Source organism: Dermacentor variabilis, chromosome 1 (genome assembly GCF_050947875.1).
Source record: "Dermacentor variabilis isolate Ectoservices chromosome 1, ASM5094787v1, whole genome shotgun sequence".
In the NCBI taxonomy this organism is placed as follows: Eukaryota; Metazoa; Arthropoda; class Arachnida; order Ixodida; family Ixodidae; genus Dermacentor; species Dermacentor variabilis.
Genome location: NC_134568.1, coordinates 20057693 through 20201871, shown reverse-complemented (window position 1 = coordinate 20201871; position 144179 = coordinate 20057693). Strand labels below are relative to the sequence as shown.

Below are 144179 nucleotides of genomic sequence, written 5' to 3'. Positions count from 1 at the left end.
AACTGTTTTTAGAGTGTTTGGGTTGTATTTTGTCCCCAAACAATAATCGTCATCTGTCCTGCTTGTATTTCCTTTCTTTAGCGCTGCGAGCAAGAATGAAAAAAGGAGAAAGCGTTTGACTTTTTGGAGTGGTGGCGGCTACAGCGGCGGCAGCTGCTGCTGCTTTTTTGGTTGTTGTGCCTTGAAAACATGGCACGTACACACAATGATGATGATGATGATGATGAAGCCTCAAATAATGGCACTAACACACTATGGGGGATAGGCCACGATTCGGGTGGCAATACACACAATGAGGGATGGGCCTGGCTTCTTCTTAAACGCGCTTTCCTATCTGTCTGCCTGAAGCTGTTCGTACGACGCAAAATGCCTCTCGCCAGCTGCTGCCCTTCCACGTCCGACCAATCGCGTATGACGCGCGTCTCATGCCACGTCATTGTCACGCCCATCAAATTCTGAAGAGGATATGCTATCCGCGCTTTCACAAAAAAAAGCTGGTTCTTCGGTGTAAAACGGTCATCATCCGCAAGAGGTGCCTCATCTGGTTGGTTTCTCTCATTGACGCACACCTCAGTATAGCCCCAACCATGTTCTCGCTCAGCAAAGTGTGACCACGATAGCATTCGGCAACGCCAACAGTGCTATTCGGGTTGCAGATATCTGGGATTTCCTCGAGGTCTCAATGACATCCGTGTTTCCATGCTTTTCGCTACGGGATCCCTCAAACGGCCCGCGGTTGCTTGGCGGCAGTGATGTGGTTTCCTGTAACAATGTCAGACATCGCAGAATTTTTTTTTTTGCTTTCAGTGCTATATGCACCCTAGTAACTGCTCTTCGTCTTCATTTCGTGGTCGGGAAGTCACCAGCGTCATTGGTACTGGCGCGCGCTTCCCAGCGTTCGGTTCGTCCATCATCCGCCGCTAGCAAGTTCAAATGCTCAACAGCCGGGCATCCCCGCGGTGATTTCATGGCCTTCTTCGACAAGTCAGCTTTGCTACTGGGACACAGTACCTGAGGCGGGAGGCACCTGACGATGGGCGCTGCCCGGCGCAGCCCTTGATATGGACGACGAGACTGAACCACACCGGTGAGAACCTTTCGCTCTTTGCCCGCGGTCACTGGGGAATTCCACAGCTCTGCTGCGTTTACGCAACATCAGTTCGTACGGTAATAAGGTAACCGTGCCCCGCTAAACGCGCGGAATGGTTTACCGCGTATCCAGGTGTCTTTCGGTATTGTAGTAAACGTACTGCCAAATGCCCTGGTGTGAGACGTGTGGAGGCTTGATTCGGGTGTAATTATTGCGCGTCACGTTTTAATCGCGACGTTTGGATTACAAGACAGTGGCTCGAACTGAGGTGAAAGTTATTATTTTCTGTAAGCAGTCAGTCTCTTAAATAATGGCACGCCGTCCGCATGATGTTAAAGAGCTTTAAAAGAAGGAAAATAATACACTGCTTACAAGTATCGTGGTGACGGTGCCATAATGCTAGGCATATCCACGAGTGTTTGCTCAGAAATTACATGATACTCAGACGCAAGTTTTTTAACATGAAATAAGTCCTGCTACCACAGTGGCCTCGCACGAGAATTCGCGGAAATCGATTCAACTATGCGAGAGCACTTGATGTGACATTACCCTTAATGTGTAAAAAGAAGCACAAACAAAAAAAAATCGCGTTTCACATATTTTCTCAATTCTGCTCTTGTGTACCATTCTACCGTACCCATAAATTACCCTGCCGAGATATCTATTGTAACGTATTCGAATATAAAGCCATCATAAGGGCACAGTATCGAGCGAAAAAAAAAATAAGGGCGCGGAATTGGTTGAATTTCGTGAGGACGTTGTGAATGGCGCGAATATTGCAATTCAGGCGTGTATATATATAGTCACAATGGCGGCTGCTTTCGTAAGCAGTGTTTGGTGGGCGACATTGAATTTATCTAGCATACGCTGACTTCCTAATTACAGGCCTGGCGTAGCGCGCATTCGTAAACCTTCTCGCACGCAAGCTCCCCTCAGTGATCACGATTGCGTGTCGCCGTCATGAGTGGCATGCGCCCTTTTGCCGCCTGATGAAACACTTTCACGTTAGAGTAAAGATAAGATAAAGTTTTGTGAATACGGACGGGGATAGCACAAAATAAGTCGCTCCTATTACCCTTATCGCAGGTTTCTGAATTACAATGCCATTTTATTGTTACACTGCAGTGTCACTCTTGTATTGAACATAAGGGAATTCATATGCGGATCCCACGCCAACGCGAGAGTCGGGAGTCGGTGATAAGGGAATCCTTCTCTGACGTTTACTGAGATGACTTCACTGCCCCATCATCAGCTCTATGTAGCTCAATGAATGTCAGTGCACACTCTGGTCTCATATTTCTCCCTTCTTTCTCTACGCTTGGCTGCTTTTCTTGCGCACTTTTCGGTTTCTCTGTAGCCGACTTCTTCAATTTTCTGTTGCCGACTTCATCACTTCCTGCATATTGTTCTCTTTCTCTGTTTGGGTGTAAACCCAGTGGCGCATACCCATTGTGGAGGATTGGTCAAGAATGTTCTCATACCCAGCGCCACTGCCCAGCCGCACATGCCCAGTGACACAAGCTGTCTATTCGGGCACATAACCAGTGGCACATGCCCAGTTGCTGATACTATGAAGACCAAGTTATGTCATCGGCAAGGCGGTAGCAGCCAGCACCCACAGATTGGAGGCGGGCAGAGGCAAAGAAAACTTCCCTTTAAAAAATTATGCGTGGCTCTGCTATCGCAAACACAAGAGACCAGCGGAGCTGGGGGAAGTTAAGGCTCCCGAAAAGCCCATGCCGTCTTCTTCTGTGGGGAGTTTCGGTTGCGACGGCGCGCCATTTGTGGCGCCCACCGCATAAGAAGCGATTTGTTGAGATGCCACATGCGTCGGTGTCGTGTGCCAGACGCTGCACCGACGCGACATGGCGGCAACCACTGCGTCTTAGCTCTGATGCATGCTAGCTCCGACGCCGTGTACCTGATAGCTAGGGCGGTTGGTGGAGCTAGTTGGTAATTCATGATAAAAAATAACGTACAGCGCGACAGACAAGGACTGCGAAGACGACATACACAGCGCTGACTTTCAGCTAAGGTTTTATTGTGGATCCTGACCGTATACATGCACACATATGAATCTGCAACAGGAAAGAAGCGACAGAGAGGAAGAAGGTAAACAGTCACGCAGATGGTGCGTGGCTGTTTACCTTCTTCCTCTCTGTCGCTTCTTTCCTGTTGCAGATTCAGATGGGTGTATGTATACGGTCAGGATCCACAATAAAACCTTAGTTGAAAGTCAGCGCTGTGTATGTCGTCTTCGCAGTCCTTGTCTTTCGCGCTGTACGGCATTTTTACCTGATAGCTTCTCGAAATCCACTGAAGCGAGCGCGCGGGTTAACATCGGAGAGCAATGACGTCATGCCACCTGTGTCCCCGCCGCGCCACTCCTCCCCCACAAGGCTCCACCCGTCCTGGCTGCGTCGCTACATTGCACATTGCTACTTTTATACCCTGCTTTCACTCTCTCAGCTCTCTCTCCCCCAGCTCGGCGAAGCTGTGAACGTCAAGAGAAACTCAGCGTGGTTCTAACAGCTCCACTCTAAAAATAGCCTCTAGTCAACTCCTCCTAGCTACCACAAGGACTGTGTACTTCGATCCATGACATCATGCTACCTTGCCTGACTGCCATAGAATCTAATGGGGTTGCTTCCGAGTAAGCCGCGGTAATTTTTTCGTTACCGCTTTCATCACGCCGGCTTTGACAGGGGAAATTTCTGTCCAAGAAGCATGACGTCATAAAGCAGGGCACACAGGCCCATTGTCTATCCCGTATTTGTCCATTTAAGTCACTGAGCTGGAAAAGGCGAACAGCAAATAATTGACCCGAAACAAGCCGCTATTCTATCGACGCGACCACATGCGACGAAGTTGGTCGCGCGATTCCCGCGACTTGATGTGAATGCGCCTTTACATTTCGGCATTCTGTGGCCGCAGAAGTTCCGCCTCATGAGAAGTGCAGTTAAGGTGCCTTGCCTAAAACACTGATTACAGATTCTATATAATGCGTGTCCCAGCTAAGGTTAGCTAAGCTCTTCAGAGAAAAAAAAAGAATTAAAAAATACGGTACAGGATACAATAACACATGGTGTTCTGTTGTAAGACCTCTGATGACCGAACACCGTAAGTTTTAATATTGTATATACATGTATGAACCGTGCATTTTTAAATATTTCTTCGCTGAACAGCTCAGCTAACGTTAGCTGGGACACCCTATATAACCAAGGTAATGCTTGTCACATGGATCTCTAAGCCCCCAAATGACGCGCCAAAAGCCAGCGTCGACATCACATTCACCTATGTAAGAAATGTCGTGACGGAAATACAGAGCTCATACGTTTGCAACGCTACGGCTGCCCCGGACATCATTAAATGTAGGTAGCCTCGGTTATTAAAATATCAAGCAAACGTTTACGCTAATGTCCCTTAAATTACACCCAAAAAATGCTAATCAGTCTTCGAGCACTTCCATGAGCAAAACGAAATGATCAACACACAAAGTGTGTGCAATGAACAACGTACAAAGCGTGTGCGTCTGCAGCACGCTTTTCGGCCAGTGCAGATTCATATATATATATATATATATATATATATATATATATATATATATATATATATATATATATTTATATATATATATATATATATATATATATATATATATATAATTTGTACAAGTGATGATGATGTGTAGAGATGAGAAAGGGTCAGTCATAGGTCGCGCTCACGCTAATTCTCTCCCGCGGTAGAAGCGGCCGCCTGGTGGCGCGGCATTATGATGAAACGCGGCGAGTGCACGGTTTTAAGCGCGATACATGCACAATTTCTATACCACGGCAACGTTGGTCGGAAGAAATTCTAAGGGGTGTGACGCGGTAATCAACCGGAGATGTCTGCTCAATGACCGTGTAGAGTCCAATAACACGACTGGCAAATTTTTCGCATAAACCGAGGACTCACACAGGAGTCCATAGAAGAACTTTTCACCAGGGGAAAATGTGACAACACGGTGAGTCGAGTCGTAGCGATGCTTCCGCACATACTGAGCGATGTCGGTGTTAATGCATGCTCGATGACGGCAGTCTTCGAGGCGAGGCAAAAATTGTTCTGAGAAGGGCGTTCCTGAGGACACGGGAGCCATAGTGAACGAGGCGTCCAGGACGAAACTAGGTGAGAGGCCATAGACGAGGAAAAATGGAGAAAAGCTGGTGGTGTGTTGTACAGCCGTATTGTAAGCAAATGCCACAAACTGCACGATGGCATCGCAGATGCTGTGGTCGGGGCTGATGTACACTGCAATGATATCCGATAGAGTTCGATGAAAACGCGCTGTCAAGCCGTTGGTCTTCAGGTGGTAACTCGAAGTGGTCTTGTGAGCGGTGTTTGAGGCGCGCAGAACTTCGGTAAGAAGAGACGAGAGGAAGGATTTGCCGCGGTCACTGAAATCGGCGATTTCAGCGGCACTCCCATATGTATACAGGCTGTCTTCGCGTAGTGTGTCAGATGGTCTACGCCGTAACAATCCAGCGATTTCCATCGGAGGTCTTGGGAAGAGGACTATACAAGTCTATTCCGACGACCTTGAAATGGGAAACGGGACAAGGAAGAGGTTGCAAAATACCAGAAGGAGGAGTCCTATGTCGTTTGCGGCGTTGACAAAGAGCGAATGATGCGACGAACGTGGCTACGGCAGAAGAGAGGCCAGGCCAAGAGCGCCGACTTCGTATACTGCCCTACGTCTTGTGGTATCCGAGGTTACCTACCGTCGGTTCATCATGAAAGGCTTCAAGCACCTCACCTTACAGAGAACGTGGTATGATGGGTACCCATTTGTTGCCATCGACGTGATAAATATAGCGATGGAAAGCGCAATCGTGAAGCTTAATTTGTTTACGTTGTCGACGGAGTCGTGCGTTCGGAGGTGAAGCAGAGGCTTGTATGCGGTCGAGGATAGTTCGGCAGGCTGGGTCGGCGCGTTGGTGGGAAACAAGGACCGGTTGGTGATTAGGTTTCAGCCAATCGAGCTTTGAGACGGACAAGAGTGATGAAGTGGGCTCGGGTTGTACATGAGTACGATTAGGCGATGCTGAGTCATTATTGCTCCGCAAAGGACAACTCTTGGTGACTCTTGCCAGACCTGTACGTAACATCGAAATCATATTCCTTTAAACGGATCACCCAGCGACCAAGGCGCCCCAATAGGTTCTTTAGCGACCATAGCCAGCACAATGCGTTATGGTAGGTGACGACTGTAAAGTAACGGCCATGGAGGTAGGGCCGAAACTTTTGCACTACCCAAACAACAGCAAGGCACTCTTGTTCGGTGATGGTGTAATTTTTCTCAGATAGCTGTCAGCGTCCCACTGGCGTTATCGACTTGTTCACGCGAGGTATATATATATATCAACGAGAAGAAAGGGGGTTAACCGAGGGCCCCGATTTTGATTAGTCATATCATAAGAAGCCAACAAACACTGACACCAAGGACAACATAGGGGAAATTACTTGTGCTTAATAAATGAAGTAATGAAACGATAAATTAATGGTAATTAAAGTGGATGAAAAAACAACTTGCCGCAGGTGGGAACCGAACCCACAACCTTCGCATTTCGCGTGCGATATATATATATATATATATATATATATATATATATATATATATATATATATATATATATATATATATATATATATATATATATATATATTGTTCCTCGCAGACTTTGAGAATGGAAGAGCAGGTGGATACCAACCCGGAGCCTTACACGGACGAAACCGGCCAGCGCGTGGGCCTGATAACCATGGTCAAGATGCCATCGTGGACCGTGACGGCGGTGTTCGGCGCCTTGTTCGCCCTGCTGCTGGTCGTCCTGGCGGTCTACTGTGGCATCCACCTCATGGATGCGCCAGAGACGGCCGAGCCACAGCGTCAAACATTAGGCTGCCAAAGTGTTGCGTGCGCCCAGTTCGCCACCACGCTAAAGAAGAGCCTGTCGCGCACTGTCAGGCCGTGTGACGACTTCTACGGTCACGTGTGCGGCTCCTGGGACGCTCAGCGAACGGTGAGAACGCGTTTTCTGCCTATCATTGACGTGCTGCCCTACGGAGAGTGCTTTCCAGACATTCCGACACTTCCCAGACAAACGTGCGCGCGTGTGGGCGCTAAGAACATTTAAGAACAGTAAATTGACATGCGTTTTGAATCCATGTTCCTATAAAAACTGCTGCTAGCACAAAGTTTTCGCAAATGGTTATGTTATGCGTATTGGCCGCCCTCAGTTCTGCAGTTATGACATGCCCCTTGAGCCTATAACTTAAATAGTTTATTTGTTTCGGAAAAACTAGCTTTTGTTTGATTTATGATTATTTGTGATCTTGTTAGCTATTTATGCGATTATTGATGACTATTCAACAATTTCTGATGACCGCCACTGCTATGCATCTTGATCACCAAAAACTGTCTCTTTGTATCGAACTCATCAATTTGAATAATCGCACAGGCGATTTCATTAGTTTATGAATGATAAATTATGTGTGATAATGAATGATATTCAATGCGATAAACTGAAGGTCGTTTGTTTATTTATCGATATCCGAGTCCAAAATTTCACAGTTTAGGCAGTGCAAGAAACGGGCCAGCTTTATAAAGCAAAAATAAAAGAACAGGTGCGCCGCAGACAAACCACTGCCTGTTTCTCCTGCGCCTAGGCAACCACAGTGCATGCGCAAAACAGCTGATGCTCTTCTGGAACCCATCCCAGGCCTATCAACATCGACGTCACCAGCTACCTGCGAGTTTGTGACCAATGACGAAGTGCTTCTGCGTCGTAGCATCACTCATGATTCCACAGGACAGCGTAGTAGAGTGGGCATAGCGCCATCGCTTTGATGACGGTGCAATTTGGCTATAGCGTTTTTCGACCCGCAGGGCTCGTTGAGCTATGAAATTAAACACATATTATATTTTTCAGATGCCGCCTAGATGTGCCTTGTCTCTATTTACCCCTTTTCTTGCTACGTTTCAGGACACGGTCAAAATGGCACTGCTGCAACGAGTGGTTCACGCCGTGAATGAGCTGAACAGGAAGGTCGCAGCCGCCACACCTTCACCACAGACAGCAGTGCAGAAAGCAGCCATGGCTTTTCAGGCCTGCGAAGACCTGGTCGTCAAAAACCACAGTTCCATGGATGCCGTACGACACATGCTCATGGAAGCCGGTCTCTTCGCTCCGCCGGTGTGGACTGGCCCGCACGACATGGTCAACGCCTCCTGCTCACTGGAAACTCGCTGGCATATGGCGCCTCTCATCACGTTCAAACTCGAGAGGAATGCCTCGTTGCTCGCCCTGGCTCCGAGTATGTGGGCGAGGAAGCATTTCGCTCGCAGGTCTCGTCGACTGCCGCAAGAGGCGGACTTCGACGCGCTGCACAAGTTCTTCGCATCGAGTTACCCAGGTTCGGGTGCCGCGGCCGGCTCACAGTTTGCTACCGAGGACATGACCTCGGCACAACTCTTAGGCCTAGACAACCGGATTACGCTAGAACTAGGCGGCGAGCTCCTGCAGCCCGAGGAGTACGAAGGTAGAGTGCTCTATGACCACGTTACAGTCGGTTCTTTTGTTCCGGGAATCTACGGGCAAGTGTGGCGGCTGCTTCTGCACGCCTGCTTGGACCACACCGGTCCCCTCGTGTACACCGTGTACCACGCAGCATTCGTCCGAAAGGTGCTCTCCTTACCTACAAAGATAGGAGCACCCGCGGCACAGCAGTACCTAAGGTGGTACGTTATCGAGACGCTGGCAGCGAACTACCATGGACCTTGGATGGTCGAGATGGCCGGAAGTAAAGAACGCGCCCTACTGCATCAGCAATTCAAATGCCACCGCATGCTGCTGAAGTACGCAGGGCGGGCGTTTGTGGCACCGTACGTGCGGAACTTCTTTACCGAAGCTGTCGAGTGCGACCTGAGAACGCTACACCGTGATCTCACGCACGCCTACGAGTACCTTTTGCAGGCACTCAGGCCGTTGGTTCCGATATTCAGCTTCGGGGCTTACGACGAACGCCATGGCCACGACAGTCAAAAGAACGGGACCATCATCGTGGACAGAGGACCTTTCGAGATTGTGGAGAAGTCGAGCGACGCCTATCTCGATGACGCATACCAAAACTTCAGCGACATGTCCGCTGATAGCTTCGAGAATTGGCTCCGACTCAAGGCGGGTTTCAGCCGTTCCGACAGAGACAAAGTCACTTTTCCCCATGTTTACTCGAAACGGCCAGAACCGATGTTTTATGAATTTGTTGACAGCGGTGACCCTAACGGCGTAAAGGACTTCCGTTTGCTTCCTGACGTGATCGCCGTTCCTTTCTACCACGCTGAGGCACCGCTCGTCTTTAAGCTCGGAGGCCTCGCGTCGTTGATGTCGTCCGCGCTACTGTCCCTGGTGGTGGACAAGGGATTCGTTGATCGGGAAAACGTTTCGTGGACTGGAAAAGCCTACAACCAGAGCCATCCTGTCAGCGAATGTGCCCGGCGCGTCGTTCAAGCGCTGGAGCAAGGGTCTGAGGCGACGACCCGCCTGCTGGAGGTGGCGGCTCTCCGGCATGTCCTCAAGGCGCGCGTGCGAGGAGAAGACGCGACAGCCTTCTTAGCGGGTGTGCCCCAGCTGTCTGGTCCTCAGCTGAAATACGCCATCTGGTGCTACCTGCAGTGTGGCGAGGTGCGAGGCCGCCACCGGTGCAACGCACCACTCAGAGAACATCCGTCGTTTGCCAACGTTTTCGCATGTCCGGCCGCCGCGCCCATGAGGAAAGGTGCCACCTGCGCGGCTACTCTTCTTGCTGAACGCTTGTAAGACTACAAGCGACAAGTTTCACTGATACAATGTGTCATTGAAAATGAAGAGTCTTGTCCTGTAGCATACGCATATTCTTGTCGGTGATCTTGCGCTTGTCATGTGTCCAGGCATGTCGCAGGGCGCTTAGTGTCATGTAGGTCTCCGCTTTGTCACCATTTGGCCGATGCACTCTCTAAAGATATCTTTAACTGGTCGGGCATATCGTGCGTATCGGACCAGCCAGATCGGAAGCGAATCTCGGTCTAAGCCGGTGGCAGGGCGCCCCTGCCACCCGTCAGCTTCTCGTAGCTGAATGGCTGAAATAGGACTGTCGCGGGCAACGTCCAGGGGTGCTTTGCCGCAATGCCCCTATAGTTCACGACTACGAACGGCTGAAGTAGCTGCTGTCATGCGAGTCATATTTATGGCCGTCCTGACGAAAAAATAATGAGCAATTCCATTCTGTGTACGTGGATGCCCAGCAAAGCTGTTTAGCACATGACACAGAGGTGACATGCAGTTTTGAACAAAGGAACATATTTATTGTCCTGATCCGTGGTCATCGGGACGATAGGCATGCACACACATTCTCGTTTCACCTCTGTTAATAAATGCATCCGTCACGTAAGAGAATGCCCCGCACCCCCTTAAGCAATGGTTGATACCACCGTAAATAAAAAAATTAACACGGCCTCGCCGTTACGACGACAGAACAGAAGTGAAATTCTATGCTGGAATAACGAGCGGCAACAGAGTCTGCTGTGGAAGAAGACGAACGCTCGAACATATGCGCAAGTGTGTTCGAGCGGTTGCGCCAAGGGACTCCAGCGAGCCAGCTGCGGAAAAAGACGACGATGCCGAGCTATTTCTGATGATGATAGTAGGTCATGATGATGACGACGCCTTCCTATTGCCAGTGAATGGCTCATACCCCTTAAATAATGAGCAGCACGGAGCCAGCTGGGGAAGACGACGACGACGAACGCGCGGGCATATAGGCGTAAGTGCGTTCGAGCGGTTGCGCTGAGGGCCGCAAGCGAGCCAGCTGTGGAAAAAGACGACGATGCTCGAGCCATTTCTGATGATGATAGTAGGTCATGATGATGACGATAGCTTCCTCTTGCCAATGAATGGCTCACACCCCTTAAGGAATGAGTGGCACGGAGCCAGCGAGGGAAGACGGCGACGACGAACGCGCGAGCATATAGGTGTAAGTGCGTTCGAGTTTTTATGCCGACGGCCGCAAGCGAGCCAGCTGTGGAAAAAGACGACGATGCTCGAGCCATTTATGATGATGATTGTAGGTCATGATGATCACGATAGTTTCCTCTTCACAGTGAATGGCTCACACCCCTTAAGGAATGAGTGGCACGGAGCCAGCTGGGGAAGACGGCGACGACGAACGCGCGAGCATATAGGTGTAAGTGCGTTCGAGTTTTTATGCCGAGGGCCGCAAGCGAGCCAGCTGTGGAAAAAGACGACGATGCTCGAGCCATTTATGATGATGATAGTTGTTGTTTTTGTTGTTAATGCTGATGATGATGATGACGATGACGACGGCGATAGTTTCCTCTTGCCAATGAATGGCTCACACCCCTTAAATAATGAGCGGCATGGAGCCAGCTGTGGAAGGAGACGACGGCAAGTAACACTCGAGCAGTGGCTTACGTTCTTCGAGCATGCGCAAATTTCATGGACGCAAGCATCAAAATTGATTTTTAAAAAATACTTTATGGGGTTTAACGTGCCCAAACCGCGATCTGATTATGACGCACGCCGCAGTGGGGGACTCCGAAAGTTTTGGCCACCTGAGGTTCTTTAACGTGCACCTAAATCTAAGTAAACGGGTGTTTTCGCCTCATCGAAATGCGGCCGCCATGGTCGGGATTCCATCCGGCGACCTCGTGCTTAGCAGCTAAACACCATGGCCACTAAGCAACCACGGCATTTTTTCGACTTTTTATTGTAACAACTCGTATCCAGCAGCTGAATGTTATAACGGTTCGGAAAACGAACCGTTCACTTCGCTGTTTACGTCACTAAATGTGCCACTCCCAAGCCGTCTCTGGGCTTGGGACTCTGCGCCGTCCAGCAGGTCCACGACGCCGCCAGGAAACTCAACTTCCCGGTTCCGTCGTGGGAGACGCCCACTCCGTGAGAGCCCAAAGCTCTCGTGGCCTGCAGGACCTCGAATAAAGTTGATTTCCTTCCTTCCTTCCCAAGCTGGAGGTGGAAGAAGGGGAGGACGCGACCAATAGACGAGTGGGTGCTACCTCTGAAGTGTACGTCATCATATAATGAGCTAATCGAGCAATAGCAGAATGTTTATGCTTCCTAATTAAATATTAAATATAAATTAAATATTATACGGCAAGTTTTAAAGTATAAACGTGTGGGGCCGGGCGTTTACGCAATGCAGAAGTAATTTATTAATGTCATTCTTTTTCATTCTCAGCTAACAGGTGGTATTGCAAGCGTAAATGAGTTGGCAGAGCGCAGCGCTTTGTCGTCTGCTACCAGGAGCTTGCACGATGCACGCAACAGGAATGCACTACCAGCACTTCCGAAATAGCGAGCGCGACAAACCCGTGAACTGGTTCTTAGGGTCACCGTTACTAGCCGATTATATCAATTTTCCTTCTTTTTTCGCCCTTCGTCATCGGCTCGGACATGACTCGCTCGCCGTCGCGCTGCCGCTATTCCACGCGACTCGCCCCACGGCGCGTCGCGCGAGGGAAGCAATTGAAATTGAAATTGAACTCAGACATTACGATGTACGGGCCCTGCATTGCCTGCGCGAAATAAAATCGAAGATTGTGGTGCGCGCCGTGCCGTGAAATTGAAGAACAAAGGGCGGCCCTCCCGAACCAGAGAAAGAAGGGCAGCCAAATAAGATATCTCCACTGATGTCTTCCCGTCCTGACTGCATAGTTTTATCAGCCTAGCGAAGGAAGCGGTGGACCAGCCTAGGTTGAACCCTTATGATTGCTGAACGGCGATCTGCGAGCTATTCACGCTGGCGATAGCACGGGGAATTCGATCTCGCCATGCAAATATCTCCTTGGCATTGAATTTGAATTGTAGGTCACGAGAAAGCTGACCCAGCCCTTCTACCGGCCAACACAGTGATTGCGAGAGCAACTTCGTGGACAGTGTCGGCAGCAGAGACCTATAGGCCATTCCAATGAATGCTTCGCTTCCGACCGACCTCTGGGAACTGCAGGCCGGTGGCGATGAACCGCAGCGCGCAATGACTACCTCTGCCTGGAATGATGTACCACTGTTACGCTTGCACCCGAGTCTCCTCTAATTGATAGCGTAGCCTGCAAAAGGACTACTTTGAAAGCCGGCAGGGGCGGTGCAACTCATTATCCGTCATTTCTTTGTACGCGTATCGCACTTCCTTCCGTGGTCGACACCGAAAAAGCAACGCCAAGCAGACGACATAGGCAAGTGATAGCCTCCGAAGGAGCCAACCCACGCGCGCGCGACGCCCGCGTGTCTCCGGGGTCGCAAGCCAACCGCCAAGCCACAGTAACGGAACCCTAAGCAGACTACCCCTTCGCCGGTTCCGCTCTCAGCAAAAGACGGGTTCGCTCTGGAAATGATTAACAGATGCGTGACGTAATATCATAATTTGCGGTGCCTCCCCGCTGTCTCTGACGGTCTCTGACGTAAGCAAAATTTTGACCAATCAGATGAGGCCAAGTGAACCGGTTCCCTTCCGAACCGTTATAAGATTCGGCCCAAGTTTTTCTGGACACGAGGATTTAGTTCGCGTGAGTGCCACCACGTGGCGTACTGACCTTAAACTTTTTAAACATTCCGCGGTGACGCGATGATGACGTCAGCAATACAAAAATAAAAGAATTAAAAGTTATCCCTATGCATTGAACTTCGCCACATTGCTTGTCCCGCCGGCGTTATCAGTGTTCTTGATAAGGCGTAGCCGCTCGTCGTCTGGAAATGACTTTTCGTCCTAAGAGCGTTTAGTCATTGAGAAAGGAATATAACAAGAGCAGACACTCGCCGAAAAGTGGAAACAGGAAATACATCACGCTATAGTATTAACGCCGACCGCTTGCTGCCGCGACATCGAACAAAAAAGAATGTGAAATGAGATTAACAGAAATTGTCTTATTCTTTTTATTCTTTCCTGGTAAAAGCAAAAATATCTGCATATAAATTAAATTAAACTTTGCGGCTTACTTCCGTTGCCTGGCGACGGGCCAATCGGCGAATGACGAGCCAGATGCATGCGTCATTCGTCAGGCACGTCGCCGAACCGAGAGAGACCGGCCGCGCATCTGAGCGTTGGCCTGTTCGGTCGCCCGTCTGCCTGTTTTTCTATTTTTGGATTTAGCCTGGCTTGGTGGGCGCCCGGCGAATTCTTGCGTTCCTTCTGAACTTCGACATGGCACCACTGCACTATTGCACTACGGCAAGGTGAGAAACTTTCTTCGACAGTCTGCGACGCACTTCAAGCAATTAGGCTTTCTGCCCGGCACCTAGGCTAGACTTGTGACGCAGTTAACGAAAAACAGCGTGGCCGTCGCGGAGCAGTTCATTTGAATTAATAAATCGTACTGGCAGATGGTTACCCGCCGTGGTTGCTCAGTGGCTATGGTGTTGGGCTGCTGAGCACGAGGTCGCGGGATCGAATCCCGGCCACGGCGGCCGCATTTCGATGGGGGCGAAATGCGAAAACACCCGTGTGCTTAGATTTAGGTGCACGTTAAAGAACCCCAGGTGGCCAAAATTTCCGGAGTCCTCCACTACGGCGTGCCTCATAATCAGAAAGTGGTTTTGGCACGTAAAACCCCAAATAATATTATTATTATTGGCAGATGGTTGCGACGCTTTCGATGAGCCCCAATATTATTTTAACTCATTTCGATAGTTTTTGGGCACTCTAGTCGCACAGAGTTTTCTGACGCAGTTTCGCGTGCACTGAATTTTACTGCGACAAGTTTTGGAGCTTTCTCCGAGCGCAACATTATTGTATTTCATTTCATTACTTTCTGGGGTACCTTTCGAGCGCATGTGGGCGCGCCTGGCGCTGTGACGCGGTTAGCGAAAAGCAGCTCGGCCGCGGTGCGCAGTTTCGCGCTTTAATGCACTGACAAGACAAGTTCATGGCGCTTTCTCTGACGCCCAACATTGGTCAAAATTATTTTCGGTACTTTGTTATTTGTTACTTGTGAGGCACGCTCGCCGCGCCTGTCGTGACGCAGCGAAAAGCAGCTCGGCCGTGGTGACAAAGTTAGTTTGGCGCGTACTGAATCTTACTGCGACAAGTTTGTGGCAATTTTTATGTCCCTGCAACAATTTAAGCCTTCTTTCGGTACTCACGCTTGTAAAAAACGCGACGAGAATTGTCAAGAGTGATAACACGGGAGTGTGTTGCTTGCGCCGTACTAGCGTACTATAGCGTCGGTTGTAGCTAAGCTCGCGAAACGCGCCGTAGCCCGTGCATTCGGGACATTAAAGTGCAGGAAATAAGGCCCGGGAAGAGGGGAATGCTTGGAATTATGTTTTTGTGGTATGCACGGTATTGTTTCGGATGAGTCGGGGATTTTCAACGCCATGTGTGTATATGAGAACTGCTTTTGTTAGTAATGCCGCCCATTCACCACTTTCGCACGCTTCGCCTCTATACGAATTATGCTTACATGTTAATACCCAAATAACGCTTGCTTGTAATTTAATTTTTTTCAGCTGATGTCCTCTGGTGGAGCTTCCTGCGGGAACTACTACTGCTTACCTGGTGCCAGAACGTTGGATGAATGCACAAAAAGCCCGCAACGAGCATTTATAAAGAATACAGTAAACATTTTCTCATTTCACAAGGCGTCTTGCGTCTTTATGAGATTGCTCGTGGCACATATTCGATAGAGGCTTGTGAAGATCGTTCGCAATCAATTTTACTTATTAACTAAACGATTTCGCGCAGAGGCCACGCGCGGTGGAGCTGCATAAGCACAAAAAAAAAAAAACGGAGCCGGCGTGACGCGTACAGTCGCCCAAATCTTTAACTGGTGTGCGGGAGCGGCGACTTTTCCGTGCGTCAGCGCCGTTTGACGGGGCGAGGCTGGAAACAGTCTGAGGCTAAGCGCATGCGGACAAAGCGCGCTCAGCTGGGCCCATCGTCTACTAGGCTGTTTCCAGCCTCGCCGCGTCATACGGCGCTGACGCCCGGAAAACGCCCGGAAAAGTCGCCGCTCCCGCACACCAGTTAAAGATTTGGGCGACTGTACACTCTAAGAACAGTTTACACCCTTTGGCTTGCCCCTTCTGCCACACAAAAATAATCGTCATCTGCCTTGATGCGTTTCCTTTCTTTATCGCTGCGAGCCCAGAACTTTCCAGTAACGAATGGCACGCGCGTTATCAGCATAGAACAGTTTACACCCTTTGCAGCGCCCCTTCTGATAACGCGCGTGCCCTTCGTCACTGGAAAGTTCCGGGCTTGCAGCGATAAAGAAAGGAAACGCATCAAGGCAGATGATCATTTTTGTGTGGCAGAAGGGGCAAGCCAAAGGGTGTAAACTGTTCTTAGAGTGTACGAGCGAGTATTCGAAACGCACGCGCACAAAACCGAAACCCGAAGTGTGGTTCAGGTATTACCTCCGACGACTTGGTGCGCTGCAGTCAATTGGGCCGCTGGGCTCTATGGGAGTGCCCGCTCTTGTTGTATTCCTTTCTCTATGGTTTAGTCGCGACGAACGATGACTGATTCGGGGCTTTTGATAGGTTTCTTTTCTCTTTTCCTTTAATTTTTGATGCTATGGAGTAAGCAAGCTAAGGTAACCGTCAGAAGCACCACTAAGAGATGCCGTAGCTGCTCAGTGGCTGTGGTGTTGGGCTGCTGAGCACGAGGTCGCGGGATCGAATCCCGGCCACGGCGGCCGTATTTCGATGGGGGCGAAAACACCCGTGTACTTAGATTTAGGTGCACGTTACAGAACCCCAGGTGGTCGAAATTTCCGGAGTCCTCAACAACGGCGCGCCTCATAATCAGAAAGTGCTTTTGGCACCTAAAACGCCATGATTTTAGAGTAAACAAGAGCGGACACTCCCATAGAGCCCAGCGACCGAATTTAGTGTAGCGCACCAAGCGGATGGTATTAAAACCTTTCGGCATTGGCGCGCGCGTTTTGAACGCCAGCTGGTACACGCCACGCCGGCTCCGCTGATCGGCGCGGCATTTTCCTGTTTTCGCTTCTACTGCTGAACCACACGCGGCCTTGGCGCGGGATAGCTTTATTTAGTAAAAATGATTGCGAATGATCTTTACAACCCTCCACCGAATATGTGTCACGTGCAATTTCATAAAGCCGTCTTCCGAAATGATGAAATGTTTATTTTTCTCTACATAGATGCTCGTTCCGGGCTTCTTGTGGATTCATCCAAAGTTGTGGCACCAGATAAGCAGCAGTCGTTGCCGTACGAAGCTCCACCGGATGCCATCAGCTGAAAAAAGTTAATTGCAAGCATGTATCATTTTGGTATATTGACCTAACAGGAATACTGCGTGTAAAGGCGAAAGGTGCTTAAGTGGTGAATGAGGGGCATTACAGATAAATTCACTTTTACATACATTTCGAAGCAAATAGACTCCTCCCAAACAATGCCATAAAATATGAAGGAAACATCCGATTTTCAAGCATCCCTCCCTTCCTGGGCATTATTTCATGCACTTTAAGAGCACAATTAAATACACGGTTGACTGCGCGTTTCCAAAACAACTTGGCCTCAGTCGACGTGATGGTACGCTATAGAACACAGAGGTGGCTACAACACAGGCTCTCAGCCAGACCATGTAACACGCTCGCAGAATGCCTTCTAGTCGCACTCAAGACAAATTCGTGGGCGCAAAGCCTGTTTTCAGTCGCTCAAAAGACACAAATGTCAAGTTCTTCAGCTCCTCGGCGTTATCTTTAACGCGTCCTGCCGGCGCAAGAGACACACTCCCGTGTTATCACTTTTGGCAATCGCTCGTCGCGTTTTCGACAAGCGTGAGTACCGCAATAAGGTATATGTTCTTGCAGGGCCATAAAAGGCGTCGCAAGCTTGTCCCACTAAAATTCAGTTCACGCAAAACTAACTCACCACGGATGGCTTGCTTTTTTCCTAACAGCTTCACAACCCCAGGCGCTGCGAGCATGCCTAATAAGTATCCCAAAATGTTACAAAATGAATGACAATAATTTTGGGGGTCAGAGAATGCGTCACGAACTTCTCCCAGTAAGATTCAGTACACGCGAAACTGCGGCACATAGCAGAGCTGCATTTCGCTAACTGCTCCACTACGCCGAGCGCGGTCACTGTGCTTGAAAGGTAGCCCAAAAAGTAACGAAATTAGTTACAATAATGTCTGAGGTCAGAGAAAGCGCCAAAACTTGTCCCGGTAAGATTCAGTAGACGCGAAACTGCGTCACATGGCCGAGGAGCTTCTCGTCACAAAGACAGGTGCGGCGAGCGTGCCCAAAAACTACCGAAATAAGTTATAATAATACTTGGGCTCATAGAAGGCGTCGCAAACATCTGTCAGTGCGAGTAATTAACTCAAATGACCTAGGTTTGGACGGCGGAGCGGTTTTTCGATGACTGCGTCACTATATATCAGTGCAGTTTAGTGCACTAAGCCCAAATGTGCTTTAAGTGCGTCGCAGACTGTCCAACAAAATTCCTCACCTTGCTTTAGTCCCGTAGCGCAGCGGTGCCGTGTCGAAATGCAGACGGAACGCAAGAAAACGCCGGGAGCCCGACAAACGGGCTACATCCAAAAGAGACGGGTCGCCGTACAGGTGAGCTTCACATGCGAAGCCGGCCCCGCTCGCTTCGGTGGCATGTCTGGCGAATGACGCATGCATATGGCGCGTCTGGCGTGCCACTAGCTTGTTGCTAGGTGACGCAAGAAAAATAAGTCGCGAAGTATAAGTTCATTTATACGCAAAACTTTTTAGTTTTCGCGGGAAAGAGTGAGTGAGTGAGTGAAGAAACTTTGTTAGGAATGCCTGCAAAACGGTTAGCCTTCCCCTGTTAGGGAGGCGTCACTGTGACGTGGCCATGACGTCCTCGCGGCGTGTGGCGCCTCTACTTCGGCCGCGGCCGCACTACTCCCTTTGGTCGACCGCGCCTGCCCTTCTTTTGGAGTGGCAGCCTCCCTCCGGTTTCACTCGGTCGTTGCCTTTCGAGGGCCGCCGAGACCTGCTGGACGGCCTGGGCTTGGACATCTTGGTCATAGCACCTCGTTGCGGCCTCGAGCCGCGGCGGGATCGTTGTTATCGTTGCAGCTTCGTGCGGATCCTTCGCACAGTCCCAAAGGATGTGAGCTGCAGTGGCTCTTTCCTTTTGGCGCACACAACACAGGTCACTTACATTAACACTGGGACACACATGCCTCATCAGCACCGGGGTGAATAACGACCCCGTTTGAAGTTGCCGAGATAGAACCCCTTCCTTACGTATCAAGCCCGGATGAGGTGGTGGCATAGTCCTTCGCTCTAGTCTGTACCACTTCACAATTTCGTTGTAGGAAGTCATTTTGTCCTTGGTTTCCCAACACCACGACGGGTCGACCGCAGTAGCAGCGGCACGGCTGGTTATTCCTCGCGCCGCCGCGTTCGCAGTCTCGTTCTGGTTTGCGCTGCCGCGATCCGACACATCACTGCCCATGTGGGCCGGAAACCACTTTCACTCGCGAGATCGACCGCACGCAAAACACGCGCGGCTTCACCACACACCCTTGCTCTGGCGTAATCTTTCACTGCCGTCGTAGAATTACAGAGCACAGTCGTGCACTCGGGGTTGGCGATGGCCAGGGCAATGGCCACCTCCTCTGCTGGATGCGCCCCTCGAGTCCGCACACTCGCCGCTGTTCTCGTTGCACCGGTCGATGCCCCAACGACTACAGCGGCGAATGCCTTTCTGTCATTTGGATACTCTGCCGCGTCCACAAACACGGCACCCCTGTCTTTGGCAGGGAGATCGATGAGCGCCTTGGCCCTCGCCGCCCGCCGCTCTTTGTGGAACTCAGGGTTCATGTTTCATAGCACCGGACATGCCCGTAGCCGTCTGCTGATTGCGTCTGGTGCAGGCACTTCTGTATTTTCGGGTCCCCCTTCCTTTGGCCCCAGGCCTAGGTCACGCAGCACTTGTCTGCCCGTTTTTATTTCCGATAGCCGCACGAGCTGAGCGGTCCTCTGCGCCTCGGCGATTTCTTCCAGCGTGTTATGCACTTCCAGGGCCAGGAAGTTGTCGGTGCTTGTGCAGTCGAGAAGTCCGAGTGCAGCCTTGTACGCTTTGCGTATAAGCGCATTGATCTTATTTCGCTCGCACTGCATCCAGTTCTGGAAAGGAGCAACGTATGTAATGTGGCTTATAGCGAAGGATTCCACTAGCCGGGTGAGGCTTTCTTCCTTCATGCCTGCTGTTGTGTATGACGCCCTCTTGATGAGGCGGATGGCCTCATCATAAAATAAAAAAATAAAAAAATAAAAAATAAAAGATAAAATAAGAAAGAAAAAATAATATAAAACGTTGTCTGCAAGTTCATTTCACATTCTTTTTTTTTTGCGATGCTCGCGTCAGCTAACGGATGGGGTTGCACTAGGCGTGACGTGTTTCCTGTTGGTAGTTTTCGCCGAGTGTCCCCTCTTGCCAGTTTTCGCCGAGCGTCTACGAGAGACGCCGTCGTGGACGGCTTTTGATTTTGACCTATCGATTTCGTTAAGGTGCCCCCAATTATTTCCCTAACCGCTTTGCTATCCGCACTCATGGGCTACCGCAGCAGCTCCAAATCAAGATCTGCTTAAGTATTAAGACATATACATGGATATTTTGGTTTTGCACCTTCACGCGAAAGTCACCACGCAAGAATTGAGCAAACTGTCTCTGTGTCGCCGTCCGTTAGCATGCTATGACCGAAGCTGCTCGCAATATTACGTCACATTTACTGGCCACCAGGCCATGTACACCCTTGGGTACGACATATACAGTACTTGCAGTTAGTTCTCAAAGTAGTCTCCTGTCAAGGTTATCCACATGCGTGAAGGAAGACCGCTATTTAAAATTATTGTGGAGTAATATATTCGGGATTTTCTGTTCTCCATATTGTCTACCATGTCGCCGTTCCGCTTTTATAATATACCCCCAATCTAGATTAGCAGGTGTCGAACACCATGAAGGCTACCCACATACTCAAAGACTTCGCGCGCAAGTCCTGACACTTACTTGCTTCAAGAGTTGTGCGAGTGCCAAGGACATCCTTAACAAATATTTAAAAAAAATGAATTATGCAGTTTTACGAGCCCAAACCACGATCTGGTTATGAGGCACGCCGCAGGGGGGATTCCTGAATAATTTGGACCACTTGGGGTTCTCTAACGTGCGCCTAACCCTAAGTACATGGGTCTTTTCGCATTTCACACCCATCGAAATACGGCTGTCGTGGCTGGGATTCGATCCCGCGACTTCGTGATTAGCAGCCGAACGCAATAAAAACTAAGCAACTATGGCGGGTAAGGAATGTTCGCAGTTCGAGGAAGGTGACAGTCGGCACCTGAGACAATTTGTTCCCATCCTCATTGCCCCCGAGAATCGGTACCAGCCGTTGAAGTATGACACTGTAGAGTGCACTGTATTTAATCTGATGGAGTCCGCGTCCAATATTTCACACCCGAATCACCCTGTAAAGATTGACGACCAGGCATCTCGCTTATCACCTGACAGATGCCGGGTGCTAGCGTCGGCCAGAGGACCTACGTACTTGACCTCTCTTCAACACTTGCCGACATTCTCGCCTGATTTTGCACCATTGCGTTTCAGCTGAACTCCTTCAATAGCCAATTTATTTGTGCCAAAATTTGGCCACCATGTCAACGTTATGGTTTCTCATTTTTAGGTCATCTTTTATATTTAGGCTAATGTTGTCCTGAAATTTCCCGTGGTTTCACCTTTCCAAAAATGCCCGCATCTTTGTCGGCCTCTGTTCATATTCTGGAGGATTTTTAATAGACGTTGAAACCATAGCACGACTCCTGAGCAGGCTGCTGAAAAATCATTTTATTTTCCTGAGGTCTTGTGCAAGCTTCTGCCTTCTTGCCATTCATCAACCTCCTGATTTCCCTGTCACTTGTATCCCATTTTGACGACTATGATCCCACGGAAGTTGGAAATGATATAATGGCATGGGATTGAAGTCGTTTAAATCAATTCTGCCGTGGACACGACAACCGCTTTTGCTTACTGCGAATGCAAATATTGCATTAATGAGCGCCATTCTTAAGCATATACAATCAGTCTAAAAAATTTTGCGGATCCCAAGCACTGTGCGAATCAATGTAAGCGAAGCTTTGTGTATTGTTCGTTTTGATTGACATTAATTAGCGTTAATGCTGACTGCGAATGTATGATTTCTTCAGCGTATAGCGCAATATGAGAGTAGTCAGTTGATGGCCAAATGTTACTTTGCGTACACTACTGCTCTTTGTATACGTAGTACACAGCATACAGCGTGCCGTGTTTGCTTGAGGCGTTGTTGTGCGCCATTTTCTGTAACCTGTGAGAGGGTCGAGCATTGCCATTGCTTTACATGACATATCGCATCGAGGCAGACGTGTTGGCAGAATTATGGTGCTCTACGCGTCAAAACACTATCGGATTATGAGGCACGCCGTAGTGGCGTACTCAGGTTTACCTTTGATACCTTGGTGTTCTTTAACATGCCCCTGAATGAAAATGCACGACCGTTTTTGTATTTCGCTCCCGTCAAAATCCGGCTCCCGCGGCGGGGATCGTAGCCGCGACCTCTAGCAATGCTATAGCCGTCAGGCTACCGCGTCGGGCACATCAGTGTTGAGTTGACGTGCGACCACTTCAGTAGTGTCACCTATACCCTACGGTAATTATTTGCGACGTTGCGTATGCACGCCCAGCGTCAGTTGTACACTTGACAAATTTGCAAGGTGTTTATTTTTTAGAAATAGCCTCAAATTACTGTACCGTGCCTTCAGTTTGGCCGCAACCGCAGTCGTGTCTATAGTAGTATAGTTTCGTTATCTTCTCACGTCGTCTTTTCCCTGTCTCGTCCTTCCCCCTTGTATGAGAACTGTGAGCGAAGAATGGCTAGGGTGATATTCACTCGTTTCGCGAATGCCCCGGTTCTACCCATTTTCCGCCTCTTCTCCCTGCCCCCTCTCTGCCCTTCTACCTACCTCTCTTCAGGATTTGCATGTTAGGATAAGGGTAAACGCTGCAGTTTCTGCAATGCTTTGCGCTGGGTGTAATGGATAATTACAGCTGTCAAGAGGTTAATGTGACGTCCCCTAGGGAGCTCCAGAGGGCGCTGCACACATGTGACGCGATGGAAAGGTCCACATGAGTTTCTTGCGCAGCCTGTCCTCTTTTCCACGCTCCTTCTATGTATATGCACGCTCTGAACCTCCTTTCGACACGGCGTGCTAGACAGCAACAGCACCAGTTGAAAATTCGAAGGAAGAAGCAAAGAAAGCTTCCCTTTAAAACGTTGTCTTTGTTTATGGCATCCAGTGGCGTGTCGTAGTGGCGTAAATGCGTCCTTGCGAGATTTCTAAGCGGCGACAGCTAACTGGCTGACTTACTTGTCCACTAGACTTTCTGCCTTCAGGAGCAATCTTATCTTGTTTCCAAGGCGCGAACGGTCAATGCAGTTTGCTACAGACTTACTAGACTGTTTTTTTAGCCTGTTGCTTGAGCCGCTAAGATTGCTCGAGCCACTAAAGCCGCTTGAGCCGCTAACTGACAAATGACCTTAACTTTGGCAGACTACACTCATTGGAGCGCATGTAGCCATGCGGCTGCTTGCAGAACGTCAGTCACCTTAGCTTTATTGTAAATTTGCTTTCACCTACTCTTTTCGGTTAAAACTGAAATCCCGAACAGATGTGAGACCTACCGTTGTATCTTTTTTCTTGTTTTCTAGGTTTAAACCAGAAGCTCTCATTCCTAACTTTAAGCAGCAATAGCTTCATCATCAGCGACTTAAACGCTCATTTACACAAATAGTGATTTTTTAAGAAATGGCATAAGGATACTATATTTCAAGATCATGTCGCTGCCAATACGAGCCGACGCCACGTATCGACGAAAGGGCATAACACTGCCGATTTACGTGGCAGGTTACTGAATTATGAAAACAGGAAATACGACTGTTTTTCAGTTCTCGCAACTTATCATACTCAGAACACAAGGCACCCGCCATCATGACACATTTTTTTTTCGACAACAGCGACACACAAGGGTGGACTGATATACTTCTTAAAATGGTTTAATATTATTTTTTATCAGAGAACCGCAAGCGCAAGGAACGCCGCGCGTATACCGCGACCCACGGCGCACTGTAGCCGCACTCTTTTTCCTCTAGCATTATGACCGCCGGCGGCTTCAGGCGCTCCCATAGGCGGCGGCTGGGACTGGCACTCCAGAAGTTTAAGTATGTAACCTCCTTGCATATAAACGACAGCATGGTTCTTAATATATTGTTGACTTGGATGTGTTTGGCACGAGGCCCAAGATGGCACCCTGTCTTCTAACGGGCTCTTATGTTTGCGTTCGCGTCTCTGTCTTGAGGGGACGCGCACCGTAACATGCTGCAATGGTGCTTGCGTTAAGCGTATGTAAGGCGAGAAACCCTGTTCTAAACTGTCTGTTCTCCAACTTGTGCATTACGTAAACCTGTGCTTATAGTATTCGAGCAATAGCAACAGTCACGAGTATGGCAACCCTAACCGCAAGCGTCACGGCATGGTCGTAACTTGTCGCGACAGCGCAGTTGTAGTCCATAGACCCTGCCAATAAGGAATACGCGGCGAGTTATGGCCGATGACTAAGTAATTGTCAGGATTGGTTTCCAGTAAACGTTTATTACCATGAACGGCGGGTGTTTATACTGTGGCAAAAGACTGATGCTGGGGGGTTACTCCATCATCTCCTCGCCACATCACACATCTACACTAGAATTCAACTGGTTTCACCAGCTCTCGCTTATATTCTCTCGACCCTAAAATGCGTCTTCTCCTGCCACACAGACTCCAGCTTCCTCTTTTTGTCCCCCGCTCCTTTCCCAATGTGCTGAGACGTGCTTCCATCGATGCTTGCTCCTCCTTTTTCTTAATAAATGAAGACATTCATTCATTCATTTCTAGGTTGCTGCAGAAAATAGCATGTCTTCATCACCATAACCACCCTGTCTCTCACCTGGACTCTCCCATTGCAAAACATTTTTGCTGTGTCGCAAATGGCTGGGCGTCACATATAGAATTTTCTAGGAATGGCCAGCAGCGCGGCGTGCAATTTTCGGTGGGTGACGAGACAGTATAGAGCACCGTCTCTTCCACTCTTAGCGCTCTGCTCCGTCAGCTACTATTAGCTGCTAGGACGAAGTACGAAATGAAAGAAACCTAGCTGGGCTGGTCGCGGGCAGCTCTTTTCGGATTGGTGATGCGTCGATTTAAAATATACATTTCTTATCAAAGCCTGAATGACAGCGATATAGGCGAGGTGACTTATGGTTTGTCGTGGGTTTGGACTAACGACGCTCTTCACGCAGCACAGTCGTCTTACGTGTGTTTGCAAACCGGAGTGAAGGGCAAGGGCGTAACACGCCTTCCTGAAATTAAACATTCGGAATAACCCTTTGTTAGACGGTTGGACATATGTCAAGGGCCCACGATACGAACCACCTGAAACTCGGTATCAGCTTGCAAAGGGGGAACTCAGATAAAACGTTGCCAAACGGATAGACTTTTAATTATAATAAGGATATCATTATTGAAATTCTTTACCATGAGGTGAAAGCCGACTAATAAGCATTCAAATTTTCTGTTTTATTAACACCTCCTGTTAATATAAGGTTGCTGTCTTTTACAGCCTCCTAAATTAAAAAGTAAGTTATGAAAAATAAATTGTTGCGGCGAATGTGTAAACAAACACGCAACAAAAGTCCTGATCCATTTCCCAGTATTCACTCAATGAAGATGTAGCACGTCTATACTGTCACGTTGTAGTGATGTAGAGAACAAAGCACTTCCATAAGAGTGAGCCACGAATATAACTCACTATAAGGTGAGCTTGCGCTGGAAAACACTCAAAGTACAAAGATGCATGCGCACAAAGTAGTGCTTCCTCTGAATCTGATCTACGGATTAAGGCATCGGTTCATCAGATTGGAATGCTCGTACATTGCAGCACAATCTCGGGTCCGCAAATGTGGTGGAGAATGTACGCCAGTATTCGCTTCACGTGCGCAATATGATAAGATAATGCTATTTCGCTATGGAATCCGTGACAACATACTGAATATTAGAAACACATGCAGGAGCGTCTTGAGTTAACCGATAACTTTGTAACAGGGGTTAGACGCTAGAGAAAGCAACCCCCCTTCCACCCAAAAGAGAGTATACCGTTGTTTTGAATATTAGCTGAAAAATAGTGCTCGTGGTAAAAAGCGCCCCCAAGACTGCACAGCGGTACCGACATACCAAAAATTCAACAGCTGAACACTTTCCAATTACTGATATTTATCAAACCAGCATTTCACGTGCTAATGTATCATTTTAGTCCAAAGGCCAGTTCCACCACAGGGACTGTGTCGGAGCTCATATTTTATGTCATCATTGATTGTCACAAAATCCCAGTATTCTTTCTTTAGATCTTAACATTAGACAGCCAAAATACATGCAGAGAAACCCTCATCCTAATACTTCAGTACTTTTCGTTCTAAGGTACATGTCCGCGTTGATCCATACGTTATAAAGTACTGAAAATGTATTCAATGCTTACCCCGAGTCAGCTGTTTTTATTCCTTATGATGACAGGAAACCTAGCCTGATGCCACCAACGCTCAAATAATCTAATCGGAAGCGCGCAAAATGCTCTTGCCACCTTGTGTGATGTACCGTAGAACTGAGGTGCTTCTTGTATAATGTAGGAGAATCGGCTGTAAAGGCAGAAGTGCATGGTTGGACACGTGTTCTTAAGCTCATGAAGTTGATTTGCGCCAAGATAAGCTGTCCAAGCTTTCACACTTGCTTTATAAGAAGCCTACAGCACCACCCATATACCGGCTGCTTTTAACTGCACCAAAGAAAACTATTAAAGCAACACAACTATTAGTTAGTTAATTGATCATTCGAGTGTTCACTTTGGTAACCTCTGGATGGGGAGTAAGTTAAGGAGTTGTGTGCGTAATTAACAAAGCTGCGTTAATCACATTTTCAGTAATTGATCTTACGTGGTTAAAGAAAATGAACAGTATGGAGCCCGTCCTCGAGATTATCCAGCCGAGTGAAGAAATTTCGAGTAAACATGCCTCTCTAAGAGGCATGCGAACAAAAATTTTCCGAGTAAACGCTCTCGGAAGGCGTAACTGATGCAGGAAAAGAACATCTGTAAAGTCACGTAAAGAAGAGCGCTTCAAGATGGGACACAAAGGAGGAACCACACAGACTGCGCTAACAACTTGAAGCGCTGTCCTTTCTGTGGTAATGAAGGAACTAGCCCGTCGGTCAATACTTGTGAACCTGTAAAGTTAACCTGACCGCACTTAGCCTTGTGTGATGTCACCAGTAGTATGACCCCATGAGCATGTTCCTTGTGCCCCGTCCGCTTTCAATTTTTATTCACGCTGTGTTTTCGAAGGCAAGCAGGGGTGCGATCGGAGATGGTTGTTCGGCGCGTTCGTTCGGTTAAGGCCGATCCACACGACGGACCAAATTGGTCTTTTGGACCGCGGTCCGCACATCATGTGATGGGACGTCACCAGTTCGTGCGTACCGCCGTTGGCCCGCGCAAAACCGCGGCCCTTGCGGTCCAACAAGTCGCCGAGGCTTTTCCCGCTTCCGTTTTGGCGGCGGACTGCATGCAAACCGCAGCGATTTTGGCTTAGCCAACAAATGTTGTCCGGCAACAGAGTGTCTTCAGCCGAATGCAATCTAGTTTTCAAGCCAGTCGTCTCATGTCCGCCGGTCCGCCTACACGCGCGTGCAGCAGATATATTTTTTAAACACGGTGTCCTCTTGGTGTGACGAGGAGGTTTTTTTATTTTGTGTACCTCGTTAAGAAGTTCCCAGCTTTGTGGGACTGGAGCCGGAATGATAAAAACGATAACACTCTGGCCGAGAGTGTAGCTGGTTGGTCTGCTCTGCCGTCTGCTATGGCGGTCCGCCGTGTGGATGTGCTCTGCGCCGGACCGGGGTGCTATTCTCGACACGTGGCGGCTGCACGGCCGCCATTATCCGCCATGTTGACTCTCTGATTGGCTGTGGCGAGCTCACGTGCCTTGAAATTTGTGCTGGGAAACGGAAGTTTTGCAAAATGTCATTTTGCGTTTTCATCAAGATGACGAAACGTGACGTGGAGCTGCAAATTTTATGGACTAATATATTTTTTTTGTCCTTGGCAGATATATTGTGATGTTAGCGCTTGAAAAAGAATGTGAGCGGTGCATGCAGAAGCCAGTGCAGTGCATCTGCAATTGCGCGAATATGTGGTGGCGATCCAAGATATGCGCCATGCCAGATTGCTTATTGGCTGAAGGAATATCTCGTGAGGAGCGTCACAGGAAGGGCTGTCTTGTAAACGTCATTTTGGCTATGCGTGACGTTGCACTGGGCCGTTATTGCTGAGATTTTCCGCCATAATTTTTGCTGCGACGAGCCGCGCAAATTATGCTAATGAGCAGCCATATGCAATGGCAGCCGAGAGGAATGCGTATCGCCACATTTTCCCCGCCATTTGGCGCCACGAAAATATTTTGTTCATAACGCGTGCTCATAGTATTTGTATCGCTCTCGGGTAATGTTGGAATTTGTGTTTGGGGCCATCAGTTTTTAAAAGAACGCGTTTATACGAAATAATATTGGTTGAACATAGCAAACTTTTAGCAATATTGTACGCTTTTCACTACTGCATTTGTATTGTAATCAAGATTAATGCCTTTTCCCAGAATCACAAGTTATGACAACGGCCTCTTTCTAATTTATAAAAAGAAATGTACGCAAGGCGGCGCCTTGAAGTTTCCTCTCCCGGTGCGAGTAACCAGCGAAATGAACAAGAGATGGCAGCGCCAGCGCTTGCGTCCCGCTAGTGGATATCTCTGGCGCGCGCAATGCTATCGGTGATATTCGGCCGTTTCTCAGCCAGCCGAGTCGGGCTGAGTCACTTGCGTTTCGCGAGATAGCGATAACGTGGCCTCGAACGTGCGCGCATCACCACTGGTAGGTCGCGTATGTTGTCTCAAGCAAGAAAACAAGCGCGTTGACGCCAACGTGCGACGACTCATTCCATTTTCCAGGGACACGCATCCTAGCTATTGAAGCAGACGACGGCTTGTACGCAGCAGACGACGGAAGCGAGAAGCGTTTTCGACGGAATAATCATACGCTTTGAGATAGCTGCTTTATTTTTACTGCGAAGGAAAACTGTTTTGCTTTACCGATAACGCTACATTCAGTGCCTTTATTTCAGTTTCTTAGGCGAAACGTCAAGTTGGCGTCACGTTACGTAAGCAAAACGGGGCCACCAGCGCCATTTTGTTTGCGTCGCGCCTACGTCACGCACCGAAGAAAATGGCGCAATGCCCAGAATAGCGCCACGGACCGCGGCGAGCCGTGACGTCGCATCACGTGACCGATCGGCCGGCGGTCTTGGACCGTCGTGTGAATCGGCCTTTACCGGCGCGCGCGATTGGCCTACTCCGCGCCGACGTCGCCAGTCGCGGGGCGCGGCCACGATTTTGGGGACGTCAAAATGACGCCACGCTCCTGTCAATCATCCTCCCACCGAGGATTTCGTCTGCTAGGCGCCGAACCCGACGGGAGTTGAGAAGTTTGGAGCGATCATACGGCTTCGCATGGCGCGTCTGGTGGATTGGATTGGATCCAACAGGCGGCCTTTTCGGCTGCGGAATGGCACGTTTGAATCTAATGCGTAGTTTAATTCTAGAAAATGGCGCTTCCGTTGGAAACTTAGGTTGTTGCGCTGGCTTTACTAGAGGAAGGAGAAGAGAGGGTGGCGGTGCGAAACGCGTTTGAAGAAATGGCAGAAAGTGAATTCCGGCGTCGTTTTTGTTTCTCGAAACAAATAATTCGTTGGTTGTACAGAGAAATCGACAACATCATTGGTGCCAGCGAGCCACTGGAATGTTGTCGCTGCCTCTTGAAAAGTGCGCCACTCTTCCCGTCGTTTTTTTTTTTCCTGCTCGCTGTGCGCGACACCACCTAGGGACGACGCAAAGAACCTAATAGTTATAAATTGCTGTAGTCACACGTACTACTATTTGAAAACGTGTTTGGGCTTGAGAAGATAAAATACATTTTTTTTACATAAAGATTTAATTCATTTGGAAGACGAGAAACATTTGGTTTTGTAGTACACTGTTTGCAAGCAGACGACAAACGACGGAGGTAAACTTCCGGAGAGGTCACCGCTTCCTGATTGGCTGCTCTCTCCGCCCCGCTGTCACAAATTTTGCATACTGCAACTTTGTGACGTTTCAGCAACTGAACAGAACGCGTATCGAACAAAATATCTCCGATCGCGCCCCTGTACTACAAAACCAAATGATTCTCGTCTTCCAAATGAATTAAATCTTTATCTAAAAAATGTATTTTATCTTCTCAAGCCCAAACACGTTTTCAAATAGTAGTACGTGTGACTACAGCAATTTATAACTATTAGGTTCTTTGCGTCGTCCCTAGGTGGTGTCGCGCACAGCGAGAAGGAAAAAGAAAAAAAAAACGACGGGAAGAGTGGCGCACATTTCAAGAGGCAGCGACAACATCCCAGTGGCTCCCTGGCACCGATGATCTTGTCGATTTCTCTGTACAACCAACGCATTATTTGTTTCGAGAAACAAAAACGACGCCGGAATTCACTTTCTGCCATTTCTTCAAACGCGTTTCGCACCGCCACCCACTCTCCTCCTTCCTCTAGTAAAGCCAGCGCAACAACCTAAGTTTCCAACGGAAGCGCCATTTTCTAGAATTAAACTATGCATTGGATTCAAACGTGCCATTCCGCAGCCGAAAAGGCCGCCTGTTGGATCCAATCCAATCCACCAGACGCGCCATGCGAAGCCGTATGATCGCTCCAAACTTCTCAACTCCCGTCGCGTTCGGACGAAATGCTCGGTGGGCGGATGATTGACAGGAGCGTGTCGTCATTTTGACGTCACCAAAAACGGGGCGGCGCCCCGCGGCTGGCGACTTCGGCGCGGAGTAGGCCAATCGCGCGCGTCGGTAACCGAACGAACGCGCCGAACAATCATCTCCGATCGCACCCCAGTTTAAAGTTTTATTGTCAATATAGCAGCGAACGTCTGCCGCTGAAAGCTTGCTTGGTCGCAGAAGCGATGCATGACGCAATGATGGTGCGGATTTAGCGTGTCGCTGGTATCCAGACAATGCGCTGCCGCCGAGGGAAGGAAGGTAACGAAAGTGAACAGCTTGGTAGCTGCTCACGGAGCCGCACCAATGGTGACGGTGCCATCGTGACGCCATCAGGGGCGGCGATATTGACAGCTGAGGCGTTTTTCTTATTTTTTTTACAGCGAAGCTGTTAAGAGGAAGCTTTAGCTCAGGCCCAACTCTGACGCTGCCTATTGAAATAGATGTAAAACGCACAAACGCTTTTTTGTGATAACCTCTGGACCAATTTTAATTAAATTTGTTGGATTCGAGAGAGAAAGGATAGTTCTAGTGACTGTTGGAAGCGGATTTATATTTAGGGCCTGAATTTCATTAAAAGAATTTCCAAAAATTTGATAGTGCGAAAAAAATAGAAGCAGGAAGTTTACAAATTAATAGCTCTGCATCAAGAACAGGTATAGCGGTTCTCTAAACGGCATCCATTAGATCATTCAAAGCGGACAAATTCGATTTGTCAATTTATATCTTACTTGAATTCGTTACGTTGTGCAGACGGGTTCTGCAAAAGCTGTATTTTCATATTGCTAATTTTTTTCAGATTTTTTTGTAATATATCGATTTTCTCCGCTTAAGCTGTGCTGTTAGACGCAATGCACACAATTGTGATATCATTTTTATTGCCGAAAGACAGAGCGGTAAACTTGATGGTTTCGTTACTGAAAATTTGCGATTTTTTACAATTTTTAATAAGTAAATGATGACCTAAATGAAAAAATCAAAACCAACAGTCACTAGATTGTAATTTTTTTTTGTAATTCAACAAACCTTGTCAAATTTGGTGCAGTGGTTACGAAAAAAACGAATTCTTCTTTTACATATATTTAGGTAGGACCACCCAAGCTAAAGCTTCCGCTTAAGGACTACTTTCCCCACTATCGCGGCCACCTGTAGAACAAAATCCCGAAGATAGTGCCATGCCGGGCCGACCCGCAGCGGAGGTGCAGTTCCCCATTAAGGGGCCCACATACACAACTTCGCTGGTCATAATTCTTCACAGCATGAAAAGGAACTGCGTTTTCTTTTTTTGCATTCATTGCGCTTTTAGAAAGAGATAGTGCTGTAAATGCAATGTCATTCGTTTTTTGTCTTTATTTAAATATGGGTTTAAATAAACTCTCTATCCCATTCATCCGCAAGAATAGGTGTAAGTGGGGATATGCTCACTAGCTCGCTCGCGCGCGCGCGCACGCGCGTTCGCACACACTCACAAAAACGCATACACACAAAGATGCGACAAACGCTCGCCCGCATTAACATATACGCGCGCCCACGCATGCACATGCGCAGAAAAATGTATGCAAGCACGCACATAAATAATAATGATATACGGGGTTTTACGTGCCAAAACCACTTTCTGATTATGAGGCACGCCGTAGTGGAGGACTCCGGAAATTTAGACCACCTGCGGTTCTTTAACGTGCACCTAAATCTAAGTACACGGGTGTTTTCGCATTTCGCCCCCATCGAAATGCGGCCACCGTGGCCGGGATTCGATCCCGCGACCTCGTGCTCAGCAGCCTAACACCATAGCCACTAAACAACCACGGCGGGTCGCACATGAATGCATATGTTGTTACAAGGGACAACACTCATCTCTGCAGGATTCAAACGGGGGTCTACCCAAATTTATTAAGATTGAGCAAAATTTTCACAACGATATACGGGCGTGCCTGTCCGTGGTGCAGCGACTCGCCACCGTCTTCGTACCACATATCATGGGATGCCAAAATAGACCGCCAAAATGCCTACTTAGTTAGGTATAATCTACCTAACACACTGGAGCAATGGGAGGCACAACTCGCCAGCTCATACCCGAAGGTGCAGAAGGTCCTTCTTGGTCACGTTCGGCTAGCGACAGAAGCCAGTGGAGCCCTGGACTTGGGGCGCCGCCCATCAATCTCCTAATCCCATTTCCCCAATTCAATAAAGTTATTCTCTCTATCTCTCTCTTGGTGCAAACAGTTGAAGCTTTTTTGATACTCGGCTATTAAATAGAATTAAAATTTTGCCCATCCAGTTAAGCATGTGCATGGCAGTGAAGTTCCACAGGATGGTGAAGGTGCAATGTCCAGAATTGCTGAGTATATCCATGCTACAAGGCACGATAGTACCTTTTTTTACGTAACATAAAGACATACGCATGCTTGTTATGTTGTCCAAGGAATAAAGTGTGATAATAAAAGCGATGACTTAATAAATAAGCAACCCATTGCTACGCTTTAAGAAGTAAAAATATGATATTTGAAGAGCCCTCCTGAAAGAACCAAAACCGAAAGCAAATCTTGATATTTGTGTTTCGGCCATCTGGTGGGAGACTGTAGAACTTAGTCCTACGGGGCGTTAGAAAAATGCTATCGCGGCATCGAACCGCAGCCAGCTTGACGCGGAACAATAGGTGCGAGCGATCAAAGGACTCGGCCACAGCTCCCATCGTTTCCGAAGTGATACGGGGCGCTAGTCTGGACATTCCGCCATTTTCTTCGATGCGTGACGTAGATGCGACGCGAATAAAATGGCGCAGGTGGCCCCATTTTGCTTTCGTAACGTGACGCCAACTTGACGTTTCGCCTAAGAAACTGAAATAAAGGCACTGAATGTAGCGTTATCGGTAAAGCAAAACAGTTTTCCTTCGCAGTAAAAATAAAGCAGCTATCTCAAAGCGTATGATTATTCCGTCGAAAACGCTTCTCGCTTCCGTCGTCTGCTGCGTACAAGCCGTCGTCTGCTTCAATAGCTAGGATGCGTGTCTCCGGGAAATGGAATGAATCATCGTACGTCGGCGCCAACGCGCTTGTTTTCTGCCTTGGTGCGCCATACGCGACCTACCAGTGGTGATGCGCGCACGTTCTAGGCAAGTGAAACGCAAGTGACTCAGCCCGACTCGGCTTGCGGAGAAAGGCCGAATATCACGGATAACGTTGCGCGCGCCAGAGATATCCGCTTGCGCTACGCAAGCGCCGGCACTGCCATCTGTTGTTCACTTCGCTGGTTACTCGCACCGCGAGAAGAAACTTCAAGGTGCCGCCTTACGTACATTCCTTTTATAAATTAAAAAGGCGACGTTGTCATAACTTTTGATTGTGCGAAAAGGCATTAATCTTGAATACAGTACAAACGCAGCAGTGAAAAGTGGACAACGTTACGAAAAGTTTGCTCTGTTCAACCACTATTATTTCATATGAACACGTTTTTTTAACGTAATGATGGCCCAAAATACAAATGCCAACACCACCCGAGAGCGATGCAAATACTATGAGGACGCCTTATGAACAAAAGATTTTCATGGCGCCAAACGACAGGGAAAATGTGGCGATACGCATTCCTCTCGGCCGCCATTGCATATGGCTGCTCTTTAGAATAATTCGCGCGGCTCGTCGCACCACAAATTATGGCGGAAAATCTCTGCACTGGCGGCCCAGCGCATTGTCACGCAACGTCAAATGGACGTTTACGAAACGGCCCTTCCTGTGACGCTCCCCACAGCGTATTCCTTAAGCTAATCAGCGAGCTTGCATGGCGCATATCTTGGATCGCCACCACATATTCGCGAAATCACAGATGCATTGCATTGGCTTCTGTAGGCTACCGCTTTTCTTTTGAAGCGCTAACATCGCAACATAGCTGCCAAGCACCAAAAGAATATATTAGTCGATAAAATTTGTAGCTCCACGTCACGTTTCGTCACCTTGATCAAAACGCAAAATTGCATTTTGCAAAACTTCCGTTTCCCGGGACAAATTTCAAGGCACATGAGCTCTCCATAACCAATCAGAGAGTTAACACGATGGATAAGGGCGGCCGTGCAGCCTCCATGCGTGTCGAGAATAGCGCCCACGCTCGGGTTGTTATAGATACCACGTGAACTTGCACGACTGTGCTTTAAAAATCGCTTTGGGAACAGTGTTACGCCATGTGTAGAGAGTCGCAATAAACATCAATCGAAAGCTGAGTCTCCGGACTACATACGCTGCAGCGGCTCTTACGAAAGATGTAGCTTTATCACAACTACCGTTTTTGTCTCGAAAATCGAGTACATATTTTCGTCGTTTCGATAGGCTTCCATTTGTGAATCTTCAACCGCTCTGGGAACAATATTCGTGCTTGCCACAGCATGATCACTGCATTTGGCTCGTGTGGATTATCTTCCAGAACATGTCGGTCACCTGCTTTTTTCAAAACTCGACCTGCAGCTTTTGTTATTCGCAAAAAACCCGCTCGTTCCATTGAAAACGCTGTAGCTTCGTGCCGGAGGCGCTTGGGGCGCTATAGTTGATACGTGTCCAGAAAAGCTGGACATGATACAAAGGGGTGATTAAAATAAACCTCAGCCTACTTTGGTTGACATAATGCATAAATTTCTTCATTTGTGACAGTTCATTAAGTACATTGATCCAATGAGTAGGGTCAGCTTGTGATCGATACACATCGCTTATATGGCACACAGACTTTCCACAAAATTCTCTCTTGCTGATCGAGTGTTAACTCCAGTGTGTCTGACGGCCATGCGTGTTCTCCATAAACCATGGAGGCTGTTAAGAACGGCCCAGCTGAGGTGCAAGTTCTGCCAGCCAGTTGCGACAGCGGCGTCAACTTTCTAGGAACGCCACCGTTACGCTCTAGCCTAGTCGCCGTTCTGACTGAATGCGTTCGGCGGGCCAACTATTGTTACCGAACCCACCAATGCCGACTTGTTCTGCTATGAGCGGGGGAGTTGCCACGGGAACGTCGACGAAGGCCCCTTCCCACGCGCCGTCCAAGACGCAACACAATAGGCACCTGGCGGCACGCTGCAGGGGTCAGCTTGGGGAATTAATGGCACCTTTCCTGACACAAGCCCCGGGTTCTGCGAAGTCCGTCTGACGTTGGCTCCGGACCGTGAACCTCGCGCAAGGAAGTATGTGTGTGAGTGTGTATGTGTAAAATGTCCTGCAGAGAGGCGACTTGTTTACGATAGCTGGACGGCCGTTTCCGTCACCTGGGTATAGGGGAGGACCGAGTGTTTATAAACCGCTGTTGTGCGGATGCTCAGGACACTCTCTCTCAAGCAGTCATGTTAGACTGATGTACTTTCTCTCGCAGTCATGCTAGACTGATGTAAATACTGTAAATAAACCCATATTCCTCGTTCTCGATGAGAAGCAGTCCTTCCCTTCATCAACGTCCTCAGCGTGGATAAGTTGGACGACGGCATGGGCCAGCTACCTTCTAATTCATGCTGGACTCCAATCTTGACAACGGGTTACGAGCGATGGGAGTGAGCCCCCAATTCTGACAAGGCCAAGACGCATGATCATATCATACGGCATGCCGCTTTCACTGTCCACGGGTAGGTACGAATCTTATGCGAATAGGAGTCATGAGTATTCCTTTTTTCAGGGTTCTTTGCATCACATCCCCAAAAAATATCGCGTCCCAGCACTCTACGACTGCATGCTCGAGTGTTGCTGACTTTTACCACAGTAGACAGTTTGTTATCCATGACACAAATATTCCCTTTTCAGCAAGCCACGCTTTGACTAGAATATTGTTATTATGTAATTTTAAAAAGAATTACTTTGTTCCTTGTTTTACAGGCATTTATCTGCTTAACTCTTTTTAAAACATCATTTCCCGGGCCTCCACAGTATATAGACCTATACATGGGAACTAGCAACATTAGATCAATCAAATCTTTGTAAAGAATCTTTTTTTGTTGCCACGCTTAGATACTGCATGAGAAACGAGCCATTAACAATTGAAATGAGGCAGCCACCTCATTTGCATATCTCTTGAGTCTTCCGGCCAAGTTGCACACATTAGATACAATAAAATCTGGAAGCACACTTCTTAGTCGTCCTTGCATCATTGAACGTAAAAAAGGGTTCTCCTGATCCCAAAATAACATGAAACGGGAAACAAGTTGACGAACAAATAAGTTTGTGAGTCCAAGACCCCCTTGTTGAACAGACCGAAACAAATTGGTCCGACTGACCCTCTCCGAAGTGGAACCCCAGATGTACAGCGCGAACACCCTATGCACTTTCTCTACGTTTACACGGGACATAGACAAAAATTGCAGAAAGCACCATACTTCGGCAACTAAAAATATATTACAGTGAGTAGCCTTATAAAACATTTATAGGTTTCGCCCATGCCAGTCTGTCGCTTTCTCCCTTGCCCTTAGCGTAACCTCGCCTCAATATTCTGTGCTCCTGTCACAATGCTCCGGAGGCACACCTATGTACTTAGAAGGAACTGTTGTCCACTAATGGTTTGTGAAATGGAGCGTCGAAATATCCCAGCGCCCAAGCCAAAATCCGATACTCTTTTCCCAGTTGATTTGACCCCCTGTTTGCTGACAAAAATTTTTTCCAGTAGTTGTGACGTCTTGAACACTTCGCCGATCGCTGCAGGAGACCGCTATTTTGTCCACGTAGGCCAGAACTTTCACGTGAGATGACTGGAGCTTAAAACCATCGATTTGCTCATTTTTATTAGTTTTAAGCAAAACGGCTGAAGATAAATTGCAAAAATGACAGGCGAAAGTGGACACCTATGCTTTATGGATGAAAGAACTGGGACAGCTTCACTTAGTTTCGTATTCACTTTGATGCGTACCGAGAAAAGGCAGTAAACCATTTCAAACCATTTATTATCCTGTCACCTACGTTGGTTTGCTCGAAGACAGAAAAGAGAACATCATGTGACACGCAGTCAAATACCTTTGCAAGGTCTAGTTGCATCATTGCGATTTGGTCATCGAATGTATCACAGCACTCCAAAATGCTGCGAGCGATCTGCAAATTCGTAGTAATTGAGCGACCTTTCAGACCGCACGTTTGATGCCATCCAACAAATTCTGTAATAACACACTCTATTCTTTTAGCTAAAACGTTCATGTATACTTTGTAGTCAGTGTTCGTAAGCGTTATCGGGCGATACGCCTCTACAGAATGCAATCTCTCCTTGGTCAGTTTTAGGAATAAGAACTGTATGGGCAGTACGAAAAAGAATCCGGCACAGATGTTTCTGCATGCGCAATCTGTGATCATGAAAAACAAAAGAAGTGCAAGTTGATCTTCAAAAGTTTTATAAAATGCAGCTCCCAAGACGTCCGGCCCTGGTGCTTTACCCAATGTCAAGTCATTAATTGCGCTACTCACTTCCTCCTTGTTGATAGGCGCTTCAAGAGGTTCCCGAGTACTGTTATCAAACTTTGACATTAAGCGTAGAAATTCGTGCACGAGCTCACTTTTCGGGTTTATTTCATACCGGATTATGTCTGGGTAATAGTCAACAAAAATCTGTTCAATTTTCTTGCTATTAGACGTTATTTCATTTTGATGCCGGAGTTGGCGTATGTTGTTTTGAGCTGCGTATCGCCTTTCGTCACTCACAGCGCGTTTATTTGGCGATTCACTCAACCAGTTTTTGAACGCACCTCTGTACTTTTGCCTTTCCAATGCTTCCAGGTGGTTTTATACTTCGTGTATGTCGTTTGCATTCGACCCCGGCTTCGCAGCTTTCATGCACATCAAATAATCAAGTTGAAACTACAGTTCAGCAGCCTTCTTTTCTGTGCAACTGAGCACCGTTCCCCTTTCTATCGTGGTCATCTAGATCGCGTGCTTAAAGGGACACTAAAGATTACTATGAAGTCAAGTTAAAGTAATAAAGCAATGCTGTAGAATGTCTAAGGCGTCAATATAATTGCGAGCAGAGCTTTAGTAACCGAGAAATTGAGGTAAATACATGACACGATTTGAGACCCCCCAGTGACATTCCGGTACTATCCCGATGACGAAGGCACTCCTCATCATAATTTATGTCTCTAGTACTCAACTACTCGTATTAAAAAGATCGGTTTATTATGTTATAGGACGCAAGAAAATGCTACTTGTCTACTTCTGTTCCATTCTAAGAAAACACTTCGACGTTACCCTTCAGTCATATGGGTGGTCGAAAGGTTTCGTTTTCGCTCGACTCTGCGCGCTCGACTCTGCGCCGCACGCGCTTCGTAGTTTCAGTCGTTTCGTTAACGCGTCGGGCTGCGCTGGTTCTGCTGGCTCGCGAAACTTGCATTGGGAACAAGCAGCGAGAATGCCACGTCCATGTGATGTCGTGGGATGCGCGAATGGTCCGCGGAACTTGGTCAAGGGCAGTTGCAGCGGCGAATCCAGCGTTATTTATCACTGTGTGCCAACGAGCGAACCTTTCCGATCGAAGTGGTTAAGTGCCGTACCTCTGCCACAGCGCGTTGGCAAAGAGCCAAAAAAAAAATTGGAGGACGCTTAAGCTTCGCCTTCAAGAGTTGAACGCGACAGCGTTCCCGTCGACCCGCCAAGGGGTGTAAGACAATGGGCTACGGCGCAGCGACTACGCGCCCCGCATCGGACGCGGTGAGCGTCGAGCAACGCAGCGTTCGGCGCGACAACGAAATGTGCGCCTGAGCAAGCGACGCACGCCTGAGCCTTAGAAACAGCTCGTTTCTAAGGCAACACCGCGTTCACTAGAGGCGCTTTTGTACCGCTTTGAAGCGTCGAACTCGTGGCTCAGTGGTAACGTCTCCGTCTCGCACTCCGGAGACCCTGGTTCGATTCCCACCCAGCTGATCTTGGAAGTTGCTTTTTATTTATGAAGTGCCTGCCGTGATTTATCGCTCACGGCCAACGCCGCGGACGCCGACGCCGACACCGACACCGACGCCGACGACACCGGCTTTTCTGCGACACGAGCTCCTTAACGCTATCGCGTTAAAAATCGCATAGTGTGCTTGCTGCACTTTCGTCCAGAGGAATACGAGTTCAACGCCGACTTACTGAAGTCGTGTGGAGTGCCTTTCAAAGCAATGCTTTCCCGTAGCGCTGTTCCGTTGGTCTTGCCTGCATTGTCCGAAGCGCAAGAACTGCAGGTCGAAGACGGGGCGGTGATTGCGGCATTTGGTTTTCACGAAGGAAAAGCTACAAATGTGCGAATATGTACAGCCATGACCTAAGTTACCGTCGTAGTAGTACGCAACGACGCTGGCAACGCGAGCCCTCAACAGCAAGTCACGTTCATCAGTGTTTAAATCGCTGAAGTAGAGCCCAGCATCGCGAGCCAATGTGTCGTTGTCAGGGTCGTCCATTGCAACGAGCGTCAAAGTTGGCGTGATAAAATAAAGAACGAGCTTATCATCGCGCGCTATCCCTTCCGCTAGCCACCATAGTTTCGCTTTCGCGCTGCTGTCGGCTCTGTCTTGGCTCTGTTTCTGTCCGCGCGTTTGCGTTTTGCGCAGAAAAGCCGTAGCGCCGTCTGTGAGCGCCGTTTTACTCACCGACGGCGCAACGTCACTATGAGACCATGACGTCACCACTCCTCGATCGGAGGGCGGGCGATTTGAACTGCGCTAGAGGTACGCGGACGCTTCAGAACGCATTCTTTTTTTAAATAAGTCTCTTCTTCGCATGAAAAAGCGTTTCGAGATTTGCGGGATGGTATTTCAACAGTTCTCATTGACTTAATATTAACCTTTAGTGTCCCTTTAAGATTTTCCCACTTATTTCTGCTATTTGATGAACTATTGCCGGTCATTTTGGCAATTTTTTTACAGCGTTGCTGTTAAGCTTTTCGTAAGTCCGTTTCGTGCCGGCTGAAAGCTCGGCCCAGCTGTGCGTCGCCGAGCTGGGACGCACACCTCCACGTAACCTCCTCGTATCACACACGTGCGTAGGGGGGCAGCCTCACCGCGGCATGGGTGCGCTTCGCCTTCCCTCTCCCCGGTGGCCGAGGAGAAGCAAGTGTCCGCTTTGTCGTGCGACTTCGCTGACATGCTAGAAAGCTCTGAGCAGCCGGCGCGCCGACAGACGTGTCGCGGGTGTCGCTTCTCTCGTCCAGTGAACACGCGTGCACCTCCACCATGGGGCGACCGAAGAAAGGCGACACTCCCGAGGAAGAAGCCGCCTACAAGGAAGCTCGGCGCGCGGCTCAGAGGGCCTACAATCGACGAAGGAGAGCCGATCCTGCACATCGTGCCGAGGCCGCGGCCGACAAACGTCGTCGCCTAGGATCCCGAGTTTCGGGCCAGAGACAACGAACGCTGCCGACTGAATGCTCGACGCCGCCCAACTTAGTAAAGCCTAGCAGCACTTAGTATGAACTTACCCGAGTCATATGTTACCTCGCAAAACTTATATCATAAGAAGCCAACAAAACACTTACACCAAGAACAACATAGGGGAAATTACTTTTGCTTAATAAATGAAATAAAGAAACGATAAATTAATGGAAATTAAAGTGGATGAAAAAAGAACTTGCCGCAGGTGGGAACCGAATCCCGCAGGTGGCTCAATTAGTAGAGCACCGCGCGCGAAATGCGAAGGTTGTGGGATCGTTCCCCACCTACGGCACGTTGTTTCTTCATCCACTTTCATTTCCATTTGTTTATAGTTTTTTTTTATTTCATTTATTAAGCACAAGTAATTTCCCCTATGTTGTCCTTGGTGTCAGTATTTGTTGGCTTGTTATGATATGAATAATAAAAATCGGGCCCCTGGGTTAACCCCCTTTCTTCTCGTTTATTTAATAATACCAGTAATACATGCATAGACTACTTAATGCTAATTAAATACGAAATGCTAATCCCCCTTGAGATGAAGAGAGCTAGTAAGTTCTTTTTTTTAATGGTTGGTTCCTTGCGTTGCTGTTGTGTCAAAATACTGCCCTAATACTCGCCGCCCTTTTCTGTATATATGAATATGACGCAAAGTATGACGACAGGCAGATTACATGCGCTTGTAAGCGCTATAGAAATATGCTCCCTCATTCAGCATGTAGTTCAAATAATGAAAGCAATTATAGGCTACTTCCTGTTCATGCAGATCTATGTAGCCAGTTTAAAATACTGTGGTCCTTACATCTCATACTGTCAATGAAATACATGTATTGCAATTGACCGTCTTTCTGTAAGCCAAATAATGTGTTGCCATCATAACATACGTGATAGTCAAGTTCCGTGTGACCAGCCCGTGATTGTTAATTTTCGCATTGGTTTAGATCTTATGGAATCTGTGTTCGCTCATTATACAAATTTCAGTCGTGAATGAAAATTGCTTCTGCAGATTGATACTTTCGCACTGCCTTTTTCCAGTACGGAATGTGTCAATAGAAACAAGAATGTTCAACTTTTACTTGTGTTGAGTTTTGGCTGACTATAGAAATCGGCCATCTTTAGTTTTCATAACACAAGAACAAAATTAACCATTGATGCTGCCATGAAGTTATTTTCTTTATACTAACCCCCTCCCCCGAACCCTGTATCTACATGTAGACTAGTTGAACTGTATCCCCCAACTTACCCACAAGTTAGGGACTTCAAAGTGACTACTTTCACTGAATGTCGAAGTGTACCACCTGCGAATATTGGTAGTTAACGACGGTTGGCTATATAAATATTTTCCATTAGAATTGCTTGGCACTGTTGTGTACTAGCGCTGTTCCAGTGCTTTAAAAAATGAATAGAAGCTTCCAAGGTAAATGCGGAAGAAGAATAAGCGCTCCGTTAACACGGCACAATTCAGGGGGTCCTGCTCCGCGATTCGGCCAATGTCGCCGCGCGGCCAGCGGACCCGCAAAAGAGCCCAAACACAGCCCGCTTGCATGCGAAGTGGGAAAGGAGGGCTTTGCGGCAAGCCCTCCTCGCGGGGGCGTGCCCTTTCCTTCTACTTTCTGACCTCATCAGTGACGTCATCGAGGCAATGTTTTGTTTGCCATTTATTTCCAGTTGGATATTCGGTAACCGCCAGTTTTGGAAGCGGGGCTGACGCCACGTATCGGCATTTAATGAAAGCAGCGAACAGACAGTGACAATACAGGATCAGGAAATACCTTGCGTAAAAGCATATAAGTACCTTAGTATATGGATAAACGAAGGCAATAGATATATGGAAACACAGGAAAAAACAACAGTAAAGGGGAAGAGAAATGCGGCCATAATGAAACACAGAGCACTAAAAGGATACAATACTACGAGGTGCTCCGGGGTATGTGGAAGGGTGTAATGGTTCCAGGACTTACATTTGGAAATGCGGTTGTTTGCTTGAAATCAGGGGTACAATCAGATCTCGATGGCGAGGTCTGTGGGACTCCTCGCATTGGGCTTTCACGGGAAGACTACAAATGAAGCTGTTCAGAGTGATATGGGCTGGACAAATTTTGAAGTGAGAGAACCACAGTAAAATTAATTGTGAAGAACAACTGAGGAATATGGAAGAAAGTAAATGGGCTGGGAGACTGTTGAGGTACTTGTAGAAGAAAACATTGATTCACAATGGAGGAAGAGAACTAGGAAGCTTACCAGCAAGTATATGACCTGTATGTTGAGCAACACAGCAACAAAGAACGTCAAGCGGAAAGTCAGAGAGGCTGAAATAATATCATGGGTGGCGGCAATGGAAAAGAAACCTGCCATGAGTAACTACTTAAGAAGAAAAAAACGAAATCAGGAAAGAATCAATTTATGATAACTCAAAGGGAACCTCATTACTTTTCGAAGCGAAATCAGGATGCCTTAGAACACGCACTTATAAAGCGAGGTATAAGAAGAAGCAGTGCTTGCTGGCGGTAAAACTAGAGCAACGATGGAGCAAGTTGTATTAGAATGTGAAGACGTCTGCCCAGCTGTCGATTTAGGCACCACTGGCCTCCTTGTTGCCCTTGGGTTCAGTGAGAGCATGGAGAAAGCAAACATGCCCGCAGTAGAGATTAGTAACAGACGACTGGAAGGTTGGTGGAAGTAGGGAAATGACAAACAACGGAGGCGTACAAAAACAAAGTTCGCAATAGGGATTCAGAAACTTTATGGGAATTCCATCGTGTGTTTTGTTTCCTTTTCTTTGTTCTTCTTTAACATTAGGTAATAAAATAATAAGAGCTTGGTCACGCAACCCACCGCTCCGTTCCAAAGGGGACGCTCACAACATCCTTCCATACATCCTTCCATCCATTGGTATGGGACCGAGCATAGAGTTTCTCACTATAACACCTAGAGGGAAATCTGGCGCCACCGTCCATGGGAGTTTCCTAAGGGGTGCTGTGCAGTCATGGGAATGACGGTATCACGGTGTAATAATTCCAGGTGGTCCGACGGCAGCGCGCCGCGCGTCTCACTAATGCTGGAGAGCCGCAAGGTGGCGCACGCGACTAGGAAGCTGAGGCTTTAGGAGGCTGGAGGCTGGTTAGGAGGCTGGACGCCGGAGGCTGACATGCCCTGAGCGCGCGCGTTTCAGCCTGCATTTTTCAGAATGCGTGCAAGTGTTAACGCTGTAATATTGAGGTTACTATCTTAATTTCCCGAAAGCTTATAGAGTTATTTGACATTGCCGCAATGCGTGTTGCATATTTAAATCAATAACGTATATTTTGCTCAACGCGGTGCTCGCAGTCCGCATTTTTGTTGGAACAGCTGACAATTCAATTTTCAAGTTCCGTTTAGATGAAGAGTTGCTATCTGTAGTCACTATACGCTGCGTCCCCGTTTTCATTTCTCATTCGAAGGCAGTGTGTTGGGGAGTATTGCGTACGATGTTCTCCTGCGTGTATATAAGCGCTTTCGCGTAATGCAGTGAGCTGTACCATCATTGTTGTGTAGACTCAAACGAAAATTAAATATTGCGCGTTTCACATATGGGCTCTGTGAATTGTGGAGTTCTTAAAGCACCAATAGTAAGGCTGCTTGTTTTTTATGAACCATGCTGCGCCTTTCATGCATTTATAGCGTTCAATGGAATCATGATCCTTAATAAAATCTTCATGACAGAAGACGCGCATCGTGTTCTTGTTCTTTTTTAATTCGAAATACACGAGGCAAAAGAAAACCAATATGGAATCAACTTGCAAACCAAGAGAAAGGAAGTTCATCAATGTAGGATACGCATATCCCTGTGGCATTCTTCGTCATTCCTGCGTTGGCAGTGCTAATCTGGTTCTGGCAGCCTTCGATCGGCACATCAGTTGCTAACTCCAGTAACTCCTAATTTACTATATTTTGATTTCTGTTTCTTCCTTTCCGTTTGAGTTTTCTGCCTATTGCTCCTTCTTTCTGAAGGGCTCCGCAAGCGTTAGTTGTCACGGAACGCCGTTCTTCGAAGGTGAAGTGTGAAGAAGCATGAAAATTACTCGCCACAGCATCTCTAGCTAGTGAAGCTCTTCGGGTCGTGCTCGCTAAAACAACTGCGCTATGCACTGCCGTTCATAATTTTGTCACGCACACTGGGTAGAAGTGCTTCTCGCACACGTAGCCGCCTAGTTGCAGGGTTCAGTCTTCATGCTGTATGGCATCCCGCCATGCTTTCAGTCGACTCTTCTCTTTAGGGACACTGAACATCGATACTTTGTCTTTACATGAGTCATATCCCTTCTTGGAGTTTGTAACGAAAGACCTTTTGCCCATAGTCCGGTTCTATCCGTCTCTGCTAGGCAACATCGTCGCTCAAACGGTAAATCTCCCTTCTTCTCTCTCTTGTGATTCTGCTTATTCCTCATTTTCCATTCTGCCCATTACTAAGCGTCTACTGAGAACAAGGATGACTGATTGCTCAACGGCAAAGCAAACATTGCAAAACAAAATAAAGAAAGAGAGAGAACTTATCGTCTGCTCGCGTTGCTTTTCCGCGACTGCTTCCATGCTTTGTCAAACGCCGTCTGCTAGAACAAGCGACGCGACCGCAAATGCTGGAGACATTATCGTCTATTACGGCACCTGAGAAACTTCGATGATTATAATGAATGAAAGACGCACTAAATAAACTCATTTTTATTTCTTTCAACGCGTTTTACGTGCAGCTATAACTATTTACCCTTTCAAATTTTCCGCCTTTTCAGCCTCCTTACGTGTGCTGTTTTGCTGCGGTACAGACGTGAAACACCACCATTAGTGAGCCGCATTTTTCCCTAGTGGTCCCCGCATCGTCGGATCACCTGTTTTTCTTACACCGTGGACGGCATATGTATTGGGGGCGCGCTCCACCACTGGAAAAGCTGGCGCCACCGTTGGCGTGACGTGGCATGCGATGTCCCGTGGACACAGCGGCCCCGTCGGCTGCTTCGGAAGCGCCGAAGTGAGCTGAAAACGAAAGCTTTAAGTCCCACCTGCGCTGCGATTCTGATTAGGTCCTGAGGCTTTCCCGCCGTGGGTGTCTGCTTGGCAACATTTGAATGCACTATAATGGGTAGTGGCTGCCTTTGGAAGCGTGCAGCATGGTAGGATACTGCTTGGTGCCGCAGTGCCGGACGTACGCAATGGTGCCCGGTGTCAGCCTTATTCACACGTAGCTGTAGGACAAGAAGCTTCGTGAAGCTTGTCTCGCGAAGCTTAGAACCGTCAGACGGCCATCGACTACAAATCGAATGTGCAGCAAGCACACACGCGGGGAAGATTTCTAATACGACGTCGGAGCTGCTATGTTCGGTGAGTATAGCACAAAGCGCGCACTGAGACGCTCGCCCGCGCGCTGCCCGGCTAATGTCATGAAGTTTTGACCTATGAACTTGTTCATGCTAGATACTGGCAAGTTCACAGTAATGGAAAGGGAACCATAAAAAGCACATACAAAGTTCAGGCTTATATAGCACCAAACAATGCAATGTACTGGAATAAATAAACGAAGCAGCGGGTAATTGCTCGCTGAGAAGGCCGACAAACATACAGTGCTAGAAAACTTGAGAAATAATGGTATTTAAACGTCCAAGACGTTAGAAAAAAAAAAAGATTCAATCATTGCGACGGGACATCCCAAGTCGCGCTGGTAGCTGTCGAAGTCGGTATATGTAGTTATAACGAAACTATTCATGAAAAGCTCTGATAGTTTCCACGCAACACTGGTTTCTTGTGTGCTGTCAAATGGTCACATCATCATCGTAATCATCATCATCATCAGCCTGGTTACGCCCACTGCAGGGCAAAGGCCTCTCCCATACTTCTCCAATAACTCCGGTCATGTACTAATTGTGGCCATGTCATCCCTGCAAACTTAATCTCATCCGCCCACCTAACTTTCTGCCGCCCCGTGCTACGCTTCCCTTCCCTTGGAATCCAGTCCGTAACCCTTAATGACCATCGGTTATCTTCCCTCCTCACTACATGTCCTGCCCATGCCCCCCCCCCCCCCATTTATATTTCTTGATTTCAACTAAGATGTCATTAACTCGCGTTTTTTCCCTCACCCAATCTGCTCTTATCCCTTAACGTTACACCCATCATTCTTCTTTTCATAGCTCGTTGCGTCATCCTCAATTTAAGTAGAACCCTTTTCGTAAGCCTCCGAGTTTCCGCCCCGTAGGTGAGTACTGATAAGACACAGCTATTGTAGACTTTTCTCTTGGGGGATAATGGCAGCCTGCTGTTCATGATCTGAGAATGCGTACCAAATGCACCCCAGCCCATTCTTATTCTTCTGATTATTTCAGTCTCATGATCCGGACCCGCCGTCACTACCTGCCCTAAGTAGATGTATTTCCTGACCACTTCCAGTGCCTCGCTACCTATTGTAAATTGCTGTTCTCCGAGACTGTTAAACATTACTGTAGTTTTCTGCACATTAATTTTTAGACCCACTCTGCTGCTTTGCCTCTCCAGGCCAGTGAGCATGCATTGCAATTGGTCCCCTGAGTTACTAAGCAAGGCAATATCATCAGCGAATCGCAAATAACTAAGGTATTCTCCATTAACTTTCATCCCCAATTCTTCCGAATCCAGGTCTCTGAATACCTCCTGTAAACACGCTGTGAATAGCATTGGAGAGATCGTATCTCCCTGCCTGACGCCTTTCTTTATTGGGATTTTGTTGCTTTCTTTATGGAGGACTACCGAGGCTGTGGAGCCGCTATAGATATCTTTCAGTATTTTTACATACGGCTCGTCTACACCCTGATTCCGTAATGCCTCCATGACTGCTGATAATTCGACTGAATCAAACGCTTTCTCGTAATCAATGAAAGCTATATATAAGGGTTGGTTATATTCCGCACATTTCTCTATCACCTGATTGATAGTGTGAATATGGTTTATTGTATAGTAGCGTTTACAGAATCCTGCCTGGTCCTTTGCTTGACAGAAGCCTAAGGTGTTCCTGATTCTATTTGCGATTGGCTTTGTAGATACCTTGTAGGGAACTGACAGTAAGCTGATTGGCCTATAAATTTTCGTCTTTGGCGTCCCCTTTCTTATGGATTAGGATTACGTTAGCGTTCTTCCAAGATTCTGGTACGCTCGAGGTCATGAGGCATTGTGTATACAGGGTAGCCAGTTTCTCTTGAACAATCTGCCCACCATCCTTCAACAAATCTGCTGTTACCTGATCCTCCCCAGCTGCCTTTCCCCTTTGCATAGCTCCCAAGGCTTTCTTTACTTCTTCCGGCGTTACCTGTAGGATTTCGAATTCCTCTAGACTATTCTCTCTTCCATTATCGTCGTGGGTGCCACTGGTACTGTATAAAGCTCTATAGAACTCCTCACCCACTTGAACTAACTCATCCACATTAGTAATGATATTGCCGGCTTTGTCTCTTAACGCATACATCTGATTCGTGCCAATTCCTAGCTTCTTCTTCACTGCTTTTAGGCTTCCTCCATTCCTGAGAGCATGTTCAATTCGATCCATATCATACTTCCTTATGTCAGCTGTCTTACGCTTGTTGATTAACTTGGAAAGTTCTGCCAGTTCTATTCTAGCTGTAGGGTTAGAGGGTTAGAGGTTAATGCTATATAATTCCTGTATGTTACCAGCTATATTTTTTTATTAATCAGGAATCCAACTCCTAGTTCTCGTCTCTCCGCTGAGCCCGGTAGCACAGGACGTGCCCGTTTTTTGCACTGTATATGCTTCTTTTGGCCTCCTAACTTCACTGAGCCCTGTTATATCCTATTTACTACCCTCAAATTCCTCCAATAGCACTGCTAGACTCGCCTCACTAGATAACGTCTTAGCGTTAAACGTTGCCAGGTTCATATTCCAATGGCGACCTGTCCGGAAATGGTCATATGCTGCTGCCTAAAGCTCACGGCACGATTCGAAAACGCGCTCGCAGCGAAAGGGAAACATTGTGCGCGTACATGGACGCAGGCGCGTAGTCGGTCACCGCGAACCCGCGCGATCGCTACACTGAGGCCTCATTCTGTTATACTCCATTTAGTTATACAGACAGCCCACTAAAATAACATATTTAACATTGTTTCCTCTCAGCGTTTGCCTATGTTTCAGGCAAGAAGCCGGTTCGGGAGACTCTATCGCGGCGACCGCGCGCAGTGGCGTTGAAGTACGTATTTGGCGAAAAGATAGCGTCTGTAAACGATACTGTGCTTTCAGTTTGCTCAAGATTATTATTTCGACAGTAAAAAAACTTCCCTCGTTTTGCGAGTACTTACAGAAATATCGAGGACGGCTGCCACGCTTATTATTATTATTATTGAGCGCCGTAAGCGAAACAGGTGAGGAACGCGCCGCGTGATCCCTCATACTACGCAGGGTAGGCGCTTGCGTCAAATGGCGACTCCGTAAGTCCTCGCCCCCAACAGTGCCTAGGTTATACTGGAGTGTGCCGTCCTCGGCCTCCCTGGTGGCACCGGATGCAATGAATGCTGGCGGCTGCCGCTAAGAGCGCTGCAAGGCAGGTGGGTGTAAAGATCTTTGAAAATTTGAAAGTAGCGACACTCTCCTTCTCACTGCGCTTTCCTCCTCGATTCTCCTCGCCCGCCTGCTGCGCACGGCGCGTTTTTCCTCCTGGGCTCCCGCGAACGGACCGCAGGGTTCTATGGAGGCGTATTATTTTGGGCCAGTTGCGCGCCCCAGTGGGGTTGAAAATTTTGAGAAATGCTAATAACAACATCGATAATGCTGGAGGCAACGTTTATGAGGAGGATGGTTTTTTCTTAAAGCCGTATGGAACGGGGTATACCGATGTAAAGGGGGCTGTGAGGCGAGTTCTATACTCCAGACAATTTTTCTGCCGCATGATCAGATGCTTTACTTGGTGCGTCTGATCTAGTATTGCTTGTGACACATCCCTTTGTGTGTGGCTCATTAAGCGAAAGCCTTAGACCTCTGTTTCAAGGTCCCGTTGTGAGCTACAGAAAATATCACGTGACCGAAAGAAGGCGGGAAGCGAACCAAAGCATGTGCAGCCACGTATAAGAGATTATTATTGATTAGCAAAGTAATTATTGATTAGTGATTAGACTAAGATGAATTCGGGTGTATTAAGGAGGATTAAGGTGGAATAAAGTCGATGAAGGTGCATTAGGGTGAATAAAGGTGGATTAAGGTGTGTAAAGGAGCATGAGGTTGGATTAAGCTCGATGAAGGTGGATTAGGGTGGATGAAGGTGCGTTGAGGTGCATTAAGGACGATTATAGTGGATTAGGGTGGATTAAAATGCATGAAGAAGGATATGCGTGGATTAAGAAGGATTACGGTGCATTACGGAGGATTATGGTAGAATAATTGGTCTTAATACTCAATGAACGCTAATTCACCTTAGTCTACCCTAATCCACTTTAATGCTCCTTCATCCACCTTAATCCAGCTTAGTACTCCCAATCTACCTCAATACAACCTAATCAACCTACATCGCCCTAATGCACCTTACCCTACGCTATACGGTCTTAATCCTCCTTTAACAACCCTAATCCATCATAATCCGCCGTAATCCTACTTCATCCACCTTAATCCTTATTCATGCACCCTAATCCAACTTTATCCTGCTTAATAGTCCCAATCTACCTTAATACACCCTAATCCACCTCTATCAGACCTAATCCAGCTAAATGGTCCCTAGTCCACCTTAATCTACCCTAATCCGTCCTACTCAGCTTCAATCCTCCTTTATCAATTCTAATTCACCCTAATGTTTCTTTATCCGCCTTAATCCTCCCTAATCCTTGTTCATGCACCCTAATCCACCCTAATCGGTCTTAATACCCTTTCATCAACTCTTCATCTTATTCCACCATAATCCGCCTTAATCCTTCTCCACACACCTTAATCTTTATTCATGCACCTTAATCCTTCTTAATGCCCTCGAATCCACCTTATTCTTCTTTAATGCACTCTAATCAACCTTAATCCTCCCTAATCCACCTTATGTCAATCACTAATGATTCATTAATTAACTTGGGCAATCATTCTCTTATACAGGGATGGACGAGCTTTGGGTCACCTCTTGCCTTCCATGGGTCACGTGATACTTCCAGTTTACAACGCGACCTTGAAACATAGAGATCTAAAGGCTTTCGCCTTAAAACTAAAACGAAGCTCAATGTTGACTAGCTAACGCTCATCACCTGCAATGCCACGGGTGTACTTGACACTAATTTTTTCAGGGCGCAAAGCAGAATCCGTAATGCTGCACTTCCGACTGAATAACAACGGTTAGCGACGTGCGAGGTGATGGAGCCGCCCCAGAATATTAAGCGTACTGAAGACAACCGCAAAATAATAAATAAAAAACGCTGGTGAGCAGGCCGGAAGAATGAGAAAAAAAATGCAGCATTACGGGATGCTTTGCTACAAGCTATAAGAAAGACGCCTCAGCTCGAAAACACGCTGTTTTTTGTCGGAACAAAGTTCTGTCGGCCAATGTCGTGCAGCCACTGCTTCCTGCGCCAGCCGTCACGCTTTCTTTGTGGTATCATAAAAACGGCATAACCATCTTCAGGCTTCTTCTTGCAGTTATATGCGCAACAGCCTGGCTAAGCGCTAGCACATAGAGCTAGAAACACAGCGTACAATGTTCGCTACACCGAGCTAAAGCGCCGAGCCAGCCGTGCTCAGGAGGAAAATGGCGCGAACGAAAAATAAAAACACAAGCAAGCAAAACTCAAAATCCGCGCGTTTCCAAGGGCAACAGCAGGGAGACCAATCGTCGTGCAGAGAAACGGGGGCAAACCTGGTTGCCGCGGTGGAACGCGCAAGGGGCGAGGAGGCAAGGAGGTCGCGCGGCGGCGGCAGAGTTCAAAGAGTGTCGCTACTTTCAAATTATCAAGGGACTTTAGGTGGGTGTAGGGTGCCTCGATGCGCACGCCCTCTATTAGTAAGAGGTGACTGGAGGATTGGTGGAAGAAAAGCAGGGAAACGAGAAAAAATGGAGACGTACAAAAGCACGGTTCACGATAGGGGATCAGAAAATTTGGTTGTGGGAGTTGATAGTGGTTTTCTTTTTCTTTCTTAACTTAGGTAGGACTTTAGACACTATAATAGCAAGACCTTTGTGGCGCAACCCACCACCCCGTTCCAAAGGGGACCCTCATAACATCCATCCATCCATCCATCCATCCATCCATCCATCCATCCATCCATCCATCCATCCATTCATGCAGACTGCGCGTGTCGCCTGCTTAGCATATCAGTTTCGCAGCGGTTGCGTCGGTTTCTATGTTTGTGACAGACGGAACGGTACTTGCCTGGCTCTCCGAGAACGATGCCAATCCGAAGTCACAATATACCAGCATTCCCATGCATACCACAGCGCAGTAGCACCAGATTTGCCTCGAGGTAATATAGTGAGAAACTCTATGGGACCGTGTGTCCCAAGCCAAGGGAGGTATAATAGAGTGTACTAGACCATGGTTGGAGTGGGCCGAACGGCGCTTTCCCGCTGAGGCCCCAAGTGTGGAAAAATTGTGCAAGGGCGCTGCGAGCGAACTGGATTGGGGAGGAGAGGCGCTTCGCGGTATATGCAACGTAATTTCGCTGCCGGTGCTGAAACACTCTCATAATGGTGCTTTATTTCAATTGCAAATTAACACTGACGCCTTTTTGCTGCGTATGCATATTTGAGGTATAGGTTATAAAACATGGTGTCTTCAATTTTGCTGTCGTTGTCAAGCGCGTCGTCTGCTGGAGAGCACGCGTCCGTCGCGCGGACGCTGGCGGAAGCCCAGTTTTTCTCGCAGAAATTCTGTGCACTAAATTGTGTTATTGTTTTACTTGCTTTGGTGCGCCAGCGATTCTTGTCGACCGGTGCCAATTGTAGTTTTATCTAGGTAAACTGCTATTTTAAACACTGTTTTCTAAAGGTAACACGTAATTTTTGCCACAGAAGCCGCCTATATTTGCAACATGAAGCTACGTAAGAAAACTTTATTGATATCATGTCATTTTAAGCGCGCTTCTTGTTGGCGGAATATCGGTCAGGGACAACGAACACAGAAAACAATATTATAGTGAATAAACCAGTTTTATTAACTGCGTGGGGCAAATCTAGGGTACATAGACATATATACCCACGACATATATGTAAGAAAAAAGAATTATCAAATCTTCTCAATGTATGCTTTTTGGCTTATGCCTCAGGAGACAAGGAGAAAGACAGCTGACCCGAATCGACGCAGGAAACGAACCGCGAGCAGTGGCTTCCCGCGTGCCACGACCAGGTGCCGTCTTCATTTCCCTCTCATGCGGGCGCGCGCTATCCAGGTTCTAGGCGCAGCCCAAGGGAGGGCGCGGCAGGACCCCCCGCCTATAGACTGGCAATCGAAACCCAAGTGAGGGCCGGCTATGGCACTCTAGCACGAGGTCAGGCGGCGATACGAGGCTTTCCATCGCGGTCTGACCTCGTCGACTGGTGGCTCGAAGCATTTTGCTCGTATTTGCAGACTCCTTTCACGCTCGGAAAAACACCTTTAGGTATACCATGATCTTGGATTGTAGCGCGAAGTAACACGGACAGAGACTAGGAGCAGACAGGACGAGCGCTAACTCTCAACTAAATTTAGTTGAGAGTTAGCGCTCGTCTTGTCTGCTTCTAGTCTCTGTGCGTGTCACTTCGCGCTACAATCCAAGACCATGTTGCCGTACCAACTCGCCCAACTTTCTATCCTTTTGCATTACTTTTACGTAGCACGTATTGAGAAACAGAAAGCTGTGTCGAGAGTTTTTCATGTCGCTCTACAATTTTCTCGGGGATACTTTTCATCTAATTATAATATCTGAAAGACTGATTAATTGATTAAGAGTAATTATCTAATTAGGCGGAATAAAAGAAATGGTTCGAGTCTCTTAAGCGACCGCAAACAACATTACCTTTGCTCTGTCCAGCTACGTGGCATTTGGATATTTTTATACTCTGGCTAAAGTTAGCTGGGACACCCCGTATAATGGCTACCTAAAACAGTTTTCGGCACCCGAGGTCTGGCCACAATAAAAGAATCCGCACGAATTTCTCCACATTCTTTTACGCAAGTAAGACGGAAACATGAATGGAATGTTGCACTGCAGTTTGTTTTTTCTCTAAGAATACTTCCTGTAAATCTGAGTACAGGGCGCCGCATGCGGCAGATATGTCTTATTTGTTTGAAGCGGCAAGCAGGAAGTTTGCATACGCTTTTTCATCTGCGCTTCGCAAGACGTACTGATGGAAGACTATATGCGCAAAAATACACATGAGAGATACATGCTGCTTGAAGAACAAAAAAAAATACTTGTTTTCCAAAGGGAACCGTACAGTATAGTGTAGTAAAATGAAAGCCAACACCACGGCCGCAATGCACGCGCAATCACTGAGTGGCATTATTAAATATAAAATGAAGTAAAGAAAAGCATCTATTCCTAAGGCATAAATACATGTCATATGCAATTAGAAACACCATCTGAGCGGTCTGAACGCATATGCCAGCGCGCGAAGTGGCACGAATGACTCTTCCGAGAAGTATCGCCAGCCATTTCCAACGGCGCGACCTTGATGCGGCCCAATCCACTTCGATCGCAGCGCCGCCACAGTATTTTTCGTCGTTGCGCGCCTCACTGCAAAGAATGCGCCGCCCCAGCCGTTCGCCCCACTCAACCGTATACGAGTGCACTTTAGGTATAGGGAGTTTCCGCACCTTGCACTCACGCTCAGTGATGGAATAGTGACGGAACAGTCGGGAATACTGGTCCGTAGCAATATCAAGCGGTATACGGGCGCGCTGGGGAGAGAATTTTAAATATTGATGCAGAGGTTAGCCAAGCAAATGGTTTGGCGGGATAATACATGATTAATTTATAATAGATCAAAGAAAGACAGGAATTGTAAAAAAAGAACACACACACGCATGCACCACTCGCGCAAGAACTCAGAATGAGCCAGCAGTGACCCCTATGAAATTAACAAAGGGCAAAGTGAATTTTTATGGCACTGTCAATAACCAATATGTTACCCATCTCTGTGGTGCAGCCAAAGGGGCGGGCACACATACGCAGAGTTTAGGTGTATGTTTTGCGTTCGTTATACAAGAAGGTTTCGCCATGTGAGGGATATAACTTTCCGAGGAGGCAAAAGACACATCAGATATGTTTTGTAGAAGCTATCATACTCACAATTTAATCGTAAGTTAATCGTAGCAGTAAGTTTCACCATCGTAACCACTTGGCGTCAGTCATCGTAAAAAAATTAATCACCAAATTATAGGATAACTTTCGCTCCCTGCCTGGCTACGTCTTTGTAGAATTTGCAGTGGCAGATGTGTTTAATATGGCAACATGTCAGGCGTATCTAAAAAGGCATGACTTGTAGCATGATCACATAAAAGCAAACGAGTGAATACAATAAGCAAATTCTTTATAAATTTTTCCGACAATGTATGCACGTTAGTGTTCTATGCACAGGTTTACCCTATGGCTCCGCTCAAGCCTGAAGACATATAGTTGTACCGAGTATCCCAAGCACGCGTTACATCGGTAACAATGAACATTATGTCAGCTTGTCATGAAGATATCAGAACAGATGGACTACAACGTACGGTGAGCGCAAAGGCAGGTGCCGAATACACCTTTCAATTCTAAGCATTGACTGAGAGTAATTAATTTAGCAAACATCTTAAACCCTATCTTTCAGGATTAAATAAGGAGTGAGCGTATTTGTACACCCTTGGTATATCTACTTCGTGAGCACAAAAAAAAAAGCGTTCACAGCATGCAGCATTCGAAGCCCCATTTCCCTGCGAAACGACGGTTAAGCGTCATTTATTCCATTCATAGCAGCTGCAAGATCAATGCATGCTTATCTCGATCCTCCGCTGGAAATGTGAATCTTTCCTGCGATGGCTCCGGGGCCCGAGCCCCCTCTGTAGTTTTCCGGTGGGCGGGGGGGGGGGTACTGAGCCTCTTCCCCGCCCAGGCGATGCCGAAGCCTCCCCCCCCCCCCCCACCTAACGTGTCATTGCCAGAGTTTTGTCACCCACATCATTTGAGGTTTCCTTTGACTTGCCTCGGCCTTATCACTCAAAATTTTATTGTGGTTAATAGCTTACTGCGGCATTGTTGGCGCGAAACTGCATGGAATTCAATTCATGCTTTGCTTTATTATGCAAATCCTGACAATAGGTGAACAAGGGCATTAGAAGTATCAGCGGTGGCTTCCTCATCCGTATATTCTCACTTCAACATTGTTTTAAATTTCCCCTGTAAACACCATGAACATATACAATATATTTAAATATATACACAGGACAAAGTTTATTATATTTTAAAGAGAAGGAGGTAGCCAGTTAACAGTTATCTCTAATGGTATGGATAGCTAAATGTATGAATTAGGGATGGAAACATCGTCACTTGTATCCAGAGGTCAGAAATATATACATGGTGTCCGAATTAACTCTCATGCTCCAAGATTTAAAAAAAAGCAGTGCGTTACTCGGACAAAACCTAGTGCATATTGTTTCCAGTGCAGTGAAGTAGCTGCCAGTAATTTTTTATTACTGAGATTTATTTAGGTAATTGTAATTAATTATGTAAATCGAGACGTACTATCATAATTATCAAAGTGTCAATGAGGCATTTGTAGGTACAGCCAATGGACATCTAATTGCGGTATCTTCAGCGACGTACTAATTGCGTACTAATTTTTTTCCTACTGATAAATAAACCCTGGAAAATATGGCGAATACCACGTGACTGCGCTCCCACCCGCATCGTGAAGCAGCGCCCTTAACAGGCTCGCCCTTTTGAGCTAGCCAGAACGAAAGCAAGGAAATAAAGGAAAAAATCACCGCACAAGCACTCCGTACAGATGGTTAACCAGCGAAGGTGAAACGTGAGGCCCTGGCGTTTATCACTGCGTTAATCTCGACGGTTCAATAAATGAAGACTTGGTAGGCTGCCGGATCCTCTGTACGCAGTTGCTGATTGGGCTCGGCTGCACTAGCCTGTTCTTGTGCCCGGGCTGCAGCATCGGGGCGGCGTAGACGAGCTCGTTCACGGTTCTGCTCGCGGCGGTGCTGATCGCAAGCTACCTGCTCCTAAGTAGTACGTATGACGCGTAGCGTAACCATTTCGGAGCCGGAAAGAAACTGCTGCGTGTCAGCTCGGCTGCGACGGAGATCACTGACGTTACTACTGGCGCAGCCAATCGCGCGCCTCTCTTTCTCTTTTTTTTTTCGTGCATTCGCATGGGGTTACGCTGGAGGAGTTTTCGGCGTACAGGCGACAGATGGACGAATCGGCTAGCCATATACAGCTTCGCTCTAAAGCATCGTGATCGCGCTAGTGCCTTATCTGCCGCGCCTCGGCCGAAGCAACACGTCGCGCGTGGTGTTAGTTGGAAACAAGCTGTGATAGCTGTTGTCTTAGCTTAAGTAAAGTGCACGGATAGTTTCTTTCTTTTTTTTTGGCTGCAAAACTTATAACCACAAAAGCCAATTGACGTCACTGTCAAAGCTTAAGGGTGAATTTTGTTTCGTCCCCGTCGCCATGCCTTTCTCTAATGAGCAGAACGAAAACACGATCTTTGCCTTTGGAGCTGCAAATGGCAACAAGAGGAAGGCCGTAAATATATATCAGTCATTGAAGTGTAGTGGTAGAAGAAACGCATCGACTGTCATCAGAAATTATGAAAACCTGAGACCAGCCGGCAGCTGCCAGAAACAGCGGCTGAGGACTCCATATTTGAATCCCAGCCCCGCATGGATTTATAGCGTTTATGGCCACAAATCCTCATGCTAGCGTGCGGGACGTGGCCGCCCAGGTATCAATTTCTAAGTCATCAGTTTGCAGGATTCTAAACGACGGCCTTTCACCCGTACCACTTTAACCAGCACCAATGCTTGGAAGATGGGGACCTGCAGAATCGTCTAGATTTCTCGAATTGGGCCCCCACAAAAGTCGACGAGTCACCGGACTTTTTGAGCAAAATTATGTGCACAGATAAAGCCGATTTTCACAGAAACGACCAGGTAAATTTGCATAATGCTCATTATTGAAGTGACTGCAATGCACACTGGTTAAGCGCAATTGGCCCCAGTACCAGTGGTCGTTCAATGTGGGGTGCGGACTTTACGCCGATGCTATAATCAGTCCCATCTTCTTCCATCACACATTGACGGGACAGCGTTACATGGACAATATCCTTGAAGGAGTGGTGGATGAGGTTGTCAATGAAGTTCCGCTGTCACGTTTTCCACTTCTGTGGCGTGTTTTGAAAGCATTGTAAAATCATGTATATATTGATTCGTTCCCTCGAAAACTAAGAAAAAAAAAACAATAACCTTCCCTGGATGAACCGAGAACTGCTGCACTTATCGCGACGTGCTGGTAGACTTCGCGCTAAACGTTCGAACAATCCTCAGGCATGCGTTTTGTACGCTCAGGTAAAAAATGAAGTGCAGAAAAAAAAAACATCTCGGCCAAAAATTTCTTCTATAATGTTCAGTTGCCGAAACTGCTCAAGTCTAACCCCCGTAAATTCTGGTCTTTCATATCTCCTGGCTCTTCTTTTTCTACATCTTTTAAAATGAACCACAGTGTTGTTAACGATCCATTAGAGATTTCAGAAGAGTTTAATACATATGTTCACTCAGTGTTCGCCTCGGATGATTCCAGTCGTTCAATACTTACAACTAACGATTCATATGCAATTGGTGATATCAACATTAGCCTAGAAGGTGTTTTGAATCTCATGCTAAGCTTAGATACTAAAAAAACAGCCGGGCCTGATGGAATTCCGAATTCCTGTTTAGTACGATCCTCGCTATGGACATCTAAATATCTGTTCATTATATGTCAGAAGTCCCTTAATAGTGGCGTTGTGCCTTCTTCCTGGAAAAAAGCTAAAGTACTACCTTTATATAAATCTGGTGACAGACAGCTTTTATGTAACTATAGGCCTATTTATTTAACTGCAACCTCATGTAAAATACTAGAACACACAATATATAAGCATATAATACTGTTTCTTGAATATAATAACCTTTTGAACAGCTTTCAGCACGGCTTCAGGCGCGGTTTTAGTAGTAACCCAACTTACGGAGTTCACTCATGACCTTTCCCATTGCATCGACTTAGGTAATCAGATTGACACCATTTTCAGTGACTTTAGCAAAGCTTTCGACACAGTACTACACTCTAAATTGCTTTTGAAACTCCATAATATTCTAAATAACCCTCAGTTAGTGTCTTAGATTTCCAGTTTCTTTTCTTTGCGTTCCCAATTCGTATGGTACGATTCTGCGGATTCTTCTGTAGTCGACGTCACCTCAGGAGTCCCACAGGGATCCGTACTTGGCCCACTGCTATTCTTATTGTTTATTAACGACCTTCCAGACCATGTTACTTCAAAAATACGCCTCTATGCAGATGATTGTGTTATGTACAGCCCAGTTGACTCACTCGCTGATCATCAGCGCCTTGAAAATGCCTTTGTTTCATTTTGTGACTGGTGTGCTACTTGGAAAATGAGCAAAAATTTTGATAAAGCTGTTACAATGTCTTTTACTAACAGACACATGCCCGCATGTAATGATTATATATGCAACGGTGTACCAATAACACGAGTTTTTCAATACGAATATTTAGGCGTCATTTTTACACCCACCTTGTCTTGGTCTAAACATATATATTACATTTGTAGTAAAGCGTTAAAGAACCTTGGTTACATCCGCCGGACGTTGTCTGCTGCTCCGAGGGACACTAAATTAGTAGCATACAAAACACTGCAGTGATTCGCCCAATTTTAGAATATGCTTCCTGCGTATGAAACCCATATACACAATGTGAAATTAATTGTATTAAGTCGGTCCAGAGGAAGGCTATTCGTTTCGTTTACCGTCGCTTTGACCAAGACTTTTCACCGTCAGCTGCTCTTGCGGAATTAAACCTCCAGTTTCTTTCTAGACTGCGGCACATAGAATCTCTGAAGATTTTCTATTCTTATAAGAACTCTCTTTGTCGCCTATCAGATCCCTCCCTTTTAATGCCTGCTTGCCCGACTTCAGCTAGAGCTTATCATTCCTCTAATATCAGACCACTCCATCCACGCACTAACACATTAAAATAGTTTTTTTCCCCCGCATGATTGAACAGTGGAATTTGTTACCTGCCGAAGTTCGTTTGTTACCCATTTCTCAATTTTTAAATGCTATTGCTGATGTATAGTTCCTTCACATTCTTTATATTTCTGTGTTCTTGTTTCTGCATATCATAATCAGCTTTCCTCGCATGATGATGATGATATGTGGTGTTTAATGGCGCAAGGGCCAGGTGTGGCCAAAGAGCGCCATGACAAGTGGTGATGTTGACGATGTATTATGGAGGTGTGACTTGGCTGTAAAGTGGCCTAAAAATAGTTGCTCTAAAGCGCATAAAATCTACGTGATATAAAATTATGGCGATGATTAATGACGAGTACTATGAACATTAAAATCCATCGTAGGAGAATGATGCAAAATGGAAAATATATAAGACAGTGAAATTACTTGGGGCACTGCTGCCTCGCCAGAGCCCTTGAAACACAAGGGCCTGGAGGCATGTGCTATATGAAAGAGCTATCACAGCGGCATCCTCTGAAGAGAGGACCCGCTATGAACATGTGGGGCTAACAACATGCAAGACAACATCTTTCAGAAAACTTAGAACTGCGTTGGGGTGAAATAAAGGTTCCGGGCCGAGTAGCATTACAGGATGTAGGGGGAGGTGCTGCCGGTATGCCAGAGAAAAATGTTTCCTTCTCTCAGATTCGGCTGCCCGACACTCCAGGAGGACGTGGAGGACGGTCAGCCTCTCCCCGCATCTACCGCAGGTTGGAGGATCATTTTCAGTGAGTAAAAAGTTATGTGTGCCAAATGTGTGTCCTATTCTGAGGCGACAGAATAGGACATCTGTTCGCTGTGATTTTGTTACGGAGGGCCAAGAACCTAACTGTGGCTTTATCAAGTGCAGTTTGTTATTTACTTCTGCGTCCCATATACGTTGCCAGTGGTTTCGCAGTTTCCTCCTTAAGAAAGGCTTCAGGTCTGTGACAGGGACCGAAGCAGTAGGATTAACTGTATGTAATGAAATTGATGTGGCCATCTGGTCCACTAGAACGTTACCCTGGATGCCCCTATGGCCAGGCACCCAGCATATAATCACATGCTGGTTAGATACATATGCTTTACATAACACGGAATAGAGTTCAATTAAAACAGGATTTTTGCGCTTACAGAACGATATCAAAGCCTTCACAACACTTAGGCAGTCCGTAAAAATAACTGATTTCTTGAGTTTTGTTTTCCTTATATGCTTCACGGTCGACAATATTGCGTAGGCCTCAGCCGTAAAGATGCTAGTTTCCGGATGCAGTACGTTGGATTCCGAGAAGGATGAACCGACGGCTGCATAGGACACCCCGGCGCGTGACTTGGATGCGTCTGTGTAGAACTCCGTACAGGAGTATTTGTGCTGGAGTTCCCGGAAATGCATTTGGATTTCAATCTCTGGAGCGTTTTTTGTAACTTCCATGAAAGATGTATCGCATTGTATCAACTGCCACTCCCAAGGAGGTAGCAGCTTGGCTGGATGCATTAGGCGAAGTTCGAGAAGTGGAACATGCATTTCATGACTAAGCTCCCTCACACGTAGCGAGAAAGGCTGTCTTACGGAAGGAGGATTACAAAACAGTGTAGCATATGTCATGTCATTAATGGTGTTAAAACAGGGATGTTCAGGATTAGAGTGGACTTTCAAAAAATATGTGTGGCTGATGTATGTTCTCTGGATATGAAGTGACCACTCATTCGATTCTGCATATAAACTTTGTACGGGACTCGTTCTGAAAGCTCCTGTGGCTAAACGGATACCCAGATGGTGAACAGGGTCTAGCATCTTTAGCGCGCTCGGGGCGGCAGAGTTATATACCATTTCCTCGCATGTACACCTACTCCTGCCATAGCCCTAACGGGCTGCAGTATGTATAAATAAAATAAAAAAATGTTATCAAGACTAAGCGAAAGGCATACTCGGAAGTTTCTGTATTATTTATGCCCTAAACTTGTGCAATAATGTCCCTTCATTGTGAACGTCAAGCGCTTAACACTTCTAAAGAATCATGGAGCCGAATACCCGCCGTGGTGGTGCAGTGTTTTTGGCGTTGCGCTACTGTGCCCGAGCGCGCGGGATCACATCCCGGCCACGGCGGCCGCATTTCGATTGGGCAAAAATGCGATAACGCTTGTGTACCATGCTTGGGGTCACGTTAAAAACCCCAGGTGGTTAACATTCATCCGCAGTCCCCCAGTACGGCGTGCCTCATAAGCATGTAGGGGTTTCGGCACGTAAAACCTATGAATTTATTTTAATGAAGCCGATTAGCACGCTACATATGAACCTCCCCCCCTCCCCCGCTCCCCAAAATTTAAGAAGCCATGACATGCAGTATTAAAGTAGCTGTGCCAAAACGTATCATAACCCATGTTGTACCCATTATTTCAACGTTGTTTGAACGACTGCAGCATAAGAGTTTACCGTAGTATTTTTTATCAGAATCTATGCAGACAGAAAGAATAAAGCGAGTAATGAAAACAGACTTCAGATTTAACCTGTAAATGCACCACCCACCAATATCCAGCAGCTAACCTTTATTAACTGTCCTCCCCCAGTAACATCCATGTCTCAATCTAGGCTTGCTTACTTCCGTTTTAAGCTTGCGTGAAGTTAAATGCTGCTTTACACGCACTTCAAGACTAATGTTCGAAAGAGCCTGTAGTGGTGGCTTGTGGCTATGGTGTTGCGACGTGCGATGGGTGAAGTGGGCGAGACTAAGCTGTTGTTGTTGCTTCAAAACATGGATCGTACCCACAGGGGGGATCGGCCACACAAGGTCGATTGAAAAAAGCGTCTAACAAAATAAGAAAGGGGGTGAAGGCAAACATTCAAAACGAACCATAAGGCAACTGAAGTTCAGTGTTTGACGGAAGCCCGTCTGTTCGGGATGAAACATGGTTAAAAGGTTAACAAAAACCCGGGGCACTTGGCCGACCAAATAGAGATTTAAAAGAAAAGAAGACGTTTCGGCTCCCACAGGGGAGCCTTGTTCACAGGTAAAATAAACAAAAGTGCTCGAGCAGCTCGCTTAAATAGTCTAGAACACGTGACGCAGGCAGCGCGCATACACTGACGGCAGATTGCCATCGCTCCTGTTCAGAGTGTGTGGCGTAGTCTGGATCATGAGGGACTCAAGATAAAGGCGTCGAGATAGCCCTTTTTCCCTGGCAAGGACACGTGCCTTCCCCCAGTCGATTGCGTGGCCGCTTGAAGTGGCATGCTCAGCCAAGGCACTGGATTTCACATTTTCTTTTTTGACGTCATAATTGTGCTGTTTAAGACGCCTTTCAAAGTCACCAGTTTCGCCAATGTACACGTAGTCGCAATCCGCGCATGGGACAACGTACACAACACCTGGGAATTTCTCTTTTGGTAATCTGTCCTTAACATTGACGAGTGATTGCCGTAGTTTCTGGTTTGGAATGTGTGCCACTTGAACATTGTATGAACGCAGAATACGGCTTAGAGCTTCACTCGTGGATGGGATATAGGGTATTCCGGCGCGCTTTTGACGAGAGGCAGCATGGGGTAACTGCGGACGTGCCATTTGTCGTTCGACAGCATTCAAGAAAGAGCACGGGTAACCACAGGCTGATAGTTCCCGCCGTACCACGCTTACGTCGGCTGCGCAGTCTTCTTGTCTCGTGCAGATTTTCTCCGCGCGTCGTAGAAGCGTCGAAACCACTGCCCTTTTGTGAGAAGCAGGTTGCAAGGAGCCGAAATGCAAGTAGCGTCCTGTGTGAGTTGGCTTTCTGTAAACTGCGAACGACAAAGTAGGCCCCTTTCTTTCAATCAGCATATCAAGGAACGGAAGCTTGCCGTCGACTTCCTCTTCTACCGTGAACTGGATCGCTGCTTCCATGCTGTTCAGGTGTGAAGTGAATGACTGAACTGCTTCTTTATGAATGATGCAAAAACAGTCGTCCACGTAGCGAAAGAATGCCTTCGGAGCAGGGCTGAACGAAGCGAGTGCTCGACTTTCAAGTGCTTCCATTGTCAAGTTAGCGGCGGTTACCGATATAGAAGCTCCCATAGCCGTTCCGTGGACCTGTTTGTAGAAACACTCTTGGAACGTAAAGTACGTATTTGCTAAACAAAACTGTAACAGCCGAGCCAGGTCCGGTGCATCAATGGGCGATCTCTCGGGTAGAGTGGCATCCGACTCCAGAGCGGTACTGCATACATCCACGGCCAGTTCCGTTGGCACACTAGTAAAAAGCGATTTCACGTCAAAAGAGACCAGGATGTCGTTTTTGTCCAGTACGACGTCACGGACTTTGTCCATTAAGTCGTAGGAATTGCGTATGTGAGTGGCACGTTGTCCGACGAGGGGCGAAATGACACGATGTAAAAATCCTGATAGCTTGTGCAAGGGTGAACGCGTGAAATCTACAATTGGACGCAATTGGACAACAAGATTCGCATACTTCAAGCCCAGCGAAGCGACGTTCAGCGCAAAGCAGGAAAGTGCACGGTTCTCAACATGTCCTCGTACAAACCAGACAAAACTGAGCTTTCGGTCCTCAGCCTTGGCCTCAACTTCAACGCCGGAGCTGCAAGGGATAAAAAGTTTGTATGTGCTGTGGAGAACGCCGTTAGCCAAGTTGATCCCGCGCACCGTGATGAGGCCCGCACTCGTGTTGTGTCTGTTCTCTCCAGACTGCGGGGCCCCCCTTCTTCGGCCCTGTCTTCAGAAGAGCGTCAAGCGGTGAAGAGGCTTCGCGGCAACTGCAAGGTCGTGATCCTTCCCGCAGACAAAGGGAACGCGACTGTTCTGTTGGACAAAGTCGACTACTCCCAGAAGATGTTGACACTGTTAGAAGACACAAATACGTATGTTCAACTTGACCGGGATCCAACACCCAAGGTGCAAAGAGACTGCCAGAAGCGTCTGGCCGATGTCTTTCGTGTGGTCCCCCCTGAACGCGTCACTGTATTTTACATTACTTTGTCATAATGGTTCGGCCCCTGCTCTTTATGGCCTCCCCAAGGTTCACAAGCCAGGCGTTTCGATGCGTCCAATTGTAGATTTCACGCGTTCACCCCTGCACAAGCTATCAGGATTTTTACATCGTGTCATTTCGCCCCTCGTCGGACAACGTGCCACTCACATACGCAATTCCTACGACTTGATGGACAAAGTCCGTGACGTCGTACTGGACAAAAACGACATCCTGGTCTCTTTTGACGTGAAATCGCTTTTTACTAGTGTGCCAACGGAACTGGCCGTGGATGTATGCAGTACCACTCTGGAGTCGGATGCCACTCTACCCGAGAGATCGCCCATTGATGCACCGGACCTGGCTCGGCTGTTACAGTTTTGTTTAGCAAATACGTACTTTACGTTCCAAGAGTGTTTCTACAAACAGGTCCACGGAACGGCTATGGGAGCTTCTATATCGGTAACCGCCGCTAACTTGACAATGGAAGCACTTGAAAGTCGAGCACTCGCTTCGTTCAGCCCTGCTCCGAAGGCATTCTTTCGCTACGTGGACGACTGTTTTTGCATCATTCATAAAGAAGCAGTTCAGTCATTCACTTCACACCTGAACAGCATGGAAGCAGCGATCCAGTTCACGGTAGAAGAGGAAGTCGACGGCAAGCTTCCGTTCCTTGATATGCTGATTGAAAGAAAGGGGCCTACTTTGTCGTTCGCAGTTTACAGAAAGCCAACTCACACAGGACGCTACTTGCATTTCGGCTCCTTGCAACCTGCTTCTCACAAAAGGGCAGTGGTTTCGACGCTTCTACGACGCGCGGAGAAAATCTGCACGAGACAAGAAGACTGCGCAGCCGACGTAAGCGTGGTACGGCGGGAACTATCAGCCTGTGGTTACCCGTGCTCTTTCTTGAATGCTGTCGAACGACAAATGGCACGTCCGCAGTTACCCCATGCTGCCTCTCGTCAAAAGCGCGCCGGAATACCCTATATCCCATCCACGAGTGAAGCTCTAAGCCGTATTCTGCGTTCATACAATGTTCAAGTGGCACACATTCCAAACCAGAAACTACGGCAATCACTCGTCAATGTTAAGGACAGATTACCAAAAGAGAAATTCCCAGGTGTTGTGTACGTTGTCCCATGCGCGGATTGCGACTACGTGTACATTGGCGAAACTGGTGACTTTGAAAGGCGTCTTAAACAGCACAATTATGACGTCAAAAAAGAAAATGTGAAATCCAGTGCCTTGGCTGAGCATGCCACTTCAAGCGGCCACGCAATCGACTGGGGGAAGGCACGTGTCCTTGCCAGGGAAAAAGGGCTATCTCGACGCCTTTATCTTGAGTCCCTCATGATCCAGACTACGCCACACACTCTGAACAGGAGCGATGGCAATCTGCCGTCAGTGTATGCGCGCTGCCTGCGTCACGTGTTCTAGACTATTTAAGCGAGCTGCTCGAGCACTTTTGTTTATTTTACCTGTGAACAAGGCTCCCGTGTGGGAGCCGAAACGTCTTCTTTTCTTTTAAATCTTTATTTGGTCGGCGAAGTGCCCCGGGTTTTTGTTAACCTTTTAACCATAAGGCAACTAAATGCTAATAGAAATTTCTGGAGCGCCTGTACATAAATTTAAGATAGAATGAAAATAAAGTATCCCACTGTCGGTACCCTAGAAGCGAAAACTTCATGATGCTTTAATGAACCTGTGGACAGCAATAATCATTCACCCATGGCTTGTACCTAATTGACAGGTGCCAAAGGACAATATGTTTGGTGTAGTAAGCGCTAAACCAAGTTTACTAGTTGGAAGTGAGAGGAACATTCTGCGGAGGAAGGAGAAGCGGTGGCAAGAAAGAAAGAAATAGTCCATAGTTTCCACTTCATTGCGAAATGAGCAGAGGTTAGCCATGGATAAACCAGATCCATGAAGGTAAAAATTTAGGCCGGGAACTCTACAACGGAAGCTTGAAAAGGTCACCTCGCATTGTTGTGAAAGGCATTTGATCGTGTTCCACTAGAAATTTAGATGTCGAAATCATCCCCGCAAAGTATGGATGATTCATAACAATTTAGAAATAAAAGGCGTTTAAATCTGGCCCCTATTATAATAAGGAAATCGGAAAGATTATTTAATACTGGCCGATTTATTGAGGACGATGCAAGCGAGTCAGCTGATTCGTATAAAAAGAATCTACTATGACAGAGGACCCAGACAAAGTGGGTTTCAGACAAATTATCCGGGGCCAAAGTCGAAAATATAGTCACCCGCCGTGGTTGCTCAGTGGCTATGGTGTTGGGCTGCTCAGCACGAGGTCGCAGGATCGAATCCCGGCCACGGCGACCGCATTTAGATGGAGGCGAAATGCGAAAACACCCGTGCACTTAGATTTAGGTGCACGTTAAAGAACCCCAGGTGGTCGAAATTTCCGGAGCTCTCCACTACGGCGTGCCTCATAATCAGAAAGTGGTTTGGGCACGTAAAACCCCATTATTGAATTTTTTAAAATATAGTCAGTAGGTGCGAGTGATAATTAGAAGTTCAATGCGTAGAAACCGAAAGCGCAACGGTAACAATTATTGCTTTAGATTTCTGTGCACCGAATTTTCTTCCACCCAGGCAGCATCAACTATAGCGGCCAGTTGGTTCTACTGCTCTATTTCCTGCAAGAGTGCTTTAGCTCTTGCCTTTCTCCTTTAAAGAAGCATAAACGGCCATTATATCAAATTATCAAGGGAAGGCGCAACGCGCTCTCACTATTTTTACCAAGGACCCCATGGTGGCGGAACAAGCGGTAATTGCTCTAGCCATCAGGAGTAATAAGCGGGCCTGCATTTACAGTGATTCGAAATCCACTGTTAAGTGTTTTGATAAAGGCTACGTAGCTGGAGTTCCAGCTCAACTTTTTGAAAACATTGGGATTATGACAACTGAAATCCGATGGTTTCCTGCGCATATGGGGAAAGTGGTCGAGACTCGGGTACACCTCACTGAGGTTGCTCATGACTTGGCACGAGGACTCGCTAACCGTGACAGTCACAACCAAGCCGTTCACCATCAAGCCAGGGAATCTAGAGATCATTTAATAACATACAATGACGTTACCAAACATTACTATTGAGGACGCAGACAATTCATATTGCCACGTTCAAAAATGAACAGGGCTCAGACAGTCTCACTGCGCTTATTGCAAACGGGTACATATCCCACACCGTACACCATTAATAAAATATATCCAGAGAGGGAGATTAAGATGGACTGCAATGATTGTAGTGGCATCATTGGAATCAGACATATGCTGGCGGGGTGTCCTGCGACTCTCCCCAACCTCGTTGAAGAATGGACACAGTGGGAGAAAAGGATTCAAAGCCCATTGTTTCAGGACCAACTAAGGGCAGTCCAGAGGGCCCATGATGTCGCTGAAAGGCTTGGCCTGACAGTGCCAACGTGGGAGCGGCCTGCCTTGGCTTGAGAAGTTGAGCCTCCGGACCTCATTACAATAAAAGCTTTCACACACACACACACCGAATTTTCAGATGGCCAGAATTATTGCAGGGAATTCTGCAAAAAATATTGGTGTATAATAAGCGAGACGGAGAGCAAAAGACCAGTTAATCTGATTCGAAAGGTTGGCAACTCCGGCTTTCTCCAAATTTTGTGTTGCATCCGTAAAAATAACCAACTGAGACGGGAGTTGAATCCAGCGCTATGGCTGTGTGACTGTGAACATCATGAACCCAACTACCCACACTGCCCTTAGCGACTCAAATATCGCTATTATCAGCTTTATGAGGGGCGGTGTGGGACTAAATACAGCCAAGATCCTGAAAAACCTCAATCAGGATGAGAGAACCAAAATTAATCTTCTCTGGGTCCGCGCTCACTCGGGAAATCGCGGCAGCGAGAAGGCTCATAAAGTGGCCCGAGGATTAACAAATCGGATCGCGCTCTCCTTGGAACGGGATCTCCCGACAGGAGAGGTAGTGACTTCCTACAATGAACTGGCTAACCTGTATAAAGAGGACAGGAGAATATACCCTATACCACACAGGAGCCTCAAGAGGGCGCAGGCCACTGTCTTCCGCCGAATTCAAACTAACACCCTTACTGCTCCTCATCGCTTAGCGATCTTCACAAATGGAGAGGTTGACCGAATGTGCAAAAACTGCGATAAAAACTCCATAGCTAACCAAAGCCACATTCTCTGGAAATTTGAGGGCCTCGCACCAACCAGAGCGCTTAGCTCTGTGCCAGCTCACTTAGAAACGACATGGGAAGCCCTAATACGGTCTTCCGAAGAAAACATACCAAAAGCACTCATTGTTTGGGCGGGAAAGGTCGCCGCAAACAAGCGACCATCTACAAAGACTTGAAATTTCTCTTAAAGAAAGTTCTTTCCTCTTACTCCTCTTGCAGAAAGGCGTCAACTATTTCAAGTTAAAATGAAGTTTCCAACGATACTTCCCTTTGGTAAGACGCTTGTTTACAAACTACGTCCCATTTTATTGTCAGGCTTAATTTTGACTCTCGTCCCCACCTTGTCAGCAGTTATTCACGCTGAAAACAGCACTTCATTCTGTATGAAAGAATAACACACAGGCGTTCATTCCACTGGAAGAACGAACGTTGCCCAGGATTGAAATTTACATGAGCAACTACCCGTAAACGCACACATTTATTATGTCTGAAGCGGGCACAAGAATATTGCTGCAAGTGTTACTGTAAGTTCTCCAGCAAACTACAAAGAAAATAAAGGAAAGCGCAGCTTGCAACTCACAAAAGGGAACGCCGCCTGTTCGTTGGGTATATGGCTTCATCCGAAAGCTCCGCTGCTTTTATTGTGTCTAAAAAGCCCAACACAGCTGACATAGTTTCTTTAAGATCTCTTTTGACTGCACACACAAAATTAACAAAAACCGAGAGAGGGAGGAATAACGCGGAGCTCTTCCTCTTGCTTTCAGCCTCAACGAGTGAAATTGAATGTTTATTACTCTGTAGTAGTGTCCTGATGATGACAACGCGGCGCGTTTCGATCTTGTTCGGGATGGCACTAACATGTTCAATTGTGTGTGCACAAGGCCCATCGGACGGTGGAAAACAGGAGGACAGCGATGCCCATGATGGTCAAGATAAATCAAAAGAACTGCCAGCAGAAAATAACGGTGGGGATAGCAAGGGCATTCCAGATTCAGAAGGCGGATCAAAGGATGGCACGGGTGAGAAAGATGACAACACACCAACTAGCTCAGACGAAGACAAACCGGATGATGGCACAAACAAGCCAACGAATCCAGACGAAGGCAAGCCGGATGATGGTACAAACAAGCCAACGAATCCAGACGAATCCAAGCCGGATGATGGCACAAACAAGCCAACGAATCCAGACGAATCCAAGCCGGATGATGGCACGAACAAGCCAACAAATCCAGACGAATCCAAGCCGGATGATGGCACGAACAAGCCAACGAATTCAGACGAATCCAAGCCGGATGATGGCACAAACAAGCCAACGAATCCAGACGAATCCAAGCCGGATGATGGCACAAACAAGCCAACGAATCCAGACGAATCCAAGCCGGATGATGGCACAAACAAGCCAACGAATCCAGACGAATCCAAGCCGGATGATGGCACAAACAAGCCAACGAATCCAGACGAATCCAAGCCGGATGATGGCACAAACAAGCCAACGAAACCAGACGAATCCAAGCCGGATGATGGCACAAACAAGCCAACGAAACCAGACGAATCCAAGCCGGATGATGGCACAAACAAGCCAACGAATCCAGACGAATCCAAGCCGGATGATGGCACGAACAAGCCAACGAATCCGGACGAATCCAAGCCGGATGATGGCACAAACAAGCCAACGAAACCAGACGAATCCAAGCCGGATGATGGCACAAACAAGCCAACTAATCCAGACGAATCCAAGCCGGATGATGGCACAAACAAGCCAACGAATCCAGACGAATCCAAGCCGGATGATGGCACAAACAAGCCAACGAAACCAGACGAATCCAAGCCGGATGATGGCACAAACAAGCCAACGAAACCAGGCGAAGCCAAGCCGGATGATGGCGCAAACAAGCCAACGAAACCAGGCGAAGCCAAACCGGATGAGGGCGCAAACAAGCCAAATAAATCAGACGATAAGAAGCCGGATGCTGGGCAAGCAAACACACCTGACAAGTTAGTACAACTTGGCGTTACTGCTCCCAAACGGTTTCGTTAGTTACAATAATGTTTCCTGAGAAGCGCACTTAGACCGCAGTCGGTCAACCCAAGAATAACTTCGCAGTAAATAGCAGCTTTGTACGTGCTTTTTAAAGTATTTACTGGGTCAAAAAGTTAGGGTGTGCGATCATTTGAAATTTCGAATGAGAATGAGAGTATTTTGTATTCGATTCGCACTCGATTCAAAAATTCCCTATTCGAAATTATCGAATACTCTTTTTTTTTTTTCGTCAGATATGACGGATAACACTTTTGTTGTGGTCTTGGGCGAGAAATACCGGTGCAAGCGGGCACAGTTCCGAACGAGTGTGCTGTAGGAGAGCCGCTCTTGTCACGCAGAGGCACCAGTTCGTGAGTGAATGCACGCTTCAGATAACTTCTGCTCAACAAGTTCGAGTCATTCAATAGGGATGTCTCGCTTTTAGTTAGCCTACAAGTGTGTTTTCTCGATTCAAGCAAAGTTATCTTGGCAGGAGACTCATAGTGTTACATTCCATTAACAATGTGTTCAAGCCCGCAAATAGATGCCAAGTGCTTCAAGCGGCCAGTCGCGCGGCAATTTTGCCTGCATTATCAGGCTTCTTTCACGCTCTGAAAAAAAAAAACAACACTTTTATGGAAGCATATCGAGCGCCAGCAAGCAAGGACGTGAGGGAGACGACACCACAATGCTCAGTGGTGTCGTCTCCCTCCCGTCCTTGTTTGCTGGCGCTAAATGTGCTTTCAGTTTACCAACACGCCCAACAAATGGTAATGCTGACTTTTATGGAGCCTGTAGTACTGAGCAAAAAAAAAATCTGTCTCGGGAGTTTTTCATGCTTTTTTTTGTGATTGACATTTTTCATATAATTATAATAATCGAGCAGATGAATAATCAATTAAGACTAATTTTGTAATTAGGAAGAATGCAAAAAAAATAATCCGAGTATGTCCAAGCGACGGCAAACTCCATTAGTTTTGTTCGGTCCAGCTACGTGGCGTTTGCATATCTGTAAGGTTTGACCCAAGTTACGTGAAACACCCTATATATGCACGAGCAGCACCAAAACACGGACGCGTCCCGGCATATACTGCTTACTCCGAGAGCTTTGAAGTAAACCCGTTGAAGGCTACAAAGCAATTTTGTGCTACTGTCTACTATTATATAATACGATAGTCAGCGACTGCCTGCGACAAGCGACGACGGGCCTGGAGGAAAAAAAAAAGACCCTAAAAAGTGCCTCCTAAACTACGCTTAAGATGGCGCATTGCACTCCGGTTCATATAGTGCTACCGAGGCTAAAATGGAAAAAAGTGTCACGGAGATCCAACTTTCAACGCAAGAACTACAGCGGCGCCAGCGCTTCCAGTTGTGGCGCTCGCATCCCAATAGTTCATCGCGTTCGGGAACTAGAAAATATTCGGCATTCGATTCGATATTCGAAGGTCGTTTACACTGAGTATTTCGCATTCGATTATGTTTAAAATTTTGCCCAGCCGAACGCCCCTACAAGTATATGTAACGCTAAATTGGTCCAGGGTGTAACGTCACCCATCTCTAGAACAACGTTCGAGGTGGTCTTCGACTGAGGCATTTCTACGGGGATGGCCTCTCCTTATTCGAATGTAGGTGAAATAGAGAAGTGCTCTTATCAGGCAACCTCTGAACCAATTTCAGTAGCCTCTTCTATGTGAAAGTTAAATTTTATTGATGAAATCATATTTTTGACTAAGGCTTATAATTTATTTTACAAGAACTGAGGAAAATTGGGACATGTCAAGAAAAAACTTCCGGCGGAACCCATGTCACGGCGAATCTCGACATTAACGCGATTAGCAATAAAGCAATGTAGCCACCCACCTGATAGTCACCGCCGAACTTGTCATGTATGAGGCGTTTACTGCAGCTGGAATCCGCTCTCGCACTTCGCTCTGTACACGTTGCGCCATCCAGTGGCACCACTGCGAGGTCCGCGCCCCGCCTCCAAGATGCGATATGTATAGCGCATGACTCCAGGGCCAAAGTCATGCTCACTGGTCTGTCCTTTTTTTATGCAAGTATTTCTTCACTACTTTTTTCTTTACCACCGCAGTCTTCTCTCCTCCTTTGGAGAGTCTAAAACATTATTACAGTACAGTTCTTTTTTTCCTCTGCGCATCTTTCTCTCTCTCTACGAAGTTCGACATTCGATGTAAACCTGTCTGGTGGGAGCGAAACATTGCAAAGGGTGAAAAATGAACCCTGCGCTAATCACAATAAAACCACAGTTTTGAGCGCTGACAGTTGGGAACAAGGCACCCGTGCGAAGGCCAAAACGTGCTGTAGTTTCGTTAAAAACTTCAGTCGTATTATGGTCGGCGCGGCATCCATGTTTTACACCTTTAGAATCTCTCTCTCTCTCTCTTTCTTTATGTATTTTTATCACTGTAGTCTTCTTATAGCTACTACCTAGAAATTATCTTTGCCCATTAGCTCATGCATATTAAATCGGATCTTTTTTGTTGTTGCTGCTGTTGTTTTCAAACAGATAACTGATTGTGTCGTGCACCGCTAGAAACGCGCGACTTATTTACACTTTTTAAAGCATCCGTGGTGTCTCCACTGTCCACGCGATATTGTGAAGCTCTTGGAGTCATTTTTGACTAAATGGTACTATTGTTCGTCCCGGAAGCGACGCGTAATAGGTTGTCCCGCCGGTTGTCCCACCATTGTCTAGAGGGATGGCGCTGACATACGCTCCCCGAATCTGGCGGTTTTCCTTCAACTTTCTTGAGATAGGCAAACAGTCCAAGAAGTTCTTCCGTAATGGTCGGTTCCACGTCCTAAAGTCTGCGAAATTCACTCTTGAGGTTGAGCCGCAGTTTCTGGTTCACAGCAAACGTCAGTAAGAAACTAACTCAAAACGCAGGCGTCATCCAGCAAGCGACACACATTGCCACCGTTCTCCACCAGGCCTATTATGCACGTTCTAACAGCAAAGCTCATCAAAATAACATATCTGCACTAAAAAGACCATCATAAATTTGGGATACGAAAGAACATATTCTCACTGAATATGGCAAAGCAAAAGAAAGGCATTCAAAATCTTGCGTCATAAATGAAAACAGACAAACGGAATCAGAATTGGTGAGGCTGATTCAGGGGTCATCGACTTAAACCATCAGCATTAGCGTTATGATTCCCCTTTTGCCAACGTACGCAGAACAATTATTGCTGCAAACTGACTGTCCAGCGGAGAAAGCGGTCATTTCTTTAAGTCGTTGTGTGGGTCCAATTGAGAGGGCAGTAATCCGTCTCGGCGGTGAATCTCGATCCCAGAAGCATGACAGCTTCTGAATAACCCCCACAAGGCACGTGCCGTCTTTTAAGGCGAAGGCTTTAGTGGTTCACGCCCCCGATGGTCTGGAAAGTGTGTCGTGCGCGTGCGACTGCTCGCGCGTTCGTTGTCTTCTTCCACAGCTGGCTCCGATGCCACTCATAGTGCCAAAAAAAGAAAGGCAAACTAAGATAGAGTTGATTCAGGCACTTCGACCCACGACCTTCGGTGGGAGTGGGACCCTCGAGATTACCGTAAAATCTCGAGAGATAGCCCACATAAAATCGAGAGAATATAGTGAAAAATATAAGATCGGCTAACTTTCGGTGTGGTGAGTAAATTTCAAGTGGGCAACTTTCAATAAAGCCGGGAGCTTAGTCATGGGTGGGTTATCTTTCGGGGGTGGGGCATCTCTGGGGATCTTACGTTATGTGGAAGTCAAATCCACGGCCTCTTGTGTTAATTCGGGTGAAGTTAATTAAGACACGGTTAATTAAGGTAGCGTCAATAAATGCACTCGTGAACCCACGAAGTTTGGTGGGAGAAAATAAGTAATAAGAAGCAACAAGGCATTCGAATGAGAATGTCAAGTAATTTAATGAATACCACTTGAGCGCTCAGGCTTTCGCCTTCACCTTCTTTCACGTATGCTAAAGTGACTCAATTTTTTCGGTAGCGCTGTGAGCCTGTTTGCGATTACTCAGCTTACGAACTGCATAAATAAAGAAGTGCGTGCTCTTCCTCTCCATCCTTTGTTCGACACAGTGCAACGAACATGCCTCGCTCGCTAGCATCCCGAACTTTTTATTTATTCCGGCCTGGTGATCTTGGTACAGTTGGGCTTCTTTATGCGCTCGTCAGGGCTCTAAAGGCATTCTTTTTTTATGGGAGAGCATCAAATGGCTCATTGAGCAAGAAAGCCGGCGTCTGTCGCCTGGACAAGCGAAGAACGGCACCTAAATTTCCATTGGCTGTGGCGCCATATCAGGAGAGCGCCTCAATGGAGAAGAGCGGGTGAAAGGGAACACCTGCTGCCCGATAGCGCACCAGGTGTCACGTGAGGGGTGAGGTCATCGCCGCGACTCCACATCGCGGTCGCTCTCGCTCTCGGAAGCATGTGTTATCCGCTCGTTCCTTGTCCGCTCGTTCCGTTCCTCGTTCCTTGTCCATTCTAACTGAGCCTCGGTAAGGCTAAGTCAAAACGCTCCAAGACAACGCCTCCCAGATAGCACGCCTGTACACTCTTCTTTATGGTGTCATGCTACTTGGATCGAAATTTCCATTGCCAAGCCTGGCGTGACCAAGACTGTGAAGTCAAAATCACCGCAGCTTACTCCGGAGCGCCCTCATTAGATTCTATATGGCAGTCGGGCAAGGTAGCATGACGTCACAGATCGAAGTGCATCGGCCTTATGCTATCTAGGAGGTATTGGCCAAGCGTCTTAACGCGCTCGCTTGCCCGCGAGGAGTTCATAGCCTGAAAGACCGCTCAGCGTCGTTCAATTGGATATTAATGCTTTCGCATTCACAACTTGTAAGAAGTGCTTAGGGGTCCTCCGATTTTTTATTCTTCTAGTCACAGATGATCACTTCACCCTGTTCCACCTGCCATCTTGGTGATTTAAGCATTACACATGTTTCGAGTCTGTGATAGGGCTGCGTAGTGAATATTACTAGCTTAATTGACGCTTTCGATTGGCCCACTGGCTTGCTAACACGCTGAAATGTGTAGCATGTCCTTACAAATGATTCTGCGTTGCGCAAGCAACCTGGTACATGATTGATATAGGCGGTTTTACTTTCCTTAACACCTAGGTGCTAGGACGGCGTAAGGGCATCTGTGTCAACCAGTGTTTGGTGTGTAGTGACACCAGGGATCCGAGCACATGCGGGTTGGATCCCCCCTCGTTTAACCGTGCGTGGCGTAACCATGTATGGGAAAAGCGGAATGCTGAAGGTTGAGCCAATCCCGACTGTTAGGACCTTCAGGCCCCTCGGCGGTGGCAACACACAGCTTTAGGCTCCACTTCATGTAGACGGCGCCCCTGGACTGACCTACCCGGCGGAATTCATCAGTTGACTTTTTTGCCTCTTTCTCCTACCTTCGTCTTTATCTCTGACTTTCAATCTTCCCATTCTTCTTCGCACTTCCTTTTACGTCCGACCTTCCAGGCAGCAAAAGTTAACCTGGTGTAGTCAGTCGAACCTTGGATGTATTAAGCGATAGGAGCTATTCACAACAGCGTCCACGATTCTTTCTGCTCTCGTAGCGTCTCCCTGTTGTACTCGGTGGCAGGACGCTGTCATAACAGCCAAAATAAATTCAATTCTTGAGACTTTGAGCTCTTTCTCGAACTGCCTGATCGTCCTTTTTTGGAAAAGAGGGCGCACCGATCACTGATTTTTTTCATCCAGCCCAAAGAGATCTTTCCAAAGTACCACGCCCTACACTGCGAAAATTTTGAAAAGACTGCAAGAATAATGTCACCATTTGGTGTTGGAGAGTGTCTGACTGAAAAACTAGGCCCTGGTTACAGGGTCACGAAAATTAGCAGTGGTGATTTCTTACTCGAATTCAGTGACAAACATCAGTACCAGAAGTTGTCTGAACTTGTTGAACTTGGAAACACTCAAATGATGGTAAGCCGGCATCGTTCGCTCAACAGCATACGTGGTGTCGTATCTGATCAAGATCTTGGAGACTTGAATGAATCCGAGCTCCTTGAAGGCTGGAAGGAATATCATCTGACAAATGTAGAGAGGATTAGAATCAAGCGAGATGACAAAGGAATCCCTACTAAATACCTCATCTTTACATTTGGCACCAGCCCACTACCCAAATACATAGAAACAGGCTATGCGAAAATTCATGTTAGACGCTACATACCCAACCCACGCCACTGCATGCTTCAAGTGCCAACGATTCGGCCATGGCTCTCAGAGCTGCAGAGACCGCCTCACCTGTGCAAAGCACTTCGCACGGACATCCTGACGACAACTGCCATGACAAGAACTACTGCGCAAACTGCGACAGTGGGCACCCACCAATACTACGTCTTGTCCTTGATGGAAGAAGGAAAAGGAGGTCACAACCGTTATTGTGGGAAAAAAATCGTTTTGTTTTAAATAGGTGCGCAAGCGGCTCTCATTTGTGCAGGGAACTTCGCACGCTGGTGTGTCATGGGATAGGCCATTGCCACAACTGTTCTCGGAGACCGTTCAGACCACGCAGAGTGGACCGGCACTAGCGCGATCAGCCCCTGAAGCGGAAGCGGCCTGCGCTGCACCGCCACCTAGCAAGAAGAGCGAGCAAGCCTTCGTGCCTGCGAGCTCTGGCTTCTCTGCTCCGTAAGAAAGGCCCAAAACACCTGCGAGCGTCCCTCGCGAGCGGGCATCCAGTGCCTCCGCGGACGCGATGGAAACATCACCTATTGCATCGGCGCTCCAGACGCCGACAGATCGGCGCAGCTCCCTCGCGGGAAGCGGCGCAGCTCCCACCGCGGGAAGCGGTCTCGCGCCCGTTTTTCTGCACGACGATTGGTCTCCCTGCCGTTGCCCTTGGAAACGCGCGGATCTTGCGTTTTGCTTGTGTTTTTTTCTTTTTCGTCCGCGCCATTTTTCTCCTCAGCTCGGTTGGCTCGGCGCCTTAGCTCGGTGTAGCGAACGTTGTACGCTGTGTTTCCTGCTCTTTGTGCCAGCGCTATGCCGTGCCATTGCGCATATAACTGCCGCAAGAAGCCTGACGACGGTTATGCAATATTTGTGATACCACAAGGAAAGCTTGCGCAGGAAGCAGTGGCTGCATAACATTGTCCGAAAGAACTGTGTTCCGACAAAGAGCAATGTTGTTTGCGAGGTGAGGCGTCTTTCTTATTGCTCGTATCAAAGCATCCCCTAATGCTGCATTTTTTTAATTCTCCCGGCCTGCTCACTAGCGTTATTGCTGCGGCAATTTGCACGGCACATAAAAATGGGGTTGCCTCAGTATGATTACTATTCCGGGGGGACTGCATTACCTCGCACGTCGCCAACTCTTGTTATTCAGTCGGAAATGCAGCACTGTAGGTTGTTTCCCGCTGTGAAGAATTCTGAGCGATGATACAGCCTCTCGATCGCACTTATCGTTATTGTTAGAATACGTTGCCTGTTTTACTGAAAATCGAAATAGCGGCTTGTAGAGGAGCTATTATTTTCAGCTTACGTCGATGTGTGCCTCAATCATACAATCAATGCAGGCCCCGAAAAATTAGGGGCAAGTATACCCGTAGTATTGCAGGTGATGAGCGCTAAGCTAGTCCACATTGCTTTTTTTTAGGTTTTAATACGCAAGCCTGTAGATATGTTTCAAGGTCACCATGTGAACAGAAAATATCACGCGAGCCCGGAAGGCCAGAAACGACCCAAACCATGTCCAGCCGTGTATAAGAGATTATTGATTAGCCAAGCTAATTAATCATTCATTAGTAATTTAATTAAGACAGATTAGGGATGGTTAAGGTTGATTAGGTGGCGCATGTATTAAAGTGTATGAAGGTGTATTAGTGTGTACTAAGGTGCATGGACAAGGATTAAGGTGGATGAAAGAAGATTAAGGTGAATTAAAGTGGATTAGGGTGTATAAAGGAGGAATAAGGTGCATGAACAATGATTAATCCGTAATTAAGAGAATTAGGTTGCATTAAGTTGGATGAAAGGATTAAGGTTGATTAGGGTGGAGTAAGGTGAATGACGGTTGATGGAGAAGTAATACCGATAAGGGTGGATTAAGGAGGATTAAGGTGGAATAGGGTGGATGAAAGTTGATGGAGGTGGATTAAAGTGCATTACAGTAGGCTTTACAAGACTTTCGCATTCGCGTCTCTTAGGTGCTACTAAGGACACCTTGGATTTTTGGAATTTGCTTTCAACTGCACTTCCACGCACGCATGCGTGGGCCACTATTATTATTTGGTTTTCTCATGGATACAGGAAATGTACAGGGGGTGTTCACATGATCGCGCACGCTTGCTGTTCATATCAACATCTAGGCGGAGGCTGGGAATCTTCGCTTTAATAGCCAATGTTTAAAAGCACCTTTCTGCGGTTTTGTTCTGTAGGGAAACTTTTTCTATTGATTTAACAGGAGCCGAAATCATTGCATCAATGCGCTTTGATTACAAAGGTTGAGCAATCAATCGTGATTGTGGTCATGAAGTAGTAATGCATCAAATACTCTGCAGGCAATAATGTTTAGCACCGCAAGGTATTTCATCATGTTCCACCGTAATCCACCTTCAACCTCCTTAATCCGCCCTAATCCTCCTTAAGCCACCTTCATCTACCTTCATTCTCCTTAACACCCCTTATTTCCCCGTAATACACCTTAATCCATATGAATGCAATCGCTAATCAATCATTAATTAATTTTGCTGATCAGTAATGGTCTCTTATACACGTCTGGGCATGCTTTGGTTCACTTCCAGCATTCCTTGGGTCACGTGATATCTGGAATACCTCACAACGCGACCTTGAAACAGAGATGTAAGGCTTTGACTTAAGCCACATGCAGAGGGATGTGCCGCAAGCAATACTAGTTCAGATGCACAAAGTAAAGCGTCCCATCATGTGGCAGCAAAATTGTCTGCAGTATCGAACTCGCATCAAAGCTCCTTTTACATCAGTATGCCCCGCTCATACGGCTTCAGGAAAAAACCAACCTTCTCATAAACGTTGTCTTGCTGATTATCGATGTGGTTATCATCATTTCTCAAAATCTTCAACACCACTGGGCCGTGCAACTGGCCCAAAATAAGGCGCCTCCATTGAATGCTGCGGCCCGTCCGCAGGAGCCAAGGAGAAGGAAAGCGCCGAGGAGGGAAGCATCGAGGAGGAAAGTGCCGCGGGGAGGAGAGTGTCGCTACTTTCAAATTATCAAGGGGTTTTAGTTGTACCGGCAGTAGACTGCGTAGTGAGAAAGACGGCGATGGAGGAGTGGTGGTAGAAACATTTATTGCCAATTATATGAATCGTGGCAGCGAAGCCCCCTACATGGCACTTGAGTGCTTCCTTACTATGAGGGAGCACCCTTACAAAGCGAAGGAGAGTCCTTGAAGCGCAATCCTTCTTATTGCACTGGAGATGATCCGGCACTGGCCTTGAGCGGAAGTGCAGGTCAGAAGAGTCTCCCAGTAAGACACCGCCAGGGCAGGTGATGGGGGATGAGGGAAGGTGGGGCATGTGAGGAGGGTGTGCAGGAAGTCTCCTGGATTGCCGCAATGTTTGCATGTTGAGGGGAATTGGTCTGGGTATCTGGCATGTAGTAGTATGGGGTATGGAGCAGTCCGAGTTTGTAGTCGACGCCAGTATGCGGCCTACTCTATGGTGAGGGATGGGGCTGGGGGTGTGTATTCCCTTCGTTCGTCCCGGTGGTACGAGAGAATATCACGGAAGAAGAGCAGGCACTCCCCGGCCCGTAGAGGGGGCTCGGCTCCCACTGCCTGGAATGTGAGACCTCGGGCGAAGGAGTGAACCTCCTCGTTGCCGGGGAGGCCGGCATGTGCTGGCGTCCAGATTAGGGTTATGCGGCGCCGGGGTTGCCTGAAGCGTAGTAAGCGCGCAGCGGTGTGGGATATGTAGCCATTGGCATAGTTGAGAATGACGGATTTGGATTCAGTGATAATTTTGGTGACAGATGAAGAGCTGAGAGCAAGCGCGATGGCTGCGTCTTCTGCCTCTGTGGTGAAATTGGTGATGATTGAGCTGGAGGTTAGAAGCTTTGCTCGAATGTCGGCTACCACCAGGGCCATACGGGAGCCTGACGTATATTCCGCTGCGTCCACGTAGACCACCTCATGGTCCTCGCCATACTGTTTGTGGAGGGCCCGAGCCCTTGCTATTCGGCAGTTCCCGTCTCGGTCAGGGTTCATGTTCTCGGGGACAGGGGGTGTGTTGAGGTTAGAGCGGAGGATAGGAGAAAGGGGGACCCTCTCGGTAGGGTGTGTAATTGGGGTTAGGCTTAATTGGGATAACAGAGTGCGGCCAGGCTCTGAGTTAGACAGACGGGATATTTGTGTCGTAAAGGTGGCTTCTCTGAGTTCCTCAAAGGTGTTGTGGACACCGAGTTTGAGGAGTCGATCATTGGATGTGCTGGGAGGAAGGCGTAGGGCTGCTTTCGTGCAACTCCATTGGAGCGCGTTTACCCGATCTCTCTCCTTCTGTCGAAGGGGTAGGAAAGGAAGAGCATATGTGGTGCGGTTTATTATGTAAGCCTGGGTGAGGCGAAGCGTGTTTCCCTCACGTAAGCCAGCCCGGCGGTTCGCTATGCGGCGAATCAGTCGGGTGGTCTGTTGAGCATTTGTTTGGAGAGTTTTTATGACTTCTCCGTGCGCACCATGAGAGTGGATAACTAGCCCTAGCACTCGGAGTAAGGGTGATGGGAGGAACGACTGACTGAATCGTGTTGCTTGTGGCGGTATAGAAAGAGCTCCGATTTTGAGGGGGAGCAGGTCAGGCCACGCTCTCGTGCATATGTGTCGATGGTGGTTAGTGCCAATTGTAGGTGTTGTTCTATTTCGGCGTTACTGCCTCGGTTTGTCCAGACAGTGATGTCGTCGGCGTAGAGGCTAAAATGGATGTCGGGGATTTGAGCTAGTTGTTGGGGTAGGTGAAGGAGTGCTATATTGAATAATATAGGGGAAAGGACGGCTCCCTGGGGTGTACCTCCTGCCCCGAGTGTGATACCTGGGAGGCTGTGGTCGCCGAAAGTAAATGTGGCTGTGCGGTGGTTGAGGAAGTCTCGGATGTAGTTGCTCATCCTGGCTCCGACTCCCAAGGTTGTAAGGCTTTGTAGGATAGCTGAGTGTGTAACATTGTCAAATGCCTAAGTAAGATCCACACCTAGGATAGCTTTGGTCGAAATTATTCCGGAGTCTCCCATTACGATGGGAATCATAATCAGATTGTGAGCTTGACACGTAAAAAGCACATAATTTTAACGCCGATATTTCATTTGCATGCGAGAATAGGTACAAGTAAGGAAATTCTAACTTCTCACACACACCTATACACACAGGCGCATTTTCACCACACTCTCTCGCTCTCTCAAGCACACAGACGTAAAGATAACGGGCATCTTCACCTCCACGCACATTTACACGCACCCACGCATGTACACACACAGAAAAATGTGCGCACGCACGCATGTACAATGAGATGCACGCATACACAAATGCGCGTATGCACGCAGACGTATAAACGCGCTCGTTCGCATGCAGATTGAAATACGGAGACACAAGCGCAGACGAACACACAAACTCATGTACACGCGCATGCACACTCAAGACGTGCACACGCATATACACTCCCTCTCTCTCCCTGCTGCCTCTCAAGACGCTACTGCGTGCAGAGTGAATCATACTTGCACTGCAATTACAGTTCCAACGCCAGCTCTAATAAATCACCTTATGGTTTAAATTTCGTGCTTCATGAAGTCAATAGGGCTATGTTTTTATCTTACTGACTACAAGAGTGTAGTAAGTGTAGGAAGTGGCCATTTTTTACTTGGCTTAGAATAGTTTAGCTCCACCTACCTACCTGTCCTGACACTCCTGAGGATGTTCCCAGCAGGCTCTGTTTCGCTGAGCACTATCGAGTCGCCCCACAAGCCATGACCCGTGTCCTGCTTTATACATCTACACCTGAGCCTTATGGTGACTGTGTTGTGTCTCCTCTCGCGGAAGTCCTCCTTGTTCATTACGTTGCTCTTCAGCAAACCATCGTCAGTATCACCAACAACTCTACCAGCCTTCAGCTCGTCAACTTAGGAATCGGTGACCACGTCCTACCACAAGGCATAGCCTTAGGTACGCTGTCTCCCTCCCAAGTTTGCCTATTTTCAGCCTCGGCTGCTTATATTACGTCGTCTCCCGTTGACTCTTCTTCTTTGCCGGCTGTTCTTCCTCAGCTCACAAATGTTATTGCTCCCGAACTTCCGTCTCACCACGCCAACTAGCTGCTCCCTGCGTTCAGCGACATTTCTGACCTGGGCCGCCCTTTCGGCCAGACCTCTCTCACGACACACCATACTGAAATGGGTGACGCACACCCTATTCACAGGCGACCATACCATCGGTCCTTGCACGAACGACAAGTCATTCAAACGGAGGTCGAGAAGATTCTCTCTCGATGAATCGTTGAACCATAATTCAGTCCTTGTGCATCCCCTGTCGTTCTAGTTAAAAAGGACGCCAGCTGGTGTTTCTGCGTGGATTACCGGCACCTCAACAAGATCACCAATAAAGACGTTTATTCCCTATCACGGGTTGATCACGCTCTCGACTGCCTCTATGGTGCGAAGTACTTTTCTTCTATCGGCATTGGTTCCGCTTAATGGCAGACTGGGTCGACGACATGGACCGAGAGAAAACCACCTTTATAACACCCGGTGTCCTATACAAGTTCAAATTTATATCATTCGGTTTATGTAACGCTCCATCTACTTTTGAATGCATGATGGACACATTCCTTCATAACCTCAAGTGGTTCATCTGTATTTGTTACTTAGATGACGCCGTCGTTTTTGTTCCTACATTTGCCATGCACCCGGAGTGCCTCTCGCTCGTTCGTTCTGTTTTTCTTAATGCTGGCCTTCAACTTAATTCGTCTAAATGTCACTTCGGACGGCGCTAAATTACTATCCTCGGTCATATTGTTCATTCATTTGGTGTGCGCCCAGACCCGGGAAAAGTTCGTGCCCGTACAGAAGTTTCCCGTGCCAACATGTGCTAAATATGACCGGAGCTTCGTGGGCCTGTTCTCGTACTTCCGCCGCTTCATGCACAATTTTTCGGAGGTCACTCATCCTCTGCTCTTCTGAAGGCAGATGCTTCATTTTTTTGGGGACCTGAACAGGCAACTGCCTTTTCGAAGCTTATCTCTCTCCTTACATCTCCATTTCTTCTTGCGCACTTCGACCAGACTGCTTCAAGAGAAGTCCGCACTGATGCCAGTGGTCATGTAATCGGTGCCATTTTTTGCCAATGTCAACGACTCCACGACCGCGTCATTGCCTACGCCAGCCGTCTGCTTTCTCCAGCTGAGCGGAATTATTTCATTACTGAACGTGATTGCCTCGCAGTTCTCTAGGCAGTAGGGAAATCGCGCCCTTACCTATGTGGTCGGCCCTTTACATTCACCACAGACAACCATGCGCTCTGCTGGCTTTCGTCCCTCAAAAACACTACCGATCGCCTAGGTCACTGGGCGCTACGCTTACAGGAATACTCGTACACAGTTTCTTACAAGTCCGCTCGTTTATACCAAGATGCCGACTGCTTGTACCGCCACCCAGACGATGTTCCTGCGACCTTTGCTTCTGCTCTGTATTTTCTCTATCTGCTTAGCTGACCTTGCTACCGAACAGCGCCGATATCCAAGCATACGTGGTATCATCGAAAAGTTCACATCTAGGTCATGTGACCTTTCTCTTGGTATGCTGCTACTCAATGACGGCATTTTATATCGGCGTAGCATGTACCCCAGTGGATTAGATGGTGCTGGTTATTACGCGGCATGTTCGCACTGCTATTCTGTCCAAGCTGCACGATCTACCAAATTTTGGTCACCTCGGAGAATCAGTACGTACGACCGTGTCCGGCGACGATTCTTTTGGCCTGGTATGCAGCAATCTGGCCGCCGCTACGTCGCTTCTTGTGAGTTATTCTAACGCCAGAAGAAACCATCTGAGCTCACTGTTGGTTTACTCCTATCTCTTGGCGTTCCTACCGAACCCTTCTATCACGTTGTTGTAGATCTCTTGCTACCTTTCCCCAGATCTGACTGAAGCAACAAGTGTATTGCCGTCGCAACACATTATAAAACTTGGTTCGCGTTCACCAGAGCCCTTCCAACTGACGTAATTTAATTATGGGGTTTAACGTGCCAAAACAACTTTCTGATTATGAGGCACGCCATAGTGGAGCACTCCGGAAATTTCGACCACCTGGGGATCTTTAACGTGCACCTAAATCTAAGTACACGGGTGTTTTCGCATTTCGCCCCCATCGAAATACGGCCGCCGTGGCCGGGATTCGTTCCCGCTACCTCTTGTTCAACAGCCCAACACCATAGCCACTGAGCAACCACGGCGGGTAAACTTCCAACTGGCGTAGCCTACTTACTGTTGTAATGCACAACGTCATTTTTCGCCCCGGCGCTCCTCGTCAACTTCTTAGCGACAGGGGTCGCTCCTTTCTCTTTACCTCGAAGGACGAGGTCCTCCGAGGCATGTGGAAAGGTGTAATGGTTCCAGGACTTACTTTTGGAAAGGTGGTTGTTTGCTCTAACTCAGGGGTACAATCAGGACTCGATGGGAACCAAAGGTCAGTGGGTCGCCTCGCATTGGGCGCTCACGAGAAGACTACAAATGAAACTGTGCAGGGTGATATGGGCTGGACTAGTTTTGAAGTGAGGGAAGCTCGCAGTAAAATTGAGTATGAAGAACGGCTGAGGAATATGGAAGAAAGTAAATGTGCTGGGAGAGTGTTGAGATATCTGTACAGGAAAAACATTGATTCGCAGTGGAGGAAAAGAACTAGGAAACTTACCAGCAAGTATGCAATGCAGCCTGTAGGGTGGGTAACACAGCAACAAAGAACGTCAAGCTGAAAGTCAGAGAGGCTGAAATAATCTCATGGGTGGCGGCAATGGAAAAGAAACCTGGCATGAGTAACTACTTAAGAGGAGAAAACGAAATCAGGAAAGAAACCATTTATGATTACTCAAACGGAAGCTCATTACTTTTCGAAGCGAGATCGGGATGCCTTAGAACACGTTACTATAAAGCCTGATATAAGAAGAAAGAAGAAGCATGTGCTTGCTGCGGTAAAGCTAGGGAAACTATGGAGCATGGTTTATTAGAATGTGAAGACGTCTACCCAGCAGTCGATTTAAGCACCACTGGCCTGCTTGAAGCCCTTTGTTTAAGCGGGAGCAGTGGAAAAGTAAACATGTCCGCAATAGGCATTAGTAAAAGGCGATTGGAGGATTGGTGGAAAAAAGTAGGGAAACGACAAAAAACGGAGACGTAAAAAAGCACAGTTCGCAATAGGGGATCAGAAAATTTGGGTGGGGTAGTCCATAGTGTTTTTTATTGTTTAATTTAGGTAGGACATTACGCAGTATAATAGCAAGAGCTTGGTGGCGCAACCCACCGCCCCGTTCCAAAGGGGATGCTCATAACATCCAGCCATCCATCCAGACGTGGGCGACTTCCTCCGTCCTTATTCTACCAAGCACAAATTTACTAATGCATGTCATCCGCAGACCAGTGGTCTTACGGAGCGGCTTCATCGAATATTAACAGACGTGCTCTTCATATATGTTTCTGATGACCATCGTGACTTGGATACTGCTCGCCCGTTTGTCATATTAGCGTGCAATTCATCACGCCACGACACTGCACGTTGCTCGCCATTTTATTTGTTGTGCGGCCGAGATGCAGTATTGCTTTTTAGTACAATACTGCCTACCCCTCAAGAGTCCGTGTCTGAGTATACAAGCGATGTCATTGCTCGAGCCCAAGAAACACGCCAAGTTGCTCACCGTCGCCTTTGTGCTTCTCAGAACAAGAGTAAAAGCCTTTGTGGCAGTAGTCACCGGGACGCCGATTATATTCTCCGGGATCTTGTCCCTCTTCGATCTCCCACCCGCCGTTTCGGCCTCTCAGAAAAACTGATATGCCGCTACTCCGGCGCTTACCAGCTCCTCTGTGAGAGAGAGAGAGAGAGAGAGAGAGAGAGAGAGAGAGAGAAAGGCAAAGGAAAGACAGGGAGGTTAACCAGAGATTATCTCCGGTTGGCTACCCTGCACTGGGGGAGGGGCAAGGGGATGCGATAGGTGAGAGAGAGAAGGATTAAAAAAAAGAAAAAAAACTACACACACACGCACGTACACACAAACTGTTTCTGTGGGCACTGTCACGCAGCCCGCAGAGGTGTTCCTAGTGTTGTGCAGTGTCACCGTACAATCCTGCGTCACAATCTGTCAGAAAGTCCAGTGTCTTTTAAATACCGCAGCAGCGCCTTCATAGCCGATCGCGCTGATATTCGCGTAGGCCAGTATCCAAGGATCTTGTTTTCTGTCAGTGGGCGCTTGTCCAGTTTGTCTAGGGTGGCTGAGAGGACTGCTCTTTGCGGGTTGAAACGAGAGCACTCACAAAGAAGGTGCGCGATTGTTTCGTTGCACCCGCAGAAGTCACAAAGTGGGTTGTCGGACATTCCGATAAGAAAGGAATACGCATTTGAAAATGCTACTCCAAGCCATAGACGAACTAGAAGGGTACAGTCGCGTCGTGGAAGCTCGGGCGGAATACGGAGTTGTAAATTAGGGTCCAGGGTGTGAAGTCGTGCACTTGTGAAATCGGATGAATTCCACTGAGCTAATGTCAGGTCGTTTGCCAGTACGGCAAGTTTTTTCGCTGCGTCGGCTCTCGAAAGAGGAATGGCAACGCAGCTGACGCCGTCATGGGCAGATCGGGCAGCTGCGTCTGCTCGATCATTGCCGTGTATGCCACAGTGACTAGGCAACCACTGATATATGATATCATGTCCTTCGTCAACTATGCGATGATGTACTTCTCTGATCTCTGCGACGAGCTGTTCATGTGATCCATGGCGCAGTGCTGAGAGTACACTCTGTAGGGCTGCCTTGGAATCACAGAAGACTGACCATGCATGGGGTGGTTCCTCCTGAATGAAATGAAGAGCCGCACGCAAGGCTACCAGTTCAGCAGCTGTCGTTGATGATACATGCGACGTTTTTAGCTGTATTTCGACGGATCTTGTTGGTATCACCACAGCAGCAGCTGAACTTGCAGATGTGACTGAGCCATCGATGTAAACGTGTACGCGGCCGCTGTGCACTGCATGTAAAAGTTCTAATGTGGCCTGCTTCAGGGCAAACGACGGCATGTTAGCCTTGTTAGTGATTCCTGGGATGGTGAGGCGTACTTCAGGTCTGTGCAGGCACCATAAAGGTGAGGATGGTCTTGCTGCAGGCATGTAGTTCAATGGCAATGAGGTGCGATTGGCAACAATCATACGACTGATAGTTGTGTGTGGCCTTTCTGCGGGTAGAGCGGCAAGGTGGTGAGAAGGTAGTCGGGCAACGTGGCGAATATGCGCTCTGAGAGCGTCGGTTACCAAGTACGTTGATATTGGGTGATCCCGAGCTATGACAATCGTTGCCGCTGTAGACGCACACCTCGGAAGACCGAGACACGTCCTTAGGGCTTGAGCTTGTAGTCCCTGGAGTACACGCAGGTTTGTTTTGCAGGTGTTACCAAGCACAGGGAGGCTGTATCTTGCGAAACCGAGGAACAAGGCGTTATAAAGCTGCAGCATTGATCGCACCGATGTGCCCCATGACTTCCCGCCGAGAAATTTGAGGAGATGTATTATTGTCAGCAGCCTCTTCTTTAGGTACGAAACGTGCGGGCTCCATGATAGGTCGCGGTCGATAATTACCCCTAAAAAGCGGTGGTTACGTGCATTTGCAACTGCTTGTCCGTTGACACTTACAGAATAACGCTTCATTTCCTTCCGAGTGAAAGTAACAAGGCAGCATTTCTCTGAAGACAGCTCTAAGTTCTGTTTTCGCAAGTACAGTGATGTTAAGGTAGCTGCCTTTTGTAGCCGTGCTCGTACCTGCAGTCGTGTTACAGCAGACGCCCAAATGCAGATGTCGTCGGCATAGATTGATACTTGAACTGTGTTGGGCAAGCATCTGACTAGGCCAACGAGCACTAGGTTGAATAGCGTCGGGCTCAACACTCCGCCTTGCGGTACTCCACGGAACGTTTGGTGTTGAGTCGTGGCGCCTTCCTCGGTCAGCACGAAGAAATGCCTGTCGGTCAAATAACTGCACAGCCACAGAAAAGTGCGGCCACCGATTCCTGCTTTAATCAGGGCCTCTATAATTGCATAATGTGCTACATTATCATAGGCGCCTTTTATGTCAAGGAATAATGCCGCAGTGAGTTGTTTCATCCGTTTTTGATGTTGAACATACGTGACCAAATCGATGACATTATCTATGGATGAGCGCCCACGCCGGAAGCCAGCCATAGCATCTGGGTACACGTTGTAACTTTCGAGGTACCATTCCAGGCGAGTCACAATCATTCTTTCCATTATTTTCCCTATGCAACTGGCCAGAGCGATGGGGCGGTACGATGACAAATCTAACGGTGATTTGCCAGATTTGAGAAGCGGAACCAAGCGGCTGCATTTCTATTCACGTGGAGCCAAACCATTGCGCCAAGACTCGTTGTAAAGGTTTAGCAGCATGAGTCGTGCTTTCTGCCCAAGATTGGCAAGCGCCGCATATGTAATGCCGTCCGGCCCAGGTGACGAAGAGCGCCTGCAAGTCGCTAGTGCCGCTTCAAGCTCCTCCACCGAAAACATTACATCCATGCGGGAATCCCGTGGCACAGGAATGGCACATGTGTAAGGGCGCGTTGAGGATGCGAGCTGGCAAGTCTTGCGCAAAATTCTTCGGCAATGTCTATTTCGCTGCGACCTTGTTGCGAAGCGAGGGACTTAAAAGGAACACGCTGTTGCGGTGATACGCGAAGTCCACGCACAGTTCTCCATATCTGAGATAATCGCTGACTTGGATCCAACGACTCACAGAAACGTTTCCATCTTTGAGATTGAAGTGCATCAATGCGGCGTTGAATCTTCTTTTGCATCCGCCTTGCCTCTCTGAGATCATGGATGGATTTGGTTCTCCTGTATCTTCTTTCAGCCCGCCGGCGAACTGCTCGTAGTCGCCGGCGGGCTACGAGCAGTAACCTACGATATGTCTCCGGTCACACCTACTACTCACTCCATACAGACTTTCCATGACGTCGTTCAGGTCAGCCACCTAAAACCCTACCAGTACTTTTCTGCCTAAAAAGCAGCGGGATGGCGCTTCCACGCCAAGTGGGAATATGTTGCGCAGCTCTGCACAAAGATGAGGAAGATGAACACGAGCTTAGGTCTGAAGAAGTGAACGCTTTAATGACTAGCCTGCTGTAGGCTTGGCTTTGTCAATTACTGTAAATTACTGCACATTCTGTAAATAAAAAAAATGTGGAGTTTTACGTGACAAGACCACGATCTGATTATGAGGCATGGCTTAGTTGGGGAATCTGGAAAATTTCGACCACCTGCGCATCTTTAACGTTCACCCACGTAAATCTAATACACGTGTGTCTTCGCATTTCGCCCCCATCGAACTGCGGCCGTCATAATGTATATGCGCTACTCGTATTGCTTCTTCTCTCAGCAAAAGTATTAGTCTAAACCTAACTTAACGGGAAGCTTTAGCTCCTACCTGGGAAATCATCAATCCTTTCTTCTTACAACCACTGCACCGCAATTCATGAGGTATGTTGAACTTAAAAGAAACAGTTAAAATTAAATTTCAGAAAGCCAATTTTTATTTAGCTTCCACTTTTGTAAATTCCGAAAAAAATGCGAAATCTCAAGAAACAATACTCAAAGTATACGACTCTGTACCTCAGCAACTAAACACGATATCGGAATTCTCTAAGCTGCACCTAATATTTCATTTAATGCAGGCAAAAATGATATATCATATGCCACCCTGAAATACACCACTAACTCCTGAACATGGTATTCGCAAAATCTTAACAGGCATTGTAACTTCACATAAGTTATAAATTCATACATCGAATTTGTCCGATTGAGATGCTCCAAGGGATGCAGTTTAGAGGGATGCGATATCAGCTTTCATCCGAACTAACGGATTTGTAAACTTCGTACTTCGTTTTCAAATTTGCCGATTTCCGATAATTCTTTTCAGTAATGCCATGGCCTAGATAAAAATTATTATTGCAGCGATCACTGTGATCTAACGTTCTCTCTTGAATGCAACAATTCTCATTCATATGGGTTGAGCGATTTTCTCAGAAAATCCTTTATGCGTTTTACATGTATTTGAGCAGCTAGCATCGAAGAAGGGCCTGAGCCAAAGCTTCCTCTTATTGAATCACACTGGTTCTTAGAAAGCACAAGAAAAATAACGCTGACTATACCGAAGCCAGCGGCCGCAGTTGTGCACAAATAAACAGAAAAAAACAACGAAGAAAGGGAACCCAACGCAAGCTTTGCGGGAGCTGTTATCTCGGCCAGACATCTCACCCGGAATGCCGACGAACTGTCTGGCAAGGTGTCTAGCAAAATCGTCGATTCATTGCAAGTGGAGCAAGTAGCAGGTTGTCTTCAAGATAACGCTGATACATAAGCGCGCTCGTTTCCAAGTGCCGAGGGGAAGCAACAGTCTCAGGGTGTGCTTCTTTTTATTGTGTTTTCTTTAGTTGTGCTTCATGACATACGTCACGGCGCGAATTTCAAATCATTAAGGTTGATACGCCACGTGGTGGCGAAAAAAGAAACTAAACGCATGTCCTGAATTCCTGAGTATGAGTGCGTAAGTGTCGCAAGATTGATGAACAGATTTGATTTGAAACGTTGAACCATTATGTACTTCCTGTACGGTGCTGTGCAGTATTCTGACATGCCCTTTAACTTGGGTTCTTATGAGGCTGGTAAATTAATGGAATAGTTGGCGTTGATGTTTGTGCAGGTGTTGACTGATCAGCCTTCACTTCTATGAGTTGCCACTAAGGCTGTTACAGATAGCGTAGTTATAGGGGCTCTAGGCCCTGATCTCACAAACCTATGATTTAATACCGGTCTCCAAAATCGAAGTGTATACGCCCTTGTGTCTTTCGCCTCTTTCGAAATGCGGCCGCCTGAATTTGCAAAACAAGCTCTTCACCTACTGTGATGCATCATTGGGTTTCATCATCTGTGGAGAAGCCAAGAAGAAATGATGAACGCTGATACGCATGACGTCAAAGTGTGATAGGCAGAGAAACTTGCACATGTGGATGTTACGTAATGAAGTTTTCTGTCGAAATTTTGCGAATGTCAGTAACCACGGCTTCCTCCTGCATTTCTCTTTCAGGGCTGCTTTAATAGCTCTCTGTGCCCTCGGCAGGGATCCTATGCGAAGGGAGCGCGTGTTTCGTCGTCGATTCGCACTCGACGACATCGTCGACCAGCACCTTATACATGTAGGCGGTACCGGCTGCCGAGGGAGCTGGTATTGAGCCTATGCGCAACATTTGAACCGCACCTGCAACGGCGTGCAGTGCGATCACACTCCATACCGATGAACATACGGTTGCTGGTCGCCTTGATTGAGTCCATATGAGCTATTTATTACGCAGATTTTCTTTCCTTTTTGGAATTAGCATCGAAATAAAGACATTTAGTCGCTTTGTAATATGGTAGTCGTAGAGGGGGCGATATTGTTGCAGGTGGGGTTAGCCTGGCAGACCCGGCCGGCAAGTGCCCCACCTGAGCGTCTTTTCTGCGCCAAATATGTCACCATGCTTCCATCGGTCCTGTCACGCAGAAATGTGAGAAAAATGCGTGATACGTCCACTGCCATTCTTTTGACGGTGGAGTCAGAGAAAGAAATTTCAACAAGAGCGGACACTCCCATAGAGCCCAGCGGCCGAATTGACTGTATAGCGCACCAAGCGGATGGTATTCACACCTTCCGGTTTCGGTTTTGGGCGCGCGCGTTGAGAACGCCAGTTGGTACACGCCACGCCGGCTCCGCTGATCGGCGCGGCATGCTTTTTTTAACGCGATAGCGTTAAGGAGCTCGTGTCGCAGAAAAGCCGGTGTCGTCGGCGTCGGCGTCCGCGGCGTTGGCCGTGAGCGATAAATCACGGCAGGCACTTTCATAAATAAAAAGCAACTTCCAAGATGGGCTGGGTGGGAATCGAACCAGGGTCTCCGGAGTGTGAGACGGAGACGTTACCACTGAGCCACGAGTTCAATGCTTCAAAGCGGTACAAAAGCGCCTCTAGTGAACGCGGTGTTGCCTTAGAAACGAGCTGTTTCTAAGGCTGAGGCGTGCGTCGCTTGCTCAGGCGCACATTTCGTTGTCGCGCCGAACGCTGCGTTGCTCGACGCTCACCGCGTCCGATGCGGGGCGCGTAGTCGCTGCGCCGTAGCCCATTGTCTTACACCCCTTGGCGGGTCGACGGGAACGCTGTCGCGTTCCACTCTTGAAGGCGAAGCTTAAGAGTCCTCCAATTTTTTTTTTCGCTTCTACTGTTGAACCACGCGCGGCCTTGGCGCAGATAGTTTTATTATTTAGTAAAAATGATTGCGAATGATCTTTACAAGCCTCCACAGAATTTGTGTCGCGTGCAATTTCATAAAGAAAACGCAAGACGTCTTCTGAAATGATGAAATGTTTATATTACTCTACATGGGTGCTCGTTCCGGGCTTCTTGTGCATTCATCCAAAGTTGTGGCACCAGGTAAGCAGCAGCCGTTGCCGTACGAAGCTCCACCAGATGGCATCAGCTGAAAAAAAGTTAATTGCAAGCATGTATCATTTTGGTATAGTGACCTAACAGGAATATTGCGTGTAGAGGCGAAACGTGCGTAAGTGGTGAATGAACGGCATTACAGATAAATTCACTTTTACATACATTTCGTAGCAAATGGACTCCTCCGAAACAATGCCATAAAATCTGTAGAAAACATCCGATTTTCACGCATCCCTCCCTTCCCGGGTATTATTTCCTGTACTTTAAGAGCACAAATACACGGTTGACTGCGCGTTTCCAAAACAACTTGGCCTCAGTCGACGCGATGGTACGCCAAGTACACAGAGGTGGCTACAACACAAGCCATGATAAACGCTCGCACAATGCCTTCTAGTCGCACTCAAGACAGATTCGTGGGTGCAAAGCCTGTTTTCAGTCGCTCAGAAGACAGAAATTTCAAGTGTACTTGAGCTCCTCGGCGTTATCTTTTACGCGTCCGGTCGGCGCAAGCAACACACTCCCGCGTTATCGCTCTGGGCAATCGCTCGTCGCGTTTTCGACAAGCGCGAGTACCGAAATAAGGTATATGTTTTTGCAGGGCCATAGAAAGCGTCACAAACTTGTTCCACTAAAACTCAGTAAACGCAACATTAACTCACCAATGCCGGCTTGCTTTTTTGCTAACAGCTTCACAACCCCAGGTGCGGCAAGCGTACCTCAAAAGTGTCCCAAAAGGTTACGAAATGAATTACAATAATTTTTGGGGTCAGACAATGCGTCACGAACTTCTCCCAGTAAGATTCAGTACACGCGAAACTGCGGCACATAGCAGAGCTGCATTTCGCTAACTGTTCCCCGACGCCGAGCGCGGCCACTGTGCTTGAAAAGTACCCCAAAAAGTAACGAAATTAGTTACAGTAATGTCTGGGGTCAGAGAAAGCGCCAAAACTTGTCCCGGTAAGATTCAGTACACGCAAAACTGCGTCACACTGCCGAGGTTCTTTTCGTCACAATGCCAGGTGAGGCGAGCATGCCAAAAACTACCAAAATGAGTTATAATAATGCTTGGGCTCATAGAAAGCGTCGCAAACATCTCCCAGTACGAGTAATTAACTCAAATTAACTAGCCTTGGACGGCGGAGCGGTTTTTCGATGACTGCGTCACTATATAGGTTCAGTTTTGTGCAGTAAGCCTAAATGTGCTTTAAGTGAGTCGCAGACTGTCAAACAAAATTCTTCACCTTGCCTTACTCCAGTGGCGCAGCAGTGCCGTGTTGAAATGCAGACGGAACACAAGAGAACGCCGGGAGCCCTAAAAACGGGCTACTTCCAAAACAGGCGGGTCGCGAGAACGCGAGCTTCACATGCGCAGCCGGCCTGGCTCGCTCCTGTGGCATGTCTGGCGCATGACGTATGCACGCGCGTCTGGCGTGCGGCTAGCTTGTTGCTAGGCAAAGCAAGAACAATAAGTCCCAAAATATGAGTTCATTTACACGCAAAACTTCTAAAGTTTTAATGAGAAAGAATAAAAAATAATAAATCGTTGTCTGTAAGTTCATTTCACATTCTTTTTTTTTTCTGATGCTCGTGTCAACTAACGGATGGAGTTGACACCAGGCGTGACGTGTTTCTTGTTGCCAGTTTTTGCCGAGTGTCCCCTCTTGTTGAATTTCTTTCTCTATGGTGGAGCGGGGAACGTAGGAGCGCGATTGCGCCTGTCGTCGCTGTAGCAGACGCCCGGAAAAGGAAACTGTCGAATAGGGATATGCAGTGATTTGCCGCAATAATATAGCCTCAACTACATATGCATGATGTGCGATCATGCTACCGGTTCACCGCGGTAATTCTTGCATTCCTTGTCGTTTAATCTGAGCTTTGCTTCCTCCTCGCTCTCATACGACGCCTTAAGTTAAATGCGCTGCGACTTCGGTTGCGCCCTTATCTTAAAGAATTTTCGGCTAAGAAATTGCTTACGAACAGCGTAGCTTAGTGAATTCCGCCCTAGATTTCCTTCGCTATCGTGCTTTTCACTGAAATTATCAACTGCAATTTTGATTCTTCTTTCGGTGCTTCTTTTAAACAGGCAATATTCAACAAGGAATTTTCCTAAGCTTCTTTTAAACTTTCGACATAAACATTCAAATGCATTTTGAGGCGATTACTATCGGCTTTTTTTTGTATTACTTCTATGCAAAGCATTAACTACTAAGCTGCAGTTTGATCTGGAACAGTGCGCGTTATAATCACCATTACTTTTTTCAAACAAATAGACAAACAACCGCCTCCATTATGTGCTTATTCTGTTTCACTATTACTTTATAGTTTTTCGAGTGCGGCTACATGGGCGCATTGATTGATTGATTGATTGATTGATTGATTGATTGATTGATTGATTGATTTATTGTAGAGTACCAACGAAGTGTGAAGACAGCACATGCGACAAGGAATGCAAAACAAAGTACGCGGCCAATAAGAGCTACAAGGGCGTGGCCGGGCACTGCAAGGAACAAGCATGCGTGTGCACGCACGTTGTCCGTAAGTCTCACTCCAGTCACAAGGCTTGTTTTATAAGAGAGGCGTGCTGTGACCGCGTTTCATAATGAGCAGCTGTAGCGACTGGTTCCTTGCCACAGCGCAGAAAGGCCGCGCAAAAGGCCCGCCATCTCGGAGAGCCCCCAGGAAGCTAGAGGAAATACCTACATTCTTCTGTGACCATACGTGCATATTGCATTGGCACAAAGCCCTTCAATCATATTCAAAATCAGCTGGGAAGCGATTACGCAAAATAACGACTCCGTCAAAATCACTAAGCCGCGGCCCGATTGAACGTGTGGGATTTCCAGCAGAGTTATATATATATATATATATATATATATATATATATATATATATATATATATATATAATTCCGCTAGTTATCTTGGGATCGTGTTATGAAGAGAGAAATATTGTAAATATGTTTAATCATATCGATACGCGCTGTTGCAACGAGAATTTTGAAAAAAGTCTTTGAAGTTTGTTACGATCCCGGAAACTTTCCAAACGACGTCCAATTTAAAGGTTTTTTTTTTTCATAAACGGCTCCCGTGATGTAGGTGGGGAGGTGTGCCTAATGTTTCTTGTCACAAACTTTTTTCTTTTTCTTTTGGGGGGGGGGGGGGTGTTGCGGTTGACCCTTCTGCAAGCGGCGTTCAGCTTGCCTGGGGCTGAAGACACAACCGAAACACCCGCCCTTCCGGCGGCCTTCAATCTATGGGACACCCCGTGCACACAGGAAATGACAGCCATTTTGGAAGTATTGAGCTCGGTTTTGCGTGGCTTCTTCCTTTGGTGAAGTTCCGCTAACATGTTTTCCGCTAGCTGTACTAGGAAGATGCTCGGAAAACCAGCTCGTAAAAGCGGCTGTACCTGACCTTTCAAAGCCATTTCAATCTCGTGTATGCACGATATTTGCAGTGCAACAGAGAAGGCGGCTTTTGCGATTGCCCTCTTCACCAACCTTGAGTGAGCCGACGAAAAAGGCAAGGGGCTTTCTGGGGGGGTTTACGTGCCAAAATCACGATATGATTATGATGCATGCCGCAGTGGGGGCCAAATGTTATTAGGGTACATTGCCAGCTAGTGCGGTGCAAATTTCATTTGATGGGAGCAAACGGATATTGTCAGGTAAAGAATTCCATAGCTCAATAGTACGTGGGAAAAAACTGCATTTAAATCTCTTAGTGTGAGCAAAAACTGGTTTCAGGTTAAGTCCATGATAACTGCGGGTTGAAGACTGCTTAGCAGCAGATAAGTACTCGCTATATGAAAGCCGAAATGCAGAGCTAAAAGATATATATATATATATATATATATATATATATATATATATATATATATATATATATATTAGATAGATAGATAGATAGATAGATAGACAGATAGACAGATAGATAGATAGATAGATAGATAGATAGATAGATAGATAGATAGATAGATAGATAGATAGATAGATAGATAGATAGATCCGCAGTAGATATTGTAGATCCGCAGTAGATATCTTTTCCATAATATGGGCGCTGTTCTATTTTTTTTTTTTACCTCCTACAACAAAGTTGTGAAGTGGTACAGACTAGAGAGTAGGACTACGCCGCCACCTCATCCGGGCTTGACCCGTAAGGAAGCGGTGTTGTACCAGCCACTTCAGACGGGGGTCGTTATTCACCCCTGTGCTGAGGAGGCACGTGTGTCGGAGTGTTTATGTGAGTGACCTGTCTTGTGTGTGCCGAAAGGAAAGAGCCACGGCAGCTCACGTCCTTTGGGACTGTGCCAAGAACCCGCACGAAGCCGCAACAATGACAACGATCCCACAGCGGCTCGAGGTCGCAACGAGGTGCTACGATTACGAGGTCCAAGCCCAGGCCGTCCAGCAAATCTCGGCGGCCCTCGAAAGGCACCGACCAAGCGAAGCCGAAGGGAGACTGCCACCCCAAAAGAGGGGCAGGCGTGGTCGACCAAAGGGAGTAGTGCGGCCACGGCCGGAGTAGAGGCGCCACACGCCGGGAAGAGGTCATGGCCGCGTCACGATGACGTCTCCCTTAGAGGGGAAGGCTAATCGTTCTGCAGGCATTCCTGATAAAGTTGCTTCGTTCGCTCGCTCGTACCACTGCAAGTTCATTTATATTATATTAATAGTGCGGTAACCAGGCAACTAAGGCATATTCTAGTATGGACCGGACTCACGGCGGAAGAACAGCTGAGGTGTCTGCACGAGGGTCGCGCGGACAATTTTTTCGGTCGTGGTTGGCGTCTCTCTCGGTAGGCGGCGCAGATCACTGGGCGCCTGTAAAGGCGCTTGAAAGTTTGGTGGCAGAAAAGTAGGGAGATCACAGACAACGGAGGCGTACAAAAGCAAAGTTCCCTATAGTGGTTAAGAAAGCGTGATACTGGGAATTCCGCTTTCTTTTTCATTTTTCTATTTAAATGTAGTTAGGACATTTGGCGCAAACCACCACCCCGTTTCAAAGGGGACGCTTCATAGCATCTATCCATCCATCCATTTGCCAATAGGGTGATCGGAGAGATTGGGAGTTTGCGACGACTCTCGACAAGTATGAGGTTTTGTTTGTGGCGGACCGATGTGTTCTTTCAGGGCTCCGTGGCGGCGACGAAAACATAAGTTTTTGTGCATGCTTTGAGCTTGCTTCTGTTTCTTTATTTGCTGATTTTTTTCGGCTTTAAATAGCAAATTTGCTAGTTTTCTTTTTCTTCTTTCTTTTTTGGTGAGTACGGGTGTGTTTCATGTATATCTGGTTTTGCACGATAGTCAGAGCGTCCTTGCGTGCCACGTGTTTCAACACGTGCAACCGTGTGCGACGTCATGTCTTTATAGCCTTTAAATAGTAGTTTTAGTAGTTTGGAAGTGACAAGACTAATAGCTATTAGTGGTTTTAGCGTGTGTCCTATTGGTATCAGAAATATTGCTTTGGTAGGACAGTGAGAGCGTGGCCGCGTGTTCGAACACGTGCGAACGCGTGTCATACCGTGCGGCATTTATTGCTTTCAAAACATTGGTAATAATTAATTTGCGGCACTTTAAGGATTTAGGTTCTGTGCATATTGACCTTTGCTTGAGGTACGGGCTATGAAAGCTTCGGTGTTTGCATTAGAAAAAGCTAAGTGCAACACATGGCAAGAAATACGGTAAAATGGGCAGTGTGCAAGGGGGGGGTCGCAGAAGGTGGACGAGGCGAAGGATGAGAACGGAGAGAAAGTCGAATCGATCGGCAGACACTGTGATGTCGATGGTAGACCCAATAAAATAGAGGTTTCAAGATGAGCTCGTGAAACAGGTCGTAGAGCTCAAAAATGAGCTAAATATGGAACGTAATACACGGAAGGCGGTGGAAAAAAGACTTCAAGCAGCCGAGGAAAAGCTGCAGACCGCCGCCAACATGTATGAGAATGATCGTGACAATGGAAAACCGTCTCCCGACCTGACAGTACAGGGAGTGTTAACAAAGCACATGGAATGCGTACAACGCGGGGTGGTGGTAGCGGAGGTTTGTTCGATTCAGAAAAGGTGTACGGCACCACAAACGAAAAGGTGCAAGTGATGCTAGTTATGGCTTGCCGGGCTGCACCCGCTCACGGCAATATTCAGGGGTGCACTGCACCGCGGCGGCACATTGCCTTGCATCCCGTTCAATCTAGCACGGGGGTTGCAGGGTGCACCGCTGTGCTTCGGGGGAATCGAAGGCCTAGATACAGTGCACCGTTAATAGGTGCGCAGAAACTTGGCTGAATCTGTTGCAGCCCATGCGTCTGTTCTTCGCTGCTGAGTAGCTGGCGCTACAACAGTGGCGACGAGTTCGGTTCTTACCCAGGCCACCAAGACGGATCCCGAAGGTCCTGCCGGAACGACAGCGATGACCTGCCTGCAGCTGCCGGGATTCAACAAAACAAAAGCGGATGCCTTACCTTGTCCGAGCACAAGCGTATTTCGAAGCAAACAGCGTAACGGACCCGTCTAAGAACAGAGCATTACTGGTTCCGGCGATGCCTAGCAGGACATTCGAGGTGCTAGCTGGCAGAGTAGCCGCACGTGCACCAAATGAATTGACTTACAAGGAAGTCATTCAAGTTTCGGAGGGTACTACGATCCGATGAAGCAAGAGATAACTGAGAGCTACAAGTTCTTCAACCGCTCACAGCTTCCCGGCGAAACCGTTAACACGTTTCTTGTTGCCATCGCCGAATAGCAGACAACTGCAATGTCGGCGCGCGGATTGACCATATGCCTAGGGATCGCATTGTCTGCAGCGTGCGCTCCATTGCCTTCCTTTATTCATGTACCCTAAAGGGCCTTTTCCAGGCATTACATAGGGAGTTACATAACATTAACTATCACGGTGAATAAATAATGAAAATATAGAAGCAAGACGAGTGCGATTTGCTGAGAACATCACTTGATAAAACATACTGAGAAATACACTGCGAACACTGAGAACATACTGGAAAAGTAGAACTACAATTTGCGGAAGCAAATGCTATAGCAAAAAAGGATTTACCGCTAGAAGAGGCCGAAACATTGGCTCTTTCTGCCGAATCCGCTGAAAATGATGCCGAAAGAATGACATCAGAACTAGCACCCTTGCTTCAGCTGCAAGCTTCTGAGGCCAACTCTGTTCAAGCTTCGCGTGTTCGATTCGTTCCACATCAGTGTGGTAGATGTGGAAGCGGCAAACGCGACGACAGCAGCTGTAGTTGGATTAGAGCAAGGTGTTATCGCTGCAGGCCCCGTGGTCATCTTGCAAAGATGTGCGGCATCACCGCCAAAAAGGGCCGTGTCGCACCGCAAGTAATGCAGGGAAAAGCTTTGGCTCTCGAAGAAGCTGTATCTAAGCGCGACAGTAGTGAAGGGGCACATATATTGGCCTTACTTTCTGCAAAAAAGCCGCCTCGAGCCACCGATACGTGCATCTTCACATGGGGGGTATGTGCAACTTCCCATGGAAGTGGATACTGGCTCGCCTGTCTGCGTCATTTCTCGGGACGTTTTTGACAAGCATCGCGAACACGGCCGGCGCCTAAACCTTCACATGCGAAGTTACCATGTTGGACCATTGCCAGTGCTGGGAGAATTGTAGCCTTGTGTGCAATACAAGACTGTCTCTGTGAGCTACCCGCTTATTGTGCTAAACTGTTCAGGACCAAATCTTTGTGACCGTGACCTGATTTTCTTGCTTGACAGAGCTGGGGCCTACGGTCACCTTGCAGCTGAAGGAGCGAGCCGTGCCCAAATTCTGTAAGGCAAGATCCATTCCTTACGCGCTAAGGGACAGGGTATCGCAAAAGCTGGACCAGCTGGTCTCTATCGGCGTACTTTCGCCCATCCAACATTCCGAATGGGCGACTCCGATCGTGCCAGTACTCAAGAAAGACGGAACAATCAGAATTTGTGGTGACTTCAATGCCACCCTGAACTCAGCCTGTACCGTCTCCCAGTTATTGAGGATATGTACACATACTTAAACGGAGGGGAGCATTTCAGCATTCTTGATTTGCGTGATGCATACAATCAAGTAACCTGGATGAAGCCTCTATGAAAGCTTTGCGTCATTAACCCGCACAAAGCGTTGTTTTCTTATAATAGGCTTCCCTTCGGAATATACTCTGCTCCGGCTATTTTACAATAAAGAATAGATGCGATACTGTCAAGCTTAACAGGCGTCCAAGCGTACCTCGATGATGTACTGGTTTCCGAGACGCGTGGAGTTGGAAGCGAACGTCTCAGAAATGTGCTAGAACGTTTCCGAAAACACGAAGCTAAGCTGATTTATGACAAGTACAATTTTCGGCAGCCAGCCGTCACGTACCTTCGCCATCGCATAGATACAGAGGGTCTTCACCCGACCGAGAAGAACTTAGAGGCAATTGTGCAAGCAACCCGCCAATATAACGTCGGTGAGCTGTGCTCCATTTTGGGAATGTTGACATTTTATGCCAGATTTTTGCCAAACATGTCTTCTTTACTTTCACCACTTAACAAACTCCTGAAGAAGCATAACTGCGAGTCGGCCTAGTTGGAACATATTCATATTTATACTTTTTATGCGCAAACAAACAGGGACGAAGAATAGGGGCAACACAAGGCGCTCGTCCTTGTGTTGCCCCTATCCTTCGTCCCTGTTTGTTTGCGCATAAAAAGTATAAATCCTGAAGAAGGGCACAAAATGGCAGTGGGGACCGAAACAGGAAGCTGCCTTCTATAAAGCCAGGGAAATCTTAAGGTACGCTCAGATTCTCGTACACTTCGATCCGTCGAAAGAGTTGACGTTCGAATGTGACCCTTCCTAGTACGGTGTAGGCGCAGCTCTATTCCACCCGATCGACGGCATGGCCAAGCCCATAGGGTTGCGGTCCCGTACGCTGTCAGCCGCTGAAAAGAATTATTCTAAGCTAGAGAGAGAGGGCATTACCCTGGTGTTTGGTGTCACAAAGTTCCGTGATTACTTTCTAGGTCGCGAATTTACCCTCGTGAAGGACCACCAGCCCCTCCTGGGTTTGCTAAATTTATAAATGTTCTCTATTAGCCTGAACAAAGAGAAAGAGGGAGAGAGAGAGAAGGGAAGAAGGAAAGGCAGGGAGGTTAACCAGACTGAGTCCAGTTTGCTACCCTACACGTGGGGAGGCGAATGGGGAGTGAAAGAGAGAGAGAGAACTTAGGTGTAGGATGTCTATAGTCGGGCACTCAAGTCTGTTGCCTTCAGGTAGTGAAAAAGCGCTCGAACTGCCTTCTGGGCTAATGAACTGTGAGGCCAGGCTCCAAAGATCTTCGCTTCCGTAAATGGCCTGTCGTCCAGTCTATTCAAGGCACACTGGAGAGTCTCACGTTGATTATCGAAGCGAGAACAGTGGCAAAGAAGATCGCACATTGGTGAATTCGCCATTCCAATACGATAGCTGTAGGAGTTGGTGAATGCTACTCCTACCCACAGCCGACACAGCAGTGTTGCGTCACGTCGTGAAAGGTTCGCTGGTAATTTAAGTTTCAGTGATGGGTCGAGGCTGTATAAACGACACTTAGAGTTCTGTGGTGTATGCCAGCAACTTAACGTGATGGTACGAGCGAGACTGCGAAGCTCTCTTGTAGCGTCGACTATCGATAAAGGTATAAGGAGTGTCGGTGCGCCTGCCTGGGCACGTCGGGCAGCGTCATCGGTGAGGTGATTACCAACGACGCCACAATGTCCCGGCAGCCACTGAAATATGATATCATGTCCTCGTTCAGAAGCGCAGTGGCAGGTTTCGTTGATTTGTGACACCAGCTGTTCATAATTGCCACGTCGTAAACTTCGCAAGCTCTGGAGGGCTGCTTTCGAATCACAAAATATTGTCCATTTGTTGGGCGGTTCTTTTTCAATGTATTCGACAGCAGCGCGAAGAGCGGCCAGTTCGGAACCTGTAGATGTTACGTGTGAAGTCTTAAACTTGATGACGACCGATTGAGATGGTAGAACACTGGCGCCCGTAGAATTTTCCGAGACGAAACTATCCGTGTAAACATGGATTCGGTTAGCGTATGAACAATGCAAAAGTTCCAATGTCATCTGTTTGAGAGCCGCGGTGGTCAGGCTAGCTTCACTATTCCTGGAACAGCAAGGTACAAATGAGGATTTTTCAAGCACCACATTGGGGATGGCGTTCTTGTTGCGAGTGAGGGCCTCAAAGACAAAGAGTGCTGGTTAGCCGCAATTGATCTGGAGAACGCTGCCTTGGGTCTTTTCTCAGGTAAGCGAGCGAGATGGTGGTCAGGGACTCTGGATATATGGCGAACATACGCCCGGAGTGCGTCGATAGCTATATAGGTCATTATTGGGTGGTCTCTCGCGGTGGCAATTGTTGCCACGGTTGAAGCATTTCGAGGTAGCCTCAGACATGTTCGAAGGGCTTGGCCTTGAATGCTCTGTAGGACATGGATATTAGTTTTGTTAGCATTCGACCGCACTGGTGTGCTATATCGCAAGTATCCTAGGAAGGGCGTCCTGTATAGTTGAAGCATAGATGCCATGGATGTGCCCCACGTTTTACCGTTTTTTTTTACCGTTTTTACCGCTTTTTTTTGTTGTGTTTTACCCTTCTTCACAGTTTTATTTTACTTTACCGTTTTAAGCGTGAAGCAAACTTTAAAAAGAAGGTGCGGCTTCATGAATACCAACACGCGTACATTCATACAAGTAAACAATAAAAATACCGTAAGTAGTCTTCGAATACAAACACGCGTACGTTCAGTGGCGTCCGCAAGGCGTGAGAAATATAAGATGGAAAGAGGCAGCCAGTACAATGCAGGAGAGAGGAGTCACATGGTAGCACAAAGCATGCGAGGTGTCGCAGCTAGCAGAAGAGTGTTTCTGTTATTCTTTGATTGAAGTTACTACAACTTTTGTGAAACCACGAAGACTGTTATTCCATCCCTGCTTGGTTATATCACACCCACAGTGTGACCTCCACTAACTTCTGCGTTCCGCAAACTGCATTCCATTGCACTCTTTGCACAGGTGCTATCTTTTGTGATTGCGGGCAAGCGGTTTTTTTATACAAAGTCTATGCGTGAATCAAAAATAAAATGAAAGCTACATAAAAGTTTATATGACAAAGTGAAATAATAAACATCAACAGAAGGGCGACGAGAATCTCTGATATATGATGCGGCAATACACATGTAGCTTCATAAACATGCTATATATTACATACTCTATATAACCGTTAGTAAGTGCTTAAAACAGGCAGGAAAGATATTCATTGGTGCACCAAAAATGTCGGCAATCTTGGAAACGTGTTTCTTGCTAGTTGGGCATATACGACATCCTACCTATACTATACTAAGCGTGCTGAACTTGGGTATTACAAGTGACTCGGAAGCTTCTCTGTGGTAGTGAGTGGAGAATCCTGATTTCAAAATAACACCCGTAAATTGACGAAAAGGTGGTCTTATGTGTTTACATAACTGGAGAGTGGGAGTTGCGGTATTGATTGTACATGTGATTTCTGATAATTACAGCATAGCCTAAAGTGGGTTTCCGCTTGTCCGATGTATTGTGCGCTACAAATTCTGCATTCGAGGAGACATACAGCGTTACAAGTGTCGCAGTTGTAATCACCTTAGATTTTGAATGAAAATGAAGACGTGGTGCTCTTGGCAACATCAGCGGTACTCAGCTTGGAGCAAAGTCTGCATCGAAGTTTTCCGCATGGTGCGCTGCCTTTGAACTTAGCTGAGTCAATTTTGGAGGACGTGAAAACATATCTGAGACTGGTGGCCCGTCTGTGTGCCACCCGCAGAAGTTCAGCATCAATTTGCCGCATTTTCTCTCTATTTAAGTATATGGGATGATATTTGCGGAGGCTACTGTTTATGTGAGTAGTTGATGCTGAATACCTGAGGATAAGGTTGGTCCGTGATTCTGGGGAAGCTGGTTTTTTGTTGATGAGCGCATGACAATCAAGGCTGTCTGCTTTTTTTTTAATTGCGTCGCGGATAATAGAGGGAGGATAACGCCGACGTAGTAAGTCGTTATGGAGTTCTTCACAGTTCGATTCAAATGCCTCTTTTTGAATACATATTCGTTTAAAAAAATAGCTTGGCTGTACGAGATTACTGTTTTACAATGTTTCACGTAGCTACTATCAAAATGTAATTATGACTGCTTATCGGTTGGTTTTCTTTATTCTAATATGACAAGTTTGTTGTGCACACTTCCACTAACATCCAGAAGCAGTGGAGCAAGGTGGATCCACTTGCAACGAATTCTCAGGGCGACACCAGTTTCGAGATATTAATTCCCGAACTTTGCGGAGAAATGCATTGTCGTTCCAGGTAATCTTGTGCTACAATACAATACAATACATTACGTAAAACGACGTTTTGTTAAGAAAGTAAGTGGAATGACAGTGCACTTTTACCGCAAGCTTGACGGCTCATATCTCGTAAATGGTATCATCCAGACAAGGCTGTTCAAGTGGATACGCCTTGCAGTCTCACTCGCTAGAATTTGTAAATTGCAATGTGCCCTTACGTAACTCGTTTAAAACTTGATTAGTGGATTTTCATTAATTAGTTGATTATTTATTTAATATTTTGTGCAAGTAATGCCCGCCTCTTCGAGTAGGACGCCGCATGGACTAAAATTGCGCTATCTGACACAAGCAACTGAACTATTTTTTCAAGTGTTCGCTGAAACATCCTGTATACACAGGGTGTTTAAACACCCTGTATATATATATATATATATATATATATTGTGAGCCAGATATTCGCATCTCATCTTCTAATCTGTACATATCATCATCAGAGCCGCGGCTTTTTTTGTCGTCGTAGCGTGGAATCTTCGAGAATAAAGAAGTTTCTCAGAAGTGGCGGAGGTGCTGGGTAGGTGATGCGAGAGCGGATGCGGGCAACGGGAGATAGCGTCGGAGTCTTGATGCTTCTTTCCAGACCTGTAGATTATGTCGAAGTCGTACTCCTGTAAGCGAATCACCCACCGCCCAAGACGACCCGATCATTTCTTCTGCGAGGAGAGGAAGCACAACGCGTGATGGTTTGTAACGGCCGTGAAACGGCGGCCGTGTACATACGGGCGGAATTTTTGCACAGCCCAAACAACAGCGAGGCATTCCTGTTCAGTAATTGTATAATTGTTCTCTGCTGTGGACAAGCAACGACTGGCATAGGCAATGACTCGCTCACGAGAGGTATGGTCACGCTGTAATAAAACAGCGCCTATGCCATGACCGCTAGCGTCGGCGTGGACGATGGTAGGTGCAGCCGTCTCAAGATGGCATAATACCGGCTCGGACGTGAGCGCGCGCTTTAGAGCTTGAAAAGCTGCTTCGCAGGGCTCTTTCCAAACGAAGGGTACGGCAGCTGCAAGGATCGGTGGAGGGGAGATGCAAGCGTTGCGAAGTTGCGTATAAAACGGCGGAAGTAGGAGGTGAGGCCGAGAAAACTGCGCAAATCTTTTTGACCGTTTGGCCGGGGAAAGTTCAGGACTGCGACAGTCTTCTCTGGGTCCGGTCGAATCTCTTCTTTACTAAGTGTCCCATGATGGCCTTGTTCGCGAAGTGAAATTTTTTTATGTTCTCCTGCAGTCCAGCCTTGGCAAGACAGGTTAAAACTTCATCAAGGCGCTCGAGATATTGTGAGAATCTTGGAGAAAAGCTCATATATCGTCAAGATAGCATAGGCAGGTCTTCCATTTGATACCACGTAAGACACTGTCTATCATGCGCTCGAATGTGGCAGTCGCGTTGCAGAGTCCGTATGGCATCACGTTGAATTCGTAGAGTCCGTCCGGGGTGAAAAATGCTTTTTTATCCTTGTCAGGCTCGTACATTGGTATTTGCCAGTAGCTAGATCGAAGATCAAGACTGAAGAAGTACTCAGCGCGATGCAGCGAGTCCAACGCGTCATCAATTCGTGGCAGGGGATAAACGTCTTCGCGTGCGATTTTGTTGAGGGCGCGGTAAACGACGCAAAGGTGAACTGAGCCGTCTTTCTTCTGTACAAGGACCGCTGGAGAAGACAAGGAACTTGAGCAAGGGCGTTTTATATTCCGTTCAAGCATATCTCACACATTTTTTCCGATGACCTTGCGCTCGGTAAGAGACACTCTATATGGACATCGGTGAACGATGCGGGAGCCATCGGTCTGAATGCGATGAGCGGCGACAGGCGTTTTACCGAGGACGGGTGAATGGACGTCGAACAAGGCACTGTGTTTTTTCAACAAATCAAGCAGATCTCGAGTCTGAGTAGGTGAAACGTCTGGGCTGATGGAACTTGTCAGAGGAGAGCAAGAAGAGTCGAGAGGAGGCGAAGTTGATTCTGTCGGAGGAACAGTCGAAGGAACGAGGGCGACGGGTTGAGTATCAACAGCGCAAGTGATAGTTGATCCACAGGGCAACAATTGGGGGTCGGGAGTAGTGTTCGATGCAGTAACCATTGCGCACCCATCAGTGAAACGAAGACATGGAGCGATCACAATTCCTCTATAGATGAAATGCGTCCGTAAGCGCCAATGATCACGTCGCCATGTACAATCTCGGCGAAACGAACGGCGATAATTTATTTTCCAGAGGGCCAAAGCACGTAATCTGCGGCTGCTACGAAACGGCTATGCGTATCATATGTAGAATGGCATTGCTGACTGGTGTCGGTCCGGGAAAGGAGACGCTGGCGACCGCTGATAAACGCGGATGGAGGCGGATGACAGGAAATCCCAACCTAAATTAAATTTGTGAGTGCACTCGCGTAGCACGGCAAATACTATGCGATGAGGGACGCCATTGATGGAAACACGTACTGTACATTGCGCGATCGGGTAAATTCTGGCATTGTTTGCACCATGTAAAGGAGCGCCGCAGTATGGCGTGGTCACTTTTCGTAGACAGGAGCATACATCAGCACGAATGATAGAAATAACGGCACCAGTGTCAATAAGACATTCTACGCGAACACCTTCCACAAACACTAATAATAGATTCGGCTGGTGCTCGGGAGGAAGTATAGGCAGTCCAATGGATGCAGTTTCCCCTCCTAAAACTCCAGCTTGAAGTTTTCCGAGCGGAAGTCATGGGCCTGTGAGGCGGGCCGAAGTGGGGACGCTGAGCGGCGGCGTGGGGAAGATGAGCGGCGCCGAGAAGAACGATAGGTGGAGGGCATATCGTCTGCGCATGTGGGAGACGGTAAACGGTGCGACGAAGGTGGGTATGTCATCCGTTGATAAGTCAAAGGTGCACGGGTATCGTCGGAGCGTTCTTGAGGAACGTAACCGCGCCTCTCGTCCTGTCGGCGCCGTCGGCAGAGCCGGGAAATGTGTCCTCGGTATCCGCAGTGATAACAAAGAGGACGGATAGGATGCCAAGCAGAGTATAGGAAGGTTGAGAACGAACCTGCGCCGATACTGAAGCCACGGATGTGTGTGCAGATGGTGTGGTCCCATGCGTGGTCGTAAGCGGAGACATCGCGACGAAGTCGGCATATGTAGGTAGCGTCAGAACCGGTAGCGTCAGAACACATGGTACGGGGAGCATATGGACGCGAGCTTTTCTTTAACGATTGTGCGCAGGCCGGTCGCAGAAGCACAGGAAGAGCATTGCGCGTGAAGTTCCCCACGTATGATGGTACGGATCAAAGTGCGCAGGTCCGTAGCCTCAAGGAGGCGACCGTCATACGTATTGGTGTGATCGCGAAGAGATTGTAGTTCCTCAAGGTGTTGGCACACGGGGATGAGATCGGGCACGCTGGTATGGTTCTGTGCAGCCAGGGCGTTGAAACCACTATTGTTGATTCCCTTGATTATGTGACCGATGCGGTCGCTTTCAGACATAGCGGAGTTTACACGCCGGCATAGGGCGAACACATCTTCAATGTCAGACGTGTACGAATCCCCGGAAAATTGAACATGCTGGTCGAGCTTCTTTTTCGTGATCTCAGTGCGAATAGCAGGAACAGCAAAACTAGCACGAAACTTCTGTGCGAAATTGGTCTCAGAATATATATATATATATATATTCTGAGACTAATTGCTGTTCCGTTTTGCTGTTCCTGCTATTCGCACTGAGGGGGGGGAGGGTAACTTCTCGAGCGGGTCTTCAGTTGCAAGTACAGTACAGGAAATCAATGACTAAATCATTACTTGCTGTACTATTTCATTATTAATTTACGTTCTAATTGTTCTTTCAGAGAGGTGTACTTCTCATAGCTACAGTTCAGAACAAAAAGATATTTTGCATTAAAAAATGTAATGAGAGAAAACGCTCGCTTACCGTGCATTTGGTGCCCGCTAAAGAACCTCAGGTGGTCGAAATTAATCCGGAGTCGCCCAATACGGCGCGGCACACAGTCAATTCGAGGTTTTGGGCGCGTAAAACCCCAGAATTTAATTATTTGTACTCGCCCATCTTGATTCGCAGCTTAGCTGACTAGAGGAATGTCATACTATTCAAATTGTCTTTCTCTCTCTTTCTCTCTCTCTCCGATAGTACAGCCTGTAACGTGTGTCTCTTCTCTCCCGGGCCACAGTTTGCACCAAAGAACGCTGCGAGGCGTCCTGCAAGGCCAAACATTCTGCCAAGCCCAACATGACATCGGCGTGCGACCAGTACGTCTGTCGGTGCACGTGGGCGGAGTGTAAGTGTGTACGCAGCTTCGGCCGTCGGCTGCGCGAACAGCCGCTCGGGAACGTTTTTTTTTTTTTGTTGTTGTTGTTGTTGTCATACCGCTGCAGGGGCTCGTGCACCGCGTGTTCGGATTGCCACTCTTTTGTGAGATCATAATTAGGATTTGGCACTCGGTTTCGCTTTCAATGAACTCGCTGCGGCCATCATGATCGGGCGGTGGCCGACCTTCTGCTTATCGCAGTTACCGCCACGAAATGAGAGCACCTTCACGATTTGAGGGGAGGGGGGGCGCCACTTGGTTTCTAGAACGTACTTTCACTCGACACTCCACCTCGACCAATGAGAGTGGATGACAGCGCCACTCCTAAACTGAAGCGGCCACCTGCGCTTCAAGGGACGCTATAATGAAGAATAATACGATCTGCATTACTAAATTAGTAGATTACATTTTTCACAATAGCAAGAAAGCCACTCTGGGCGTATAAGAAGAGGCTTGCTAAGCCAGCAAACATGCCGTCTTTAATCTCTCCCGCCAGTTCGCCGTGACCTCATGGATTTTGAGGGCGTCTGTTCGGGCCTAGTTAATTTCTTATCGGTAATGGCGCACCACATTAAAGTGTCTTAAAAAAAGAGAAAGGATGAACTTAGCGAGCTTCAAGAACTTTATCGGAGGCATAACGACTCAAGCACAAAGAAAGATACATCTAAATTGTTGACGTCACACTGACGTACCGGCGCAGAGCTTACGGCCAAAGATTAAAAAAATAAATGTCTGGCCTTAATTTTCTCTATTAACAGTCATCATATTACGGCGAAATTTATAAAAATTGAATTTTGAAATACTCCTTTTTCGGTGTAATCTCACCTGGTGTTTCTCGTTGGCGCCGCCGTTCAGTGAGACTACAAGGCAATTCCTGAACGAAAAGTTGTGCAGCTCGACGCCCTCGGCATCCGCTCAAATGTGACGGAGTTAAGATGTGTTTCTCAACAAACTTGTCCTCGTAAGAACCTCCCTGGAGAGTTGTCGAAGGTCGGTCGCGGAGTGGCGCTGTGTTCCACAAGGTGGAGGCGAGCGGAATGGATTCGAAACGACAATTATTTAGAAAATACACGGGTAAACGTTACCTAAACAAACTGAAGTGCTGAATGTAGCTTTCAATTCGGAGGCGCCGACAGTGTATGCAGAAAGGTGCCATGAAAAGAACGTACAAACCATTCTTCCGTGCACGTGTGGCTTCGTTAAACCGGCCTTTGATCCGTCGTCGAAGCTCTTAACCGAGCCATAAGGTAGTCTGGCCACAGCGACGATCGAGAACCGAAAAACAAAATATCTGCTTCTTGAATGTTTGGGTCCAGTCAAAGACCGCGGTATACTAGAAGCTTCACGTAACTCCAACCCAGGTTACAAAAAAAAAGTTCGAGTGGCATGTCGCACGTACAGAGCAGTAAGTACCACCGTACTGCTTGTGAATAGACTACTCACACACACACACACACACACGCACGCGCACACACACACACACACACACACACACACACACACACACACACACACACACACACACACACACACACACACACACACACACACACACACACATATATATATATATATATATATATATATATATATATATATATATATATATATATATATATATATATATATATATATATATATATATATATATATATAAGGTGTCCCCCATAACTTGAGCCAAGAATTTGAAAATTATTAACTCAGACAATTTTTTGTTGTTTTCCTCATAACTCACTAATTAATTAAGTTTTATTACCCAACTTTTTAATTATTGGCTGAGGACCCCAAGCATGATACGCATATTTGTGAAGCACTTTCAGAAACCACCGATTGAGTTGTTTCCTTTACAATACGACTCACGTAGTCCTTTTTACCATGTTTCATTGAAAGCCCGCGAAATACGAAAAAAGCCACTCGACGAAGCGTTTGCGCAGTGGTATTGTGCTGCTCTCAAGCGTGCGTTCGGTGAACAAGGTCGGCTGCGTCGTGACTGGCGACGGTGAAGCGACAGGGCGTTCTTTATCTCATCGGCAGCGCTCGGCCAGCAGCATGCATTTTCGCATTCAGCTGACGGGAGCTCTACAACTTTGCGTAACGCACTTGGGGTCTGCAGCCAATACTTAAAAGGTTGAATAATTAAACGTCACTAATCCGTTAGTTAAGGGGAAAATAAACAAATAGCCTGTGTAACTCTTGGCCAGTGCCAAACATTATGCATTCGGTTCAACTCGCGTCTGGAGTGCTTTTCGTTTTTTAAATTTTGGCTCAAGTTATACGAGACAACCTGTATTGGAAACAAATTGCTGACGTGTTCTTCAGACTCCCATCGCATGCGCTAGTTCGCCAGCGCCGCCGCCGCTAGAGAACGCGCTTGAGAATGCGCTCCGAGCGAAAAACGCGTTCACACTTTCTGAGCAATGAGTGACGCAACCGGTGGAATACAAAGCACCTGAAGAGCTGCGCTCAAATTTCGCATTAGGGAGCATCGTAATCGCCGGTGAATCTTTTTTTTATAAAGATATGTATGAGGAGGCACCTTGCATTGCAAATCGCCTTATAATAGGCAAACACTACCGGTCTTTTGGTTCCTCTCTAGTATGCACCCTGGACGTATGTAAGGGACTTTGCAATGAAAAGTACAAAGGGAAGGACAACCTCCAATGGTCATGCAAGGAGTACTTCTGCATCTGCTCGTGGAAGGCAGGTGAGAAACCCTTTCTGCGTGCAGCTTTATCTGCCGAATCTGCCGTCATCAATCCACCTTGTTTTCTCATACGAACTGCGCTTTCGCTATTCTACGCAATTCTTATAGAGTGCCGCCATCTTAGGAGGTTGACGCTGCCGCTTTATATATATGTAACAACCAAATGCGCGGTACTAGAGATTCGACTAGTATGCATGGCTGTGCGGGCGCGTTCGGTGTTTCGTGGCCGTGTTGGTAGGACGTCACTGCGCAAAGGGAACTGAGAGATTGTTTGTGTACCAGTCCAAGATGGCGCGGACTCCAGAAAACGCGGCGGAAAGCGTTTGTACATGTCTGCCGCGGATGAACTGGCGTGACATCGTTCGTGTAGAGTTGTCTTGCGACCAAGTGAACACGACTCTTGTAAAAAGGGCCTTCCACGCGGCAGCGTAGCATGCGACTCCGCTTGACGTATTTTATTATTTTTATTATTATTTTGTCTCTTTTTTGGCGATCGTCGGTGAGCAGTTTCCGACAAGAAGCGCCCGTTATTTCATTCGTACACGCAGAAAGTAGAAATTTGCGGTTTAGGAAATTTACCTTGTTTCAAGAAAGTGTAGCACCTCTCTGGTGGTCCTAGCTGGCATATAAAAACAAACCCTGGGCCAGCTATCGTGATGTGATCGCATAAATGGTTGGGTGAGGACTTACGGGAACCACCGAGCTGTCATCGGGCCCTTGCCGCTGTAAATTTAGAGTCCTGCACGTCAGCCGTGCAGCAGTTGCATGGTTGTTGTTGTTGTTGTTGTTCTTGTTGTTGCAGGCGGCAATATTTTTACCTTGCAGGAATAAATTTAAAGCGCATTTTAAAGTCCCGTTTTAAAGTTAACAAGCCACAAGTACGTTACTTCGTCTTCCGCCCCACTTTCGCGCGAAAGTGGGACGCGTAGGCCGTCACTGCGCAGATGACTTCGTATCGCAAACAACCGCTACAGCTGACTACTTTAGCTGTCTCCGCACCTCTTTCGTGCGAAATGCAGAAAAGCAGCGAATACAGACCTGGAGGCTGCATTGGTTGTCATTTCTGTCGTATTCTACTTTTAAAGTCGTAACTCTATAACAGTCCTATGAGGAACATGGCAAATTCTAGCGAGAAGTGCAGGGTGACAGCCGGCTCTGGCAGCTCCAAGCAGATCTTTCTTTTCTTTTCTTTTTATCTCTCTCTTTCCTTTGTTGTCTATCTTTTATTTAATTTGGGAACTTAACGATTAATTCAGGTGCTTCCTTAGCGCAATGCTTATTCGGCATCCTCGCCTGTTTGCGGGAGCGTATCCTAAGCGAATCGTTCTGTTAGCTTAGCCGTATAAGCGGCTTTACTAATTCTGATGTCTCACCATCACGAATCTGAATATGCTCAGCGGCCGTCGCAGCCAGCGGATGGGTATACAGCTACCGCTTGTTTGCACCCTTTCAGCGTTTTTTTACGGGTTCAATTTCATGCTTTAGGGTCGGTAGCCTGGGTAATTGATTCTTTCGACGTGCCTCAAAGCCTGTGCGCGCAGATGTGCTTACATGCGTGCGTTCCAGTCATGTAAGAAAGCCCTCTTCGGAGCTGGCTTTCCCAGAAAAGGAGACTCTGGTGAGCAGCCCGCTTTCGTAATCGCCGTTCGTTTTTAGAGCGACAACATCCTGACAGCAACGGTAATCTCAGAGTGCGCAGTGCGAGCCGGGCGCGTGCGGAAAGCTAGTCGAAAGTGCAATTGCGATTCTGGGGCATATGGAAAGCAATCGTGAGAGTGCTAACATGGGCCGGAGAGTTCTTACAGGCAGGCATATATGTATCTAATTAAGGCACTGGACGAATGCGCTGAGCGATGGGGTATCATGCTCATCAACACCTGTTGACTACATCCTGTCCATTCTGTCAATGGGGATGTGAAAAAATCTGCGTTTTATTATTATATTGCTTTTGAAAAAGAAAATAACAAAAAGGAAGAGGAGGAGGAGGAGGAGGAGGAGTACGTGCACCTTTTGGATGAAAATGTCGTTTGCAGATCGATGGCTCGAGCGGGAATAGAAAAAAAAAACATGGGTACCCGGAATTCACGAAACTTCTCTTACGTAACTGCCGTCCGTGATTTCGCCATCGTCGTGGGTACCGTGATGTTATTGAGCCAGTCGCTATCACTATGATACGAGATAAAAATTTGCAGCCAATGATAAAGCACTATTACTAAATTTAGGGTTCTATGAACGTTTGTCTGGTCGGGGATGATCATGACGCACTTGAGTAAAAAACATCGACACCGACCGGTCAGTGTCCGTGTTATTACACTACTGTGCCACGAACACTTACGTGCGAGAAGTTTTGTGAACATGGTTCTCGGAAGGCGACTTCACTGCAAACGGTGCCAATTCCCTATCAAGGAGCTTTTAAACTTGACTAGCGCTTCTTTCTGACACTCATGGTCTCTCGAGTGTACGACTAAAGCTCGCATAATGTCAGTTACCGCCATAGCAGGCCAATATCGCCTAGAGTTGTCGTTACCAAAGCAATGTCCTCTATATACTTGTTTTTGTTTATTCCTCCCTAGGAGCGTAAACGGATCCACCGGCAAATTACCAAAGAAAATCATCGCAGCCATGCTATGACGCCCATTCCTATAGTAACAAACGAACAAAATTAAGGCCACTAGTCACAATAAATTCACTGGTGACACAGCAAAGAGTGATTATATGTCTCCTCGATCAGACACTCGGACGCGTCAAGTCGGGTTTACAAATATTTCATGATTCTTTAGCGCATCCTACATGCGTGAGCTTCTCGTGGCTAAACTGTACTTTACGGTTCAGTGACATGTGTGACAGCCCTGCCTGCCTCCATTAGGAGCGACGGCTGCATCGATGGCAAACAATTCAATGACGTCCGCAGCTTCTGCGGTAATCTGCTTTGGTTCAGAAATAAAATAGTCCAAATTTTTTTCTTTCCTCCATGCCGCAATCCCTGTATTGAGATGCGTAGTCGAAGTTACGTCACAGTTCTTCACAGCAGCGTCTTCATGGAAGGTCCAGTCGACTTCTCGTCTGCCGAGCTGGATTCGCGGCGATAGTTACGGCGTCGGCACAAAAGAGCGCATGAACCTCGACAACGACACCGATGGTCATCGTACACGGCGCCAGTTCGTACGCGCCACGCCACCGGCGACGCTTTCACGAGAAAGCCCCTCCGATGCCGAAGTGGTCCAGGAGTTAGAACCGACTGTGGCCGACTTTCGAACAGCTAGCAGTTCGAGCTCACATACAATGGTGGCTCTGGAGTGCGTGTCTGCCTTGCGAGGTATTTTAATCAGTACCCGCGCGTGCAAACATTTGTATGTACGTATATAAAGACAGCTATGACAAGAGACCATCTCGACTGAAGCTAGTTTAGCAGGGCTCTTGGAGGAATTATCAGGCATTGCCTGAGATATCAGTGGCCTTAGTGAGGTTATATAGGAAAATTTCTGAAGCTTATACAGTGCTTACTAATGGCCACGTCCTGTGCTGGCTGCATGAGTCTTTCAGATAAGAAGGAATGCGGATTCGGAATTGTAATTCATAATGACATAGCTGGCAACATTGATTAATTCTACAGCATTAACAAAAGGGTAGCAGTCATCGCAATAAAGCTAAATAGGAGATATAGATTATAGGTAGTACAAGCCTACGCTCCAACGTCCAGTCATAATAAAGAAATAGAACAGTGATGTGAGGGTGTTGAATTATCAATGCTTAAGGCGGAAACTCAGCATACTAGTTGTAGTCATGGGTGACTACAATGCGAAAGTGCATGGGAAAAAGCAGGCTGGGGAACAGACAATTGGCAACTACGGCATCGACTGCAGGAATAGTAGAGGATAGATGTCGGTGGAATTCGCAGAAAGGAAACGATTCCGCATAATGAATACCTTCTTCCGGAAGCACAATAACAGGAAGTTGACCTGGAAAAGCCCTAACAGCAAAACAAGAAATGGAATAGATTTCATACTTTTTGCCGACTCCTGCATAATGCATGATGTATAAGTGCTAGGTAGGCTATAGAGGGCAGTGATCATAAATTAGGGAAGTCTAGGATACCGCTCAACTTGGAGAGAGAAAGTGCTACATTAGTCAAGACGAAACAGCCCAAACCAGACGCAGTTAGCATAACTGCAGATGGATTGAGGCTGGTGTTAGCATACAAATGTGCAGGATTTAGAACAGGAAGGTGAAAACAACATAGAGGTAATGAATAAAATTGTAACTAGAGTGATTTCAGAAACAGCAATTGAATTGGGTGGTAAAGCGCCAAGGCAACAAGTAGTCAAGCTCTCCCGAGGGACGAAGGACCTGATAAGAAACCATAAATCACGAAAGTGTCTAACTCAAGAGGTCAGATTGAATTCGCAGACCTGCAAAAGCTGATAAACAAGAAGAAAGTGGCATTTGAAATTATAGCGTCGGAAAGATTGAGGAAGCAGCAGAAAAGGGGGGCACCATGAAATCAGCGAGAAGTAAACTTGGCTAAGGAAAGAGCAAGACGTACGCGGTGAAAGATAAGCAAGGTGATGTAATCAGCAATTTCGATGATCTAGTAAATACAGCAGAGGACCTCTATACTGACGTGTACAGTATCCAGAGCAGCTTCGCAACACTGATTGAAAGTAATGACGAACAGTATACAAACGCTCCATTAGTAACTAGAGAAGACATGCCCCGGGGAAAAGTGCACGAGAAGATGGAATAACAATCGATTTATAAAATATGGAGGGTATATTTACTTGAACAGCTTGCGACCCTTTGTACACAATGCCTCACGACTTAGACACAATCTCCCCATTGCGATTCACTGCATGCTTAGTAATATTCAAGCTATAGACCACCAGGAAGAATTAGGAGTAAGGATCAACGGCGAATATCTTAGCAAGCTACAATGTACAGATGTCATTGTTCCTCTCCGCAAAGGCAGGGATCAATTCCAACAAATGTTTGATGCTAGCCTAGAAAGTGTAAGAGTAGAGTTGAAGATTAATAGGGGGGGGGGGGGGTAAGACAAAGGTAATGTTCAATAGCCTGGCACGAGAACACAGGTTCATGATTGGCAGTCAACCTATAGAATTTGAGCAAGAGTACTTATCTAGGCCAATTACTGACAGGGGACCCTGATCATGAGAACAACATTTCCGGAACAATAAAAATGGGTTGAAGCGCATACGGCAGGCATTACCACATCATGACCTGCAGCTTACCGCTATCCCTTGGAAAGAAAAGTGCGCGATCACCGAATTCTACTGGTACTAACATATGATGCAAAAACTTGAAAGTCAGCAGAGAATCTTGGGAACAAGGTAAGGATCACGTAACGAGCGATGGAAAGCAAAAATGTTGAGCGTATAAGAGACGGGAGAACAGCGGTGTAGGTTAGAGGGCGAACGGCGATAGCCGATATTTTAGTTGACATTAGGAGGGGAAAATGGTGCTGGACAGGCCATGTAATGTGCAGGTCAGATAACCGGTGGTCTATTAGCGTTACAAAGTGAGTTCCAAGGTAGGTAAAGCGCACTCGCGCACGCCAGCGAACTATGGGTGGCATAATGAAATTTGGAAATTTGCAGACATAATTTGGAATGAGCTAGCGCAAAATAGGTATGATTGGAGATCTCTGGAAGAAGCCTTGGTCCTCCAGTGGACATCAAGATAGGTTGATGAGAATGATAAGATACTTTAGGTAATGACTTACTATAACATAAGCTGGGTTACGTGATCAGGCGGGCGTCACTATCACTACGAATTGCTGTATGACGTCAGCTAATAAGTAAGTTTAGCTAATAATCAACGTTTTTAACTATTAACAATACGGCGCATGCCACAACTCTGGCATTCAAGCCGAACTGTAATGAAGCAATAGACATGTAGCAGAAATTCTGTGCTGAGTACCAGTTTCTAAAAATGTGTGGCGAAATGCATTGATATTAAGCTCTACATTTTTGCACAGCACTGATAACTGTAGAACGGTCCGCGTAATTACTAATGGGACCATTTACGAATTATAAATTATTAGATGCATCTTATTCAACCTTTGGGCAATTGCAATCGGTTTACCATGCGTCACAGAAGACAAATTGACGTATGTCGACTGCAATATTTAATCTCATTACCACCCGCCGTGGTAGCTCAGTGGCTATGGTGTTAGGCTGCTGAGCACGAGGTCGCGGGATCGAATCCCGGCCACGGCGGCCGCATTTCGATGGGGGCGAAATGCGAAAACACCCGTGTACTTAGATTTAGGTGCACGTTAAAGAACCCCAGGTGGTCAAAATTTCCGGAGTCCCCCACTACGGCGTGCCTCATAATCAAAAAGCGGTTTTGGCACGTAAAACCCCATATATTATTATTATTATTATTATCTCATTACCACCTAGAACCTTTGGCAATTACGTACCCGTGAGAAAGAGGACACAGGCACAGGCTCGACGAAATAAAAATTAGTTTCTTCGTAATTCAGTTGCACAAACTTGAAGTGACGTGTGCATTGCCAGGTCAGCAGTGTCAACCCAGTTTCTACTGTCATTTCTTAATTTCAACTTACATCTGCAGGCGGACGAGAAAATCGGTCTGATCGCGGAATCTATGGTCCGTATACTTTAACTCAGGGAAGTACGCATTTATACCGTCGTACCACGATATTATCACCGACTGGCACCTTGGCTTTGATAACAGAGCACGCAACTTGCATCTGGTAAGGAGTGGCAAGTTCGCCACGCGCTGTCTCTCCTGATTAGCGAGGCAGTCGCGTCACATTTCGCTCCGTATTCAACGTGCCGCACGAGACATACTGTACGAACCGACAAATATATCGCGTATACACGTATAGAGCTGCGCTCAAATTTCGCTTTACGGAATTGAAATCGTCGGGGAATTTTTTCTAAATATGTTAAATATGCTGTACGCGCGCACTCTTCAGTAAGGCTTCTTCCTAATTAGTGGAGTGACAGCTCTGGCATTCTCACATAGCTATTTGCACTTAAAGCTGATCAGCTCGTAGTGTTTTGTGCTGTCAATGGAGAAGCATCTAAAAAATGCGAACCATTTCAGGTAATTACCTTTTCCTTGCAGGATGTGTAGCCACTGCGGCAGTTCAGCACGGCACATTTCCGCCCCTCCTCAAACGGCGAGGATAGTAAGCGCTGGCATTTGTATGGACGTCAAAAGCGTGCGCGTATATGTATATATATATATATATATATATATATATATATATATATATATATATATATATATATATATATATATATATATATATATATATAATACTATCTGATAAACCGGTGCCGTCAGCGCAATGCGCAAGCCCATGAGAACATGAGCGACTGAAAACCTGCAGACAACGAACCAAGACAGTTCGCTTGCCGGAGCACATCACGCCCTCACTAATCCAAGCTTTGCCTCCCCAGGTCACCAACGCACGCCAGCTGTGAGGACTGGGAGGTCAATCCCACCGTTCGTAACCAGTTGTAAAGATTGGCGTCGGGCATGAATAGCTGGCTAGCTATCTGGCTACCTAGCTATCAAGCTAGCTATCTAGCTAGCTGGCTAGAATAGCTTGGGTAGCTGGCCCATGCCGTCGTCCAACTTATCCACGCTGAGGACGTTGTTGAAGGGAAGGACTACTTCTCATCGAGAACGAGGAATATGGGTTTATTTACAGTATCTACATAAGGACATTGCAGTTCATCAGTCTAGCATGACTGCGAGAGGAAGTACCTTGAGCAGCCGCACAACACCGGTTCATAAACACTCGGTCTTCCCTCGATCCCAAAGTGAGGGAGCCGCCTCTCTGCGGCAGGCGGCTCACACACACTTCCGCACAGGTTCACGGCCCCCACCGACGTCAGAAGGTCCTCGCAGAGCTCGGGGCTTACGTCAGGAAAGGCACATCTTATTCCTCGAGCTGACCCCCGCAGCGCGGCCGCCGGTGCTCCATTGTCTTGTGTTTTGAAAGGCGCGTGGGAAGGGGCCTCCGAAGACGTTCCCTCGGGACCTCCCTTGCTAACGGCAGATAGGCTCGGCGGTGACGTGTTTAGTCATAAAGCCTGGTTCGTCGAACTCATCTTGGCAATCCCGCGACGCAGAGTGGCGGACGTGGCGCAATGTCCTGCGGACACAGTAGACTTCGTGGCGCCGTGTAGCTAGGGGGTTGCGGTGGCGTTCCAGGAAAAGTTGACGCCACGGTTGCAACTGGCTGGCAGAACTTGCACCTCAGCGGGCCGTTCTTAACAGCGCCTCCATGGCCCTGAAAATCTCAACTGTTCAGCGCTAACAACCGCTGGGCAGGAAGGGAACGGCTGGTGTCGAAGGGGTGATGCCTTGGCTCGCAGCGACCACTTGTGTAATGATGCCACCGCCCCAAAACATCCAACAAGGACAGGCAACTGCAAAACGAGCCCGACAACACGGCTCTGCGCCGAGATGACGTACCTTGGATCTCACTTTAGACCCGCTGGGCTTCAAAAAAAAAAAACATAATTGCAGAAACAAAAAAAGTGATGCATTTCGCTATGCCAATTTTTGAAGCAATTTCGTGCTGACAAATTCAGCAATCATGGAGGGATTCCTGCTAAATGAGAGGGGATCTTCTTGGCTTAACAAAATTAACAATAATAACCCTAAAATTTAGGCAGGACCCTTAAACGCAGAATTCAAATTAGCCTGCTCAAACCATCCGCATTGCTATGCAACTTTCCCTTCTTATATCTAACGGAGAAGTTGTACTCTTGGAGAGTGATAATCCATCGGAGCTAGCGGCCATTTTTGTGTGACATTTGGATCTTTGTGTGACATTTGGATTTGGAGCCACGTCTGAGGACAGTGGTCGGTCTCGAAGATGAATTTCGCTCCGTACAAGTAACACGACAACTTGCGGGCGGCCCAAACTAAACAAGCGCATTCCTTCTCTGAAGCGCTGTAGGCTTCCTCTCTTACATTTAGTTTACGGCTGGCATAGAGGATAGGAGGCTCCTCGTTATCGTCGCCGACCTGACTAAGTACCACACCCATACCTCTCTCGCTTGCCTCGCATTGAACTATGAATTCCTTTTTGTAGTCTGGTGCGCGAAGCACAGGACGAGAAACCAATAGCGTTTTCAAACTTTGGAAAGGGTTCTCTTTGTCCTTATCCCAGTGTACGTTACTCGGTGCTCCCTTTCGGAGGGCGTCCGTTAAAGGACTTGTCATTTGCGAGTAATTCGGAATGTACCGTTGATAGTACCCACTAGTCCCAAAAATGAACCAAGGTCTGTTTCGAGCGCGGCTGAGAAAATTCTCCAATCATAGCTATCTTGCTGCCCTGGCCGACAACGTGGCCCAGATATATAACCTGCGAACAACAACATCTACACTTTTCCGCTTTCATCGCAAAGTCGTGAGAACACCGTGAGAACACCTGTGAGAACACCTGTTTGAGGTGCGATACGTGTTGTTCCCAGCTCTCCGAAAAAATTGCTACACCATCAAGATATGGCAAGGCGAACTCCTGCAAGTCTTTTAGGACAATATCCATTAACTTAGAGAAGCTAAACGGCGCGTTCTTCAGCCCGAAGCTGAGTGCGAGAGTGCGAAAAGTGCCTACAGGTGAGATGAATGCGGCATAGCGGCTGGCACTTTCTGAAAGGGGAACTTGCCAGTACCCCCGTACGATATCTATAGTTGAAATGTATTTAGCAGCGCTAACTCTTTCAATTCGTTCCTCAATGTTGGGTATTCGGTACAGTTTATCCGTAGTGATGGCATTTAACTTCCTGTAGTCAACACACGGACGAAGGTCTTTGTTATGGGTTTCTACCAGTATTAGCGGTGATGTGTAGTCACTCTCAGCGGGCTCAATAACTCCCAACTCTAGCATGCGCTGTATCTCTGCCTCCATATTCTCTCTCTGTTTTGGAGACACCCTGTAAGGCTTTGATCTTATGGGATCGGTTGATGTCAGCTCTGTTTCATGCGTTATTAGTTTGGTTCTACCTGGCCGATCGCTGAATCTGTCGAGATATTCCCCTAACACCCCTTTTAGCTGGTCTAGCTGCTCGGGTCTAAGAGCGTGCGAGCTTACCGAATGTTTTACTACTTCTTCTAGGCCGATTTCAGAGTTGGAGGTCGCCTTATACTCCTTAAACTTGGTACTAGTGTCATCCTACTCTTTCATGGTACAGTTAACGACTCCTCACCGCTCTACATACGGCTTCATCAAATTGCAGTGATATATCCTCACCTCCTTCCCGAGACCGGGCATTTTCAGAGCATCGTTAGCATCTGAAAGTTTGTGCAACACTTTAACGGGCCCGTCCCAGTGAACCTCAAGCTTGTTCTGTCTCTATGGTTCGAGGATTATTACCTGGTCTCCGGCGTTAAACGTACGAAGCCTCGCATTCTTGTCGTAATAGAATTTGCGTTCTTTTGCCCCACTCCCATCTTCTTTTCGACTAGCTCTTGGGTTGCGCTTAGGCGTTCCAGTAGATTTAGCACGTATTTAACCACAGTTGGACTCTCTCTTCTTTTCCTCCCACATGTCTCTTAACATTCTCAGTGGAGAACGGAGTGTCCTCCCGTACACTAGTTCTGCTAGCGAGAACCCTGTAGCCTCATGCGGAACCGTTCGCAAAGCAAGCAAAGTTGCGGCAGGCAGTTCTCCCAGTCCTCCTTGTGCTCGTAACAGAGCACACGCAAAACTCGCTTAAGCACTGAATGCCACCTCTCTACACTGCTTGACTGAGGGTGATAGATGGAACTGTGTATGAACTTTACCCCGCACTTTTTCAAGAATGTGGAAGTCAGTGCGCTGGTGAATACTGACCCTTGATCCGCCTGAATTTACGCTGCAAACCCAACTCGTGCAAATACTGTCAAAAGCGCGTCTACTACTTCGGTGGAGCGGAGCTCTTTCAGAGGGATTGCTTCTGGAAACTTTGTAGCCGGACACAGCATGGTAAACAAGTACCTGTAACCCGATTTTGTTTTTGGTAGAGGCCCTACCCTGTCTATCACAAGTCCTCTGAAAGGTTCTGTTATTATGGACACTACTTTTAGTGGAGCTTTCCATGTCTCTCCTGGTTTACCCGAGCGCTGGCAGGTGTCGCATGATCTTACAAAGTTTTCTGCGTCTTTGAAACATCCAGGCCAGTAATATTTCATAAGCAATCTTTCCTTTGTTTTGTTTATGCCTAGGTGGCCTGACCACCCATTTCCATGACAGAGACTCAACAGCTCCTCCCTGTACTTAGTAGGGGCGATTAATTAATCTATAATCCTACCCTTTCGATCTCTGTAGTGCCGATACAACAATCGTCCTCTCTCTTGTATCGTCACGTTGTGCCTAGCAATGCCTTCTTTAGGTGTGTGGTGTAATTTAGCTAAGCTGTCATCATTCTTTTGCTCCGCTGCCAGCGACTCTCTGTCCACACGTAAGAGCTGATCAAAGTTCTTTCAGCCCGGTGACAGTAATGAGCCCGTCTGGCTTGCCAGTGCATCAGCGGATTCTTTCTGTAGGGGTGAACTTTGACACCCTAGCGATACGATCTCATTGAGCTGGTCAGCTGGCGGGCTTTCCTCAACCGTTTTTTCATCCCTCGAGCCTGGCTCGGATTCGGTTATTGAAGTTATTTCTTTTGCTGCTTCCGCTGGAGCAGCTGGTGCATTTTCAGCCGAAAGCGACGCGATTTTACGAGCTTGGCCTCGTGTCAATGCCTTTACTACGCCCCCTCCCAGTTTAAGCCCTTTTTCACGCAGTAGCCGATTTGAAGGATTCGAAAAAATGTATGGGTATTGCAGTGACAAAAATTTGGAAACTGCAGACTCGGTCAATAGCTCCCCGAATGGTCCACTGATATTGACTTTGCCCATGAGCAGACATACGCTGTGTTCTTCTACAACCTGTTTGATCCATGTTATTTCTCCGGTGAAGTCATCTACCGTCACGTGAGACGGATGAACAATGTCAATCGTGGCCGCACTGTCTCTTAGCACGCTGCATGGTTTGCCATTAATTTGCAGGTCGTGAAGATATGGGCTTAAAAGCTCCATATTCTCGCATTTTTCATCTACGTAGGAAAAAACTACGCTAGGCTTTCCGCAGTTGACAGCTGTGTGTCCCAGTTCGTGGCATTTATAGCAGCGGATTGGTCGGAAAGATTCGAATTTTCTTTTCTGCTCTTTTGGTATTGTTTCCCCATTTGATTTCTCCTCGTTCTTTTCTGAGCGCTTTTCCTCCAAGTCTACAGGTTCCAGTCGTCTAGTCTGCGAACCCTTTTTCAACGGAAATGGTTACCGCGGTCCATTTCGACCATCCTAATTTCCGTCCTCGGCGTTCAACTTTCTACGCGTTGCGTACTCGTCGTCTAATTCCGCAGCGAATTCTACAGTGTTTACATTTCCTGTGTCTTGCACCCACAGCTTCACAGATGGTGGGATACTTTTGTAAAACTGCTCTAGACACATGCATTCAATGATGCTGTCTCTGCTGTCGTACGCTTCCGCGCTTTTCAGCCACTCGACTAGGTTTGCCTTTAAGCTATATGCAAACTCCGGATACTCCTCGCTATCTTTCTTGCCTATGCTCCTAAACCTTTGCCGATAAGCTTCGGCTGAAAGGCGGTATTTCTTCAGGAGACTAGCCTTAACTTTCGCATAATCATAGGCATCCTGTGCACTGAGTCTGGCGATTACTTCCGCCGGCTCACACGGCAACATAGACAGCAACCGCTGCGGCCTTGTACTCGGACCGAAGTTCATCTTCTCGCAAGTCCTTTCAAAATTGCTTAGCAACAAGCCTATGCCCTTCCCCACCTCAAATGGCTTTCATAGCCTGTCCATGCGGTATGATTCTGCCTCACTTGATCGTCCCAGAGCGTCTTCACTTCCTTGAGAAAACTCCAAACGTTTGCTTTCAAGTTCAAGTTGCATTTTTCTTAACTCGCGATCTTTATCGCGTTCCTCTCTCTCTCTGTCCTGTACTTCTCTGTCTCGTTCTTCTCTCTCTGCCACGTTTCTCTCTTTCTTTAGAAGTTTCAACCCCATTTCAATTTCTTCCTCACTGGCCTGTTCGGATATGAGCTGCAATAATTCCGATTTTAGCATTTCCTTGTGTACATCTAGGCCCAGTTCCTCAGCAACAATCAACAAATCGTCTCTCAGCAGTGTCCTTAACTCCATGATTGCTGCTTTACTGCCTTGGTCCTGCTCGCTAAACCTATCTAGGAAAACACAACCTAGCTAACAATCAACAATCTAGCTTCCCTACTGTTCTAAACAGAACAACCACAAAATGAAGCCTAGAGATTCAAAGCAAGAACCAAGCACTCACCGCAGACACAGCACCACGTCGCAAAGTCCGTCTCACCGCTGTCAGCCAGTTGTGAGGATTGGGAGGTCAATGCCACCGTTCGTAACCAGTTGTCAAGATTGGAGTCGGGGATGAATTAGATGGTAGCTGGCCCATACCGTCATCCAACTTATCCACGCTGAGGACGTTGTTGAAGGGAAGGACTGCTTCCCATCGAGAACGGGGAATATGAGTTCATTTACAGTATCTACATAAGGACGTTGCAGTTCATCAGTGTAGCATGACTGCTAGAGAAAGTACCCTGAGCAGTCGCACAACAGCGGTTTATAAACACTTGGTCCTCCTTCGATCCCAAGGTGAGGGAAACGTTCAACCAGGCATCGTAAATGAGCCGCCTCTCTGCGGGAGGGACACACACACACTTCCGCCCAGGTTCACGGCCCCCACCGACGTCAGACGGTCTTCGCAGAGCTCGGGGCTTACGTCGGGAAAGGCGCATTTTATTCCTCTGGCTGACTCCCGAAGCGCGGCCGCCGGTGCTCCATTGTCTTGCGTCTTGAAAGGCGCGTGGGAAGGGGCCTGCGAAGACGTTCCCACGGGACCTCCCTTGCTCACGGCAGATCGGGTCGGCGGTAACGTGTTTAGTCACAAAGCCTGGTTGGTCGAACTCATCTCGGCAATCCAGTGACGCAGAGTGGCGGACGTGGCGCATTGTCCTGCGGACACAGAGGCTTAATGACGCCGTGTGGCTAGGGGGTTGCCGTCGCGTTCCAGGAAAAGTTGACGCCGCTGTCGCAACAGGCTGGCAAAACTTGCAGCTCAGCGGGCCGTTTTTACACCGCATGGACGCACACCTCATGCGAGCGAGTGAATTCTTGGGGCCGCGCATACGTCGTCTGTTCATGGGATACTGTTGTTAGCTCGTTTGAGGGGCAACGTGGCATGTAATGTGAGCAGAACCACGCAATTACTGGTGCTAAAATGTCCGTCGCTTCTGTTTCATGACATTATTGGTTTGAAAGGTGCAAAAATTTACAAAATATCGGACGATGTCGCATTTTTCGTGCGTCGCACTCACAGGAGAACACGTACGCGATGGATGGATGGATCGATGGATGGATGGATGGATGGATGGATGGATGGATGGATGGATGGATGGATGGATGGATGGATGGATGGATGGATGGATGGATGGATGGATGGACGGAGGGACGGACGGATGGACGGATGGATGGACGGACGGACGGACGGTTCCCTTTCACGGCAGCAAGCACATGCTTCTTCTTGCTTGGTGTACCTCGCTTTATAGGTACGCGTTCTATGGCGTCCTTATCTCGCTTCAAAAAGAGCTTCCCTTAGAGTTACTATAAATTTTTCCTTCCTTGATTTCGTTTTTTCCTCTTAGGTAGTTGCTCACAGCAGGTTTCTTTTCCATTGCCGTCACCCAAGACATTTGTCTCAGCCTCCCTGATTTTGCGTTTGACGCTCTTTTTGGCCGTGTTACTTACCATACCCGTCGCATAGTTGCTGGTTACCCGCCGCGTCGGCTTATCGGCTATAGTGTTGCGCTGCTAAGTACGAGGATGAGGGATCAAATCCCGGCCGCGGCGGCCGCATTTCGATGGGGGCGAAATGCCCAAACGCCCGTGTGCCGTGCATTGCGGGCACATTAAAGATCCCCTGGTGGTCGAAATTAATCCGGAGCCTCTCACTATGGCCTACCGCATAATCAAATCGTGGTTTACGCACACCCCAGAATCAAATCCAATTCAATACTCGCTGGTAAGCTTCCTAGTTCTTTTCCTCCACTGGGAATTTTTCCTGTACAGATGCCTCATCTCTCCCCTAGCCGGTTTACTTTCTTCCATATTCCTCAGTCGTTCTTCATACTGAATTTTACTGCGAGCTTCCCTCACTTCAAAACTAGTCCAGCCCATATCACCCTGCACAGCTTCAATTGTAGTCTTCCCGTGAGCGCCCAATGCGAGGCGTCCCATTGATCTTTGGTCACCATCAAGTCTTGATTGTACCCCTGACTTCAAGCAAACAACCGCATTTCCAAATGCAAGTCCTCAAACCATTACACCTTCCACAAACCCCGGAGCACCTCGTAACTATTGCATCCCCAGATCCCTCTGTTTATCATTACGTTCGCATTTATATTCCCCTAAATTTGCTGTTATTTTTTGCTCTTTCTATATATCTATCGCCTTGGTTTATCCACACACTAGAGCATTTGTACTCTTTTGCCAGAGGTACTTCCTGGCCCTGTATTTTATTTTTTTATTTATTTCTTGATCAATAATTTTGGCCGAAGGCCGTTACAGTGCGGTTGCAAGAGAAACAAAACAAGATATCAGTGCTGCCGCAGTCTATAACAGACCAAATGACGCATATACAGAGGAAAAGGCACAATATAAAGCAAGAAGCAAAAGACAAATTACATCAGGGTGGCATCAAATGTACCCAGCCGCTGGATGAAACATGTGTATTACAACCGGGAACATAAGTTAATCAGACAAATTACCACTTTTAAAGTACTAGCTATGTACTTCTAGCCGATGGAAAAAGCTTTGTTAGTGTGGTTTCAAATTTATTTACACTATCTACTGTGTAAAGTAATTGATGTGGCAGCACGTTCCATTCCTCTATCGTTCTGGGGGAAAACGAGTACTTCTGTACATCTATTCGTGCTGAAATGGGTTGAATTTTCTCTTGATTGCTGCTTCTTACTGTTCGAGACAGACGCTGTTTTATGTACTGCTGTGTATGAAGGTTAAACGAGTTATGACGGATCCGATAAAGAAATTTTAGTCTAGCTATCCTTCTGCATTCTGAAAGTGGAGGTAGCTTGAGCTTCCTGAACAGTTCAGTTACGGAGTCGGTTGAACGATATTTTGTCTATTCACTGTTTCATCGAATACCATAAAACCTGATTTTTAACGCTAAATTTTAATCTTATGTTCTCACACTCCTGTCCACAGATATAAACCAGACGTTGCATATCACTTTGCGTGTTCGTAAGCAACACAATGTAGCGCGCATAAAACTAAACTAGACGTTGCTACTCTACTATTGTGCGCACCTGTTTATATGAGAGATTAATCCCGATACTGATTCCTTCTAGCGCCCTTTCCATCCTTACCGTGTACATCATAAACAAGAGCGGGGATAAGGGGCACCCCTGCCTCAGTCCCTTGTTGATATCAACTTTCTCCTCACTCGCCATTGTTTCCCATTCAACGCAAACGGTATTTTCTGGGTAAGTCTCCCTCAAAAGCTGTATACTGTCGTCGCCTAAACATTCCCTTTTCAGAATATCCCACAATGTGTAGCAGTCTACGTTCTCATACGCTCCGGTAATGTCTAGAAAAGCCACATATAACGGTCTCCCTTCTACTCTAGATATTAAAGTACACTGAGTAAAAACAAACAGGTTATCATCCAGACGCCTACCGATTCTGAAGCCATTCTGAAGTTCTCCCAGTGTGCCATTATTCTCTGCCCATGCTTGCAGTTTTTATTTCATTTAATCGCCTGCATTGCCGATGTAATGGTCAATGTCCTATATGAGTGAATGTTATTTTTGTCCCCCTTACTTTTACAAATTAAATTCATTCTACTTTGTCGCCAACTGTCTTGTATTCACCTATCTTGTAAAAAAAAATTTCCTGCCTTCAATAGAGCTTCCTTGCTTTTTGGGGCTAGTTCATAAATCAGCCTAACCGGAACCTCGTCTAACCCAGTGGCTGTGCGCTTAGGAATTTTCTGTTCGGCTTTCTTCCAATTAAAATTTCTCAGCGCCAGCTCCTTTTCCATCTGGTTCTTCGTGCTCTATTTCTTCTCAAAAACCACCTCGTGATTTCCTCGAAATGATTCGGCTGTTACTTTTCGGATGTAATTTAAAGCCGCGTTCTTCTCCAGTTTGTTTCCATCTTCGTCTAGGATATGTTGTTGAACTGTTCCATATTTCCTGCCTGTTAAATTTATATGCTTCCAAAATATTCTACGTGCGGCCTTCTTTTTATCACGTACTTTTGACAACAACGTTCACTTTCACCTTACCTTTTATGTTTCCTTGCACGTTTTCTGTCGTTCATCGATCGCTTCCCTATCTCCCTCTTTCATCAGCTTTTCGGTTTCTTTTTATTCTTCAAAACAAGCATGCCGCTTCTCTTTCCTTATTTCTCTCGTCATTACACTTGGATGCTCACTATATTTCCACTCTTTGCTTGGCCATTTGACAAGTTTTTTTCTCGACTCTTGTGACTATATTTGTTATTCGTTCAACGTTCAAATTTGGACTGGCCATTTTTCGCTCCTTCCTCTCTTTCCCAACTACATATCCCATTTTCAAAATGACGCGTTTATATTCAGTCCCTATGCTGCTATACCCTTCCTCGTCAATGACCATTTCTCTCAACTTATCATTAATGCCTTCTGTGATCCGACAGTAATCAATGGTTGATAGCCTATTGTCGACTTCTCACATGATCTGGCCATAACACTTAGGCCCCGTATTCACTATAAGGAGGTTATGTTGCTCACAGAGATCTAGCATTAACTTCCAGTTGTCAGTATAACCATCTATATGCTGTATGTTGGCATTCATGTCACTTAACAGGATAATTTCGGCATCACTGCCGAAATTCTCAATAACGGCACATAGACATTCCACTAACTATTGATCTTTTGTATTTTTTCTCGCCCATAAATACGTTACGCCCAGACAACTTTTGTTTCCACTCACTGTGCCTGATAACCAAAAATGCTCTTGGCACTTTTTTCATAATTTATTTATTGGTAAAAATACAGAGAATTACATGTGCGTAGTATACATAAGGAGGTACCATAGTTGAGGACTGTATCAGGACCTCCTGTTAAAGATACTTATGATGGTATACAATGTTTAAAGCAACAGTAGTACAGATGAGAGCGAAGAGTAATATTTACTCTTTCCCATTTGGCTTCCTGACGTGTGAGCATTCCGACTCCCCCTCCCTTTCTTTCCGATTTAGTTCTGTTGAACCTTTCCCCTACATTGTTCTCAATCACTGGTGGCTCTTGTGAGTCTCTAAGGTGCGTTTCTGTAACCGCATACACATCTATTGGTTCTTTATTTAACTGCTCTTCAATTTCTTATCACTTTTCCTTTCTTCTACCAGCCTGCATGTATATGTAGCCTATTGCACGGCGGGCGGTCTTCTTTCTTCTTTTCCCCATTTTTCTGTTATTCACGGTGTTGTTAGTTTGAGGTTCCCCTAGGGGATCTTCATTAGTGCTTACCCTGGGCTTCTGGGGCCCGTGGGCACCCCCCCCCCCAAAAAAAAAAGCAATTACGTGACCAGCAAATCGCTCGCCCACTTCCCCTCGTCCAAGTCTGTAAAAGAAGTGGATTCGATCTCGTTGAAAACCACGGCACCTTCTCACTTCCCTGCTTACTTCCACAACTTCGAAACGTTTCTCTCGGCTCACTCTCCATATCGCATCATAGCGGCCACAACCGCTCTTTGTACGTTAGTGTCACATGTAGGTACCTCCTACACCGTGCACACCACAATCTGGACCCGAGGAGACATCTCACGCAAGTCTTCTACACCCTTCGCCAAACGCCGGGCTAGTCCTGCCCCTTTCCTGTTGAGCGCGTCATTTAGGCCGCCCGCGATTACTACTAGGATGCGCCCCTGTGCATTCTCCGCGACCTTTGCTCTAGCTCGCTACATGACATAACCCAATGTCTGACCTGGAAACTTCCCTACCGCCACTCTTTTGTCGCCTTTCACCCTCTTCACAATCGGCTCTGAGGATAAACCTAGTCAAATTTGAGTCACCGGCGATTATCACCTTTTCACTCTCTCGTGCTGACGAGACCTCTTCCTGCTTCCGTTGGTCATCCTTTTTCGCGTGATTCGAATTTGGCACGGAGTATCGACCTTTTCGTTCCTGCTTTCCCTTTGTGGTAGCTTCAAGGTACGTGAACCCCCTTCCAGCTGCACAACCCGCACGTTCCACGCGTTTCATGCATTCCAGGCGCTTTGTCGACACTTGCGGTCCTGTCACGCCGGAAGACGGCGTTGCATCGTCACTGCTATTTTCGTTCGGGATGGCGGCACTGGTCAGTTTTTTCTCGGCTGTTCGAAGTCTTTTTTTCTGCCACCTTCCATGCATCATGCTTCGTATTAGTCTCATGTTTGAGTTCTTCGACCCGTTTCACAAGCTTATCCTGGACATCCTCCATTTTCTTTAGCCTAGCATTAACATCACAGTGTCTGCCGATCGACTCGATTTCCTCTCTATTCTCATCCTTCCCCTCGTCTACCTTGAGGGACGCTGCACGCTTTACCGCCTTTCTTGCCATATGTTGTACTTAGCTTTCTCTAATGCTAACACCGAACCTTTCAATGCACGTACCTAGCTGCAAGCAAAGGCCGGCACGCGCAGAACCTAAATCCTTAAAATGCCACGAATGATTTATGTGCAATGTTTTAAAAACAATAAATGCCGAACCGATTAAAGGTATCCTGAAATACTTTTGACGATATTTTACAAACGTACTGAGTCGTTAGGGTAGGTCCCTTAAGTAAATTATTTAAGCAGCGGCGTAGCAGGGGGGGGGGCACTGACTAGGCTTCAGCCCCCCCTCCCCCCTGAAATGTTTCCGGCCGGCGCCCTGCTCCCTTTTATGCTTGGCACGTCGCCTATTAACAAAGGCGCATATCCTCCGAACGCCCGCCCCAGGAAAGTAAAGGACTGTACACGCCTTCAGGCAGACCAAGGCCGCGCTCAAGGTAATACTTGTATTATTATGCACCATGCATGGGAAACTTAACAGAGAATAATATAATCTTGTCCCCCCCCTCCCACGCCGACAAAAATCGTGGCTACCCACCATCATGATGTAAGCACTTTGCGTAAAGCGTGCACTTCATTATGCAGTTTTAAAAATGTGCATCGCTATCAATCGCGGGAGCGCCACTCCCCCGACGTCCGTAGCGAGGGCTATCCGATTGGCTACCCTGGGCGCGTTATTGATAATTTTTCCTACTATATGGTGAACAAACGTTGTTCATAATAGTTGGAATGTTGGTTGACTTGTTTCTATAAAAAACTCACCCCCAAGCACTCCATACAGATGATTAACCAGCGAAACTGAAACGTGCGGCCCCGGTGTTTATCACCGGGTTAATTAGGATGGTTCATTAAACGACGACTTGGTAGGCTGCCGGATCCTGGGTACGCACTTGCTGATTACTCTCAGCTGCACGAGCCTGTTCTTGTGCCCGAGCTGCAGCATTGGCACGGCATAAAGGAGCTCGTTCCCGGTTCTGCTGGCAGCGTTGCTGAGCGAAAGCTGCCTGCTCCTAAGGAGTACGTATGACGCGTGGCCTACCTATTTCGGAGCCGGAGAGAAACTGCTGCGCGCGCGCTCGGCTGCGACGGAGAACAACGACGTCACTGGCGGGGCTAATCCAACACCACCTAGACAGTACAAGGCCTTTTCACTCCGATTCATGGCGTCATGTTACTTGGCCCGACTGCCATAGAATCTAATCGGCATTCTCTCGGCTAGGCAACACTGATTTTGACGTCACCGCTTTCATCACGTCAATGGAAATTTCGGGCCAGATAGCGTGACGTACGTCATGGATCGGAATAAACAGGTCTTGCGCTATCAAGGTGGTGTTTGCTAATCGCACGCCTCTCTTTCACTCTTTTCTTTCTCGCACATGCGCATGGGGTTGCGCCGGAGGAGTTCCCGGCGCAACAAGCGACCGACAGACGGATGGACGGCTGGCGAATCGGCAAGCCATATACAGCTTCACTGTAAAAGAAACAGAAAGATAATGTACAACGGCACTTTATCACTGCACTCAAGCACCTCCCGCACACAGCAAGTGTCATCTGCTTGTGTTATAACGTGCTGCGTGTCGACGCTAGTGGCGCGGTCGTTGTTGGTCTCGCTCTTTCTTTTCCCGACCAACATGGTTCGCCCTTGTTGCGTTGTAGGCTGCAAACGAGGCGATCGGGAATATGTCAAGCGGTGACCTCGTGTCCCTCTGCAAGACAGCAGACGAGCGGAGTGCTAAGAACGGCCCACTGACATGAAAGTTTTAGCTGTTAGGAATCGCCTGCCGAGGTGGCAACGTGCAAGTTTTGCCAGCCAGTTGTGACAGCGGAGGCAAACGTTTCTTGGAACGCCACCGCAAACCTCTAGCCACGGCATCACTAAGTCGACTGTGTGTGGAGAACAATACGCGCGTCCTCGACTCTCCATCGCTGAAGCCGAGTTTGACGAAGCAGGCTTTGTTCCTGAACCCGCCACCGCGGACCTGATCTGCTATGAGCGGGGGAGTTGCCGCGGGGACGTCTACGGAGACCCCTTCCCACGCGTCATTCAAGAAGCAAGGCAATGGACACCACGGCGGCCGCGCTGAGGGGGTCAGCTCCGAGTTCTGCGAAGGCCCTCTGCCGTGGGGGGGGGGGGGGACCGTGAGCCTGTGTGTGTGTGTGTGTGTGTGTGTGTGATCCCTCGCGAAGGGGCGGCTCGTCTTTGGGTTGAACGTTTCCTCACCTTGGGATCCAGGGAGGACCCAGTGTTTATAAACCGCTGTTGTGCGGCTGCTCAGTGTACTTCCTCTCGCAGTCATGCTAGACTAATGAACTGCAACATCCCGTTGTAGATACTGTAAATAAACCCATATTCCTCGTTCTCGATGAGAAACAGTCCTTCCCTTCAATAACGTCCTCAGCGTGGATAAGTTGGACGACGGCATGGGCCAGCTACCTTCTAATTCATGCCCGACTCCAATCTTGATAACTGATTACGAGCGGTGGGATTGAGCCCCCAATCCTGACAGGAGTGACTGCAGCGCATCGGACTTTCGGTATCCGATCGGTGCCAGGATCTACACATTTATGGCCGTCTCTTCACGCCGGGGGATACCCTGCAGCAGACGCAATCAAAGCGAGACGAGTAAATCTACCGCTTGCCTATCACGTGAGGACCTCTTACCCATCATCCCGTTCCTATAAATTTTTTATGACTAGGCTTCATGATTTTTACGTCACGCTCCTTCCTAGTATTTTCCTTCCTTCGTGGAAAACCGCGGCGCAGCTACCATTGCCTTGTGAGGCCCCGCTGCGGACTTGGGGAAAATTCGGCGCTTCCGTCGGGGGCGCCTTCAGCCTGTCAATCTCGTAGGCCACGGCGTGGCGCAAGGCAGCTCTCGTGGTCTATGTAGTGCAGCTCTATTAAGCTCTTACAGTAGTGCACAAGCTTTTGCAGCCTGCTAAAGAGACCCAAGGGAGGAAATGTGTACACTGGACTTTTTTTTAGATCCCGCTGTCGAAGGAGAAGCTGCTCCCAGATAATGAAGAAACAGCCTTGGACGATACTGCATTACCTGCCGAAGCAGCATAAGCGGTAGAAGTTGCCTCAGACCATGTGGACTATGTGGAGAAGCACTGTGTTGCACGCGTGGTTTATTACGTTGCGGGCTACGTAGCCAGGAAGTACATCGTTTTAACGCATTGCAAAGCATGCAGGGATGCCTGCCTTGTGACAAGAGAAGGTGTACCGCAGCAATACAAGCAGAAGCTTGCAAACAGGGGTACATGCGAGGGGGGGGCTTCTGTGCCCATCAGCCTGACAACCTTATTGAGGCCCTCGAGGACAGACCCACTCGTGCATTTAGCACTGCATGACTGCGCGCAAAAGTGGTCAAGGCTTTGTTGCTTCTAGCAGCCAATGCGCCACAGAATGGCTGCAAGCAGAGAGAGAGAAATAAGCTTTAATGGTATGCTGAATATGTTAGCCCAGCTGTTCGCCTGAAACGCTAATCCAGGTGTTGGGTGATGATTATGATGGATAAAGCGATAAACACTTTACAGCACGTACAGTCACGCACACTATAGACACACTATGAAATATTTACAAAATTTAGTTAAGGCTCGTGGCCCGCATAACGTCGACAGCACCTTGGTGGCGCGTAACGCACAGGTGGTGCTTTGCCGTGGGCCGAGAATGTGGTGAAGTGCCAAGCTCGAATCCTTTTGAAGGTGCAGTCCTGCCTTCAGAGACTCTCTCTCTGACGCTTAGCGGTGGTAGTCTCACAAAACATTTCACAGGTCTTAAGGGACGTTACATTTAGAGCACATTGGCGAGCCTGTGCATTGAATGTTACACCTGAAGTAGTTTGCGTAGGCCACGTTGAGTATTTTGCGGTGAAGGCATGCTTGGTCTAGTTTGTTGAGGCCTCGAGGCATGTAAAAGTCACACGACGGATCTATTTTGTATAATGGTCCGTACTGGTAGCTGGCATCTGTCCAGAGGGATCGCCGGAGATGCCAAGCGTGCGCATATACCAGTGTCGCCGCGTCTTTTATCGAGAAAGGTATCTGGATCATTTCCCTCGAAGCGTCTTGTCCAGCTTTTGCAGCATGGCCAAGCTGGACGTTGCCTCGTATTCCTCAGTGGGCTGATAACCACTGCAGCACAACGCTGTGATGCAATTCGCAGGCTTTATTGCATAGGTATGTGATGTCCATTACGAGTTGTTCCTGCACGCGTGGCGACTTCAGGGACTGCAAGGCCACTCTTGAGTCGGTGAAGATGACCCAAGTATGAGCGGTCTGCTCTATGATGTAAATAAAGCTGCCCGCAGTGCAGCTAGGTCAGTGGCTGTAGCGTAAGGGCGGTGACTGAGAGTAGGAGAGATGGTAACACTCGCTCACGGAATCCACACGCCAATGGCAGATGATGTGGGCGTAACAGAGCCGTCGGTGTAAATTTGACAGTAAGCCCTGTAGCTGGCGTTAACATGCTCTCGAGCAAAATGTGTCAGCGCTGGACCAGGAGTATTTATCTTGCTCTTGAACCCAGGCACGAAAATGACAATGAACCACGAAGGAATTTTCCACGGTGGTTGCGTCGGCATAGAAGGATTTTTCAACGGGAGCAAGCTCCGGACCGCAGGACCACTGTCCTGCGGTCAAGCGGATGACCCGGCACTCTGGCGGCAAAGCGCATGTGTACTCGAAGAAACTACTGCTGCAGAAGCACTGGAACAGATATGTGTCTGCTTTCTGGAAAGGTCCCTGCACTTGACGTGTTTTTCGGTAGGCCAAGGCACACCCTCAGGACTTTTTCTTGCGCACATGTGAATGCTTTTATGTTGGTTTGGGAAGTGCCCTGTCGCGCAGGAAGGCTGTATCGTAGGAGACCTTCAAAGAGAGCCGTATAGATATGTAGCAGAAAATTTATGGAGCAGCCCCAATGTTGCTTGATAGCATTGATAGATGCTCGTGTATGACCCCATTCTTTTGTTTTAGTATTCAAATATCCACGTCATTAGTCTGTCGATTGTCACACCCAGAAACTTGCGACTTGACACGTACCGAATGGGAGAGTACGCAACCTTTAACGTGCAGCGCGAGACATCACGCCTAGTGAAAGCAATGGCGGCACACTTTTCTGGTGACATCGCTAGACCTAAACCTAAACCGTTAGACCTAAATAAAAAAAATTCAATAGAATTGATAGCTTTCTGCAACCTTGCTCATAGGACACGTCTGTTGTGACCACAGCTCCATATACATATGTCATTTGTATATAAATAGATTTTCACCAACGTGGGAATGCATTTCTCCAGTCCAATAAGAGAGATGTTAAATACGGTCGAGCTCAAAATACCGCCCTGGGGTACTGTGTGCGAAGCTGTGTGCGGAAGCAGTGTGTGCCTGTGTCACCTGGATGCACTGTGTCACCTTCTTTTGCGGACATGTAGACTGAACAATCAGTGAGGTAGTATGAGACCCAGCGGTACATACGACCGCCAACTCCAACGGACTTCAGAGTGTATAAAATAGTCTCGTGAGCCACGTTATCGAACGCTCCCTTGATGTCCAGGAATACGCTAATAGTGGTGTTGCCGTGCGGCTTTGTTTAGTTTTATGCAGTTAAGGCTGATCACGTTGTCTGTGCTGCTGCGGCCCTTTCCGAACCTTGACATTTGCAGAGGGTAGACACACGTTCATCAGCAACCAGCCCAGGTAACATCAATACCATCGTTCCATACCATGATTACAAATTGGTTCCATACCAATGGTTCCATACCAGCGTCGTACCATCGTCTCCATAAGCTTTCCCACGCAACAGAGAAGAGCAATCAGATCATAGGAGACTTGCCAGGCTTGAAGACAGGGGTAGCACGAGCTCGTTTCCAGCAAGTTTGAAGACGACCACTTTCCCAGCTGGCATCGAATATGGTAAGTAGGCACACATTTGCCTCGTCATCTAAGTGTTTCAACACGGCGTAGCTGACGCAGTCAGGACCAGGAGATGACGCCTTGTTCACCAACGTCAATGTGCCAAGAAGCTCCACGATCGAAAAAAGTTCGTCTGCTTCAATAGTGGCCAAGGTCACTGAAGCCTCCTGTGCCGCTCGGGGCAAAGTTGCGAACGCCGCTACAGCAGTGATCTAGGAGCAGAAAGTCTCTGCCAAGCTAAACTCGTTGTTGTTACGGGATAGGGCAACAGAACTGAAAGGATCCAGTTGAGTCGGCGGGGCTTTCAGGCTGCGCACAATGCTCCATATTCTTGACAGCGGTTTTCTGGGGTCAAGTTTGGAACAGAAGGTCCGCCATTGGTCACCTGTCTAGCTTGTCCAGGTGACGTTGGATATGCCTTTGCATTCACCTAGCGTCGCGAATGTCATCCACAGACAGTGTACTACGAGCATATCTCTCAGCTCTACGGCGCATTGCCCGAAGCCTCTCATACTCAACGTTAGCTGTTGAATGAGATTGAGGTGGTTTCAGGTGTTTAGTGCTGCTTTGTTTTGCTCGATTTAGCGCACCAACAAACTCCTGGTACGTCAATCCAGATAGGTCTGACTCGTCGATTGCGGCGTTGTATACATCCCAGTTAGTGCAACGAACCGCCCTTCGTTGTGTGCACCGTGTCATCATCATCATCATCATCATCATCATCATCATCATCCTGATTACGCCCACTGCAGGGCAAGGGCCTCTCCCATACTTCTCCAACTACCCCGGTCATGTGCTAATTGTGGCCACGTTGTCCCCGCAAACTTCTTAATATCATCCGCCCACCTAATTTTCTGCCGCCCTCCGCTACGCTTCCCTTCGCTTGGAATCCAGTCCGTAACCATTAATGACCATCGGTTATCTTCCCTCCTCATTACATGTCCAGCCCATGCCCATTTCTTTTTCTTGATTTCAACTGAGATATCAGTAACTCGCGTTTGTTCCCTCACTCAATCTGCTCTTTTCTTATCCCTTAACGTTACACCTATCATTCTTCTTTCCATAGCTCGTTGCGTCGTCCTCAATTTAAGTAGAACCCTTTTCGTAAGCCTCAAGGTTTCTGCCCCGTAGGTGAGTACTGGTAAGACACAGCTGTTATATACTTTTCTCTTGAGGCATAATGGCAACCTGCTGTTCATGATTTGAGAAGGCCTGCCAAACGCACCCCAGCCCATTCTTATTCTTCTGATTATTTCAGTCTCATGATCCGGATCCGCAGTCACTACCTGTCCTAAGTAGATGTATTCTCTTACCATTTCCAGTGCCTGACTACCTATCGTAAACTGCTGTTCTTTTCCAAGACTGTTAAACATTACTTTAGTTTTCTGCAGATTAATTTTTAGACACACTCTTCGGCTTTGCCTCTCCAGGTCAGTGAACATGCATTGCAGTTGGTTTCCTGAGTTACTAAGCAAGGCAATGTCATCAGCGAATCGCAAGTTACTAAGGTATTCTCCATTAACTCTTATCGCCAATTCTTCCCAATCCAGGTCTCTGAATACCTCCTGTAAACACGCTGTGAATAGCATAGGAGAGATCGTATCTCCCTGCCTGACGCCTTTCTTTATTAGGATTTTGTTGCTTTCACCGTGTTGTGTGCACCGTGTAGGACAGCCCAAAGAGATATAGGTTGGTACGTGGACACTGCCATGACTTTCGATGAAGCGACAAGCAGCTGCAGACGTTCCATTGCATTATGGTGGCCTTGTTTCGAATGTTCTTCAGGCTGGGTGCTTGGGCAGTTAGCGCCATTTTGTCAGAACAGGAGAAAGAAAGTCAAGCAGCGTCAGGATGGCCTTAGCCGCTGGTGAAGAAGCTGCGAGCAGCGTCGACAAGCGCAAATAGCAATGAGTATGTGTTTTCGCGGTCTTGTCGAGCGCCGCACTCTTGCAGACAACCCCAGGACGTTGAGACCCTTATCTTTTCCGACGGGCCAGCTGTGCTCTCCTGAGCAGCTCGCACAGGAGGAGTTGAAGCTGGTAGGTGAGTTGGTAGAGACAGGAACTCATTTGTGCCGTCACTTTATGTGGGTTGGCAGTTTTAGCTAGTGCCTTTTTAGGTGTACCTTTCCCGGCTGTAGGCGTCTTTACTTGGCCACTGCCTCGAATTTCCTGTTGCTGACGTATCGCAACCTTTGCTACCGAACGTTGTTTTTCATCTTGCAATTATGTATCTGTTTCTCTTTGCGCAAAATAGCGCAGCGCGCAGACGTGGATTCATATTTATTCCCGCAGTTGGGGTCCTGTGGCTCTTCATTTTGACAGGCAGATCGGTCGTGGTGGCCTCCGCACCGTGGGCACCGTGCTTGTAACCTGTAGGCACCAGCAAAGGGGCCAAAACGCTGGCAGTTGTAGCACTGTCTCGGGACTTCAATGTACTCGTATACTCGGTAACGTGTGTAACACAAGATGACTCACTCAGGAGTACTTTCTGTGGCAAACACAATACGGACGTTTTCTGACACTCCCAGTCGACGGAGAGACTTGACAGGAGCTCGTTACAGAAGAGCCATGAAGGTGTCCGCTAGATCGAGGTCTACAGGAACTCCTTTGATGACGCCTACTCCACAATTGCTCGCCCGTGGCTCGTAGGCAGGAATAGGTATTTCAGCAGTGCTTGAAATTTTCAGAAGGCATTCAGAAGCTTCTCCATTGCATGCATCGACAGCCAGGAGGTTCAAACGCTCATTTGGTCATGCTTACAGTATACACCATCTGGAGCTACCGCTTCAAAAGCTGTCTTCAGTGTGAGTGGCTGCACGGAGCATTACACTGCTCTAACAGGATCGGTGGCTAGGCTTTACTGCATCACAGGTGTTTGCTGTTTGCTCAAAGGATTAAGCCAGTGTGCTACTCAGAACAAAATCAAAGTGGTTAAGCCGTGTATTTTGTAAAAATGTTATGCCCTGCAATGACTGTGCTATTCGCAATAAACTCGCATTAAGTCATCAGCGCTTTCTACTTTTTAGAATTTCATTGCGGTAGCAGTTCTATGGGCACTCCAGCCGCATTTCTTCCGTCGGCGTTGCCGTTGCCGTTATGTTACGTATAAAGTGCAATGGCGAAAACACCGTCGCCGCGCGTCGTAGGCTGTTTGCTCATATAGCATACAAATCGCCATAATATGGAGGGACGGGGAATAGGCAGCGCGGGATGGAGGGAGGAGGGCGGCTTGGACTCCGCCAACAAGTGTGCATTTTGCACGACCGCGCGCGTTTGCGCACGCCCTATCTTGAAAAGGGTTCTGCAGACGGCTCATGCCTTTGTGTGCACTGTGTTCTCGCCGCTCTTCCGTTGAAGCGCTAGACCGTACGAAGCTCACTTCGCTCGATGCTGCCGCAGCGCTTGCTCACACCAGCGTCCAGCGTTTTGCAGCGTGTGTCCGCATTTATCGAATGTGATATGTTTATGTATGCTTGCGCACGCTCACACCATGCTTGTTAATTCAGTTAATAAGCGAATGTTTGCATGTTTATACGGCCGATAAAACTACTATTCTTACTTCGTATAGCTATGCACTAAATTGCTATCACAATTGATGCTTCGCGTTTCAGGCGACACTGCGACATCTTTTTACCCCATTGCTGATATAGTTAATGAAATTCGTCCCTTTAAGTTCCGTCAATTTATTTTCACAAATCAGATTCCCATAATTTGCGAACACAGCTGACGTACTACACTCCCTTCAAGTTGTCAGTGTACGAACCATTTGTTCCATCGACGTGCAAACAGCGCAGCAATGTTGTCGTGTACATCCACAGGGATTTTACGTATGCCCACCATACAGTACAACCGCATGATAACAATCAATATTTCTTGTTAGGAATGGCCTGCCAAGGTGGCAACGTGCAAGTTATTTCAGCCCGCTGCACGTGTTTCGATTCACCCGCGGTGGGGGCGCCCTTCAGAGAACCAGCGAGGACAGCGCTAACCAACCGTGAACTTCCTTTGGAGAACTTGACTACGGCGGCATTCATCTACCCAGCGCCTCGTTCGGAGAACACGAGAAAGGCAGATCTGGAATTTAGAGGCGCCGTCTGGGATCGGGCGTGACCACCTGGCTACGGGGACGCAAGACAATGGACACCACGACGACCACGCTGTCAAGATCAGTTCCGAGTGCTGCAAAGGTCGTCTGCCCGCGGAGGGGGCACTGAAACCTTTTTGTGCATGTGTGTGTTTGTAAAACGTCCCACAGAGAGATACCAGCATGTGCTGAGGAACTCCAGCCTCAGGAACCACCAAATGGAGTTCGAATAACCAATTTCTGAAAGGCGAGTACGCCGTTGGCTGACACATGTATGTATCATTGGAGGTCAGTAGCTTCTGGGCATGCTTCAAACAAGATTTTATGATCCCTCGGTAGAAATGTGTCTTCTCAATTCTTTATTTGTCCTCGTCTGTAACGTGCTATGACTATTGCTCGTAATAGTTTAGCTAAAGGGAAGAACTCCATGACGTAGCTAATGCGCTTATTACTAGATAATTTAGCAAATGCACTGGGTCAAGGGTTGCACGAACAAGAAATTGACATGTTGCATTTCCCTTCGAACACTGTCGTGTTGT

The 144179-nt window shown here is 47.4% G+C and overlaps 1 protein-coding gene across 1 annotated transcript; it reads left to right on the top strand.

Annotated features, from left to right (window-relative positions):
- Positions 1-70595: 70595 nt before the first annotated feature.
- On the top strand, positions 70596-116621 carry LOC142570286 (uncharacterized). Its single transcript, XM_075678682.1, has 5 exons — positions 70596-71811; positions 96962-97089; positions 111119-111226; positions 113853-113960; positions 116534-116621. The coding sequence occupies exons 1-5, from the start codon at positions 70628-70630 to the stop codon at positions 116539-116541; spliced, it is 1536 nt and encodes a 511-aa protein (XP_075534797.1). The 5' UTR covers positions 70596-70627; the 3' UTR covers positions 116542-116621.
- The last annotated feature ends 27558 nt before the right edge of the window (positions 116622-144179 follow it).

Excerpts from the sequence above, each read along its gene's own strand:
- LOC142570286 (XM_075678682.1), top strand. The coding sequence starts at position 70,628 with ATGATGACAACGCGGCGCGTTTCGATCTTGTTCGGGATGGCACTAACA. Across the intron at positions 97,090-111,118 it reads CGTGTGCACGCACGTTGTCC|TTTGCACCAAAGAACGCTGC; the intron begins GTAAGTCTCACT and ends CCCGGGCCACAG. Across the intron at positions 111,227-113,852 it reads TCGGTGCACGTGGGCGGAGT|TATGCACCCTGGACGTATGT; the intron begins GTAAGTGTGTAC and ends GTTCCTCTCTAG.